This window comes from Athene noctua, chromosome 12, assembly GCF_965140245.1.
Source record: "Athene noctua chromosome 12, bAthNoc1.hap1.1, whole genome shotgun sequence".
Classification (NCBI taxonomy): domain Eukaryota; kingdom Metazoa; phylum Chordata; class Aves; order Strigiformes; family Strigidae; genus Athene; species Athene noctua.
This window is the reverse complement of record NC_134048.1, coordinates 36-138988: the sequence shown is the minus strand read 5'-3', so window position 1 is coordinate 138988 and position 138953 is coordinate 36. Positions and strand designations below refer to the sequence as shown.

The following is a 138953-nucleotide window of genomic DNA, read 5'->3' as shown; positions in this document are numbered from 1 at the left end:
TTTAATTATTGCTTAATAGTTCCCCCAAGTCTACTAATAAGTCTCCTGTTTTAAGCAGTTAGGGAAGGTTATCAAGCAAACCAAGAAAAAATAATACCAAAGCAAAAGGGACAAGCCTACGGGAGATTTCTTCCTAGGTCCTTCCATTACGGCGCTTCTCGGTCAATGGCACAAATATCTGAAGAAGTTACTGAAGGGTACCAAGAGATCACATAACCATTTATGCACTGCACATTTTACTTACGGAATTGTCTTGCATTTTTCACAGCAGAGAAGTTTACAAGGTCCCCTATTAATTGCAGACCAAATGATTTTTGTCCCTGAACGTTTTTGATTCCCTCATCCACATCTTGATATACCACAGAATTTTTGGTTTTTTGTTTGTCCAGGCCCTGGGGTTATGTTCATCATGGATACTTACTTTCCTAACTACAGAAGATCTCCTCATCCATACAGGTACATAACCACTGTGGTGTACTGTAGCAATGAGTTCTCTACCATAGCTATTCACAATGGCAAAATAAACTTTTCACAACAGTCAGGTAGGTTACAATACATTAGATTGCAAGAACATTGCACAGTGTTTAGTTACAGGTCACTCGGAGAGGATTTGGTCTGTAAAGTCCACGGCAGGAGTCTACTTCTTCCAAAACCCCAAGCTCCGTAGCACCGTAAAGCATAAAGCAACAACTGGGAATCTAAAACTCCGGCACGTACATACATGCACACTGCTCTGGTGGGTATGTTAACCTCTGAAAATGCTGGCAGCCTTCTGACGAGACATCACCAGGACATTCTCTGAAGAGTATTTCCAGTCATTATTGATTCTCTTTTAACATTGAACTGTAGTGTTTATGATCCCATTGACTTTAGCAGGTTTAGGGACAATGTTCAACATCCCACAAATGCTACCAGTTTGCACTGCATGTGGTATGACAGGACGCTGTCAGTCTGGATAAGAAAGAGGTGTACCAGGATCACTCATCTCTAAGCTTCCGCTTCATCATCCTGCCTTGCAGGCTGCCAGCTCATCATGAGCCTCCCACTGTCTCAGGGAAAGTACCCACCTGTGCCCTGCTTCCCCCCCTGCTTCCTCCAAGGGGAATACGGATGCTCCTTTCCTCTCCCCCACCACCCCCCCCACACACAGACTTTTAATCCAAGGATGTCACAACAGTGTCCCATTTCAGTATCAGATCTGCTGTCAACCAAGCGTGGCCCCAGCCACTCTAAATTAAAGTCAATTACACTTTTCCTCATTTGACTGCTCAAGACAATTTTCAGGTTTCCACAAATACGGTTCTTGAACACACTCAGCACTTTCTGCTACATAACTGCTTGCATCAATTCTTCTATAAACAATTCCATATTGCAGAGAGGAGATTTCATTCAAAATTACTATCTAGTATAATTTTTTAAATCTTCTCAAAGAATAAACAACTATTTATCTATGTGGGTTTTGTGCTGAAGATTTAAAGATCATCCTCTTCTATGGGAGACAAACACCGAGCTTTTTGCTGTTATGAAGATGAGTGCGAGCCACTGGATATTTGACAGACAGTAAAATTTGTTATTTCCAAAAAAATCATGTCTCCAGATATGGACCAATTTCCCTGTATGCATATGGAACCAAGACCACACATAAGGAAACAAATAGAAACTCTCCCAGCTCCTATGCTGCTCTGCAGTAACCCAGCCCACTGAGCCATGCAGGGAAGGATCCAAAAAAATCCAGCTACCTGTACTGGTTTGGGGAACCACAAAGGCAGAGGTTTCAGTAAGTAGAGAGCATTCTGAAGTTATCTGCCTGATGGTGCCAAGAAATGACATTTTGTAGGTTATATACACATCAGCAGTTTCTTGTTAAATAATCCAAGGGAAAGTATGCATGCATTTTCTGCCCAATGAAGTTGGTTTGAAAAACACCTAAGGACTGAAATACCCGGGGTATACAATTAGTGCAATGAAGGATAAAGCTACGGGGTACCTGAAGTTAAGAAAAATACACCTCTGTGATCCTGTTACCCTGACAGAAGGAAGAGCGGCAGCGCAGCTGTGGTGACACGGCTCCAGCGCAGGTTGGTGCCATTTAGCAGGGAGCCCAGAGAGCTGCCCCATGGACAAGAGCACCTGCTCAGAGCTCCCTTCTCACACAGTGATGGATACACAGCCACCATTAACAACAGCATGAAGACACCCTGTTTGGTGAGGCCACACCTGGAGTATTGTGTCCAGTTTTGGGCACCTCAATATGAGAGAAATCTTGAGGGGCTGGAACGAGCGCAGAGGAGGGCAACGAAGCTGGTGAAGGGCCTGGAGAATAAATCCTGCGAGGAGCGACTGAAGGAGCTGGGACTGTTTACTTTGAGGAGGAGAAGGCTGAGGGCAGACCTCAGCACTCTCTGCAACTCCCTGAAAGGACACTGTACAGAGGCTGGTGCTGGTCCCTTCTCACAGGTCATGAGCCATAGAACAAGAGGGAATGGCTTTCAACTGCAACAGGGAGGTTTACACTGGACATTCGGAGAAAAAGTTTCCCAAATAGAGTGCTCGGACAGTGGAAGAGGCTGCCCAGGGCAGGGCTGGAGTCACCATCCCTGGAGGGGTTGAAGGGTCGTTCCGATGAGACGCTGGGGGCTGTGGTGCAGGGGAGAACTTTGCACCATAGTGGGGCTGAGGGTTGGACTCGATGACCCCAAGGGGTTTTTTCAACCTGAATGATTCTGGGATCCTGTGAAGACAGAGTTTCTCCCAAAAAGCCACGTCCTTAGATCTGGGAGCATCAGTGCCAAGGACTGCAGGGCCCTTCTGGTCCCCTCTGCAGCTGCGCTCAAGTATCTGGATCCTCAATGGTTCTGAGGTCTCAGAACAGGCCGAGACCAAAACTCGCTGCCGTGGGGGCGGCTGTGTCCAGAGCCCCTGAACACACCGCAGTGGGGGCACCGCTGCTGGGCCTGTCCGAGCTGTGCGGGGGACAGGCGGCTGTTTCCAAAGAGACAGGTTGCTCCGTTTGACATTTCTGACGTGCTCAGCGAGGTGAAGGGAGACTTGTATCACGTCTCACATAGAATGTTCTGTCTGAGTCAAAGAATGACCCCAGCAACTCAGTTCACCAGAGGATGCTCATGGTTGAAAATGAATCCTTCGCTCTCACAATTGTCATCTCCTGGAATAACAGATAATGATAGCAAGTATATTGAAAATGCAAGAGTCTCCAGCTGGTAGCTCAGGATGGGTGATCTTTGCAGGCTGAGCTGTTGCCATGGAAGTAAAACAGCAGCAGAGAATGTTTTATTAGAGAGTTTGTTCTGCTACACCTGGAGTTATTGGGCTGATAAGTAACACAGCAACAATAGCAACATTTTTAAGTGTTGCATACATTGAGTGTATATATAAAGCTGCATATTTACAGAGCTGCATGGGGTTTTACTGCAGTATTCTATGAAATATAGTAAATATTTCTGTGTAGACTTTTCTGAAATAAAAATACACAAAGAAATCATTGCAGAGTGATGCCACAGAAACAGGTAAGCCACTGAGAAGATGTGCTGCAGGATCTGACAGAGAAGAGGAAAAATATCACCAAAAAAAAAAAATAATCAAATGTCACAAAGTTTCATTAGAATGGAACACAATGCACAATTTCAGTCTAAATTTCCGTTATATTTGTTTCCTAAGGAGTGTTTGTACACAACAATTCTGCAACAGGGTGCCATTCTCTGGCCCACCTGCAATTAAGCCAGTTGTTTCCACATGGAGCAACTCTCTTGGAAATGAAAACATTCCAGAAAAGCAGAGGGTCTAACAAGCAACTAGGAACTTGCTTTAATAAACACTGAATCTAAGCATTAACTCCTTTAACAACAGAGCAAAGGAATACCCCGCTATTATTCATTACTAGACTGGAGTGATATGGTACTTTTCCCATTTTGATTTTTTGTTAAAGTCTTACTGAGAACTTGTTTACTCCAGGAAATAACAGATATAATTATACTCCTAAAATTATGTAAAACATTTCTCAGTAATGGGTAAGCATACTCAAGAAGGGTAAGCTTTATCCATGCTTGCTTATTTTGCTTCTAAGACAATTCACTGCAGAAAACTCAGCCACTGCTTTATAATTATTAATCCTTCCAAAGGTAAAGACTCTTCTGTTTGCTTTTATAACACACGATTATTTTTACAAATTAACCTACTATGTTAACAATTCTGAATGACTGTCCCCTGCTGATGCAGGACACACATGCAGTACAGCATGCACAGTTGCCTACATCTGCTAGACAAATTCAGGTATCCCTGCTCAGATCCACGTGTGCCTGCTGGGCCAGCTAAATCTTGAATTCAGGACTGGAGCCAAATCAAATGGTTTGACCCCATTTACAACGTTGCCTAATCCAGTTTTCTACCAACAGGCATCTTGCATGCATGCAGTCAAGAAAAAAGGAAAGAGGAAAAGCAGCCTGAGTTTACAAACGCATAGCTACCGATATTCCAAAGCTACAAGGGCCCCGCATGGGCCGGGTCACTCCTCTCTGCGGACGTCCATTTCTTACGCTCTTCTCTTTGCACCGGCCGGCGCTGGGGAAAGGCCACAGAGCACCGTGGGCCATCTCCTGCCCGACGGCCATGGCTCCCACATCCCCGAAATGCCGTGAGGGTGCGCAGCCACCCTAGAGAGCGGGGGCATGGATCTGGGATGGGGCCTCGGCGGGAGACAAGACAACAACGGCCCGAGGTCGGTTCCACCAACACCTCGGCGGGTTTCCCCGCAGGCAGGAGGCACAGACCCCTTCCTAGCACGGGAGGGGATGTCTGCGCCCAGTCGTTTCATCTGGGGGAGAGGAAAGCTGGCTCGTGTGCATCTGCAGAACTAGCTCTGTCAGTGCTAATGGAAAAATATATAATGAATATGTTGTTAATCAAACCTTTCTGATCTTTAGAAGTATGTAATGGGAAACGCACTACCACGGAACAGCCAGGGGTCTCAATCAGCTATAGAAGGCCCAAAAAAACCTACACGTGCTGCTGGTAGAGTTGCTTTTATCTTTTGCATCTTCTTTTATTTTTTTCTTTCCTCTCACATTTGAAGCAACAGAAGCTCACACCTGCACTGGGTAGCACAGACCGGCCAAGAGCAGAGACACAGCAAACCAGTGACACCAACCTGCCTGTGCAGCACCCTCCACCATAAGCCACAAACAGGAATAGGGAGCAACAACAGTAGTGCCACTGCAGTAGTGCAGAAATATGAATTCTAATGCAATTATTTTCAGGAAGAGAATAAATATCCCTAAACACTTGCTACAAATTTTTAATGGAAGAAAGTACATGCTGCTAAGCACAGCGCCATCACTAAGTGGTCTAGTTAAGAAAAAAGCCTCACATCTGTACAATTGCTCGATAACTGTCCTCAGAGGGGTTTTGTCCCCTTCTCAGAAACACAAGCTTCCAGTTACTCACAAATACGAAGTACTGATCCGAGTGAACCACAGTAATTCCCAAATAATTTCCCCAGGGAAAATGATACCGAGTAAGGAAGCTGCAGGTAATTTCCACAAATTACCAAGAAAGTTCCATCCTCCCTTTTGCTCATCACACCCAGCCACCTCATAAGGGAGGAGTGGCTTACCTGGGGCAGAGTAGCAAGGCTGTGCTTTTATTTTCTGACATGAACAAAACCGTCTTAGAGATGTAAACCCCTCCAATATCACCAACACAAGAACACCCCATCCTTCTCTTTCTCACACACTCTTGAGAAGCCTGTTGCAGAGACAAACCACTGCAGATTAGTGATGCCTCAGCTTCTCAAGGAGGAAGACGAGTTGCAGCAGTCTTGCCAACCACACCACTCGGCACATGCCTCCTAACAGCTCTTCAGACACCCCAGCAGAATTCCTACTTCTCATTTCTGACACAGCCATCCACAAAAGTCACCTCTGACTCCACTCATACATACACCATAACTTCTCTCACACGACTTGGGTCCAAAGAAGTGACTGCAGAAGCCGGGACCTTAAGCACCGTGAGAAGAGGCTGAGTAGGGCATAAGTACACACCACCATTTCCATGTTCCATTTCAAATTTACAACAAATCCACAAGCAGAGATCTCTATTGTATTCAGTCCTTCCTTCCCCCTCCATCCAAGTTACAACAGCCGTCTGCTCTGATGTTCAGATGCTGGAAGTCTTCACTCCTGTGTTCCTAGAATAAAGGTCCAACTCATCTTAGGAAAATCGATTCTTCACTTCAAATAAATGCAACTGTAAAGACTCATAGCGGCTTAGAATCTCCCCGAGTCAAACACACACTTGTGAGAGAAAATGGGAACATGCACCGAAGAGCCATTTTAAAGAAATTTATAGGTAATTATTTGATAGAGAATGAACAGAACTTTGTTTCCAAGATTACAACACGGCTGTATATAGAGTCTGACAGCAGTGGATACTGTAAATTAGATGTGTTACACACCACCTTACAGTAGTTAAATGAAGTCCATCAAGAGTGCCAGCTTTCCCATCAGCAGAAATACATGGTATGACCCTTGCAGTGGACGTGGTCAGGTCAGTAAGAGTTTTGTATGCTTAGAGCTTGTGCTCGCTTCTTCCTAGATTAGGGTGGCTTTATATCAACAGCACTACTAGAGAACGAGAACATGACTTCAGGATAAAAACGCCTATTAATGAAAGTGCCACAATATCTGTATCACCTGCAGCTGTGATGCTTCCTTGTGGCTAACTCCACACCAGGTGTAACAGGCTTCAGTGAAGTCTTCCAGCCCCAAACTGGAACAGAAGAGACACACCAGCCTGCAGCTGTAGGGAAACACAGATATACATGACAAGAGACAGCTATCTGTCAAGCCGGCACCTGCCTGACCTAGGAACCTGCATGCAAAAACTCCTTTCACTTGGGTTTCTTGGCTGCCCTTGTGTGGTCTGTAACTGGCCGCTGTGTCCTGAGCAGCCTCTGCCCCAGACAACACTGTGGCTTGGAGCAGGCCATTTCACAGATCAGATGAGGCTTGCTGTGAGGCCAGTGACAGGCGCAGTTTATCTGGGTATGAGAAAAACCCCACAGCCAGGCAACAGACCCCTGAAGGGGAATTACTTAAAACAGAGGCAGTGGCACGAACTCAGCCTCCTGCAAATGTACGAGATGGAATCCACAGAGATATCTGGGCTGTGGTTATGAGCATCAGTAGAATCCTCAGAAAGATCCTGGTTCATCTGGTTTTGTATCTTCATGACTTCAATACACTTCATAGTCAAATATTTTGAGCCACGATCAATCACTACTTCAGAAAGACACACAAATGACTTTCAAAAGGATTCATTTCCCCTGTATCCTCCTAGGAGTATCAGGATAGTACCAAGTTGTTGAGTTAGAGGCTCCTGATGTAGATTGGTCTGTAGTAAACACACAGACATTGTTTCTTGATGACAGCGGCAATGGCAGGGAAGACTCTCTGAGCCTGAGAGGCGAATTCAGTATGACGTTAGCTGAAGGACAATTGCACCCACCACCCTACCCCGAAAAGCCACCCCAACAAGCCAAAGCCCAAAGGAAATCATTTTCCAGCATCTTTACGTGCCGACATGCCCAGCACAGGATCGGGCTGCGCGAGAGGCCCAGCTCAAGGGAAAGACACCCGCCCTGGTGTCTGCAGAGCTGTTTCTCTCGCAGATTCTCGCTCCTCTCTCCGGCTGCTGCTGCCCAGCAGTTTTCCCCCCTTCTCAAATATGTCATCCCAGAGGCGCTCCCACCGGCGCTGATGGGCTCAGCCCTGGCCGGCAGCAGGTCCATCCTGGAGCTGCCTGACATTGCCTCTGCCGGACACCGGGGAAGCTTCTGGCCCCTTCTCACAGAAGCCGCCCCTGTAGCCCCTCCGCTACCAAAACCGTGTCACGCAAACACCATACGCAGTTAATTCTTCCTGACCGTACCTTCTTCTGTGCCTCCTTCAGGCACAGCTGTCCAGCTACAAAGAGCCCCTGTGTGGAAAGCTCTCGGCAGGGTTAACACATCCTGCCCGTGCCTGCTGCTGCTGCCCACTGACAGTTCATCGTTCATGCCCATCACCTGCTTTCCCAAATTTTGCTTCGATGTTATGAACCACTAGTCTCTGGCTTGAATTCTCCCGTTTATCTCCCTCCCTTCTCTTGGGCTCCATCTCTATCCTATTACTCTTTAACCTCTCTTTGGAGGTTGTGGAGCCTTTCCCTTTCTGCCCTTGCTTTGACTTCTTACTCCTAAGTTACCAGGTTTCGCCCTAACAGTGCTCTCAAGTGTTCATCTCCCAGTCACGGATGGCAGTCAGTGGGGTAAACGGGACCCCACAGCCTGAGGAGAACAGGATGCCTCACCCTGTTCCCACGCTAAAACTCCATTTCCCCCCCCTCGCTACTTTTTGTGCAGGGGCAGCCTAGGACCTGAACGGGACCACGGGTGTTCGTTAGGGACACAGGTGTACGCTCTTCTTTCTGCTTTAGCCCTGCCAGTGGACATCGCGGAAGCAAAAGAAGCAGCTCTGCACCCCAACAGTGGAAGCAGCTAACAGCTAACCCTGTACTAACAGGGAACAGCAACATTCTCAATACAAAGAGAGAGGGAGGGAGAGTAAGAGAAACACTGGGTGCAAGGATTTGGGTTAAAAAAAGAGACAAATAATACATATAATAATACTTTGTGGTATCAAAGATTTGTTTCCAAGACACTGTGAGTTCCTACAGCAAGAAGTTGGACACTATTTAAGCCCCGCCAAATGGGTTTGTTCCCTTTGACGTTAAAGAAACACCAGAACGGGAGACTCTCTGAAATGCTCCGATTTTCCAACTTTACTGGGGAGCAAGGGAGAAAAAGGAAGGGATTCAAGCTGGACAGGTTACAGAGGGCCATGGTGCTAATGGCACGCGCTGGAGGTGCCCTTGGCAACCGCTGGAGGGTAACATTCTAAAGCCCCTAGCAACTGCCTTCGCTGGTTCCACAAGCCTGCAGAGGGTACCACCTCCTCCCTTCAAGCCTCTTTCACTGCTGGCTGGAGTTTCTGTTTCAAGAAAGAAGCAGAGACCAGCTTCCAAAGGTCCAGTTTTTGAGAGGAACTACTGATTTCAGGATAAGATTGCCTGCCGTTAGCAGCACAGAGGAGAAGCAGCCTAAGAGGTGAAAATGGGAGCACTTGGGAATGACCCCTACTTCCGTTTTCATCCCCCCTACGCACAGGTAAATGCTGGAGATTTTACAGGGCTTTGTAACCTTGATTCTCTTGATAGACCGTGCTGAAAGGGAGCCTTACTATCTCAAGTCTGAAGTTGGTATGTCCCTCTCTCTGGGTCATGGCAGCACCTGTAGATCAAACTGCTGATTTTTGCAAGTGCTAAGAGCTAAGATAACCTAAACTACAGACAATTCCTCCTGTGAGCTGGGTTCAGATACTCAAGGAAGATGTAAAAGTTAAAAATCGTGCATAAAGATCACCCAGCGCTTTCTTAACAAAGTGACAAGACACTGATTCTGAAAAAAAACTGGCATGGTTATACCTTCTGCTCACAGCAACTGCCTGGATCCCCGTAAAGTCACTTCCTTAAAAGAAAGACCTTCAAAATGGGTCCATCCTCCAAAGACATACTGTTCTATTCCACCGAATAAAAACCCAAGGGTGGGTGTAGGGCTCTTGGTTATTGCATCCGCTTCAGCATCAGGGATTGGGGCGTTCACGCCTGGGAGATGGGCTTTGGCCCCAGACCCCAGCCTGTCTCAGGGCATGGCCCGCTTGTGCTGGCTACAGGCCAAAAGTGGCCGGATTTGGAGATGCTGCTCCTAGACCCAGTGTTAATGCCTGCACCCGAGTGAAACTTACCTTCAAATACACAAGGATCTTCAAGGGGGACTTTGCTTTCCTTCAAAAAACGACACAGAAACGCATTCAGAATTAACCCTCAACCTGGCATTTTCAGCTCTCAGCTGGGATGAAGCTCAGTACACCACGTACTAAACCATTTAGGCCATTTTTATTGTTCCATTTACAACACCTGAAAACTCTTTTTCTCCTGCAGCAAAAGTACCACAACATCTCCTGTTTCTGGGAAAAACAACCCCGAGGCTGCCTGAGGATCAGCTGTGCTTTCCATCACAGCAAACCTCGATGTATCAACGGACTTTTTTTGCCACCCACTAACAGTGAGTAAAAATATCTTACCAACCATTTGTTCACTCGACTAAGGAAATACGCAAAAATGTCCTTCCAGTGCTTCCATAACCTAGAGTAAGGTCAAGAAATGCACCCTGGCAAATCAGTCAGGTAAGATCTGCTATCGCAGCAAGGCCAAGGCAAGGCAGGGAATTGCCCTGGCGTTTGAATGGGGTCGCCACATTGGGTTTTTTAGCTGCCACGTTACGAATCTTCGTAGCTGCCAGTTACGTGAAAGGTGAAGGGGCACTTTAGGTTGCTGAGATCCACGCAGTAAAAACGTTGCTTTACTGGGGCATTGGCTAGATGAAATCTCGCCAGCAGTGAAAATGGCCAGCAGGCAGGTAATCGTCTGAGAGAAATGAAAAGTAGCGTGTGTGGCAGGGGGGGGAGGTTGGCAGGGCCACCAGTAGCAATAGCTGTGGATGGAGCACAACACGTCACACGGATGAGACACCCCTTGTATAAATAACGTCAGATGACAGTCCTCTGTGTGCAGACGGATGTCCAGTTCAGCGCTCTGAAAGCGTTTTTCAGGCTTGAACACTGGACGCGCGCTACTGAAATACAGTCACAGTTTGCAAGGCAGTACCAATGTCATCAGAGTAGTGATGGAAAAGAACACCCTCACAAGTTTCCCTCAGTCTCTTCTAAGAGGAGCTCTTACCTACTGGCAGTCCTGGTAGGCAGCTGGAACCTGGAACAGGGGAAGAGTCCAGGGCGGGGAACCAAGACAGATGTCAGAAACTGGGCGGGAGCAGGCCTGAAGGCAAGTCAGCATGATTTGCCACAGAAGCACAAACAAGCAGACTAAAAGAGAGTTGTTCTGGGACCTCCTCTCCAGAGCTGGAGACAGGTGTCGGAAGAGAAGCCCAGAAAGACCTCCAGTCAGAGGCAGGCGCCTTGTGCTCCTGTAATCTCCTTCAACTCAGTCAAGGTGGATTTGCCTTACAGTCCCCGGAGCTAATGATACCCTAGCCTGGACACCCACAAAGGCTCTATCAAGTCAAAGTGCTCTATCTTACTTTCTCTTGCATGAGATACTCCTGCAGATCAGATTGGTTGTGTTCGGAAAATGGGTTGCATGTCACCCACACGCTGCTGCCAACATCACGGGTAGACAGACATTTCTAAGGAAAAGAGCATCTTTGATGAGTTTCCTCTGATTCAGTGTAAATTACCTTCAGGAACTTCATGGTCTTTCTCAAAATCAACACGTTGTACTCAGGAAAGAGAGGTGTGATTCAGAAAATGCTGATAGAAAGGAAAGGTCTCCAAGCTACAAATGGGTAAACCTGTGCTTAGCGCTGCTAAATGCTTCAGAACTGATGCCACGGGCAGGGAGACAGGCCTGCCTGTTCTTCAGCCTGTTTCAAATATTCTCACAGGTGGGGTCCTAAACTCACGGACTCCCTGCAGCCCGGGTACCACTAATCACAGGGTTCCCTGGTTGTCAATAACTGCAAAGGCACTGGAAGAAGGAAGGTTACTGACAGAAATTCATCCCTCCCCCAGCTGGAAGAGATACCCAGCCTTTCTCAGAGACTGCAGAATGATCCAAACGTTCCTCTTCTCAAAAGCCTTCGTTCAGCAGGGTCTCATCCCTCCGTTCGCAGGAGCCGGCACCTGTGTTTTTCCCTGCTTCCTGCAGCTGGAAGATGCTCTTTTGCCAACCTCCGCAGAAGGCTTTTCCCTAGAAGGCACAACCTCTCTGTGTAATGAGGCCTTCAGTGTCAGAAGGGTTTCAGAACTGTACCTGCTGCTCTCAACCCTCATTTGATATTCTAGTTCCCTCCTAACAAAAGAAACACCGTGTTCTTTTCTGCAGATGCCCCACTGCAACAGGCTGCCCACCAAGGGATTCTGCATCCAGGCCCTCATCAGCAACCCCACAGAAATCAACACAACACTCGACTGCCAATTCACCCACCGCTCATCATAAACCTCCAGGATGACGAAGACGACGAGGAAGAGGAGGAGAACTGTAAACAAGTTTTTTCTTTCTTTTACAAGGAAGTAGAATGGGGGGGGGGGGGTGTGTGTGTGTGTGTGTGTGACACCTCCCAGCTCATTTACTCGAATAACCGTTACAGTTGTAGAAAAGAGTTGTTGACAGGTTTTTGAAATAGTTTCCAGTTAATCCCCAAGTTATTGGAACCGGTAGTCACCAGGTGGGAGCGAGGCAACATTCCCTAACTCCCAGGTAATGCCTGGCTGTACAGTTCAACAGCAGGATAATTCCTCTTTTTCCCATTAAATAGAGCTGAAGTCACAGGTTTGTTCACAAGAGACAGTGCTCTGACTTCCACTTAAATAATTCCTTCAACTGCTTTCCTCAACTCTGTAGGCAGCCTCATGTTATTGCAGAAAGTTATCCTTAAATCCAGCAAAGAGAATCCATACAACACTCTCCACAGAAACTGAATGTCTGTGTCTATGTTTCTATACATACAGAGAGAGATTTAGTTTTTCGGTTTTTAAAATGTAGTTAAACTGTTGGATGTATCTCACTCAGAGATGCCAGATTCACAGGGAAGGGACGAAATGCACGTTCCCAGAGAGCAGGAGCATGACCTACTCTCACGTGCGCACTCCGCAAACCGCTGTGCTCCTTCTCAGGCAGCCCCAAGCTGCTCTTCACTTTCCCCTGCCCTGCAGGCTGCCTGGCAGGGCTGCCTGCTCATGCTTCCTAACTCGCGTTCAGTCCCAGGAAGCCACAGGAACCTCAACAATACAAGACACGGAGCTTTGCGCATCTTAGCAGCCTTACCTGAGACAGCCAAGGAGCACGCCCTTCGCCAGCTCCGCTGGCAGACACTGCAGGAGAGGAACTCTGCGCAGAGGGTTTCTGACAAGCACTCCCCGCTGACATGTTTCATCACAACATTTCCTTTGGGGGGGGGAAAAGAAGGATCATGAGTACTGAAGATGGCTTTGAATCAGTTTACATCAACAAACGCTTCTTAATAGGTGTCGTGACTGCAAGTCCACTGTGCTTGCAAATACCTCATAGCAAGGAATCCATTTTCTGGCCAGAAGCAGAGCCTGCAGTCAGGAAGAAAGAAGGGCTCTGACCAAAGTGAAATTCCTTATGGTGGCTGGTTATTACCAATTGCCAAAGGTCTTTGTAGAGCTGTCTAGTAACCCTTGGAAAATATTTCCTACAGATGTTCCTGACTGGGTGCCCAAGACTGCTGAAGAGATCGAAGAGGAAAGGGCAATAAAGGAAATATGCTATAAATCTGGTAAATACAAACTTAGTCACTCTTGCCTAAACAGCACTTCTGACAAGAGAGTGAACTTTGTTGGGGTTTTTTTTTCCCTCCTGGGCTGTGTTTAGGAGAGTATTACAGGATTCAGCCCCCTCACGAACACCCCTCAACAACAACCGTGTCTTCGCCTCAGGAAAAAGAGCTGTCCCCCGTGGAAGCCACCCACCCAGACTTGCAGAAAGGCAAGTACTTTTCAACTTCTTGCACAATAGTTACCACTTTTTAAATTACTGTTACAGGGAGAAGCTATCACAGAGTTTGCCCCTCCTCCCCACTTTTTAGATTTAGTGTCGATAAAAGACAGGAATTTCCCCCCCCATCTCTCTCTCTCCTGTCACTGTATGGAGTGTAGGTGGAAAAGGTAGAAATGGGCTATTAACCCTATGTGTACTTTCCGGAGATACACTACTTAGGTCTTGCATCGAGTTTTTCTTCAGGATCAAGATTTGTGTAGCCTAGTTTTAGCTGCGCTAAGGTAGGAAGGCCGTTTCCATTCCCCATCAGGCCGTGCAGGCACTCTTACGGGGCTCTTTATTGCATCGTCAGACAGTGCCAAAGAAAGGGCAGACGAGTCCCTTTCCCAGAGGTGCTCTGTGCTCTCTGCTGCCTGTCTTGGGTCTCTAGATGCTGAAACGCAGTCACACATCAAGCTTTTCTCCAACTAAACTCAGATTAAATAAATCCCCCCTTCAAGTGCATTCTAAAAGATAGTAAGAAACGAGTTCCATTTTGGTTGGAAGGCTAGGCTTTATCCAACAGAACGCAGGACAAAGAAATACCAATTCAGAAATATTTACCTCCTGTATTTTGTTTCTCCTTCATTCCTGAGCAAGTGGCATGACTGGAAAAAAAAAATAAAAAATCTGTATTAGATCTTTTACTGGATAAGCAAGAGTATAATTCCATTTGAGGAGGGAGCATTATGCTCTGACTTTTAAAACACACCGGACTCACCAGTAGATCAGTCATCAGAAATTGCTGCACAGAAATATCACCTGCTACTTTCAATTGGGGGGGCGGCGAAAATCACATTAGTGTCAGGGACAAAATCTTCTTTTTTTGTATTTCTAATGAGATGCAGTCAGAGAAAAGGAGAGAGGTGCTTCCCCAGAGCATTTCAAGTGAGTTCTCTTGAGGTTGTAGGTACAAGGATGACACACGCACCTTTCAATACGCCACATATTCCATCGGGTAGGATGCATAAATACCATTCCTGAAAAGCGAGAAGCCAAAGAACCAACAGGTGGCTGAGGCTGGTCTTCTTTAACCTGGGCATGATGGTGTTTCATCAGAGAGCACGGCAGTCACGCGCCAGGTGCGCGAGTTACACTCGGCGGGATCCAAAGAACTAACCAAAGAGAAAGAAGCAGACAACATGAGAGGTTAACGGCAATTGCACTAAACTAATCACGAGCTCCCAGAGCTGGGAGCCAGTGCCAAAGGAGATTCCCTCCATTTTCAAAGGCTCTGCCGTCTGTGCTGCCAATATTCTCAATCGCTACTGTGTTTCCTGAAGGCCCTCCTTCTCTTTTTCCGTTATTCAGTGTGGTGGGAATTGTATTGCCATCACCTGGAAAGGCAAGAGAAAGAAGGGTTTACCTGCTTGTGGGTAAGCACAGGGAACGGCACTGCCATTCTCATTGCTGAGCATCATGGGGTAAATAACATAACAATGCTTTTGGACTGGGCTACCCACAAAGAACAATTTTTTCATCTTGTTTTCCAGCCAGGATGTCAGTTCTTGAAGAACAGTGCAACAGTTTTGTTTGCTTTTTCACTTTGAGGAATTCATGCTTCAAACCCCAGAGTAAAACCAAGTTACCAGCAAAGAGGTTAAAGGGAGGGCAGTCAAACTCATTCTTCTCATCTTTATGTCTGTACAGAAACGAGAAGAAAGTCTTCTTTCGACTCTGCAGGACCACCACTATCTGCGTACATCGTCTCCCCTGCCTTCGCTGCCAAGCCAGCGCCAAAGTTCAGTGAAGCTACAGGTGGGCTCCTGCTTACACTGATCTCTTAAAATGCCTCAAATGTGCCTGTCTGGATTGTGCTGCTTTCCATCGGTCCCTGCAGGTGAAAACTCACTTATTTATGCCTGAATATGGGCAGGAGTAAATTTGATCCGGCATCACGTTCACCAACAGATTGCCGCAGGATCCACAGACAGAAAGGTGAAGCTTTAGAAAGCTTTACAATTTGTCAGACACAATAGGCACGAACACTAATTTAGCACCTTCTGAGCAGAAAGCAGTCCTCTGCCCCACAAACAGCGTCAGATGCAAGGATGGGCCACGGGGCACAAATATACTGATCCCCACTTTTTACTGCCTCTTTTATCTCGTCAGCAAACTCCTGCTATCAATTTAAGGGTAGCATACATTTTTGCGATTCATGTTCACTTTGTTCATATGATTTATGCTGGACAGAGGACTGAATTCGTTCTTCCTGCCATTCATTCAGGGTGATCTTTCCCTTCACCTCTTTTCCATCTGTGAAACACTCAACTGTCCTCTTGATAGCACCTGCTAGGTCATAAACTTGACAAGAAGCCTACAGGGGGGATTCCCGGTCTTGTATCTTTCTGGCAATCTCTTTTGGATGGAACCCTGAATGTACGTCTTTTGCTTTCTCGATCAGCATTTTTGTCCTAAGAGCAACCATCAGCATTTTTGTTACCTTTCTCTTCAGCAGGACCCGAGTCACACGGTCTAAAAGGCCCCGAGCAAAAGAATCAGCTCCACACAAAGACAAGACCTGGGAGCCAAGTGCAAAACTACAGTAATACTTATATGTAGCATACACCCTGACAACTTTAGGATTACTGTGGAATCAACAGTTTGAATTAATGGAATTAAGATGGAATTAACACAACACCGGAATATTAATAATATTCATTTTTAAGCCCCTTTTACAGAACAGGGTTAGTCCTTAGGCAGCGTACTCGGATGCAAAACCAACTGCCCGGCACAAAAACACAAAGCTGCCTTGCGCCCGGTGCTTCCGTCACAAGCAGGGATAAAACAGGAGATTGGCTTAGGCACTCCTTTCATCTAAAAGCAATTGATGCCTCGGGGCAGATTTTCAACACAGGAACATTCCCTTTGTTCGGGTCAAGGATGTCCACGGCGGGATCGCCCCACTGGGGAGGTCCCGTGAGCCCCCTGGGAACGCCACGAGGTTACAGATGATCTTTAAACGACCACAGAGGGAGTCTGCATTGAATACTAGCTGCTATTTCAGAGGTGGTGTGGGATTCACCCCATGCACTCCTTGGGCCGTCAGCTCACCCCCTACTGAATTCACCTCAGGCTCAGAGAGTGTTTCCTGCCATTGCAGCTGTCATTAAGAAACAATGTCTGTGTGTTTTCTACAGACAAATCTGCATCAGGAGCCTCTAACTCAACAGCTGGGAGGAAAAGAAATCCCGATGGAAAAACGAGCTCTCCCTTGAAAACCACCCTTCAGGTAACTGCTTGATACAATTCCCTCCTTCCAGTAAAAGCACCAGGTCCCTGCCCACCTCTGTTTCAGACCCCCCCGGACGGCCCCGCTGTCAGCGCTGCCCCGAGCTGACCCAGGGCACTTCCACACGCAGCATTAGGCCATTCTGACTCCGGTCGGAGATGCAGATCCTGCTGAGGCACCACAGGGATGCAAAGCACCTCAACCCACCTTCGGGAATCCCTCGCCAGCCTTGCCACCATTTCTGCTTGCTTTGTGCAACCACCACATCCTTCTCAAGCATCTGCTTGGGAAGGTTTTAGAGGAAAAAGAACGGAACCTTTGGAAACGAGGGTCAATTAGATTAGGATGAAATTATTTCCTTTCCTCTTGCTTCTACAAGTGTTGAAAGTGTCCTTCTGAAAAGGTTTCTGAGAGAGCATGTTGTTTTATTCTAGGAAATTATGCACATAATGTTCTGTCTCTCTCTTTTGACCGCAGAGCCAAGACGATGTGCAAGTCCATAGAAAAGGAGACCACCAGCCTCCACGCAGGAAAAAGAAGCAGCGAGGACTTCAATTTACAAGAACAAGGGAATTAGCAAGTGGAAAATCCGAAGATGATTATCTTACAAAGTCTGAAAAATCATGTGTACACAGGAACATTCCCAACAGCCTTCAATAGATGGACTACGTTTAAATTTGTTAGGAAAATCTGACAGATGACATTATTTTTACAGACTATGATAAGTAATAATAATGCATAATTCCTAAAATGAATAAATAAGTTGGCTTCACTTAGCAGTTTCAGAGAACTTTTCATGTAAACAACAAGAGCGATACATTCTACAAAGTAGCTGGTTTGGTGCCAAAGCCAGATTTCTAGACCCTTTAGCTCTCTGCCAGACGTTTGGGGGCTCAGTCTGAGTTTCCTCTTGAGATTCTGACATCTGAGCAGGGCAGCAGAACTGTGTTATGAACCAAACGAGCTTCACAACAAAACTCCCCGAATGAACTGAAAGAGGCTTTACACACATCTTGAACTAAAGGAGCAAAGATGGGGGAAAGACCAAGATCAAAGTGAGAGGAAGGCTGAGAAGGAGGATACTTTAATTTTGCCTTCTGAAGAAACCAACCTCACGCCCAGCTGTTACCTAGATGTGACGTCTAGCTTTGTCGCAGGCGTTTTCCCTTTTCGCGTTTACCGGACCTTTGGTCATTCTTAGAACATCATCAGTTTGGGGGGAGAGCCCTTCAGACTCCTTTCTGTAGCACTGGGATCCAGCACTTATCCGGGTGGCACTTGTAACTGGGAATGTCCAAGTGTTTTTCCTCCTTGGAGCTTCTTCTTCATTGTGACTGTTTAGAACATGGGCATTCCAGGGTGCCTTTGAGCTGAAATAATTCTATCCTTCTCCCAGAAATACAGCTCTCATACAGCTCTCTACCCTACTTTACAGAGAATATCTTGCAGAAACCTCAGGGGGTCATGATGTCCTTTTTTTTCTATTTAGTAATTTAATGGGGACTGTTTACTTTGAGGAGGAGAAGGCTGAGGGCAGACCTCAGCACTCTCTGCAACTCCCTGAAAGGACACTGTACAGAGGCTGGTGCTGGTCCCTTCTCACTGGTCATGAGCCATAGAACAAGAGGGAATGGCTTTCAACTGCAACAGGGAGGTTTACACTGGACGTTTGGAGAACAGGTTTCCCAGAAAGAGTGCTCAGACAGTGGAAGAGGCTGCCCAGGGCAGGGCTGGAGTCACCATCCCTGGAGGGGTTGAAGGGTCGTTCCGATGAGACGCTGGGGGCTGTGGTGCAGGGGAGAACTTTGCACCATAGTGGGGCTGAGGGTTGGACTCGATGACCCCAAGGGGTTTTTTCAACCTGAATGATTCTGGGATCCTGTGAAATTTATAGAGGCTATAGTGATTGTAAACATGCATGCAGTTAGGTCTCGCTTTCCTTATCTGAGAGAAGAATAGAAAAATCTAGAGCATCTGGGTTAGCTGAGAGTTAGAACATGTCAAAAAACAGACAAGAAACACTTTTTGGAAATCAAGGACTAAGCATCTTGAAAATGTTTCCTCCCCTCTAATTAGACATCGCCGTTTCCAACTGCAGGACCCGACGCCTCACGGCAACACCTTCTACGCTGTCTGCCTGAGGCAATTTAAAATCTCACGCAGAGGGATACTGTGCCCAGTTAGACAAGGCCTGGCCTAGCCCTTATCTATGAGAGCAGCAACAAGTTCTCAGGTGAACATCCCTTTTGTCTGACAGTGGAAATGAGGAAATCGAGCTGGCTTCTTTGGGAAAATCCTCTAAGAGCTCAAAGGACCAAAATGGGGTGACTTTTCCACCGACGGGAGGTGCAGGGGCTGCTGGGCCAGAGTCGCAGGCCCATTCGCTGCCACACAACTTGGGGCTCCCAGCGTCTGAATGGCTGTAGCATGAGCTACACTGTCCTCCTTTCCTTTTAAATGGCATCTCAGAAAACCAGCATCTGAAAAGACGCTTTATACAAGCCCAGTGCCTTTCCAAACCAAGATCATGAAGAACTAGCGCCTCCTGATGCAATTGCACCCACCACCCTACCCCGAAAAGCCACCCCAACAAGCCAAAGCCCAAAGGAAATAACTTTCCAGCATCTTTACGTGCCGACAGGATCGGGCTGCGCGAGAGGCCCAGCTAAGAGAGAGAAAAGCAGCAGGAGAAGGACATGGCCATGGGGCACGATACTTGGCTCGTCCTGGGTTGTGGAATCACAACCTCAGTACATTATCTCCTGCCTCTGCACTAGAGCTTCCTGGAGAGAAATTACAAATCCTGTTCTCTTGAGTCATCAATTGCTCAGTCCAGGAAGTCATAGGTACTAACCAATACCTCACCACTGGACAATCAATACATTGGTCAATGAGATATTAGCAGTTCCTGTGAGGTGTTAACTACTCTTGACTGAAATCAGAGGAACAGACATGGATCGTTGTGTCATCAAATCCTTATCTAAGATTTCGTTTTGTCAGCCTCAACAGCACTAAGATCCACAAAAATATTCAAGACACGTGCATGGTTTCCAGATCATGGGTGCATCCCCTATTATATTTCTTAATGCTCTTCTGTCTGATTGTCTCTGTCATTAGAGCCCCAAAGAGGAGTCAAAGAAAATTTAAGATATCGTACATTTCATGCAGTGGGGCCCTAACGATTGTGTATCTGTTTTTTCACATACTCACTGCATGACAAATCCCTCACACTCGTTGAAACTCACACTACTTGAAAATGAGTCCTGAGATAACAATCCAAACATCAGAGGCAGAGGGCTACTGAAGAAGAGCTGAACTTGCCTTGGCATTACATATGCATGTACATCGTCGGCTGCTGAGCTGAAAGGCCCAAGGGAAAGAAATGATTTCTTGTTCTCCCCTTACACCTGTTAAAATATACTAATGTTTTCCAGATGGTCATCAGACATCTGCTGTAGGTGCATCATATCAAATCGCAAACAAATTAACAGTGGTATCACCTGTACTGTACTACACGTTTGCAAAGCTTCCAGCCTGAGATCCAGCATTCCTGAACAAACTTACACGGCTAAATTTAAACCATTAACCCCCAGCATCTTAGCAGCACTGATATTTTAATGAAGCTATTTATTAAGGTAGCACAACCCATCTCAAGTCAACACCCAAATGAGAAAAAAATTGGTTGTTGTAAAATAAAAACTGGATAAAACTTCCCTGAGAATTTAGAGATTGCTTAAATAGAAAGATTTTGACAATTTCCTCCTAATGAAGACATTTGCTGATAAAAGCTCCCTTGTAAAGCAAGACGTTCTGTAAAGATATATATTTATTTTTTAAAACAACTGAATCTCTAAATTATTTGACTGTCTCTGCAGTCTCTAGGGGTCAGTGCGGTCACAGGAACGGGCTCGAACAAGGCCTCAGAGCAAACCTTCAGTAGCCAGCGCTTTATTCCAGCTCTCCAGGGCCAAAGCCTCGCTGCAGGGTTCTGCAATGCCTTTAAATTAAGAGAAAAGGCTGCAGGAGGCTTGTTATGCTTCTTCATGTCCAACTCGGGGGAGAAGAACAACTTCTATTCAAAAATCGCTAAATAGTTATTTTTTGTCTCTTGAAATACAGTGATGATATCACCCTACTTCTCCCCTCATCCTACACCGTTTCCAAAAGGCATTTCTGTTCCCTCCTGCACCTTCTCCTCAAGGAAACAGTCTTTGAAAAGAGGTGTTCCCATGCTGGGAGTCTCCTTTCATCTTTCCAGTCTGGAAAGAGTTTAGATCATTTAAACTTCCTTTGCTTTTCCCAGTCTGTTTTTCTTACAGGTGAAAATAACGATAGAAACATGCTACTGTTGTATGTGGTATTTGAGGCACCTGAGAGTACAACTATTATGCTGCAGAGTAACAGTTCCAGATCCGTGCCTACGTTATCACTTTAGACCCAGCCTTTCAGAGGGACCTTCGCTCAGAAGCAGCATTCTACCTCGGACTATTACATGACAACAAGATTTGCACAGCACAGTTAGGAACCAAGTATTTGGCCAGTAGGTTCTTCCTGCAGGCACCACTAACTAGGGGTGCAGATCACACATCTCAAACATCTAAACGCCTAATCACATTATGTTTCAAAAAATTAATGTTACTTCCTGGGTTTTTTTCCTCAAGAAATTATGAGCATTGAAAAAACCCTAAAGCCAAAGCAGACAATTCATAGATACTGCTGCACACGTGGATGCCGCATCGAGAACAATTCTCACAGCAGCAAGATCACTGCAGTTTTGCTGCTACAAGATCACAGCCCTGAGCTTCAGAGCTGAGCTCTTCTCTTACTGTGCTCCTCAGGCAGCTGACCTCAAAATACATGGCATAGCCAGGAGGACCACATGCAAAAGAAAGGTGAGAGAATGTAGAATGACACAGCAGAGTCCACTTCATACAGGGTGGCACATGTAGAAAGATCTCGTGCCCACTAGAAAGCCCTGCATAAGCCTCAAGTTTATACAAGAGCCTGCATTTCAGCAGCACCCCGCTGAAGCGACACAGACACAGTATACCTGTCACCAAAACCTAACTCAACGTGATGATGATGATTCACAAAATTTCTGCTCAACTGCACCCCCTGCTTTCTACGATCGTTGCAACAAATTGTGTTTCTCCAGACTGCAGAGCACATTCAGTGTCATTACCCGTATACATTATGCAACAGTTCCCAGAAACATTAAGAACCTGCTGGTCATCCACCAAGGGAAGGAACCAGGAGTTTAAAAAAAAGCATACTTGCAGTTATGGGGACTGCCTGGCAAATTCACAGGCACACACAGACCACCATTCCCTCCACTTCCCCCCAACAGTTGTAACTGGACGTGGGGTTTTTTTTCCTCAGCCGGTTTTCTGTTCTCTCAGTTATCTTAAGATGGCACACTATTTTCATGGCCATGTTGAAATGACCAGAATTCTTTTATTTCCCAAGATGTGTATGATTTTAGCTGTGTAACTATTTCACCTCTTTAAGTGCTGGTCATTTGCTCAGGTGATACAGCAAATCATGTAATACTGAGCCTTAAAGAAGGACTTTTTGAGCTCATGCTTGTCCCTGGTTTCACACTAGGATAAAATATTCCTGAAGTTTGGCAGATGAGAGCATAATTAAAAGCAACCTTGAAGAAAGTAGTATTATTTCCTAAATATCTGAAATAATTAAATATTCCCATACAAAATAGCTAAGAACACTGCCTAGAAACTTCTCTTCAAAGAGTGGACGGAGCCATCCCAGAAAGGGATTACCGTATCTAGTTATCATCGATTAAACAAGAGCTTCACAGATGGAAAACTTGTCTGGCAATAAATTCCTACTGCATCAATTTTCAATCATCTCAGAAGACAGTATCACAGTACATCTGAAATCTTCACAGCAGTCTTCCCTCTGAACACCTCCTTTTCATTACATTGCTGCAGACAGCAAGCAAAAGAAGATCTTTCAGACTAAAATGAAATTTATTAATAGAAAAAGACCAAATATACATTATTTAAGACAAACCAGGTGGGTGAAAGTACAATAAAGTCATAAATGTGACTGCTAGATATACAGTAAGAACTGTGATCTCCCACAGACTGTTGCTTATTTGCACTATTGACATTTTCTTCTTTTCTCACAGCATAAAGAAAACTTTAAAAAGGAGTAAATTACATTTATACCACCTGGAAGCCCTTTGTGTTTTAGTAGACTTGATGTACCTGAGAATAGACCCTGTATTCAGCCACTCAAAACCTGTCCGTGTTTCCCCACACCCTGGAACACCCACCCCAGGCAGTACATTCCCGAAGGCAGCCCCTCAACTGCCTGACTTACAAGCAGTTGCATGAACACCACGCTCGTCTTCTCCACTGTTCATTTTTGTTGCTCTCACTCTTGCTTTCTATTCTCTCACTCAAGTTTTACCTGTAGCTGACAGAATACATCACAGATGCGTTAGAACAATTTTAACATCATTGGAAGCACTTTCGTATGGGATATTGATTCTGTCCCATACGTTTGTCTGCCAGTCGTCAAGGCAAAAATGGCTATGCATTACCACATGGACAAACACTGATAGGCGAGAAGGCCGAAAGGATACTCACATAAGCTACATAATTGTTCTGTAATGCTCATCTTTTCCAAAGTTTTCAGCCCATTACTTGTCATTCTCCTATGCTTCATCTTCTCTTTTAGTTAGGTGGGTTTTTTTAAGAAAGAAAAACAACAAAAACACAAAACCAAACGACTTGTTTATGAGAAAGTCAGCACTATTCCTTGCTTACCTTGCACATGCCAATTCCCTGACTGGGCAACTGTTCAAACAGAAAAGAACAATTATTTATGGCTTACTTTATCAACTACAACAAAGAAGCCCCATGAACAACACACCAGGCTGGGTACAGGTGTCAAAAATCACAAAGCTCTCTAAAAGAAGATGAGATCAGGCAATGACTGTACTCTTCTTTTACAGCTCCTTTCCAACTACTCTAAATTACATTTTTGCTTCAGAATATGGGGGTAGGCTTTAGTTAATTTTAAGCATTTTTTCCTCTAAATTTGAAGATATAGATACAGTGGAAAAGCCAAAACAGTCTTTATGTCACACTGTATCATATTTCAAAGCTCTCATCCCCTTTGTCATTCTGTAATAGAGCTCATGTATCCCCTGCGAGTTGCCCCTTCATAGTTACCCAGGAAGAACAGCACAAATATAGAAATATCAGATGGGAAGACCAGAATGGAAGCAAGCATACAGAGAACATCAGGAGAGTGTCTTTACCTTTCGATTTCTCCCTCCCCTTTTCAGTGTAAGGACTATGGGAACACACAGACTATGGGAAAATAGTGACTGTGAACAAACAGACAGCAGGTCTCCACAAGAGCTCCACCCAGACAATGCTTATCCATGTTGGGATGCACTGCCTAGCCACACGGCCATCAAAGGAACAATTATTAAAAGGATCAGGATCTTTCACTTGTGTTTTATGTTAGAGCAGAATTATTTGTTTTATTTTGTTTCCCTTCAAACAATGGGCACTATCAAGAACAGGTTAAAAACAAGCACACCTACACAACCTCCCTAGCGCCTTGCCAGCTGAAGGGGTGAGCCTCTGCCTCCTCAAGCACAGGAGACCAGCTACATAAAGCTGGCCAGCTGAGAGCTCCCTGCCCTGGGCCCAAGTTGACAATTCAAACTGACTGTTTTTTGACAGATGCTAAGTTTCTGCATGAAGCTGAGCATCGTGCTGTCGTGTAAAAAGGCGAGCAAAAACTCCAGCAAGGTCTTACTACAAAGTCAATGGATAGGAACACTTCTCCCAGCTCTCACACAGCATTGAGGTGTTCCAGCAATTATCAGTATCCATTCCTCTCTTTAGAGTTTCCCTGCAAGCAATAGAACTAGACGCAGTCTCTGCACAAAATCAATTAATTAATGGCAAAGACTCCTCAGCATGAGAAGAGAGAGCGCATCGGGGGTATTAGGATCAGGCTTTAATGCCCACAAGCAGTCTTACAGCCACTTTCAAACCAGAACAAATACCAGTGCTACACAACAGCAGCTGTCCAAGGAGTTGGGTCCACACCCAAAATAAAACTAAACAGGTTAATTCTCTTCCTCTATCAAGAAAAAAGTAATCGTTTCTGCTCTCTGTTTAAAGCTATTCATAAAAAAAGATACAACACATTCATCTGTAGAAACTACCATTCAGGTCAGAGAAAACCCCTTTTTAAACATTAACAAGTTCCCCCTCTTCAACACTTCCTATAAAACAAATATTACCTATAAAATGAAGGCAGTATTAAAAAAAAAAAAAAAAAACCTACTACAGGAGGCATATCCCATTAAAATTGGGCATTACCTTCCCAGCAACTATTTCTGACCCAAGAGACTTCTAAACCAACACCTACCACAAAAGGTTTTTTCCTTCTTCAGGTGTTAGCTAGCAGAGATCACTGTTCTTTTAATTGAACACTGTTTCTCTAGAACAAGTGCACTTTCCACTCAACCTTCTTCCCCCAAAGGAAACACCTTAATGGTAAACTGCAGTGGCAAAGAATTTTCTGTGTGTAAAACCTGTGGAGGAACCAGAGTTCAAATCAAACCTTTACAGAACCAAAATATCTAGGCTGTCTACAGGAGAGGAACACTTCAGAGAGACACTCAAACTTACCACCTTAGCTTTCCCCTTCGAGTGAAACCCCAAGAAACTGAAGAAACCTGTGATCCATATGGCAGCTGCTTATCCAAACGCCAGCACACACAGACCTTCCCAAGCAGAGCCTTTGCTTGTGGTTTGCTATCAAGCATCTAAGGTGCTGTCTGCACTTCCACATCAGTGAATATCTCCGACATACTGTCACTGTGTCTGATGGCTGCTGGTGGAATCAAGGGAGGCTCCTCTTCTGAGCTCAGGGAAGACTGTGATATGGGCAAAAACAAGACAAGGGGAAAGGCCACTGGCAGATTTGGACATGGTTCCAACAAATACACAGTAATAGTACTTACACAGTTGGAAAAGCAAAAAAGGCTTCAACACCCTCTGCTATCATCTCACTAGTTCCTAGACGCTGAAGGCTGCACCCCACTCCCCCAGGGCAGAAGAGCAGAGTCCTTCAGCTGATGGGCTCAGGGGAGCCAAGGAGAGAACAGCTAGAAATTACACTGCTAAGTGATGAGAACTGGTTGTAAACTCAGACACCATTTTGATTCATTAATCTCCAACAGCTAAAGACAAAACTAAAGCAAAATCAACGGGATTGTAGACTAAGCACTCATACTGGGGCTATTTTTCAGCCTGCCGAGAGAAAATGATCAGAGACAGACACTTCATTGCGAGCAGCCAGATTAGCGCTGCTCCAGCAAACCTGCAGCTAGTTCCCATTAACTAACCTGCTTTAGAAGCTGGTAACACCATCATTAACCTTAGCTTCAGTTTGAAGTGAAACCTGTCCGCCTCCTGATGATACTGTACCTGCCCTACAAGCCCGTGCAAGTTTCTCTCGAGTCTTTTGGTGGCGTTGCCCCGGTGATGAGCTGTGACTGATTTTCCACTAAGGGAGGGGCACAAACATTCAAGACCTCCCGGGGAAAGCAGCAGAGCAGAGGTACTGTTTTGCTGGCTCAGCATGCAGTGGCCACTTGAAATCCTACCAGGTGACTGCAGGGAAGCCAGGAGCCCCCTGCAAGTGGCCGCAGGAGCTAAGAGCCATCAGCAGCCAGCCAGAGACAGACAGAGCACCACAGTGCCAGTCATGCCCCCCGAGGCAAGCTTAGTGTTCCAGCAGCGACAGTCTGGACCAACTTAAAATATGAATGGCTTATGCATTCGCTTTTCTGAGCAGCTTGTTAGGTTACCAATACCAACATTCTATAGAATTATGTCCCTTAAGTAAACTGATGAGATTCAAAGATAAAAGGAAGAAAACAAAACCACAAGCAACCAACTAAAAAACCCTCCAACCACTATTTGTTTAAATCCACCCACCTGAAACCTGTCTACAGCAACCCCACCTTCTGCTGTTCACTGTTATCTCCTACCATATACCTGCCCACACAATGCGATGTATCGGTAAATCCTGAGAACACTGACTACAAAAGGCAGCTTTCCAGTACGGAATTTCAGGTTATTGTTAGCTGATATTCTTCAGGGCCTACATGCATATATACAAATTATTGCTGACAAAAATCTCTCCAGTGAAATAGGGTACCTTACACAGATAAGATCCTCCACATCTGTAAGAAAAATCCGAAATCTGATGAAAATAATTTTGACAAGTTTTTCTCTGTTCTGGGGATAATATTTGAATATCACACCAATATTTGCTCTGCAGCAGTTTCACCTTTCAGTAGATTTTGTATATTGATGCAGAAAGGTTCAGGTACAATAGCTGGTACATGACTTCTCATGCATATACAAAAAGTTCCTCAAAACTGCCTTCAAAAATCTGTTTAAAGTTTCACTCTCCTTTAATCATTACATTTTAATATTCTAACATTCTAACAAGAGTCATGAAGCACCTTGCCAAATACAGTACGATAAAAATCCTTCCGGATGAAGTTTTTCTTTTTAAAAGCTTGCAACACAATTCATCTGAGAAAAAGCTACACGGTAAGAAAACGACAGACTAAAATATCACCCTTTTTCCATTCACAGCAGCACATTGCTTACTGTTAGCGTTGTTGTATGACTCCAGCAACACACTCCCTCATAAATATCAGCCCCTCGGAGACACCCCACTTAGTAAAGGAACTATCTCAAACAAACACAACCAACAGTGCCAGAAGGTCAGCTGATAGATGGGACGGGTGTTAAAGCCCAGATCTGAGCATATAATCTTCCCCATACCCCTAAAATACAGAGTTCAGCCTGTGACACAGGCATCATCAAAATATTTACCTGCGGTAATATTAATGTGCATCCCTCTATGGGTAAGAGCTGATCCTACAGCGCTAATAGTCGTATTGGCCCCATCAGAAAACCTTCAAGCTATCTCGCCAATATAGCAGCTCCAAGTACTTCACCAGGATTTGCATTCACCGACGCGGTTACAGGGGCCTGCGTACAGCTGGGACAGGCAGACACGCACACCCAGCTGTACACATTTCACAACTGCAGGAGGAGAATAACAGCGGAGAAACTGTAGACAGAGATTAGAAGCTTTCTTAAACTAATTGATATACTGGAAAAGGATGCAAGTGTCTGGGTGCACTGTAAACCAATGTAAATCCAGACTGCTGTCTCTCATCCCACCTCTCCCCTCCACAGCTGTGTCTGTGGCTCTGCTTCTCCCTGCATCTCCAGCAGCGTTAGGAGCCTGCACATACTCCAACAGTCAGGAAACCCATCTAGCTCAGCACCAAGTCAGCACAGACGCTCAGCCAAAGGAGAAAAATCCCCTCGGCCTGGGTTAGACCAATTTAATTGCCACAGAACTACTCTGTGGAGATACACTTTAAGTAAGAGAGAAGGATCTGGTCTGTACAAGGTACAGGATTTACCTTGGGGATATTGAAAGAAATCATCTCCTCCTCCTCTCTCCTCACAATTCTTCCCTTGGGTCAGTATTTCTGACCTCACAGCTACATGATCAGACACTTCTAGTGACTTATCGAGCCAAAAATTGACACAGCAAAGACTTACATTTAGAAGATTAGCCTAAACAACTTACAGGAATTGTGCACTGAGCAGAAAGCTCCTTAGCCCACTCTGAATAGACAGGAAGAGTTTGTAAGAGAGGAAAAATAGGACAAGATTGCCATCTTCTACTGAAAAGGGACAGGCATTTACAAGCAAGTATCCCCTGTGGCATACAGGGGCAGCACCTGAAAAAGGTAAGAAACAGCGACAGCAAAGTCCACAGCGAGTACATAAACAATTACTTTTAGCCAAGAATAAACATTTAGACTGTTGAATTTTACAAGTTTATCAAACACACGCTCTAAGTGTTTTCTAAAACATATCACCCTACCATTAACTCTACAGACAAGCTTAAAATACAAGATGCACGGAACATAACATATGAGAACACAGAGCTGATGTATATATATTTATAAAGCACATCTCCATAAAATCAGTGATACCCTCTAACAGACTAGAAATACTCAGGTATCACCTCATTTATATTAGAAATATTCCTTTAGAACATACCGGCAGTTTACAACACTAAGCAAACAAACCCAAAACACTCCCCCACCCTATATGATTCTAAGAACACAGATTTCACTTTTTCAATATGCTATCTGGATAGCACATATGCACACCAAAAAAGAGAGGCCCAACTAACAGTATTTAATTGGTTATTGGGCTTTTCTATAAGCCAGACACTACACAGAACTGTTTTAAAGTTAATACACACAGCAGAGGAAAGCATTACCTTGAAAAAATCCTCCCAAATCTTACACATTCTGAAACATAATAGGTTTTAACCACTGCTACACATAATATTGTGGAAACAATGGAGGTGGAACACAGCAGTGACATCTTAGACAGAATTTTACGTAAATAGCTGGCGAAAAAAAACAAAAGAACCTTGTTTTCTATGCAAACATATTACTCACAGAGTAGCCAGCACAATCTGTCCTCTCAGTTCTGTCCTTCAAGAAACACTCTCAAATAAAGAAAGATAATACCAGAAACTAGAATTCAAACTCGAGAAAAAGTTCAACAGTGTTTCTGCTGAACTACTGCTCTCATGGCACTTCAGAACTGTCCCTTCTCCAGAAAAAAAAAAAAAAAAATCCTCTCTATTTGAGCTCTAGTCAGGAGTATAAACTCACCACCTGACCATCTCACTTCAACCATCGCTAACAGCCCTTGTATCTCAGGCACCCCCTGCCTTTTCTCCTCCATAGTTTACGTGATTGAAGCATAAGATTCAAGATAAGCTTGACTGGTCTTCATTTCCACTTAACATTAGAATTGCACCTGAGGAAAATCTTCTGTGCTTGGAGAGCTGTTAATTTCCTCCTAAAAGTTGTAGATGATTTAAAGAAAGGCATCACCTCCCCGTGAAAAACCTTCCATCCCATCTGTAGGCAAACACAGCCAGCCTTGCAACACCAAAGCACGCAGCAGAAACAGATTTTTTTTTTTTTTTTAAATGGGATAATTAGCCATCTAGAATGGAAAAAATAAAGGCCGGTGTTTTCCTCACACCAAATAGATGGTATCAACTTGAGAGAAAAGCACAGGAAGCAACATACAAACAACAGCTCTTCCCGATTCTAGGATCACAGTAGTGCTGTGAGTGAGGATCATAAAGTGTTAAAAGCCATAATGAACTCCTGCAAATATAAAAAGCATGACCAGAGGTTTAAAAAAAAATCTCTCAAGAAATCTGCTTGAAAACTTTTTTCTTTTTCGGCTTTACCACCACAACTTCTTACAGAAGCATCTGATTTTCAAAGACTTTGAAATGTTAGCACAAGTACTGTCACGCAAATATTCAACAAATAAATAGTAATTTTTATATTTCCACACTATGACGGTGTTTTATTCGGTTAGGTAAGTCTGTCCTGCTGAAAGTACCTTTGTGTCTGAACAGCAAATGTTGGTTTTGTTAGCTTGTTGAAACTTCAGAACAAAAGTTCAGTTTGTGTTTCTTCAAAGTATCTTGCAAGAGAAAAACATTTTTTTTTTCAACAAAAGCACTACAGACCCAGAAAAGTACAGAAGCGATGTACGTGCCAATCTCAGAGAAAGGCTCTGGTATGACAAGACATCAAGGCAGTCGGGAAGCAAGCTTTTTTCCAAAGACACCTTCAACTTTACAGAAGCATTATGGTTTTACCTTAAACCTTCTGCAGGCTGGGATGTCAGCAGGGCACTGTCATCTAAACGCCACGGTGCGGAGAAGCCCAGGGTCTTTCGGTAGCGTTAGAGCCCGGCTTGTGACGGACTCTGTCGGCCCACGATCCCCACGGCAGTGAGCTGCGGCGAGTGCTCAAACCCCGCCGCCATTAACGGCCTGTGCGAAGGGCTCCCGGTACCCGCCGGAGTCACAGAATCACCCAGGCTGGAAGGGACCTTGAAGATCTCCCAGTCCCACCGTTAGTCCGGCGACGCCTGTCCGGCTCCTCGGGACCACCCCGGTGAGGAGGAGCTGACCGGAGGGTGACGGCTCTCTCCTCTCGCCCCGCTCGGAGCGGAGGGCGGCCCGGGCCCGGGAGCGTCCCCCGGCGGGAGCCAGGACAGGGCTGCTGGCGGGGCCCTTCGGCGGGCTCGGCCCGGCCCCGCTGCAAAGGCTCCCCCAGCGCCGGGCTCCCCGCGCCGAGGGCCCGGCGGGGCAGCGGCCGCCCAGGAGAGTTTCCCGCGGCTCCTGCTCCGGCGAGCGCCGCCTGCCAGTGCCGCTGGCGGGGAGCGGGGTCGGACGATCCCGCCGCCGGCAGCCGCGGGTCCGCGCCCCGGAGGAGAGGCGCGGGCGGCGGCGCGTCCGCCCGAGGGGCTTTTCCCGCGCAGCCCCGGCGGGGCCGGGCGGGGCCCCGGGCGGACCCTGCCCCCGCCGCGGAAAGCTCCTCTCCAGAGGTGCCCGGCCCCGGCCAGGGGCAGGCGGGGCGCGGCTGGGGGCTCTGGGCTCGGCCCCGGGTGTGCGGCCCGGGGCCCGGAGCGGTTCTGGGTGCGGGCTCCGCGCGGTGGGGACCCGGCCCCCTCCCGGCGGCGGGGCTGGCTGCGGGCTGCCCCGGCGGGGCTCTGCGCTGGGGTCGGGGTACGTGTCCGGCCCGAACGGGGGAATGCGGCGCGCCCTGAGTGTTCTGATCGGGTTACTGTGCCAGGGAGAATTCTGTCATTCCTCTCAAAACCCCCGCTTTTTTCCCTGAGGAGGTTGACAGTTGGATGCTGAAAAGGCTTCTACAAGTACCTGACCTGCGGGGCCGGTTTTGCGGGGCTGCCTGAGCAAAGGGAAGTGCGTGCCCTTCCCCTTTCCCCTTCCAGCCGGTGTATCCTGAACCTGCGGCAGTGAACCGAGGGGCGGACACGCAAATGTCCTTCCCAAGCGCCCGGAGCGGTGACACCGAGGAGCAGTCTGTGGTCGGTAGGGGTAGGTCAGGCTGCGTTTGATTCCGTGTGCTTGTTTCTCACTGCCCTGGAGTCGCTCAGGGAAGAGCTGGTGACTGTGTGTGCAGTGCTACTCGTTGTGGACCTTGACGCTTGGGCTAGTGCATATTTTGTCTTGAATAACGTTTTTTCAGCGGCAGTGTAGTTGCCGTCTCGCAGTTCCTGTCTCCTCGGTGAATTCAGCTCCAGGCTCCTTGTTTTCACAGTGCCTGAGTCAATCCCGGTGTTTCTCTATCCTGCTGCATTAATTTCCATAGTCACTCTCTTTGGGTGGAAGAGTCAGGACGGTTCCACTGTAAAAATGTGCAGATGGGGTCAGAGTTGGGCTTTGCTGAGGTTTGCACAGAAAAGGGGTTGTATTGCACTTCCTCTTAGCTCATTTGTGTGGTTGAAGCATAATTCTTCATCGCAGCTGAAGCAGGAAATTGCTTTGAATGTTTCTGATGCCAGCAGATCTTTGATCAACAAACCAAGAATCAGCAGCTTGTATCGATGTTAAAACCCGTCACAGGTGTGTTGGGTCTGGGGTGGGGGGGTCGGTAGCAGGGAAGGGGTTCCTGTGAGTGACTCTCTATCAGGGAGTGTAGTGATAGGATGAGGGTGAGAGTTTTAACCCGAAAGAGAGCAGGTTTAGGTTAAATTTAAGAAAGAAATTCTTCCCTGTGAGGGCGGTGAGGCCCTGGCACAGGTTGCCCAGAGCAGCTGTGGCTGCCCCCTCCCTGGCAGGGTTCAAGGCCAGGTTGGACGGGGCTTTGGGCAGCCTGGGCTAGTGGAAGGTGTCTCTGCCCGGGGCAGGGGGCTGGGACTAGATGGGCTTTAAGGTCCATTCCAGGTCGAACCATTCTATGATTCTGTGACTGACCCATCTAATATTTGAGGCTCGTTGGCTGTGAAGTAGAAAAAGAGCCAGTTGAATAAAGGCATCATTAATCCCTTTAGCCTTAGGGTCTGGATGTAGAATCTGACAACTGTGATGAGTTGTACAGACCTTTTAGTGCGTCTTCCCCCTTTGGCTACTGGTGTTTCTGTAGAGAGCCTTGATCCGTTCAGTACAGTGCTTCCCTCCTGACCCGCTCCTTTCTCTCTCCTGGTTTCAGCTGGTGATGCAAAGCAGGGTTTTCTTCTCCGTTTTTCCCTTTCTAAAGCAAGGGTTCTGTGGTGTAAAAAAACCGGGAATGCTGCCTTTAATTTAATGTTGTTCTGTCATGTCAGTCCTGTGCTGCTTCTGACTGCAAAGAAGTCTAAACACGCAGGGCAAGCAGAGGGTTGGAGGCACAAATTATGCCTTGCTGTAACTGGAGTTCCAGGGGCTCCAAACCCAGGTGCCTGGTGTCCTGCTCAGCCTAAGTGGGCAGTGAGCTAGCTAAGCCAGGTTAGAGCACCCTCTGCATACGGGGCTTAATTCATGCTGCTTCGTATGCTGACGTACCTCTCCTGGGTTTAGATCAAACAGGTGTATGTACAGCTAAGCCTCTGAATGATAAAAGTTGAACACTGTGTTAAATGCATGAGGCTCTCCTAGCAAAATTAGGTGGAGACTGGTTGATATTTTCACTCATACTCTTCCATAAACAAAAACAAGGCAATGCTGAACTTACTGCATGAGCTCTTTAACAGACCACTTGGTTCTATGTCCTTCCTCTACAGTTAACTGCAATGCCCTTCCAGAATCAGAAGCGCAGCAAATACATTTAACTAAAAGAAGCCAGTGTTAAATGGTCTTATTTAATGTTAGCAGGCAGCTGATGGGAATATCCTTAAATCAAATCTGATACAAAACTGAAATGTGTCCAAAACTTCTGCTGTGTGTAGTGTCACCCTTAGTGGATTTCAAACCTCTTCATTTCCTGGTGATCAGTTCTAACTGTCTAGAGCAATGCAAATAAGTTGGTAGCAACTTAGATCTTTTCTTACATCCACAGATATTTTTGAAAAAGTAGTTGTGACTTCTAAGTTAGGTCAAGTGATCCGCAGAAAAAAGACTCTACAACTCGAACAGAGTTATACAGCAGGGATGTTTACTCCGGCACCGGGGTGCAAGGGGATCTCTCCACAGAGCTTGCACACCCACGGCACATTTTACCAAAAACTGATAGAGTGTGGATATCCATATTCATTGGATTACATAACACATGCATCCATATGCATGAGTAAGGCTGGGTTAGTTAGAAAGGCCGATGTCAACAGTTCATGTCATCTTTGCACCTGCGCATTGCCTCCTGGTGGGCGTCTTTGGGTGGAAGGCTCATAGTCTTTCTCACTTTGTTTTTTCCCTGGTGCATGCGCAGATTCCCTTGGCCAATTTCTGTTTTTCAGAAGGTTTATTCCTTCTATCTTATCCAAGAGAACCAATAGAACTTCTACCATCCGTATATGGCTGTCTTTACTCCTTACTAAGATTCCAACTAGTTAGAGCCACCTGTTCCTCAAGGCCAAAAGTATAATATTTTGCTGGACATTGTAGCCCTTGGTAGATTTTCACAGTGAACTGCTTTGTTTTGATGAACACAGTAGTCCTTGGTAAAATTCCACAGAACAGTCTGGGCAAGCAGGATTCTTAGCAATATTTTAAAAATACTAAAAGTAATGCTACAGCTTGCTATAAGTAAGTAAATAAGTTGCTAAGCGGTTTTCTAGAAGTAAATACATCTCAAAACAAGTAATCTTTTCTCTGTATCACAAGTTGTCTAAAGATCATAAACAGGACAATTTTTTTCTCATTTATATTAATGCTGGAACAGATGTTGATTTGGAAACCTGTAAACTGAAGGATGTTTTCCACTAAGATTGGGTTGTTTGGTTTTTTTTTCTTCTGTGAAGTCTTCAGTATTTTATTTTTTTCCCACAGTAATTCTAAGGTGCAGAAGCAGCCTCAGAGGCACTATGGAATTACTTCTCCGATTAGCTTGGCTCCTCCTAAGGAGAGAAACTGCATCCACATTCAGAAGCTAGTTGAAGCAATGAAGCCATCTGGTGTATTGAAAGGTGGAGAAGAACTGAATCACAGGTTACACAGGTGTAACCTCTTGGGGTTTTAGGGCAAGCTTAACATGAGTTTTCTTTACAAGCTGGTGGTTCTTGGTAAAGTGAATAATTTAATCAATGAATGGATTTCAGAAACTTGGTGAGAGCAAGGTAAGGGTTTCTTTTTATATGTTCTTATCAAACAGCTGAAGCCTTTTTATTTCTTTCAAATGCAATACTACTAGGATTGATATTGAAGTCCAACTTTTAACTTCTTAAGTATTGAGTGGGGCTGTAGTAACTGCCATTGAAATAGGGTATAAAAGATACTTCAAGATGTTGAAATCTTCGGGGCACTGGATAGATGTGTGAAGTGGCTCTATCCGCTGACTTGTAGCAATTAACAAAGCTGAAAGAGCGTATTGTGGGGTGAGACAGATGGTCAGTGGCACTAATCTTGCCCCAAACAGCCTGCAGCACCCAGTCTAGTTTGAAGTGATTACCCTAGATTTGCCCTTTGTATAGCTCTTTGATTGTGTTAATTTATGTGTGTCTGCTGTGGGGAAGACTAATAATGGGTCTTAATTTCTGTGAATTAATGAAAGGACTGCTACATTACTCTTTTTTTTTTTAAGTCGCAAGCACTCATTTCAGAAACAGTAGCAGTCTATTAGACTAACAGTTCAGCAGGGAGTGAGAATACATTGTTTATGGAGGCGGTTGTAGTCTTTTAAATAACTTGTATGCTGCCTGAACTTGCACATAGATCAATGTGTATCTTACCTTCGAAAGTAAACTCTTTCTCTTCTACCCACAGAGTCTCCCCCATTCAGCAGTAGCAAAAGTTGGTGGCAAAATATTTACATTTGGATCTTACTGGCTTGGAGTACACACTGAAGGTGGAACTTTCGTTGTCTGGTGATAGTTCTAATGTTTGAAAGTGACCTCCAGCAATAACAGAAGAAATGGAATCTCTTTGCAGGTGCTGACAAAGATGCTGTTTCTGTTGCTCCTAGGCATGTAGAAAGATCAGATTCTTTTCAGTCATTCTTTGAAAAACTAAAACATCAGGAGGAAATAAAAAAATCTTAAGAGCGACTGAGCTCTCTCATTGACAATTGTGCAACTTCTACAAAAAGAATATTCATGTTAAAGCCTCATATTGGTAGTGGATGTCTTACAAGCCAAAATTTAGAAGCCGTTGTTTCTGAGCACCTTCTAAAATAGTGTTTCCTGCAGCTTGAGAAGTCAAGCTTTTGGTTCCTTTCCCCAGTGACTGTACGTCACATAAGGATCTTTGTGGTACACTTCTTCCCTGCCCATGGTTTGAGAATGAGTCAACTGTATCAGAAAGCAAGGTTGTCCCTAGGAGCCTTGCTTTAATCTTAGGTCTAGTAAGGGGCAGGAAGAGGAAGGGGCAGCCTGAAAACTAAGGAAGCTGAAGGTGATGTGGAAAGGCTTCTGTCAGCGCCTTTGCCATGGTGTCCCCATTTAGAACCTCTAATTCCTTCTCCCCTGGTCACGTTCCTCTGGCCGCTCAGCCCAAGACGTTGCGGAAGGGCCGCACGCTGTCAGCTTGACATCGAGTGAGTAGGGGCTGCGCTGTGAACGTACAAACTGCTTTGTAAAATCACCCTCAGGTGCATCTGTTGCACACCTTGTGTGTGAAACTGAACTCCTGAGAAGTGTTTCTCTTAGCCTGGTCTTCCTCGTGCTGGCACTTTGAAAGACTTCATGTGCACAGCAAATGAGCCTTTGCTGAAATGACTTGTCACCTGAGAACAGGCTCTCAGCGGGCTGCGGCACAGTTCTGACAAGGGTCTGCAGCACTGAAAACTGTCCCATAAGGTAGCTGACAGCACCTCAGGCACAGTAGAAAATCAAAATAAGGAAGGCTAGGGCATGCTGTCAAATGTGGACAGAACTTTTTAGATTTCTCTGGATGTTAACCAGCAGTAAGATAGCTACAGCAATCTCTTTTCTCCCTCACTGCCAAGGGAAGTACCTTACCAGCACTGGCACTGGTGGCTCGTTGTGCACTGCTGGTTCATTACAGCACAGGATCAGCCTCTGAATCTCTTGGCTAAGTCACTTTTTAAAGCCAGTATTAGACTGGCCATACTGTTTGCAGCTTACTAACATTTTTTTTGGTTCAGAAGCAGCTCAGTGTTGATACTGAGTAGTTTAGCAGTGTAAATTCTGTAGTTTATCACAGTTTAGGAAGAACATGAAAGTAGCAAAAAATGTTTTCTTACACAGTTATTTGTTCCTTTACAGCCAGTTGAAGATGCATATGTACCAGTTGTCAAGTTTGATGGTGTTGAGGTAAGTGTTTTGCTTTTTTTCTTTAAGTGCGAAGTATTTCTTTTCTTCCTTTGGAATAGGGTAACTTCTCCAGGGAGCTGTGACCATGCTATTTCACGAGGTTATTTGTACCTTAGAGTGTATTTAGGAAACCGTGATTGAACGGCCTGACCACAGCCTGTCCCAGGAGAAGACGCTGCAGTAAAATGGGAGCTTATAGGAAAATAAGCCCCCAGGAAGCCTGGCAGGCGTGGGACCATCCGGGACACCCCTTTCTAAACCTGCGATGTAGAGCAGGGTAGCTTGCTTGGACAGCACCTACCTCACAAGGACTGTGCAGAGTGGGAGCAAAGGCAGTGTCCTTGCTAACTCCTCCCAGCTCTGACAAGCTGGATTTCTACAGAGGGATGAGTGTGGTGTAGTTCACTGCGTGAATCATGTCAGCAGACTAAATGCTTTGCTGCAGATCAAAAATGAAGTGGCCGTGAGACGAGCAATCTGGAAAATAAAAAGTAAAATACTCTTTTGACTCCTGCCTGGGTTTGTCAGCTGCAGGAATCCTTGTTTCTTGAACACATCTTGTACAGTGAATGGAGACCTGCGTGTTGTAGTACCTAAGCAAGTTACTGCTTGGTATCACTCTCATGAAGACGCTTATTCTGCGACCTTCTTCTGGCCTTTGTCTGGTGCAGACATTCACAGAATAACTTTCTTACCTCAAGAAGCAGATGCTTCAGGATCAAAAGGGCTTGCTGCATAGAGAAAATGCTCTCTCCTTTGCTGAAGTACAGCTGAGGTGATTGAACTTACGTCTTTATTCTGTGATTAATTTTAAGTTCCCTTTTAATGGAAATTCTAAGTTTAGAGTAGTCTTCAATTTAAAAAACCCCTTCTTTTACCTAGCTTAAAAAGAAAGGGGGGATACAATGAAGGTTTTGCAAATAAAATATGGGACTTCTAGCAATTTTCTTGAGGTTTTTTGGCAAATAAATCTCTTGGGAGATGTATCTATAGTCGTATAGTTCTAAATAGAAATATTAACCACTCTTTTTTAGACTTGACTAACTGTTCCCCACTAGCGTGCTGTTCACAAAGAGAGCAGCATTCTAACTCACGGTTGACACTTTTTTTCCTCTTAAGATTGATCTGGTGCTTGCAAGACCGTCTGTGCAAACTGTTTCTGATTAATCTTGATCTCGGAGATGACTGGCATCTGAGAAGCCTGGATATGAGATGTGTACGGACCTTAAATGGTGAACGTATTTACACATCTTTAAAAAGAAAGTGTTACTGAAATTGGTCTAGAATGCACATTCCACATCTCAAGTTTCTGTACAAGGTGCATAAACTGATCTCCTGTGTACTTGAGATCTAAGGAGGTGGTGAGTGGTCTTACATTTAGATGTTTCAAGGAGTTGTCTGTTGAGATAGACCTGTATTTCATGTTTCCTTGATCAGCATTGTTCCAGCTTGCCACAGAAACTGCTTCAGATGAATAGGTAGAGCACTTGATAGAGAAGAATGTGTGATACTTCATAAAAAAACCCCAAAAGATATTTAAACTACCTGAAGCCTAACTTGTTCACTATTTAACAGTGACTGGTTTAATTGTTCCTGGCTGTTGAAAGAAACCTGGCTTTCAGAATCCTCTAGAAAGGCCTTATTAAAAATGGTTGGTGAGAGTCTATAAATAATGACAAAGCGGTGGAGGGCACCAGTTACCTGAAGGGATACTGAATGAGAGGTGTAATCTGTAATTTTTAACATAGTACAAAGTGAGTGATCCAAACTTGATTTCATAGATTTGAATGATAAATTGTAAGCTACTGATCCAGCATAGCATCAGACGGATCTGTACCTGTTACTAGGAACTTCTGTACTTAACTTTTTTCTTAGAGTTGCCAATGAAATGCTACATCTAGTGCCAAGTGAAGAGAACTTCTGGCTCATGCTCCGTGCAATTAAACGGTGGGCAAAAGGTGAGTAAGGTGATTGTTCATAATCTTTAAGCTTCTCAGAGGCACCTCACACTGAAAAAATACGACCGTTTGAAGTACTTCAGCTTTGGATAGCCATTTCAGTGACAGTTTTCAAACAAAAACCTGGGTTTTAGTTTAGATTCAGAGTCTGTCCACGGAGTAGAGTGGGTGTGGTTTTTAATGGGGGTAGAATGGGGAGAAGAGGGGAGTGCCTACAACACAAGGTGCTTTATTGCTTATCAGGAACCTGACGTCAGGTGATACAAAAGCCAAGTTAAGTATAAAAGCTTGATCCATAAGGAATAAGAAAGTACTGTTTGTGCATGTGGCTAGAGCAAGTGCTAGAAGCATGGTGGAATTTTTTTTCTTAAGGGAAGTTGGAGTGAAGCCGTAGCTGTAGCAGTGTAGGCAAATTTCAGAGTAGCAGTGTTTTGGGACGTGGTGTGGTAAGGATTCTTTTTCTCATCACTATTAAGGACCAACAGTTTTGGCTTCGTTGCACTGCAGTAACAACTGACTTTGAGGCTGAAGTATACTGAGTATTCTCTAGATTGTGAAGTTGGTGCTGCAGATTTGAAGGAATATCCTTGGGTATGGAAAGACTGCAGGCTAACGGCAGTGTATCCGCTCTAGGACATGGCATTTACTCCAACCTGCTGGGATTTCTTGGTGGGGTTTCCTGGACCATGCTGGTAGCAAGAATATGTCTGCTCTATCCAAATGCTTTGGCTTCTGCTCTTGTGAACAAGTTCTTGGTGTTTTTTGGGGGTTTCTTTTGGTTTTTTTTTTTTCAAAATCATAAGAGCTATTGTTTATTTTAATTTTCAGAAAGAAGTAACAGTTCTAGAGGTAGTTCTTCATATAAGATTTGCGTTGACAACATTCAGTCCTACCCTGAATTACATGGCAGAGTTTTAGATGGACAGTTGCTGGCTTTTCTAACATGGGGAATGGCCAAATCCTGTATTGCTGAAACAACCAAAAGACAGCAATCTTAGTTTACCACTATAGGACTCTAGGGCTTGTAAACATTGAATTCAGAAGCCTTAAACTTTTTTCCAACCTAAGTTGATGCTAAGCACCGTTGTTTTAACATCCCAGGTGAACCCCTCAGACTGATCCCGTGTAATGTGGATCCTCGCCCCAGGCTCTCCACAGCAGAACTCTACACACAAGGGATCTGCATCTACACGAGCGGTAATGGTAGAAGAGTTCAAACATGGTAAAGTCCTTCCCATACTTGTTAACTGTTTACAAAGTATAATTCTTGCTATATGAAACCACATTACCTGAACTGGTACCTAAGCGCCATTCACAAGTGAAACAATCCTGTCAGCATATCACCTTTTCCCACCAAAACACTTGATCAGCAATGGTTCGGTGTTTCAAAAAACAAAAAAGTGAAGAGGGAACACGTATCTTGAAAGGCAGTGCCTGCAGATTGGAAGAGATCTCCAGGCCCATCAAAAGATTACTGAGCTCCATAGTAAGCCATAAGGGGTTGGCTGGTTGCTTCCCCCTTTCTTTATTTCCCTTGGAAGGCTGTTGCAGAACCCAAATCTTCTAAGCATTAAAGAGTTTTCTTCCAGTTTGCAGCTTAAAGTTACTCAGGGCTAGGCAGTACACATTTTTTCTGGTGCTCACACCCTTCTAGCGTAGTAACTCTTCTCCCTCAGTGTTATTTCCCTCTTCCGCATTTACAGGAGTCACCCCACTCTTCTCCCACTTGCTTTCCTGGCCCGAGCCAATCCCGCACTCCTGACGTCATCACGCATGACCACCTCCCACGTCCCAGCGATCCCCGCAGCTCTCCTCGCCAGTTCTCCCAGGGACAGTTCATCTTTCTGGGACGTGAAGGACCCGCAGGGCCACCACGTCAGACAAGCTGCACTCTTGTCAGGGGCGTTCTCTCCTCTACAGTTCTTGAAAACGCTGTGCCTGACACACGGCAGTGCAGCTGCCTTATGCCCCCGTCACACAGTTGGCTCCCAGATGCTCTCTTGTGCTTCCCTTGAGCTCCCTGTAGGTCTTCTTCCCCCTCCTCAGTTTTGACCAGCCAAAGAACATCCAACTTATGACTCTCAAATTCTTCCCACTCTTCTAAATATCTTCTTGGGGGGTCTCAGCCTCTTGCCCTTCACATCAGTAGCTTATTGTAACAGGGGAAGGAGAGCACTGTTTTTCCCCAAGTAAGCAAATACTTCAGCTGTTTGTTTAAATATAAAAATTAAGAGGAAGGGAAAAAAATAACAGCTAATTGGAAAGTGAAAACAGCTTGACTGCTTCTGCAGCTGTAGCAGGGGGCTGGCACTTAAACGTCTGATCAGGATAAAAGCAAAAATCTTTCCACTAAGGTTTCAAATTACAAAATAACCTCATCTAAGGGAAGGCAAAATATATATATGTAAACATTGCTGTATGTTTCTGGTGCCTTCTCAGTACAATATTTCTCTTATGGCACCAAGAACTTACTGGTATAAAAAGTTAAGAATTATAAGTGTTATTTTGAAGCAATTTACAGTTAAATCAGCAGCAGTGAGAAAATAGTCAAGAATTTGACTTGCAGAATGGGAGATGGTTTGTGACTTTCTCCACAGCTTTTAGTGTGAGTGAAGTTTACAGCTATCTCCCTATTTGGGGCTGCCCTACTTTGTTAGGATTGGTCTGGTTAGGAACTCAGCAGGCTGCCTTGTTCATCATTGCCATTTTTCAATCGGAGGAACGACAGACAGAAGGCCAGCAGGTACCAGTTTCAGCTGACTTTTGCCTGGGTGCAGAATGAAACTTCTTTCTGAAAACAAAAGTTGTGTCTCTATCAGGATATCGGCTATTATAAGAAGTGTCTTTTTTCCACCCTTTGCTTCAGCAAAAAGCTTTTTGGCCCAGAAGGTTTTCTCCTGATGCGGAAATGTGCAAGTACTGTGAATCTTGCACACTTGTAGAGGAAAGCTGTTGCCCACTGAGCTCTGTAGCCGTGAGGGTACATGCTGCGCTGGTCACGTTCCCCCGCAAAGGGTGGTTGTCTTTGCCTTGTGCGCTCACGTATCACGGGTGAGCCGTGTCATGAGACAAACAGGCTCAATAGCAGCGTCCCGGCTGGGTGAGCAGGGACACCGGCAGCGGGTCTGCTGGCCAGAAGCTGTCAGACCCCGGTGGTGACACCCGACTGGCCTCCGCCAGTGGTGACGCCTGGGGCAGGTGTCCCCACCCAGTGAAAACAGGGCTTCTTGGCTGCTCAGGGACAGCAGCTGCTGATTGCCTTTATTGTGGGGACTTCGCGGTAGTTGGGTGCTGGGGTTGTACAGTGCCGGCGTAACGGTTTTCCAGGGTTATCGCACACCAGTTTTAGGGAGAGCTAGTGTTACTGGGTGCTAGGGTGTCCTGGTTCAGGTGGGGTAGGGTTAAGTTTCCCCAGCAGAGAGGGGGAAGGGATCTCCAGCCGGGTTATTCATACCATGCTGACCTCAGGTCCACGGCAGCTCGGGAACTTTTTCCTTTGTGGCTTTGGTCGCAGAAAAGCTATATCCTTGCGGTATTTCTCTGTATATCTTTTGTTTTCTGTTATTACTGTTTATTGTTGTTATCATTGCTACTGTTGTTGTTCAGATTGCTTATTACACCGTTGTATTAAATTTCTTCTTCTTTTAACCTGGGGTTTGTGCCCTACTTGTGTCCAAGGGTGGGGGAGGGACAACAGCCACGTGGCCTCCGGTCCCAGCAGGGCCTAAACCAACACAGAGGGTTATGGGGTTGTAGGCTTATAGAGAGCTAGGGTTATGGGGTATTAGCGTTATGGGATGCCAGAGTGTAGGTGGGATAGCATTAAACTGTGTTATTTTTAGGGACAAAATCTAGGCTTTTTGGTCCTGGATTCCTCAGTTGTTTGGGGGTCTCTTGCCTTAGCTTACCACCCTAGTTCTGGGTGGTTTTTGGAGAGTCCTATTGTAGATTATTTTCTTTTTAGGGTTTGGATAGGGGCCTCTGGTTTGTGCATGGTGTGTCTTCTAGTTGTTTTTTGGGTTTTTTGTTCTCTTCTGGTGGTTTATTTTGCATTTTTTGTCTTGTAACCACCATTTCTGGTCTAATACACCTGTCCAGGTTGGTGGCCAGTGTCACTTCTGCTGTGGTCCAACTCCTTTCTGGTGAGCATTGGACTGTTTTAGATAGGTTCATGCAGAATGACTGCCAGATGATGAATGGTCGCTTCTGGGCTGCGGGAGGACTTCTGGCCCACAGGTATGACTGTCGGAGAGCTGAGTGTACTTCTGAATTTGTGCAGACTTCCAAATAGATCGTCATTTCTCCTGCCTTGGGGAAGAGCCATGGGAAGACACCAGCCACACAGGAGGACAAGGGTCCTGTGTTGAGTGTTGTGGGACTTGAGACATGGCTGAAAAAATGGTAGAGGTTTGTTTGTGTTTTCTGTATGCTTTGGTTTTGAATGTCTGCTTGTGGCAGTGACTTCAGACTGTCCTTAACTCCTGTGTCAAAGCACAACCGTGTGCTTAGGGCGAGGTTCATCACCCATGACAGTGGATGTGAATCCATATTTCAAATAGACTTCTTGATCGTTTTGAATTGGGGGACAAACTTCTGCCCAGATCTGTTCAGTCATCCTTGGTTTTGCCGCTTCATGTAACCGGTGAGGAGCTCATAGGAAGAGCAGGAGAAGGGTCGGAGCTGCCGTTTCCACGTTGGTCACTTGTGCTGCAGTTATCAGGGTTATCTTCCATCCGCGGTTTCTTCGCAAGAATCTCTTTTGTCTGTTTTGTGAAGGGTAGTGGACTTAATGGGAGACTTTTTGTTCCTCACTAGTGTCTCAGGGATTTACCTGTTGTTTTTTGTTTGATTTTTTTATTTGTTCTACTTCATTTAAAAAGCTTTTTGTAGCTCTTTAAGGATGGAAGCCCAAAGAAAGTCTTTAGGATTTTTACCCAGGAGCATCCAGAAAGGTCTGTCCGGGTACACTGCTGTCAGCCTTCAGTCTAGTGAAATGTCTGGTGGTGGTGAATGTTTAACAGTGCTGTAAGTCAAACACATTGTAAATAGACAAGCTTTGCCCTTGTTCCTGCTATGCCTGGGGGATGATTCTCAGCAGGTTGTAAATAGTGTGTTCTGCTGTGCTTTACCCGTTTAAAACAGTGTATCACCGAAAATAGTGCCTACACAGAGCAAGAACCACCAGCCGACCCTTGGGGAGCTTCAAAGCGATGGGTAAATGTAAATGGGCTAAAAAAATAGTCCCGTGGTAGCAGGTGTCACCTGCCACCTGGCTGAGGGCGCACTCGACGCCACTATCCATTCCATCGATATGAAACTGCATCAGTCCCAGTGTGGACCCTGGAGAGACACCACTCCTTGCTGGTTTCCACTTGGGCATTGTTCTGCTGATTAAGGATACCAATTCAACCCAGACACCAGGGTGAAAAGAGCAGGCGTATTTTACTGGCGATAACCAATGTAACAGTGTAATACAGAAAACATGCAGTAAGAAAAAGCAGAATAGTGCACTTAAAGCAGCAAACAGGAAAAAACAGGGTAATGCATTAAATCATTACTACACGAGAGAGAGAATGGAGATTAAGAAAAACACATCACCCCTCGCACACGTTCCCATCCCCCAGCCCCGCAGTGGCTGGGCAGCCCCGGTCACAGCGAGGGTTGGCAGAGCCTGTCCCGGCAAGGGGGAAATCCTACGCGGTGCCTCCACCCGTAGCTGAGGCTGCCAGAGTCGCTGCAAACGGGCCCGGCCTTAGATACCAGAGATCGACAGGCCAGAACAGCTGGCACCTCTGTTCTGAGCGGGAAATTTCTGGTTTCATCCTCCTGTTGGATTCCACCCAAAGCCTGGCCAGGGCTCAGGGGGGGAAACCAAGGGAGTTTTTACAAGGCCAGATACCTGGGTTCTCAGCCTTGCAGAAGGCTGAGAAAGGAAAATGGGAAACATTCTCCCCTCACTGCTGACTACATTTTGTCTAAGCCGCGTCTCTCACTAGCGAGTTTAGATACTGTGTTCATGACTACACACTAAGTTAGCAGCTTCGGCTTGGGGCCTGTTGTTCAGGCTTCAGTACTTCCATGCTTTATCACTTTTTACATCAGCATAAGTGCGTTGTTATAACTGAGTTCAACACCTACTAGCGCAATGGTTTCAGTTGTAAAATGTACAGGATTCATCTATAGGTCAGCTCTGGTTTGGGCTGGTAGTCCAAACCTTAGCACTTCACACTGAGACATTTGGGGTGGCACTGTGACATGGGGTGACACAGTGACATGGGGATGGCACTGTGACATTGACATGGCACGGTGACGTGGCTGCCATTGTGGCACAGGGAAGGTACATTGAAATGGGGGTGGCATTGTGACGTAGGGCGGCTCTGTGACACGGGAGCGGCACTGTGACATGGGGGTGACTCTGTGACATGGGGGCGGCACGGTGACATAGGGGTGGCACGGTGACATGGTGACATTGTGATATGGGGTGGCACTGTGACATGGGGATGTCAGTGTGACATGGCGGTGACATTGTGACATAAGGACGGCACTGTGACGTGGGTGCCACTGTGACATGGGGGCGGCACTATGGCATGGGGGTGGCATTTTGACATGGGGTCGGCACAATGACATGGAGTGACGCTCTTACGTGGGGACGGCACTGTGACATTGTGGTGGCACTGTGACATGGGGACGGTACTGTTACATGTGGACAGCACTGTGACACTGGGGCGGCACTGTGACACTGGGGCGGCACTGTGACATGGGAAGGCAGTGTGCCATGGGGACGCCACATTGACATTGGGATGGCACTGTGACATTGGGATGGCACTGTGACATTGTGGTTGCACTGTGACATGATGGTGGCATTCTGACATGGGGATTCCATTGTGACATGGGGAAGGCATTGTGTCTTGGGAGTGGCACTGTGACATGGGGGCGGCACTGTGACATGATGGCGGCACTGTGACATGGGGTGACATGTGGGTGCCACTTTGACATTGGTACAGCACTGTGACATGTGGGCAACATTGTGACATGGAGGTGTCACTATGAAATGGGGGTAGCAGTGTGAAATAGGAGTGGCACTGTGACATGAGGGCAGCACTGTGACATGGTGGTGGCACTGTGACATGGGGATGGCTCTGTGACGTGGTAGTGGCACTGTGACATGGTGACGGAACTGTGTCATGTGGATGGCACTATGACATTGGGACGGCACTGTTACATGGAGAAGGCACTGTGACATGTGGGTGTCACTGTGACATTGGGACGGCACTGTGACATGGTTGTGGCAGTGACATGGGGACTATACTGTGACATGGGTGTGGCACTGTGACATGGGGATGGCACAGTGATATGTGGATGTCACCCTGACAGTGGGTTGGCACTGTGACATGGGTGCGGCACTGTGACATGGGTGCAGCACTGTGACATGGGGACTGTACTATTAGGTGGGGACAGCACTGTGACATGGGGATGGCACCAGGTCATTAGAATTCCACTGTGACATGGGGAAAGCAGTGTGACACGCTGGTGGACTGTGACATGGAGGCAGCACTGCTACATGGGGATATCACTGTGACATGTTCGTGGCACTGTGACATGTGGGTGTCACTGTGACATGGGGACGGCACTGGGACATGGCGGTGGCAGAATGACACAGGGGTCATGCACTGTGACATGGGGACGGCAGTGTGACTTGGGGGTGGCACTGTGACAAGGCGGTGGCATTGAGACATGGCGATGGCTTTGTGACATTGGGTCGGCACTGTGACATGGGGACGGCACTGTGACATGGAGGCGTCACTGTGAATTGGGGGCAGCACTGTGACACGGGGGCGTCACTGTGACATGGGGAAGGCACAGTGACATGTCGGTGTCATTGTGACATTTGGTCGGCACTGTTTCATGGGGGCGGCACTGTCGCATGGGGGCGTCACTATGATACGGTGGTGGCACTGTGACATGGGTAGGGCACTGTGCCATGGGGGTGGCACTGTGACACAGGGGTGGCACTGTGACATGACCGTGGCATTGTGACATCGGGTCGGCACTGTGACACAGGGGTGGCACTGTGAAATGGGGATGGCCCTATGACATGGGGACGGCACTGTGACATGGTGCTGGCATTGTGACATGTGGGTGGCACTGTGAAATTGGGATGGCACTTTGGCGTGGGGGTGGCACTGTGACATGGGGAGGGCAGTGTGACATGGGGGTGGCTGTGACATGGGGAGGGCAGTGTGACATGGGTGTGGTGCTGTGACATGGGGACTGCCCTGTCCCCATGACACAGTGCCATCCCCATGACACAGTACAGACCCCATGTCACAGTGCCACCGCAATGTCACAGTTCAGTACCCATGTCACAGTGCCGTCCCCATTACACAGTGCCGTTCCTATGAAACAGCGCCACCCCATGTCACTGTGCCATCCACATGTCACTGTGCCACCCACATGTCACAGTGCAGTCCTAATGTCACACTGACCTCCCCATGTCACACTGACCTCCCCATGTCACAGTGCCATCCCCATGTCACAGTGCCACGCCCATATCATAAGGCCACCACCATGTCACAGTGCCACCCCTCTGTCACAGTGTCATCCCCATGTCACAGTGAAACCACAATGTCCCAGTGCCGTCCCCATGGCACAGTGCAACCACAATGTCACATTGCCACTGCCATGTCACAGTGCCATCCCCATGTCACAGTGCTGTCCCCACCTAATAGTGCAGTCCCCATGTCACAGTGCCGCACCCATGTCACAGTGCCACACCCATGTCACAGTGCCAACCCACTGTCAGGGTGACATCCACATATCACTGTGCCATCCCCATGTCACAGTGCCACACCCATGTCACAGTGCCACCACAATGACACAGTACAGTCCCCATGTCACTGCCACAACCATGTCACAGTGCCGTCCCAATGTCATAGTGCCATCCACATGACACAGTTCCGTCACCATGTCACAGTGCCACTACCACATCACAGAGCCATCCCCATGTCACAGTGCCACCACCATGTCACAATGCAGCCCTAATGTCACAGTGCCGTCACATGTCACAGTGCCACATCCAGGTCCCAGTGCCGTCCCCATGTCACAGTGCCGTCCCCATGTCACAATGCTGTCCCCATGTTACAGTGCCACGCCATGTCACAGTGCCATCCCATGTCATCGTGCAACACCACGTCACAGTGCCACCCCAATGTCACTGTGCCACCACCATGTCACAATGCAGCCCTCATGTCACAGTTCTGTCCTCATGTCACAGTGCCATCCCCATGTCATTGTATCGCCCCCATGTCACAGTGCAACCCCACTGTCACAATGTCACCCCCATGTCACCCCCATGTAACTGTGCCACCACAATGTCACAGTGCCACGCCCATGTGACAGTGCCACGCCCATGTCACAGTGCTGCCCCATTGCCACAGTGCAGGCCCCTTGTCAATATGCCACTCCCATGTCACACTGCCATCCCCATGTCACACTGCTGTCCCTATGTTACAGTGCCACCCCATCTCACAGTGCCACCAGAATGTCACAGTGTCACTGCCATGTCACAGTGCCACATCCAGGTCACAGTAACGCCCCCATGTAACTGTGTCATCCCCATGTCACAGTGCCACTGCTTGTCACTGTTCTATTTTCCTGTCACAATGCCACCTCAATGTCACAGAGCCATCCCCATTTCACAGTGCCACACTAAACTCATGGTGCCGTCTCCATCTCACCGTGCCGCCCCATGTCACAGTGCCGTCCCCATGTCACAACGCAGTCCTCATGGCATAGTGCCACCGCCATGACACAGTGCCATCCCATGTCACAGTGCCACCACAATGTCACAGTGCCACTGCCATGTCACAGTACCGTCCCCATGGCACAGTGCCTTCCCGTGACACAGTGCCATCCCCTTGTCACAATGCCACTTCCATGTCACGGTGGCACCCTCATGTTACAGTGGCGTCTCCATGTCACAGTGCCACCGCCGTATCATAGTGACGCTGCCATGTGATAGTACCGTCCACATGTCACAGTGACGGCCCCGTGACACACTGCCGTCCCCATGTCAGAGTGCCACCCCCATGACAAGGTGCCGGCCCCATCCACGTGTCACAGTGCCACCTCAATTTCTAAGTGCCACCCCAATGTCACAATGCAGCCCCCATGTCACAGTGCCACCCCCATGTCACAGAGCCATCCACATGTCACAGAGCCACCCCAATGTCACAATGCATCCCCCATGTCACTGTGCCACCCCCATGTCACAGAGCCATCCACATGTCCCAGAGCCACCCCCATGTCACAATGCCGCGCCCATGTCACAGTGATATCCCCATGTAACAGTGCTGCCTCCATGTCACAGTACACCAGCGTGTCACACTGCTTTCCCCATGTCACAGTGGAATTCTAATGACCTGGTGCCGTCCCCATGTCACAGTGCCATCCCCATGTCACAGTGCTGTCCCCACCTAATACTGCAGTCCCCATGTCACATGTTCGTGGCACTGTGACATGGTGGCATCACTTTGCCATGGGGACGGCACTGTGACATGGGTGCGGCAATGTGACATGTGGGTGGCACTGTGACATGGAGGCTGCACCGTGACTTTAGTGTGACACTGTGAAATGGGGATGGCTCTGTGACATGGGGATGGCAGTGTGACATGGTGGTGGCTCTGTAACATGAGGGTGGCATTGTGACATGGGGCTTCAGGGTAACATGGGGACGGCACTGTGACATGGGGGTGACACTTTGACATGGGGGCTTCACTGTGACATGGGGGCTGCATTGTGACATTGGTTTGGCATTGTAACGTGTTGGTGGCACTGTGACATGGGGGTGGCACGGTGACATGTGAGCGGCACTATGACATAGGGGTGGCACTGTGACATGGGAGCGACACTGGGACATGGGGGTGTCACTATGACATGGGGACTGCACTGTGACATGGGGAGACCACTGTGACATGGGTGTGGCACTCACTGTGACATGGGGACGGCGCTGTGACATAGGAGGGACAGCAGTGTGACATTGGGGTGGCTGGCAGTTTGGCATGGGGGTGGCAGTGTGACATGGGGATGCAATATTGACAAGGGGCCTGCACTGTGACAATGGTGTGGCACTTTCAGATGGAGGTGACTCTGTGACATGTGTGTGGCACTGTGACCTGGCGGTGGCATTGTCACATTGGTTTGGTAGTGTGACATGGGAATGGCACAGTGACATGGGTGTGGCACTGTGACATGGGTGTGGCACTGGGATATGGGGACGGTACACTGACCTGGTGTTGGCACTGTGACATGGTGGTGCCACTGTGACATTCTGGTGGCACTGTGACATGGGGACAGCCCTATGACATGGGGACGGCACTGTGACATGGTGCTGGCATTGTGACATGTGGGTGGCACTGTGAAATTGGGATGGCACTTTGGCGTGGGGGTGGCACTGTGACATGGGGAGGGCAGTGTGACATGGGGGTGGTGCTGTGACATGGGGATGGCACAGTTACATGGGGGCGTTACTGTGACCTGGATGTGGCACTGTGACATGGGTGTGGCACTGTGACATGTGGATGTCACCCTGACAGTGGGTTGGCACTGTGACATGGGTGTGGCACTGTTACATGGGTGCATGTCACAGTGCTAGTACCATGTCATAATGCCACCGCCATGTCACAGTGCCAACCCCATGTCACAGTGCCATCGCCGTATCATAGTGGCGCCCCCATGTGACAGTACCGTCCCCATGTCACGGTGCAACTCTAATGACCCAGTGCCGTCCCACTCTCACAATGCCACGCCCATGTCACAGTGCCGCCCCCGTGTCACAGTGCTACTCCAGTGTCACAGCACCGTACCCATGTCACAGTGCCACCAGAAAGTCACGGTGCCACCGACATGTTACAGTGACACCCCCACGTCACAGTACCACTCCCATGTCCCAGTGTCGTCCCCATGTCCCAGTGCCGTCCCCTTGTCACAGTGCCGCCCCCATGTCACAGTGCTGACCCCATATCTCAGTGTCACCCCCATGTCACATTTCTGCTCCCATTTCACAGTGCCACTTCCATGTCACAGTGTCGCCCCCATGTCACAATGCCGCCCGCATGTCACAGCGCCATTCCTTGTCACTGAGCTATTTTCATGTCACAGTGCCACCCCAACGTCACAGAGCCATCCCCATTTCACAGTGTCACACTAAAGTCGCCGTGCCACTCCCATGTCTCAGTGCCACTCCCATGTCACCGTGCCACCCACATGTCACCATGATGCCCCCATGGCACAGTGCCTAGTCCATGGCACAGTGCCACACTCATGTCACAGTGCCGTCCCCATGTAAGAGTGCTACTCCATGTCATTGTGCCGTCCCCATGTCACTGTGCCACATCACAATGCCGCCCACATGTCACAGTGCCACTCGCTGTCACTGTTCTATTTTCATGTCACAGTGCCACCCCAATGTCACAGCGCCAAACCAACGTCACAATGCTACTGCCATGTCTCAGTGCTAAAACCATGTCACAGTGCCACCCACATGTCACAGTGCCATCTCTATGTCACAGTACCTTCTCCATGTCACAGTGACGCCCCCGTGTCACAGTGCTGCCCCCAATTCACAGTGCCACCCCATGTCACAATGCCATCGCCATGTACCAGTACCGTCTCCATGTCACAGTGCCACCCCACAGTCACAGTAATGTCCACATGTCACAGTGCCACCCACATGTCACAATGCCACCCCATGTTACAATGCTGCCCCCGTGTCACAGTGCTACACCCGTTACACTGCTGTCCCCATGTCACAGTGCCGCCCCAATGTCACAGTGCCACCGCCATGTCACAATGCAGCCCCCATGTCACAGTACCAGACCCATGTCACATTTCGACCAGATGTCACAGTGCCACTGCCAAGTTACCGTGCCACCCCCTGGTCACAGTACCGCCCGCATGTCACATGCCACCCCCAGGTCACAGTGCCACCGCCGTATCAAAGTGACCATGACCTGTGGGTCATGAATGCCTCCCCCATTTCACAGCGCTGCCACCATGTCCCAGTGCCACCCCAATGTCACAGCGCCAAACCAACGTCACAATGCTACTGCCATGTCTCAGTGCTAAAACCATGTCACAGTACCACCTACATGTCACAGTGCCACCCACATGTCACAATGCCACCCCATGTTACAATGCTGCCCACGTGTCACAGTGCTACACCCGTTACAACCAGGTCACGGTTTCATGATGGCACTGTGACATGGGTGCGGCAATGTGACATGTGGGTGGCACTGTGACATGGAGGCTGCACCGTGACTTTAGTGTGACACTGTGAAATGGGGATGGCTCTGTGACATGGGGATGGCAGTGTGACATGGTGGTGGCTCTGTAACATGAGGGTGGCATTGTGACATGGGGCTTCAGGGTAACATGGGGACGGCACTGTGACATGGGGGTGACACTTTGACATGGGGGCTTCACTGTGACATGGGGGCTGCATTGTGACATTGGTTTGGCATTGTAACGTGTTGGTGGCACTGTGACATGGGGGTGGCACGGTGACATGTGAGCGGCACTATGACATAGGTGTGGCACTGTGACATGGGAGCGACACTGGGACATGGGGGTGTCACTATGACATGGGGACACATGGGGGCTTCACTGTGACATGGGGGCTGCATTGTGACATTGGTTTGGCATTGTAATGTGTTGGTGGCACTGTGACATGGGGGTGGCACGGTGACATGTGAGCGGCACTATGACATAGGTGTGGCACTGTGACATGGGGACGGCAGTATAATGGGTGTGGCACTGTGACACGAGCACAGCATTGTAACATGGGGGTGGCATTGTGACATGGTGGCACTGTGACATGTGGGTGGCACTGTGACATGTGGCTGGCACTGTGACATGGTTTTAGCACTGAGACATGGCAGTAGCATTGTGACGTTGGTTCGGCACTGTGACATTGGGGTGGCACTGTCACATGAAAATAGAACAGTGACAGCGAGTGGCACTGTGACATGTGGGCGGCATTGTGACGTGGCACAGTGACATGGGGACGGCACAATGACATGGAGTAGCACTCTTACATGGGGACGGCACTGTGACATGAGTGTGGCACTGTGACATGGACTAGGCACTGTGCCATGGGTGCATCATGGTGACATGTGGGTGGCACGGTGACATGGGAGTGGCACTGAGACATGGGAGTGGCACGGTGACTTTAGTGTGACACTGTGAAATGGGGATGGCTCTGTGACGTTGGGGTGGCACTGTAACATGAAAATAGCTCAGTGACAAGGAGTGGCGCTGTGACATGCGGGCGGCATTGTGACATGGGGGCAACATTGTGACATGGAAGTGGCACTGTGAAATGGGAGCAGAAATGTGACATGGGGGTGACACTGAGATATGGGGTCAGCACTGTGACATGGGGGCGGCACCGTGACAAGGGGACGGCACTGGGACATGGGGACGACACTGGGACATGGGAGTGGTACTGTGACATGGGGGTGTCACTTTAACATGTCGGTGGCACAGTGACTTTCTGGTGGCACTGTGACATGGGTACGGTGCTGTGACACTGGAGTAGCACTGTGACACGGGGGCGGCACAGTGACATGGGCGTGGCATTGTGAGAGTGGGACGGCACTGGGTCATTAGAGTTGCACCGTGACATGGGGACGGTACTGTCACATGGGGGCGCCACTATGATAAGGCGATGGCACTATGACATGGGGTTGGCACTGTGACATGGCGGTGGCATTATGACATGGGAGCAGCACTGTGACATGTAGGTGGCACTGTGACATGTGGGTGTCACTGTGACATGGGGACGGCACTGTGGCATGGTGGTGGCAGCGTGACATGGGCAGTGCACTGTAACATGGGGCGACACTGTAACAGTGGGGTGGCACTGTGACATGGTGGTGGCATTATGACACAGGGGTCGCACTGTGACATGGGGACGGCAGTGTGACTTGGGGGTGGCACTGTGACAAGGCGGTGGCATTGAGACATGGCGATGGCTTTGTGACATTGGGTCGGCACTGTGACATGGGGACGGCACTGTGACATGGAGGCGTCACTGTGAATTGGGGGCAGCACTGTGACACGGGGGCGTCACTGTGACATGGGGATGGCACTGTGACATGGCGGTGGCACAGTGACATGTCGGTGTCATTGTGACATTTGGTCGGCACTGTTTCATGGGGGCGGCACTGTCGCATGGGGGCGTCACTATGATACGGCGGTGGCACTGTGACATGGGTACGGCACTGTGCCATGGGGGTGGCACTGTGACACAGGGGTGGCACTGTGACATGACCGTGGCATTGTGACATCGGGTCGGCACTGTGACACAGGGGTGGCACTGTGAAATGGGGACGGCCCTATGACATGGGGACGGCACTGTGACATGGTGCTGGCATTGTGACATGTGGGTGGCACTGTGAAATTGGGATGGCACTTTGGCGTGGGGGTGGCACTGTGACATGGGGAGGGCAGTGTGACATGGGGGTGGCTGTGACATGGGGAGGGCAGTGTGACATGGGTGTGGTGCTGTGACATGGGTATGGCACTGTGACTTGGGTACGGCACTGTGACATGGGTGTTGCACCGTGAAAGGCGGTGGCATTGTGACATTGGGTTGGCACTGTGACATGGGTCTGCACTGTGACATGGGCATGGCACTGTGACCTGGGGGTGGCATGTGACATGCGGGCGGTACTGTGACCAGGGGGTGGCACGGTAACTTGGCAGTGGCACTGTGACATCTGGTCGAAATGGCGACGTGCCGGACCCGGCTGGTGAGATGGTCCGGTCCGCTGGCCGTGCCGTGGCGACGTGCCGGCTCCGGGTGGTGACATGGTCCGGTCCGCTGGCCGTGCCGTGGCGACGTGCTGGTCCCGGGTGGTGGTGAGATGTTCCGGTCCGCTGTCCGTGCCGTGGCGACATGCCGGCCCCGGGTGCTGAGATGTTCCAGTCCGCTGGCTGTGCCGTGGCGACGTGCCGGCCCCGGGTGGTGAGATGTTCCGGTCCGCTGGCCGTGCCGTGGCGACGTGCCGGCCCCGGCTCGTGAGATGTTCCGGTCCGCTGGCCGTGCCGTGGCGACGTGCCGGCCTAGGGCGGTGAGATGCTCCGGTCCGCTGGCCGTGCCGTGGCGATGTGCCGGTCCCAAGTGCTGAGATGTTCCGGTCCGCTGGCCGTGCCGTGGCGACGTGCCGGTCCTGGGTGGTGGTGAGATGTTCCGGTCCGCTGGCCGTGCCGTGGCGACGTGCCGGCCCCGGGTGGCGAGATGTTGCGGGCCGCTGGCCGTGCCGTGGCGACGTGCCGGCCCCGGGTGGTGAGAAGTTCCGGGCCGCTGGCCGTGCCGTGGCGACGTGCCGGCCCAGGTTGGTGAGATGTTCCGGTCTGGTGGCCGTGCCGTGGCGACGTACCGGCCCCGGGTGGTGAGATGGTCCGGGCCGCTGGCCGTGCCACGGCGACGTGCTGGCCCAGAGTAGTGAGATGTTCCGGTCCGCTGCCCGTGCCGTGGCGACGTGGTGGCCCCGGGGTGTGAGATGTTCCGATCCGCTGGCCGTACCGTGGGGACACAATGACCTGTGGCAATGGGGTGGCCTGGGGCTGTGGTCCCATCACTCGAGGACACTGTGACCAGCGCCGAGGATGTCCCCTCACCCTCCCTGTGACACGAGTGCCCTGATGCAACCGGGGCGTGTCTGTGTCCCCCCTGTGTCCTGCCACAGCCACCCCGTCCCCACGCAGAGCCCCTTGCCCACCCCGGGCACCGCAGCGCAGCGCTGGCGGGTGACTCACGCAGCCCGTGACCTCGGCGTGGCGTATTTTTAGGCTCTCGTTAAAAAAGAAAGATAACGAGGAGTCGGGGGGGGACACGCACACGATGGAGAGAAGAACCAGGAAGGAGCCAATGACATGACAGGACAGCTTGGGGGGGGTCACGGGGCTGACAGCACTCCCACCCCAAAATACTCTCCCCCCCCCCAAGCCTCGTTAAGGCCCGGGAATAATTGCCTCCTTAAAGCTGGCTAATTGATTTTTGCACACTGATTAAATTAAAGGCTCTGCGGAAGCTGGGGTGGGATGCAGGGGTGATCGATGGGCTGCCAAGTGTCCCCTTGGTCCCCCCCCTTTTGGGTTGGCGGGCTGGGGTCTGTCCCCCGCTTGTCCCCTGGAGTCTGGAGACACCGCGCGGGTGTGACACAGGAAGGGGACGTGCCCCCAGGGTGGGATTGGGGGGTTGGGCGATGACCTCATGGACCCCATAAGTGCCACCAGGGTTGACACCACCTTGGTGTTGTCACCTGGGGCCACCAAAGCCCCGGCTGCGTGTGTGTGTGTGTGTGTGTGTGTGTGTGTGTGTGTGTCCCACCCTGTCCCCCCACGTGTCCCCCTCCCGTCCCTGTGTCCTTCGCTCACCCCCGGCGCTGGCGGCGGCTGTCACTTGCCATCGCGTCCTGCTGTCCCCGCCGAGGCTGATGGAGATGGCAGGCGGCGGAGCGGGCGCAGCCGTGTGTCCCCGTGTCACGAGCCCGCCGGTGCTCAGCCCCCCGGGGACGGCTCTTTTGTGTGGCTGTCACCCCTTAGCGTGGCCCGGCCGTCCCCGCGGTGGCACCCGTGGGTGCCCCATTGTCACCATGGCCTTTGCCACCGGTGGTGACATCCTGTCCTGCAACCCCGCGGTTGACCCCGATGGGTGCTCCTGGGGGGTGGGTGCTTGGCCACGCGAGTGTCACCCGGGCTGTCCCGAGGCGTGGGCGCCCGCAGAGCCCGACCCTCCGGGCGGGGAAACTGAGGCGGGTGGGAGGGAAGGGCCCTGGGTGTGCTCTGGGGACTGTCCCCCGTGGGGACACAGGTGACGGGTCCCAAGGGTGTCCCCAGCCGCCGGCTGCCGGGCTCGGAGGTGACGGAGCTCCGGCCCCCGTGGGTGCGGGGCCGGCGGCTGCTCGGGGCCGGGGGTGGCACCGCTTGGGCCCGTGGGGACAGGGCGTGGCTCGGGGTGACCGCGCGGGGACGGCCCACGCGGGTCGGGGGGGGGGACGGGACGGGGCCACGGAGGGGTCCCCAGCGGTGGGGGGGTTCAGGGGGGCAGCCGGGGGCGGGGGGACCGGGGCCCCACGGAGACCCCGGGTCACGGGCGGGTGCGGGCGCGAGTGGCTGCGGGGGGGCGGGGGGCGCGGCAGAGGGGGCGTGTCCCCGCGCGGGGCGTGGGCGTGTCCGGGGCGGGACGGGGCGTGTCGGAGGGCGCGGTCGGGGCGGGAGGGGGCGTGGCCCGGTGACAGTGGGCGTGGCCTGGGCGGGCGCGGGGCGCACCGGAGCCAGCGGAGCGCAGCGGAGCGGCCACCGCCGCCGCCACCCCCGAGCCCCCCCGCGCCGCCGCCGCCCTGCTCCCCCCCACCGCCACCATTCCCGCCCCCGGCCGACAACGCGCCCCGGCCGAGCGGCGGCTCAGCCTGGGCCGCAAAACTTTACTGGCGGCCGCGGCGGGGGTGGTGATGGTGCTGGTGCTGGTGGTGCTCATCCCGGTGCTGGTGAGCTCCGCCGGTACCGACGGACGCTACGAGATGCTGGGGACATGCCGGATGGTCTGCGAGCCCTACGGCCCCGCCGCCGCACCCGCTCCGCAACCGGCCGAACGCGGACCCCTCCCGCCGCCTTCCACCCTGGTGCAGGGTCCCCAGGGCAAGCCGGGGCGACCGGGGAAACCGGGGCCGCCGGGACCACCGGGAGAACCGGGACCACCGGGACCGGTGGGGGCACGGGGTGAAGTGGGACGACCAGGACCACCGGGATTACCGGGACCAGGGGCTACGGGTGCCGTGAGTGCGGCAACCTACAGCACGGTGCCGCGCGTCGCATTCTACGCCGGCCTCAAGAACCCCCACGAGGGCTACGAGGTCCTCAAGTTCGACGACGTGGTCACCAACCTGGGCAACAGCTACGACGCTGCCTCCGGCAAGTTCACCTGCGCCATCCCCGGCACCTGCTTCTTCACCTAGCACGTCCTCATGCGCGGCGGCGACGGCACCAGCATGTGGGCCGACCTCTGCAAGAACGGCCAGGTAAGGGCTGGCCATCCCAGCTACCAGCCCCCCCGCGGGGACGGGAGATGTCACTGCCCCCCCAGCACCGGAGAAGGGCGCTGGGTGCTTCCTCAGGGTGCCCCGTCCTTTTCCCAGCCCCAGGGATGCACCCCCTGGGTGCTCCATCCTTCTCCTGGCCCCAGAGGTGAACCCTCAGTATGCCACATCCTTCTCCCAGTGCTGATGATGAGCTCTGGGTGCTTCCCCCGGGGAGCCCTGTCCTTTTCCCAGCCCCAGGGATGCACCCCAGGGTGCCACATCCTTCTCCAGTGGCAGTGATGGGCTCCGGGTGCATCTCTGGGGTGCCACGTCCTTCTCCCAGCTGCAGAGATGCACCTGCGGCGTGCCCTGTCCTTCTCCTGGCCCCATAGATGCATCCCTGGGGTGCTCCATCCTTCTCTCAGTGACAAGGATGGGCTCTGGGAGCTTCCACTGGTGTGCCCCATCCTTTTCCCGGCCCCAGAGATGTACCCCAGGATGCTCTGTCCCTCTCCCAGTGGCAATGATGAGCTCTGGGTGCATCCCCAGGGCGCCATATCCTTCTCCTGGCCATGGAGATGCACCCCAAGGTGCCACATCCTTCTCCAGTGGCAGTGATGGGCGCTGGGTGCATCCCCAGGGTGCCCTGTCCTGCTCCCAGCTCCAGAGATGCATCCACGGCATGGCCCATCCTTCTGCCAGCCCTGGAGATTTGCCCCCAAGAGGCTCTGTGTTTTTCCCAGTAGCGATGATGGGCCCTGAGTGTGTTCCTGGGGTGCCCCATCCAACTCCCAGCCCCAAAGATGCACCCCAGGGGTGCCCCATCCTTTCTCCAGTAGCAGTTTTGGGCTCCGGGTGCACCCCCGGGGTGCCCCATCCTGCTCCCATGCCCAGAGATGCTCCCCCGGGTACCCCGTCCCTCTCCCAGCACTGGGGGCACACGCTGCCACCACAGCCAGGCTGCCCTGCCATGTCCCCAAGGGTCCCCTTGGTCCTTTCCTTGGCCCCACAGACGTGCCCTGTCATGCCTCTGGGGTGCCTTGGGGTGTCCCCACAGTGTCCCCAGGGTGTCCTGCCCTCCCCGGCGGGGACAAGGCTCCTCCACAGGGGACAGTCCCTGGAGGGGGCAGCTTCTGCCCCAATTGTGGGGTGCAGCCCCCCCGGCCCAGAGCCAGTCCTGCTGCCGCTGGGTGAGGAGACATGTCCTCATCCCGTCCGGGCTGCGAGGGGACACCATGGGGGGACACCCCGAGGCTGGCTCCGTCCCTGTCCCCCGCCCCACTCCGGCATCCCCCCCAGACCCCGTCCATCTGAAAATCCTCCCAATCCCGAGACCCTCCATCCCCGCTGTTTTCGGGTGATGTCCATAGCGCTGCCCCTTTCTCACACTGTGTCCCCCCCAGCCATGACCTGAGGCCCAAGACGTGGTCGTGACCCCCAAAACGTCACCTGAGCTCAGTTCCCTTGGGTGTCACCACAACCGGCATCCTCACCGGGATTCATCCCACCCCGCTCCCACTTCCCGTCTTCTCCCGGCATCCAGCCCTGTGGTGCATCCTTATCCTGAGGATGTACGACACCAAATGAACCCAAACTTGCGTTATCAACCCCCAAAAACAGCTGGGGGGGGCGGGAATTGGGAGTCCTGTCACGGCCACAGCACTTCACCCCTCGGCTCTTAAAACCCCTGAGCCGGGAGGGCAGCAGAGGCAGAAGCCGCTCAGCTTTTTTTCTCCATCCAAACAGTTTAATTTTTTTTTTTTTTTTGTGTGTCCCCCACTCCAGTCCCAAATTTTGGAGGGTCCTGGCGACGCTTGGCACCCCTGGCTCTTTCTCCCAAGCAGCATCTGTGTAACTCCAGACTGAGCATCCCCAAAAAAACACTTCAACCCCTTATTCCTCCACAAAAGTATTTTTGGGGACACCCCCAAACCTTCCTGCCTTCTCCTGCCCTCCACTGAGCTCTGACCCCCCCAGCCTGGTGGGGGATTGATGCACCCGGACGCTCCTGGATGAATTTCCAGAAGCTACGGAGCCCCTCGACAAGAGGAACTGCACTTGGTCGGGCGCGCGATGCAGCTTAATTAACTGGTTGTTAATTACTAACGAGGTATCGCCGCTCCAATATTTATAAAGAAGCAGCTCGGGAGGCAGGGGAGCGTTTCAGCGGGCTGGCTCCAGCGGGAGAGTTTCAAAAAGGTACCCCAAAAATACCCCCAAAAATGAGAAAATTGGGTTAATTAGGGATTTGTTACCAAAAATGCTCCATCCCTGGCAAAGCTGGGGGGTCGGGGGTTGCCGGGGTGTTTCCTGGTAGACAGGGGTCGATGCCAGCCTCCTCCTAGGGAATTATAACTCGGGGGTGTCCGTCTGACCCCCCCACTTTCCTCTGGGCGCTGCTGGTTCTGGGCACAGCCCCTCACCCTGCATCGGGGCTGGAGTTAATGAGAGCCAGGGGAGCCCCGGCGCTGGGAGGGAGCTGCTCCTGGTGGTTAATTAGCATTAATTATTCTTATTTGTATTAGCCCATAGACAGGCGAGTGGGGCAGCGGGGTGGGGGCGGGTGCTGGACGGTTGGACGGACGGACGGACGGGGTCGGAACGGGGCGGTTCTGGGGTCCCCGTGGTGGGGGTGACTGGCCCTGGCTGCCTCGTGTAGCCAAAGGCCTGGGGAGGGGCACAGCCCCGGGGGGGTCCCTGTGGTTGGGGGCCTGGGGACAGTCCCCAGGGGGGACCCCCTTGCTTTGGGGGGATTCTGGGGGCACCCAGTGTTGTGCCTGGGGGCCCAGGGGGCCACCTGCTACTGCCCCCAAGGGTGCTGGGGGGCACCCACCGCCATGCCCAGAGGGGTCCGAAGGGGGGCACCCACTGCTGCGCCTGGGGGTGCTGGGAGGGCACCCGGCATATGTCTGGGGGTGCTGGGGGGCGCCCGCCACTACACTTGGGGGTGCTGGGGAGCGCCCACAGCCACACATTGGGGTCCTGGGCCACGGTGGCCGTGGCACGTGGGGCACATGGTGTCCCCGAGGCACCGAGCGTCACCGCGAGCAGCTCAGCCCCGCTGCCCCCCGTCCCCCTGCCAGCCCAGGGCCCTGGGGCGCAGCCGGCCACGTCGGGGACCATCCCAGTGACCCCAGGGCTGGTGACACCCCCCAGCAGTGTCACCGGGGTCAGTGACAGCGGCTGCAGCAGAGCCAGCTGCGGGGGCTGGGGGCCATGTCCCCCCCATGGTTCCCACCCCCCGGGGCTGCGCCGGGCTGTGGCACGGAGAAACTGAGGCACAGAGCAGCACGAGGGGGATGAGACCATCCGAGGGGGGGACTTGGTGGCAGCCCCCACTTCCTCTGCCACCGTGGTGCCGGGAGCGGCTCAGGCCAGCCTGGCGCTGCCATTTGTCTTCCCTGGTTAGCGCGAAGGGCTGGCGGGCACGTGGTGACGAGGCAGCTCCTTAACGAGGGAAGATGGATGGCACTGGGCGGCTCTGGCTGCAGGGGGAGGGACACGATGGCAGCAGAGCCCGGCACCAAAAAGCTTCCCCTCGTTCTCCCTCCCCCCTGCTTCTTCCTCCCTCCTCTTCCTCAGCATGACCCTCTGTGAGGCAACACCCCCTGGAGACTGGGACACTGTGACCCCCTGAGATTCACCGGGTGTCCTCCCCCAGGGATGGGGACCCTCGTGGTGGCGGGTTATACACAGGGTGAATATTAACAGGGTGATAGTGTTGGTGATGGCACGAGGGATACGGCTGCGTGGGTGAGAGCACGGGACCACCTGCTGGGACATCGGTAGGTTCCAGAGTTAACAGTGTCTGAGCACGCCATCGCAGGCTGCCTGTCGGCTCGGGGAGATGAGGAGAGGACCCTCCCCACCCAGCGTGAGCCAATTAAGAGCCCATTGTTGTCGGTTGTAATTAGGAGCATCTTCTCCCCAGCGAGTCGCTTTTGCATTTATTTCATTTGGGATTTTACCTGCCGGCTTGTCGCTGTCACCCAGCGCTGCGCGATCTCCCGGCAAGGCGCCGGCGGAGATTTGATTACCCAAATAATTCTGCAGTGGCAGCAGGCTCCAGCCACGGAGCTTCTTTGCCAGGCAGTTACGGCACCTCCGGCTCTGCCGGCACCTCCCGGCCTTGTCCTCTGGCACGGAGGAAATATTTCTCGGGGGGAGCATCCCGCCCCCCAGCAGGCTGGGATCAGGGTGAAGAGCGAGGCTTGTTTTGGGGGGATTTGAGCTCAGCCTCGCTACACGCTCATGGCCCACAGGGAGCTCATGGGAAGATGTGCAGGAGAATCAGGTTGGTTGGGGCCGGGCTGGGCTTGGAGACGCAGTCCTGTGTCCGAGCCGGGGTCCCACATCTGAGCCACGGTCCTGTGTCCGAGTCCAGAGTCGGGGTCCCAGCTCTGAGCCACGGTCCCGCAGCTGCACTAGGTCAGGGTCCCGTGTCCGAGCCGGGGTCCCACATCCAAACCCGAGACGGGGTCCCGTGTCTGAGCTGTGGGCCCGTGGCTGAATCTGAAACCGCGGCTCCATGTCTGAGCTGGGTCCCACATCCCCATCGGGAGACGGGATCCCGTGCCTGAGCTGTGGTGCTGCACCCCAGTCCGGAGCCGTGGTTCCGTGTCCGTGCCGGGGTCCCCCCCGTGCAGACCCAGAGCTGGGGCCTCGCCTCCGCGTCGTGGTGCCACACCCGAGCCTGGGCCTGTGGCCCCAAACCCAGCGCCAGGGCCCCAGCTCGGAGCCTGCCCGGTCAGGGAGAGGCTCCGGGCGGTGCTGGGGGCAGCCCCCTCCATCCGTGGTGCGTCACCCGTGGGGGGGGTCAGGGCACCCCACGCTGCCCCGGAGCTGGCGGGCGCTCTCCCTGGCTGCGGCTGAGCCGGGACCCCGGGTGTCCCGTGGGACCCGGGGCAGAGCCGTGCCCTGAGCCGGGTAACGCGGGTGTCCCCTGCGCAGGTGCGGGCCAGCGCCATCGCGCAGGACGCCGACCAGAACTACGACTACGCCAGCAACAGCGTCATCCTGCACCTGGACGCGGGGGACGAGGTCTTCATCAAGCTGGACGGGGGCAAAGCCCACGGCGGCAACAACAACAAGTACAGCACCTTCTCCGGCTTCATCATCTACTCGGACTGAACCCGCACCCACAGCGTCGCCCCACGGCCCCCCGGCCCCACGGCATCGCCCCATAGACCTCCAGCCCCACGGTATCCCCCAAAGACCGCCCAGCCCCACAGCGTCCCCCCACTGCCGCCCAGCCCTAGAGCCTCCCCTTTGCTACTGTCCAGCCCCACGGCATCCCCCCACAGCGATCCAGGCCATGTGCGGTGCCCCAAACCCCCCCTTTCCCATTAGCTCACCCCACAGCTGCTAATTCAAGGCTGGGGGCCCGCAGGGGGCTGGGGACCAGCAAGAGGCTGGGGGACCCCCCTGCGCTGCCCCACTGCGCCCCCATCCCCTGGCTGTGCTCCCCGCTTGGCCCCGTGGTGCCCCACTCCTCGCTGCCTCCCCACGCTCGGGGCAGTGCCGGGGCCGGGGGTCCCTGCTGGCGTGTATATATGTACAGGACGCGCAGATGTCTATACGGGTGCCCCCCCTGTCCAGCCCCGTGCTGGGGGGCTGCGCTGGGGCAGGGGGGCGATGCCTTGCTGCCTGACCCCAGGGCTACCCCATGGTAAAGCAGAGCTGTGACCTCTCCCCGTCTGCTGTCTGTGTCCCCGCGTGGGGCAGAGCCAACATCCCCCAGCCCAGGGACAGGGTCCACCTGCCACCCCCCCAGTCGACCCCGCTTGACTTCCTGAACTGGCCCGGCCGGGGGTGCCGGGAGAGGCTCCCCTGTCCCCAAGCGCTGGCGTCTTCTCTGCCACCTCCAGTGCAGACAGTGGGGGTGCCACCGCCACCATGTCCCTGACCCAGAGCCCAGGTGGCCCCATGAGGGGTGTCCCCTCAGGTACATGCGTCCTCACTGCAGGGGGGAGGACGTGGTCCAGCCCTGCAGAGCCATGAGGACCCTCTGACACGGTCACCTGTCACCGCTGCTTCGGTGCAGGCAGCGATTCACAGAAACAGACTCTACAACTGGAGTAGAGTTACACAGCAGGTATGTTTGTATGTTTACTCCGGCCGGGGTGCAAGGGGATTTCTCTGCAAAGCTTGCACCCCCACAGCACATTTTACCAAAAACTTACCAAGTGTGGATATCCATATTCATTGGATTACACAATACAAATATCCATGTGCATGAGTGAGGCTGGGTTGGCTCTAGATGCTGGTGTCAGCAGTTGATGTTCTCTGCCCATTGCCTCCTGGTGGGTGTCTCTGGGGTCTGTTGGAGGAAGGCTCACAGTCCTCCTCACCTTGTACTTTTCCTTGGAGCATATGCAGATTCTCTCAGGCAATATCTTGAACAACAAGAGTGGTTTTCAGCTGGTTTACCAACTCTATCTTACCTAAAAGCACCAGTAGATCAGTTTCTACTGCCGATACGTGGCTGTCTACCCACTACAAAGACTCAACTTGTCAGAACCCATCTGCTTTCCAAGGACATGGCTCCTATTTTTGCCAAACATAGTAGTTCTTGGTAAGTTTCCACAGAAAATGCTTTGTTTAGATGCACACAGTAGCCCTTGGTAAGCTTCAACAGAACAGTCAGGGCAAGCAGGATTCTTAAGCAATATTCAGAAATTATTTTAAGTTGCTCTAAGCTGTTATAAGTAAATCAGTTTCAAAGCACGGGATCATTTCCTTGTATCAGCAGGACGCCGCCCAATTCGATGAGCCCCTGCGGTGGGGTCAGAGGACAGGAGCCGCTGGGGCCCCCTGGGTGGCCCTGGGGACAGGGTGCACGGGTGGGTGGGTGTCCCCCGGCGGTACCGGGGCTCGTTTCTCAGCACCAATTCCCCGGGAGCAGCAGCGGCCGGGCAGCGGGAGCTGCTCAGGGCCGGGGCTGTCAGCTCGGAGCTGGGAGGAGAAGGCTGCCGCTGCGGCTCGCTGTGGCAGGCAGCAGGCGGCGACCCCGCGCCCCTCAGCCCTGCCGGGCCCTTGGCTGGGCTCTCTCCGCTGGACAGCGCTCGGGCCGCCGGTTCTCCCGGCCGCAGGGGGCCGCCACGGCCGGGACGGCGACGGGGAAGGGGGAAAGATGGCGGCCAGGTCGGGGCCGCGGGACTACCGCTCCCATGGTGCAGCGCGCCGGGCGGACAGCCAATGGGAGGGCGAGGCGGGAAGAGCGGCCAATGAGGAGCGAGGGTGGGAAGATCGGCCAATGAGGAGCGAGGGCGTGAAGAGCGGCCAATGAGGAGCGAGGGCGGGGCCTGCGCGGCCGTTGGCAGCGGAGCGGCGGGAGGGTCCGTTGAGGCGTTGGGTGCGCGGGGGGGAGGAGCGGGAGCGCGGGGGGCAGGTCTGGGGCCCTGGGGGCGGGTCTGGGGCCCTGGGGTGGGCGGGCCGGGGCTCGGAGGGGTGGGGAGGGCTGGGAGTGCCTGCGGGGCCGGGGGAGGCGGTGTGGGGGGCCGGGGGCCTTAGGAAGGGCCTTGGGTGGGCAGAACGAGGGGCCCGAGGGAGGCTGGGGGGGCTCGAAGGTGGCAGCGTGGAGGGGGGGGCGGGCTACAGAGGCCCGAAGGGGAGGGGGTGGGACGGCGTCCCTGGAGGGGGCGGGCAGGGCTGTGGGAGGGGGTTGTGGGGGCCTGAAGGGGGTGTGGGGCCGTGAGAGGGGCTGCAGGGACCAGAGGGGGGTGTAGGCCGGGGGGGACGGGGCTGAAGGGGTCGGGCCGTGGGCGGGTGTTAACGGCAGCTCTGGGGGCACCAGCGGGGGTCAGGACAGGGAGGGGGTGCGAGGCCTTGCCCAGCTGTGGGCTCCCCTCCACCCCCTCAGCCTCAGCTGACCCATTCCCCCCCACCCCCCCCCACAGTGAGTGAGGCCCTTGGGACGTTGGAGCCCGGTGCCGTTGTTCTCCAGGCAGTGCCGCGCCCCCATCGCAGCACCCCCCTGTCACCATGATGCTGGGGCCCCCGCCCCAGGAGGGCTCTGTGGCTGTTGTGGTGCGTGTGCGGCCCCGCGCTTCCTGTGAGCGAGAGCGGGCCGCACGCCCCGTCCTGCATGTCGTTGACCAGCACATCCTCGTCTTCAACCCTGAAGAGCACAGTGGCCCCCCCAGCAGTGTGCTGCCCACTCACGGGCCCAAGCACCACAGCAAGGACCTGAAGTTTGTCTTTGACCGAGTTTTTGGGGAGGGGGCCACGCAGGAGGAGGTGTTCCAGCACACCACCCACGCGTTGTTGGACAGCGTCCTCAATGGCTACAACTGCTCCGGTAAGACCCGGAGGGTCCTCCTTTGATCAGAAACCCAGAATAATCCAGGATAATAAAGATCTTGAAGCTCCTCCTGTCCAACCACAAACTTCACACTGACCGTTCCCGACTCCACCAGATCCCTCAGTGCTGGCTCAGCCCGACTCTTCAACCCCTCTAGGGATAGGGACTCCCCCCCTGCCCTGGGCAGCCCATTCCAACGCCCAACAGCCCCTTCTGCAAATAAAAACTTCTAAAATCCTTGCAGGAGCTCCTGTCCCATCTGCTCCCAGGCAGGGTGGACTCAGTGGAGCTGTTCATTTATTGTGGAAGCCCTAAGCAGCTGGGGATATGAGGGTACACAACAGCAACACGCAAACATGCAGCCTGAAACTTGGTGCTGGCACCAAGCTGGTGTGACTGTGAGTGTGATCGGGACAGGGACGATCCTGACATGGAAATGTCGAATCTCCCCCTGGGGAGCAATGAGGAGAAGCAAAACCTGAATAAGAGCAACTTCCGGAGTCACAGGATGGTTTGGGTTGGAAGGAACCTTGAAAGATAATCCAGTCCAACCCTCCTGCGATGGGCAGGGACATGTGTCACTAAATCTGGTTGCCCAAAGCCCCGTCCAACCTGGCCTTGAACCCTGCCGGGGGGGGCAGCCACAGCTTCTCTGGGCAACCTGTGCCAGGGCCTCACCCCCCTCACAGGGAAGAATTCCTGCCTTACGTCCAGTCTAAACCTGCCCTCTGTCAGTTAAAAGCCGTTGCCCCTTGTCCTGTCACTGCAGGCCCTGGTAAAAAGTCTTTCTCCGACTTTCCTAGAAGCCTCTTTCTATACATTGAGAGGCCTCAGTAAGGTCTCCCCGAGCCTCCTCCTCTCCAGGCTGAGCACCCCCAGCTCTCAGCCTCTCCCCGCAGCAGCGCTGTCCCAGCCCTCAGACCGTTCCCGTGGCCTCTGGCCCCGCTCCCACAGGTCCATGTCTGTCCTGTGCTGGGGACCCCAGAGCTGGACGCAGGGCTCCAGGGGGAAAAGGATTTGTGGGGAGGAAATGGTGAGGAGGGACCTGGCTGGGCTGGAAAAGCAGGAACAGTGGGAGGATGAAGACAGAGGAGTGCAAAGTCTCCCAAGTTGGGTCTGGGGCTGCATCTGCAGGGACATTTCTAGCTCGGACAGAGATGTAGGTAGACTGGATGCAGGTAGAGTTGAGGATTTCCAAAGGAGGGCCCCAGAGATGAGCCAAGGGCTGGACAGAGAGGGGAGACTGAAGGAGATGGGTCTCTTCTCCCTGGAGAGGAGAAGAGTCCGGGGCGAACCTCATCCGTTTTTGAGGACTTAAAGGGCAGCTTTGGAGAGGATGGGGGCTCTCTGGTCACAAGTTGAAGACAAGGGGCAGCAGGGACATGTTGAACCAGGAGAGGTTTCATCTCAGTAGAAGACATTTTTTACAGTGAGGACATTCACTGGCACAGCCTCCCCAGGGGCATAGTGGAGTCCCAAGGGCTGGGGGTGTTCAAGATGCCATTGGACAGGGTGCACGATGATCTCATCTGGGCTCCCCTTCCCACAAAAGCTCAGACCAGACGATCCCTCCAGGTTCCTCACAGCCTGAGTGTGCTGTGGTTCTGTGATGCTGGGGGCCACAGCGGTGCTGGAGGGGATGGAGGTGGGCGTTGGGGCAGAAATGAGGCTGGGCAGGTGCTTTCCAGGCATTCTGAGGGACAAGGATGACATGCTCTCCGCTCTGCTAGGGTGGGAAGGATGGCGAGAAATCAGGTGGATCTGTGGCGCAAAGAGCCCCTTGCTTTTGCCATCCCTTCGCAGCCTGAATCGCGGTGAGGGGCAGAGCTTTGGGAGGATGCTGGGTTTGGGAGCGGGATCTGGGGTGAAGCAGACACATCTTGGGGTGCTTTGGGGTTTGCCGTGCCCCTTGTGAGCATGCCGCAGGCTGGCAGCTCTGTAAAGCCAGGTCTGAAAGCTCCTTGCTGGGTCTGAAAGCTCCTCGCCTGCCGCCGCAGCCCCCCGTGCTGTTGGCAGGCTGTCAGCAGACGAGCGGCTTAACGAGCACATCACTTGTGTGAGGCAGCACCGTGCGGGAGAGGCTGCTCTCCTGTCTAATCATGTGCCGGGCCGGGCACTGGGACCGGAGGATGCTATTCCTGGCTCTCCGGCATGCTCTGCGAGCTGCTGAAGGCTGCCTCTGTCACTGTGCCCACCTGGCAGGCACGTCTCGTGTCTCTATCTGCATAAAATAACTCCAGGATCCTCAAACGAGAGTTGCCAAGCCCCGAGTGCTGCTATTGGGGGGACGGACTGAGGCTCTCTGGGTTAGTGTGTCCTGCTCTGATGGTGACGCTTCAAAGAGTGTTGAAAGGGGGGGTGGGGGGGTGAGATGAATTACCAGGTCTGGAAGAAGAAACGCCTTCTGGGGAGAGGTGGGGGAATGGGGCTGCTCGGCTTGTTAAAAAGAAGGTTCAGGGGTGACTGGAGCATCCAAGCACGTGATGGTTTGGGGACTCGTTCTGTCTCTGCTAAATGAGAGAGGCTGCAGTGAGAAAAAAAACTGCACTGAGGGGTCGAGTGGCAAACGTGGAGGGGAATTGGCTTTGGCTTCTCTCTGCAAAGGCTGTGAGCAGCCCCCGCCGCAGGGGTTGCTGCGGGAAGCTCTCCTCTCCGGCAAGGAGTGCACTTTCCGCCGCTCCTGTTAATTAACGATCGTTGCAACCCTCCACCCTTTCTCTTCCCAGTGTTTGCCTACGGTGCGACAGGAGCAGGGAAAACCTACACCATGCTGGGCTCGGAGGAAAGCCCTGGCATCATGTACCTCACCATGGTGGAGCTGTACAAGAGGATCGAGGCCAGGCAAGAGGAGAAGAGCTGTGAGGTGCTCGTCTCCTACCAGGAGGTACGCCGCGTCCGAGCCGGGTCCCCTCCTGCCTCCGGGTCACCGTGACTGGGACCTGGGGTTGATCCAGACCCTGCAGTGCCACACTCAGGGTACCCGCTGCACTGACAGCTGTGCCCGGTGTCCCCAGGGCAGCCTTAGAGCCTGGCTGGAAGCAGGCTCACCCACCCAGTTTGGAGAACTGGTGCTGCTGGTTTCTCCCACCTGGACCCTGGGGCATTTTCTGCTCCTTGCCGTGGTCCCCGAGCGACGAGGGCTTCCTGGCTTTGGAGGAGTGGTGGCGCGGTGACTTGCCAGTGAAGCCCTCCCAAGCTCTCCTCTGCATTGAGAGCCCCCTCAGCTGCTCTTGGTGTAACGAGGCCCCAGAGGTGGCATCGGGGGGACACCAGGTTGTGCGTGACACTGGGGCACAAAGTTCCTCTCCCTGCTCCCCGTTGGGTAACCAAACCTCAGCCTTCCGTGGCGTTCCCTGCTCCAGGTGTACAACGAACAGATTCATGACCTGCTGGAGCCCAAGGGCCCTCTGGCCATCCGGGAGGATCCTGAGAAAGGAGTCGTGGTTCAGGGTCTCTCCTTCCACCAGGTGGGTAGAGAAATGGGCACAAGGTCTGGGCACCGCTGCGCCTGCACCAGTTCTGACAGCGGATGCGTGTCCCGGGGCCGTGGGGGGTGTGAGGGCGCGGGGGTGCCATCTGCGCGGCTCCTGGCGGACAGCAAACGCCACCCTGAGCTGAGAGGAGCCCCGCGGAGCTGCAGGATGCCTCAGCCTACGCCGCCGTGGCTGCTGGGTGCTGGGTTGTCTCGGTGCTTGCGTACGGGCTGCGCTGACGCCCGCCCTCTGCCCGTTCTCTCCCAGCCCGCGTCGGCAGAGCAGCTGCTGGAGATGTTGGCCAACGGCAACAGGAACCGGACGCACCATCCCACCGACGCCAACAGCACCTCCTCCCGCTCGCACGCCATCTTCCAGGTGAGGGCTGGGGGTTGCAGTGTCGCTCGGGATTTGTGCTGAGAAGGGGGCGAGGGAGCCAGCCTGTGCCAGGACCCGGGGTTCCTGCCCCTGCTCCTGCTGTGCCACAGGAAAAATCGGTGGGTCCTGGCCCTGAGAAGAGAGGTGTGGGTCTGGGCAGGCCAGTAGCCAGCGCTGCAGCAGGACAGCACACACTGGTCACGCTGGTGGCCACGTCTCCCAGACAGCCCCAGACTCCCAGCTTGGTGTTAGGGGTCCCAAGGGCTGAAATTTCCCTTTGTGCTTTTGTCTCTTGTCAACTCAGCGTGTGGGAGCTGCACCTAAAACCTTCCTCAGAGCAAAGGGGCTGCGTATCGCTGGCTCCTGCTTGTGCCTCCCCCCAGGTGCCGCAGGCAGGCAGTCTGCTCCGTCGTGTCTCCCCCGGCTCTGAGCCGGGAATTCCACTCCCCCGGGGCTCTGTGAATTTGCTCCCCGGTTTCTCGGTGCTCTCCTACACAAACCTGCCAGTTGATTTCAATTCCAGCCAGGCCCTTCCCCGAATTAGCAGGGCCGTCACGGCTGCGTGGGGAGACAGAGGGCTCTGACTGCAATTTCATTCTGAACCTGGTGCCTTGCCCGTTGCTGCTTGCAGGGGGAAGTCCAGGTGTCTGGATGCTTTCCCAGCCGGGCTTGTCACTGGGTGCTGGATTCCCGCCTGCCGTGAATCCATGAGCTGTGCTGGAACTCTGCCCTGCCCGGCAGGCAAACCACAGTCTGGTGAGGATGCAGGATCGGTTACCAGCCTCCAGCATCTATCTCTGTGGCACCTCCAGGCCATGCAGGAGCCGCTCCTGGGGGGCTGAGGGGGTTCCAGGGCGGTGGGGGAAGTGTTTGCTCCTCCTGGGAGATCTTGAGAGATGCTGAAGGGGAAGTTACGGAGCAGTGCTGTGGGTGACTCTCAGTGGCTGTGTCCCTCCTCGCCTGCACCAGCTGGGAACTGGGCTGGGCACCGCCAGCCCTGCTTGGATGCCTCCCTGGGGCACTGCGAGGCTGTGTCTGGGGGCTTGCAGCCCCCACTGGCATATGAGATTTCTGGAAAAACCCACAGTCGGAGTCAGGGCTGGGGCTGCCACCGTGCATGAGCACATCCTGGATGATGCCAGGGCTTTGGGTTGGGGTGTTGCCCTTTGGGGACGCGACCAGCTGTACCCCACTCGCTCACCAAGTGCAGGAGACGCTGATTATTTTCCGCAGCTCTGTCCCGTCTTGCGAGATCCCTTCCGTGGCTTTGCTGCTCAAGTCATCGCCGAGTTTTTGCTTGTCTTCTCAGCATGCCGGGCCCCTCCTTTCCTGCCGCTCGATCTCACGCCTGCGTGATCCGCTCCGCCATCGTTTCACAAACATTGAAACCGGTGATGCTGGCTCCAACCAGCAGCCCCACGAGCCTGGTGGAGCTGCAGCCTCACCCACCTCTGTCCTCGCAGATCTACGTGAAGCAGCAGGACTGCACTGGCGGCCTCGCTGGCGACCTGCGAGTGGCCAAGATGAGCCTGATCGACCTGGCAGGCTCGGAGCGAGCTTCGGTCGCCAACACCAAGGGAGAGCGGCTCCGGGAGGGCGCCAACATCAACCGCTCGCTGCTGGCCCTCATCAACGTCATCAACGCCTTGGCTGAGGCAAAGGTAACGCTGCTCCTCGCGTGGCCCCGCCGGGGTGGGCGGGTGAGCGCGGTGTCCTCCGGGGATGGTTCTGCCCGCGCGGTGAGGGTGGCAGCCTGGGCTGGGCTCCGAGAGGTGCCGTGGGATGAGGGTGGCCGCGCCCTTGCGGCACAGATTTGGAGCTGAGCAGAGCCTTGATCTCTCGGTACAGAGCAGGAAAAGCCACATCCCGTACCGGGACAGCAAGCTCACACGCCTGCTGAAGGACTCCATCGGCGGCCACTGCCGCACCATCATGATCGCCGCCGTGAGTCCCTCCGTCCTGGCCTACGAGGACACCTACAACACCCTCAAGTACGCCGGCCGGGCCAAGGAGATCAAGGTGTCGGTGAGGATCTGGCGTTGCGGCGGTGATCTGCTCTGTGTTTGGGAGCGGCTGGGGATGGCTGGGAAGGAGCCTGGTTTGTGGGGCGGAGGTTAGTGGGTGCCTCCCTTATCCAGCTTGAGTTTTCCAGCCCTGGGGGTGCCGCTCTGGGCAGACAGCAGCGGATGAAGCTGCAGACAGTGTGTGCCCTGTCTTCGTGTAAAGCTCCTCAGCCCAGCACCCAGAAAGGCTTGTGACTGCGGCAGCAGGTCCCTGAGCGCAGCTCCTGTCCACTGCAGCCACCCTGGGGCTCCCTGGGGAGCCTGGAGGAGGCTGAGCAGCTCCAGCAGTGGGAGAGAGGTACGTGCAGCCCCAGTGCTGCTTTAACCTCTGCCTTGGCCCTGTCTCTGCAGCTGAAGAGCAACGTGACCAGCTCTGACGGCCACGTTAGTAAATACGCCGTCACCTGCGAGCGGCTGAGAGCGGAGGTGAGATGCTGGCGGGGAGGGGAGGGCTCTCGCTTTAGCTGTGGTTTGCTGGGGACGTGGAGCTCTGAGCTCCTGGGCTCGTGAAACCATCTGAGCAAGAGCTGATCCTTCCTCGCAGGTGGCAGATCTGCGGGCGAAGCTCCGGGTCTATGAGGACGCTGCCCGGGAGTCACAGAACCAGGCTCTGGCGCCGCTGGCTCCCTCCGGCTTCCCAGAGGGGCTGCCCAGGTGAGGCTGGTGGGGAGCAGGGACAGAGCTTGGTGGGACCTCCTGGTGTGCCCCGAGCCTGTGGGGTTTTAGTGCTGGTCAGAGCCCAGGTGTCCATTAGAAAGCAGAGGAGCTTCTTTACTGGTGTGCACGTCACCTCGACTGGGCTCGGGGGCAGTTATGAGCGTGGCAGAGCACAGTGCACAAAGCTGGGCTGCAAAGGCCTAATCCTCTTCTCCTTGATCCATCCCAAAACTTCTTGGGCAAAGTGACAGCTTCCCCAGAGGATCTTCTCTGGCTCAGTGGCTGCTTCTCTGCCTTCTGCAGGTTGGAGGAAGCTGTCCCACAGACCAGCGTGGCTCAGAGGAGTGATGGAGAGCAGCAGGAGCTGGGAGCTGGACAGTCTGTTGGGATGCCAATGGAGCTGGAGGAGGAGGTGAGAGAAGGGGTGCTGTGATGAGTGGGGCCTGGTGGGGGGCTCACATACCCTCGTGGGGTACCCTGGGCACGCTGGGAGAGGGCAGGAACTCACCCGGTCCACGGGCTCCTGGCTCAGCGTGTGGGGGGCTGTGGACTGCTGGCAAAACCCCTTAACTTCCCAGCTAACGGGGAATTTGGGGAACAAACTCAGCTCGGAGATGGGCTAATGCTGCGCTTTTGGGTGATTGCTCCAGGCTCCAGAGGAAAGGCCTCCCAGCAGCCCCAGAGCAGCCCACCAGGCAGACGTCCAGCTGGAAGGGAAGACACCAAGGTGCCTTCTGCAGGGGTTGTCTGGCAGCCGGGCAGAGACGTGAGTGTCCTCGTGTCATTCCCACATGTTGCTTCCTCATGTTTGCCTGCGGAGGACGGGCTGCCCACCCTCCTGTTGCATCCTGTAGCCATCCTAAGGGCTGTCCAGAAGGACGTGGGACCAGGTCTTTGTCTGCAGATGACAGCCGGCCCTGTAAAATAAGGGATTTGGCTCCTGGAGATCTAATCCCATGGGATAGTCTCTCCTGGAAATGCAGCAGTGAAGGTTTCCAGGCACAGCCACCGTGTGAGCCTTAAGTGCGCATTGTTAGTCCTGAAATTACCTCTGCGAAGTCTTTCCTCTTGCCGCTGCTCCCCCGGGCCCTGCCCTGGCAGGGCTCCCGTGGCACCATCTGCTGATGTCTCTGCCCCAAGCATCTTGGCAGAATGAACCTCTTTGGAAAGGCCTCTTGAGGGAGGCTGGCCTTGACGTGTGCCTGGATCTGTCTGCCTCTGCCGGAGCTGACAAGTGTCTGAAGCCCGGCAGAGCCTGCAGGTGCCGTTTTGTCCCTGTAACTAACAGGTAAACACACAACTCACAGCTCGGGTTGTCCAGGAAGAGATTTACAACTTGGGTATCTCTCGACTTCAGTTTGCCTCTCTTGCCCCAAAACTCTGCTAACAGGCTCTGCCCCGCCCAAGGAGGTGTCTCAGAGGTGACGCTGGTGCTGCTGGGCCTCCGTTACTGGTGACGCTGGCTCACGCTCGCCTGCTAACTGGTTCTTGGGTCTGTCTCTCTCTGTCCCAGGCTCCTGGCTGCCGTCCTGAACGTTGCCCGAAAGCAATACGCCCTCCTGAAGGCTGCCGCCCTCCTCACTCCTGCCATGGTCTCCGAATTTGAGGACCTGGAGCGCCTGGTCAGTCAGGAGGCTGGTGTAAGCGGGGAGCAAGCCACGTCTGCAAAGGGAGCCGCAGAGATCGGCGGGGCCAGCCCTGCCCAGAGGATGCAGCAGGGCTGTGAGGGTGAGAAGCTGGGGCCGTCGGTGCTGCCCCCTCTCTTTTGTCTCGGTGTGCGCTGGAGGAGCCGGTGGCGGGGGGGCAGCTCCCAGCTGTGGGCACAGGGCAGGGAGATGAGTTTCTCCTGACTCCTCCTGACGTGGCACCCAGCGGGTTCTGCCCAGAGCGGCTGCAGCCTCGCTTTGTAGAGCGACTGGGGCTGGCCAGCACCGCCGGGAGCCCGGGGCACGGCCGGAGCCAGGAGCAGCCCTTGTCTCCGGGGAGCTCAGCATGTGTGTGCGAGTCAGCATAAACGTGAGGGATATTTCTGCTCCTGGAGACCAAAACAGCAGTTCTGATCCTCATTTGTCCTCCTCTTGTTTACTCCTCCATGGAACATTTGTCCCAGCCAGCCTGGCTGTAGCCTCCCAGCCGGCAGCCTGCATCTGACCAGGGCTGAGCTCTCCCTCCTCATCCTCAGGGCCGATGCACGATGCCCATAGCGAAGCCGTGGGCGCTGCAGACCCTGTGTTCCGGGCACAGACCGGGCGTTGCCGCAGGGCACTTGCTTTGGGCCCAGCCTGATGCCTTTAGGATTAGTTGTGCTGGCTCTTTTCCTCTCGGTTTAAGGTGGTTGGATGGAAACACCCGCTGGCAAACGGCTGCTGTAGGGCTCGCTGGGCTGACCTCCGCCGAGCTGTGACGGGGGGCTGTGAGGGGGATGCCCCGGGCTTTGCGGGTGCCTGGGAACTGCAGACAAGGAGGTGACTCTGTTTCTTCTCTGCTCCTTCAGCCCAGGTGTCTGTCGCCGTGCCCAGCACCCCCGGGATGAGTGGCACCGTGCAGCGCTTGCAGGACCTCGCTGCCCCCTGCAGCCCCACGTCGGTGGCTCCTGGCCCGATTAAGAGGAGGGGGACTACAACAAGTCACATGTCCCCGGTGTCATCGGCTGCCCAAAACCGCCGCACGCTGCCTGCTGTGCCCGTTCACAACCTGAACGAGACTTTTGAGGTCTCCAACAGCAGTGGTTCACCCAGCGTGGCCGAGGCAGCTGCCTCCAGCCTGCCAGAATTCTCCATCTGGGAGAGCGTCCAGAGCCACCTAAACAAGCAGGACGGCCCCGTCGTGCCCCAGTAAGTGCTGGCCTGGGGGGGTTAACTGTGGTTTTGGGGCTCCCCCCTCCACGATCTTGCTGTCTGGGTGAATCCTCCGTGGATCGCTGCAGCTCTGCTAAGGGGGGAGACTGGGCAGAAAACACTCAGCCTGCAGACAGGCAGCCAGCGGTCCGAGCTCGTGTGTGAATCGCTGTCAAAGATATAAAAAACATTCCAAGGAAATCTATTTCTCCCTTTGGGGCCCTTCTGGAGCCCCGCGTGCTGGCTGGGAAGCAGGTGGGGCCTCACCTCTGCTCCCAGAGAGGTTGGAGCGAGGGTTGGGACTGCACACTCTGGGGTTTTGCGTTTTATTGTTTAGTTGGTAGTTTGGGTTTTTTATTGCCGGTGCTTCAAAGGGGCTCTGGATTTTCCAAAGCTCTGTGAATCTGTGAGAGCATCCAAAGGCAGAGATGGGCATGGCCTTGGTAACGCAGGACACCCCGAGGTCTCCCCGTCTCCTCCTGCAGCTCTAGGAAATGGTTCCTACCGAGGGAACTGGGGACACTGAGGTCCAGGGGAACAGCCCGAGCACCTCAGGGAGCAGCAGTAGCCAGGCGGCTGACGCCTCCTGTGCCGCTCTCCTGAGGATTTACCCCTCTTGGAACGGTTTTCCCCTACAAAACCGGGCAGGTTTCCTGTGACTCCTGTTCCCTGCGGGCGGATGGTGTTGGCCTGGCTGCCTCGCAGCCTCACGAGAGCGGGCACTAACTCCCTTCTCCTTGGCCGCAGAGCCTGTGCCCCGGTGTCTGCCGTGAAGGGTTCCTCCATCCCCAGGCCCTCCGTGGTCTCCAAAGCCCCTGCGCAGAAGCGGAGGCGAGTGGAGAGGTGAGGCAGCCGCCGGCCCCCCGTGCCCCAGAGCGCCCCGCGCAGGCAGCAAGGGCTGGCAGCTGCCTGGGGCTCGAGCCCCCGTCCCTGCCTGCGTCGGCCCCACCTCACCTGTGACACGTGGGGACGCGGGGGGGCTCCGCCCTGAGCCTCGCGGGTTTAAAACGGCCCCTTTCTCTCCACAGCGCTGCTCCCCCCACCCTGGGTGGGCTCCAGAGCTGCAGCACCCCGAGATCTGCGCAGCCCTCCCGCGCCCCTCCGCTCCCGGGCAGGCGCCTGGGGAAACCCTCTGCCCGCAGCACCACGGGCTGCAAGAGCGTTCCCTGCGGCAGGGCAGGCACCAAGCGGGCGCTGGACCAGCCCCCTTCCGGGTCAGGTGAGGAAAATACCTCGAACTGGGAGGTTTGCTGCTGGTGGAAGATGCTCTTTGGGGTTTGCTGCTTCCTGGCTGTAGCCAGAGCCTCGGGGAAGGCTGGTGGGTGCTTGGGGAGGGGCAGAAAGGAGGAGGGGGCTGGCAGCACCTGGATCTCTGTCGGGGCGGGGGGGGACGGGACCTGGGTTTGCTGCTTTTACCCAGCAGCTGCCTAATGCACTTCCCTCCTCTTTCCATCCTCAGAGCATCCTGCGGGCCCTCTCTCCTGGAAGGGCAGCAGAAGGACCACCAAAGAGCTCGTGGCCCTGGGCAGTGCCCCCCCTGCTCCCACCCCCCAGCCAATGAAGCTCTTATGCTGATGGCTCCTGCACCCAGGATCCCCGGCAGTGTCCCCACCCAGGTGCCAAACTTCTTCCTTTCTCTCGTAGCCCTGTCCCACCCTTCCTGCAGCCACACAACAATTCCTGCAGCCCTTCTTGTACCCCTGCAGTCACCCCCAGCCCCCTCCTGTTCACCGTCCCAGTTACGTCCCCTGTCGTATCATACTAAGAAATAACATGTATTTTTAATAAACCTTTTTCGTTTCCAACCAGAGGGGAGAGGGGAGACGTGCGGCTGTTTCTTCTCGCCTCCCCCTCGCCCAGGGAGCTGGGATGGGGAAGCAGCTCCCGTCTGAGCGGGCCTGGAAAAGGCCCTTGCTCGTGGGGGTGGGCTCTGTCGGGGCTTCCCCCATCTCCCATCATCCCCGGGACCCCGTGGGTGCCTTCTGCCCCCTCTGCTGTGCCCGGGGGGCTCTGGGGCGCTCGCTCCGTGTCCCAGAGTGCCGGCAAGCACCGGCTGCTGCTGCTTTGCGGGGCGAAAAGTGTTTCTGCTACAACCCCATGGCCACCATCCCTGTCTCCGTGTGACGCTGGGGGCTCCTGGCTCCAGCCGCCTGCACAGCAGAGAGCTCCCCGCATCCCTACCTGGGGACCACACCTGTCCCCCGACACCCCTGCGACCCCCTTTCCTGCCGTGCCAGGGCACGTCTGGCCACGGGCACATCTGCTTGCCTGCCCCAGCTCCTCGTAGCCACCCCCAGAGGTGACCAAGCGTGGTGGGAGCAGGACGGGGAGGGAGGACCCAGCTGCGGGTGTGCTGCTGTCCCACAGGGACCGGGGTCACCGGCTCCTTCTGCACTACTTCCCTGCCTGGCAGCGGCTGATCTCGCCTTTGTCTTCTCAGAGCGTGGAAGCTTCTAATTAACACTTGCAGCCCGCTCCCAGTTCGTTTGTCTCATTAAGGGGGGCCGGGGAGGAGGAGGGGGAGAGCCCAGCTCTGCCTGCCGGCAGGGACAGCTTTCTGTGCTTTGATCCCGGCCGGCAGGAGCTGGGAGAAAATCAACCTCTGGGGAGCGGCGCGGGGGCTGGCGAGGACCCCGCCGCGCCCCCAGCCCCGTCCTGCCCCGCCAGGACTGTGCACGCCAGGGGACTTCAGAGAGTCCCGGGGGACGGAGGAGCCCTGTCACCAGGGGCTGTCACCCAGCACACGTTCCCAGGGCTGCCACTCTTCCGGGAGGCCAAGTGTCACTTGCGAGGTACATCGGGGCCCCAAGCCGGGCGTTTCTGTGGGCAAACCCCTGCCCGCCGCTGGTGACAGCGGCCCAGGACAGCTGGGGGACACGGGCCTGCCTGGGGGCGAGGAGCTTCTGGGGATTCGAGGGGGATGTGGCAGCAAGCGGTTGTCTCGGAGCGCCGCCCGAGTGCCCCCAGTCGCACCAGTATGAGCCCACCCTGGCCCTGGGTGCCCACAGGTCACACCCGTGGGGCCACGGCTGTTGCCACGACACTTTCCAAGTGGCCGCGGTCGGTGGCCCGGCGACGGTGGCCGCGGTCCAGCGGGGCCTGGCGGCGTGTCCCCGTCCCCGAGCGGGCGGGGAGCCTTTCCCGGCCATCGGCTGCCATCTAGCTGCCAGCCGGCGGGAGCTGTCCCCCGCCCTGGCCCAGCTCCAGCCCCTCCTGGGACCCCCCCGGCTTCATCCAGCCGCCTCTTGGGGCCCCCACCCCGATGCCCCCACGAGTCCCTCGCGGTCCCCAAGCCCCCCGGCCCCCGCCGGCGCTGTCCCCGAGGCCTGGCCATGTCCCGCTGTGTGGCTCAGGGCTGGCGGTGGCCCCGTGCCCCTGGCTCTGTCCCCCCGCGTTTCCCGGCAGCGCCGGGCCCCGGCACAGAGAGACCCCGCGGGGGGGCCGGGCCCGCCGGCTCCGGCCCCGCACGAAGCCCCTTTCAGCCGCCCGGGGAGGGGTCCCGGCCCTCCCTCCTCCCCCCGCCGCCCCCGGCGGGCAAAAGCCCCCCCAAACTCAGCGCACAGGTGACGGGGACGCGGCCGCGCACCCACAGCAGCGGCTGGGGCAGGATCCGGCCCCCCCGAGCTGGGAAGGGGGGACCCGGCGCCCTGAGCCCCGGCCGGGCTCCGGCAGGACCAGGCGGCGCTTGACAGAGCCAGCGGGGGGGAAGGACTTGGGAGGCGTCAGGCTCTAATTAGCAGCCGGCCTTAATGAGCCGCCTGCCCGCGCTGCCAGACGGCCCGCACAGAGCCTCCGCCCAGGGGAGCCGGGGCCGGGCGGCGGGTGCGGAGCCGCTTGTGCCGGGGCTGGGCCCGGGGGGGCGACACGGGGAGCGGGCGGGGTGTGAGTCGTGAGAGAGACAGAGAGTGTGTGTGTGTGTGTGTGTGTCTGTCTGTGTGTGTGCGTGTGTGTGCGTGTGTCTGTCTGTCTGTCCGTGTGTGCGCACATGGGCATGGGGGGATGGAGACGTGTGTGCGTGTGGACGTGTGTGTGCACCCAGCACCCACAGCGCCCTGGGCCCCCGCACCCAGCACCCCTGGGCCCCCACGGCCGTGCCCCCAGCACCCACGCCGCCCCAGGGGAATGTATCCCGCGCCCACGGAGCCCTGCAGCGCTGCCCCCAGCTCCCGCGGTGCCCACGGCCTCGCACCCCGCCTCGCACCCAGCACCCACCCGCCGGCTGCCCCACGGGTGCACCACTGGGCTCTGCAGGCACCAGAACTAACCCAGGCACCGCGTCCTCGGCGGGGACAGCAGGAGCCCGCGCACGGGGCCAGCAGTGCCAGCGCCGGGCAGGGACAACGCACACCCCAGCTCGCTCACCAAAAATGAGGTTTGCTGCGGCGGGCGGAGGAAGCAAGCAGCCGATTCAATGTGAATGATAGAGCAAGCTTCAACTTTATTGAAAGAAATCACCCCTTATATAAGCACTCTACAATAATCGTGCATACTACTCACAAATCTATTGGATACATGTAAAAGGCTACATTATAATGTCCCAGCCCCCTGTGGCGTCTCAGACATGTCACAACATCTTCCCTCTTCTGGCCTGCCTCCTTTCCCAAGGTTGTTTTTACCGTCAAGGCCATTGTGTACCTCAGTTTCTCTCTTTGTTAACATAACAGTCTGTTGTTTGGCATAACTGTACCCTGGGTTTTTTCCTTTGTTTACCTCAGATGGCTGCAATCAGCTTCTGCAGAGACCCATGGCCTTGCTCTCTGCAAGCCGTTCTCCAGCAGTTTGGGACACGGCCGGGGAAGGGGCAGGGGCAGGACGAAGCCCCCGCTCTGCCATCACCTGCTCTCCTCGCCCTCCAGCAGTTTGCGGTACGTGGCGATCTCGATGTCGAGGGCCAGCTTGACGCTGAGCAGCTCCTGGTAGTCCTGCAGGTGCCGGGCCATCTCCTCCTTGAGGCTGCGGGTGTCCTCCTCCAGCCGTGCCACCGTGTCCTGGTAGCCGGCCGTCTCCAGGGCGTAGCGCTCCTCCAGCTCCCGCAGCTGCCTCTCCAGGGACTCGTTCTGGGGGACCCCGAGGGGACAGGACACCCTCCACCGCCGCCTTCTCCCGGGAGCTGGTGGCTCTCTGCGGTGCCCATCCACCTCCCACCCCTGGGGACCAGCCGTTCCCCCAGCAGCGGGTGGGGGTCCCCAGCGCCGTGCCAGGGAGCCCGGTGGCGGTGGCAGCCCCCCGATGCCGTGTCCCCCGCCCGCTCCCCGCAGCTGTCACCTACCGCACCCCGCAGAGCCTCCAGGTCGCAGGTGAGGGCTTGGAGCTGGCGCCGGTACTCGTTGGCCTCCTGCTTGGCGGCGCGCAGGGCCTCTGCGTGCCGGGCGGCCGCGGCCGTCAGGTCTGTGAACTGGGGGGGGACACGTGCTGTGGGATGTGTCCCGGTGGCACATGGCGTGGGGACGCAGCCCTGCTCTGCTCCACTGCAGGGACGTGGCCCCACCAGCACGTGGCACACAGACACATCCCCGACCTGGCAGGGTGGTGGGACGGTGCTCACGGGATGTGTCCCCAGAGCCCCGTGTCACTGGGGACGTGTCCCTGCTGCTGGGGCAGGAGGAGACAGTGCACACGGGACACGCCCTTGGTGTGGGCCTGGGGACATGTCCCTGTTCTGCAGCCGTTGGGGACAGGCGGGACATCCCCAAAGGCGCGTGTCCCAGGGACATCCCAGCTCCCGGGAGGCCGTGGCCCCAGCAGCGCCTGTGGTGGGGACACATCCCTGCTGCCATGGGAGGAAGGGACAGCTCACACGGGACGTGCCCCCGGTGGCACGCGGTGTTGGGTGGAAGGGACGGCGCACGTGGGGCACGTGGCTGATGGCACGTGTCGTGGAGACGTGTCCCTGCTCCCTTGAGGCGACGGGACAGCGGACATGGGACACGTCCCTGACGGCAGGTGCTGCTGGGGACACGTCCCCGCCGTGCAGGTGGGAGGGATGGTGCCTTTGGAAGCCACCGGGAACGTGTCCCTGCTCCTGCGGGACAGTGCCTGTGGGCCCCGTCACTGGGAACACGCCTCAGGGACCGTGCCCGTGTCACTCCGCAGGGGGACACGTCCCCGCTCCCCGCGGGGACCAGGCCCGGACACGGGACACGGGCGGGGGCAGCGGGGATCCCAAACCCCACGCGCCACCCCCAGGCGGCGCCGCCCAGCCCCGAGGAGGTGACGCTCGGGAGGGGACAGCCAGGCCCCCCCGCCGGGCGACCGGCTCCGCCGCACCTTGGACTTGTACCACTCCTCGGCCTCCCGGACGTTGCTGGCGGCCGCGGCCTCGTAGCGGCTGCGGATGTCGCGCAGGGCGGCCGTCAGGTCCGGCTTGCTCGCGTCCACCTCGACGTGCACCCGCTGCCGGGCCAGCTGCTCCTGCAGCTCCCGCAGCTCCTGGGGGGACAGCGGGGCTCAGCCCGGCCCCGGCGAGCCCCGGGACTCCCCCCCAGCCCCCCGCGCGGGGTTACCTCCTCGTGGGCCTTGCGGAGGAAGGCGATCTCGTCCTGCAGCGTCCCCACCCGCCGCTCCAGGGCCAGGCGAGCCAAGGCAGCGGCGTCCACGTCCTGCCGCCGCGGGGGGAGAGGAGGGACCGTCCCCAGGGCCTGCTCCCTCCCGAGCTGCCCGGCCCTGCCCCGTGCTGCCCCGTTCTGCCCACCCCAAGGCACCCCAGCCCCCCACTGCCCGCTCCTGCCCACCCCTGCCCGTCCCCGCGGGAGGCTGAGCTGGGGGCTGAGCCCCTGGGCTGCAGGACGGGGGACGCAGGGTCCAGCCCCTGCCCTCACCTGCCTGTAGGCAGCCAGGTCGCTCTCGGCCTCCAGCCGCAGGGTCGCCTCGTCCTGCAGCCTGCGCCGGAGCAGAGGCACCGTTACTCACTCAGCACCGTTCCCCTCAGCATCGCTCCTCGTTAGGCGCAGTACTCGTTGGGCGCTGCTACTCGGTATTGCTGCTACTCATTAGGCGCTGCTCCTCGTCACCCTGAGCCCCAGGGATGGACCCCCCGGGCTGACACGGCCCTGCGCTCCCAGCACCCACACCCTGTGTCGGAGCACGTGCCCATCCCACACCCCCCGCCACCGTCCTGCGCTGTTCCCAAGGTCACCCTGGTCCCTGTTGCCACCCGCGGCCCCGTCACCACCCTGGCGCCCACCACTGCCCGGTCCCCAGGGCTACCCTGGTCCTGGTGGCCACCCTGGTCTCTGTCTCAGTGGCCAACCTGGGGATACCTGCTGTCACCCTGGTCCTTGCCACCGCCCTGGTCCCCAGATGACTGTGATCACCATCCTGGGGGCCACCTTGGTCCCTGAGGCCATCGTGCTGCTGGTGGCCCCCTTGCTCCCCATCCCCACCCCGCTCCCCATCCCCACCCTGGTCGCCACCTTGGGCCCCAGGGCTACCCCAAGCGGGGCAGAGCCTTACTTCTGCTGGAGGCTGCCGAGGTCCTCGGCGAGGTTCTCCTTCTCGATCTCCAGACGGGCCTTGGCGGTGGCCAACTGCTCCACGTGGCGCCGCAGGTCACGCAGCTCCTCCTGGTAGACGTCGGGCAGACGCGAGGGCTCCTGCTCCCGCGCCTGGTGCAGCTCCACCACCAGCACCTTGTTCTGCTGCTCCAGCAGCCGGAACTTCTCGATGTAGCTGGCAAAGCGGTCGTTGAGCTCCATCATCTCCACCTTCTCGTTGGTGCGCGTCTCCCTGAACTCCGAGTTGAGCGCTGCGGCCAGCGAGAAGTCCATCCTGCCCAGCCCCAGGCGGGCACCCGTGCGGGGACCAGGCTGGGCGCTGCGGGGAGCCCGGAGCCGGGCGGGGGGGCTGGCGGGAAGCCCCCGGTAGCCCGGGGCGGCGGGGCCGATGCGGCGGCCGTAGGAGGAGAGCCGCTGGCTCTCCATGCCGAAGGGGGGGGCGTGATGGGCCCGGCCCGGGGGTTTTGTGCAGCCCGGGGGCCCCCCCGTCACTGGCCACCGGGCAGGGAGCCCAAGTCCCGGCACAGCAGCAGGGGGGGGCTGTGCCCTGGCAGCCAGCCCGGGCACCGCAGCACGGCCCCCTGCCCCCGCGGCGGGCACTGGGGGGGCTGGGGCACACGCCAGGCTGGGAGGCAGAGCCGTGGCCGTGGGCACCCGTGGGGCAGCCGGCGGGTGGGTGCTGGGTGCGAGGCGGGATGCGAGGCCGTGGGCACCGCGGGAGCTGGGGGCAGCGCTGCAGGGCTCCGTGGGCGCGGGATACATTCCCCTGGGGCGGCGTGGGTGCTGGGGGCACGGCCGTGGGGGCCCAGGGGTGCTGGGTGCGGGGGCCCAGGGCGCTGTGGGTGCTGGGTGCACACACATGTCCACACGCACACACGTCTCCATCCCCCCATGCCCATGTGCGCACACACACACACACAGACACACACACGCACACACACACACTCTCTGTCTCTCTCACGACTCACACCCCGCCCGCTCCCCGTGTCGCCCCCCCGGGCCCAGCCCCGGCACAAGCGGCTCCGCACCCGCCGCCCGGCCCCGGCTCCCCTGGGCGGAGGCTCTGTGCGGGCCGTCTGGCAGCGCGGGCAGGCGGCTCATTAAGGCCGGCTGCTCATTAAGGCCGGCTGCTAATTAGAGCCTGACGCCTCCCAAGTCCTTCCCCCCCGCTGGCTCTGTCAAGCGCCGCCTGGTCCTGCCGGAGCCCGGCCGGGGCTCAGGGCGCCGGGTCCCCCCTTCCCAGCTCGGGGGGGCCGGATCCTGCCCCAGCCGCTGCTGTGGGTGCGCGGCCGCGTCCCCGTCACCTGTGCGCTGAGTTTGGGGGGGCTTTTGCCCGCCGGGGGCGGCGGGGGGAGGAGGGAGGGCCGGGACCCCTCCCCGGGCGGCTGAAAGGGGCTTCGTGCGGGGCCGGAGCCGGCGGGCCCGGCCCCCCCGCGGGGTCTCTCTGTGCCGGGGCCCGGCGCTGCCGGGAAACGCGGGGGGACAGAGCCAGGGGCACGGGGCCACCGCCAGCCCTGAGCCACACAGCGGGACATGGCCAGGCCTCGGGGACAGCGCCGGCGGGGGCCGGGGGGCTTGGGGACCGCGAGGGACTCGTGGGGGCATCGGGGTGGGGGCCCCAAGAGGCGGCTGGATGAAGCCGGGGGGGTCCCAGGAGGGGCTGGAGCTGGGCCAGGGCGGGGGACAGCTCCCGCCGGCTGGCAGCTAGATGGCAGCCGATGGCCGGGAAAGGCTCCCCGCCCGCTCGGGGACGGGGACACGCCGCCAGGCCCCGCTGGACCGCGGCCACCGTCGCCGGGCCACCGACCGCGGCCACTTGGAAAGTGTCGTGGCAACAGCCGTGGCCCCACGGGTGTGACCTGTGGGCACCCAGGGCCAGGGCGGGCTCATACTGGTGCGACTGGGGGCACTCGGGCGGCGCTCCGAGACAACCGCTTGCTGCCACATCCCCCTCGAATCCCCAGAAGCTCCTCGCCCCCAGGCAGGCCCGTGTCCCCCAGCTGTCCTGGGCCGCTGTCACCAGCGGCGGGCAGGGGTTTGCCCACAGAAACGCCCGGCTTGGGGCCCCGATGTACCCCGCAAGTGACACTTGGCCTCCCGGAAGAGTGGCAGCCCTGGGAACGTGTGCTGGGTGACAGCCCCTGGTGACAGGGCTCCTCCGTCCCCCGGGACTCTCTGAAGTCCCCTGGCGTGCACAGTCCTGGCGGGGCAGGACGGGGCTGGGGGCGCGGCGGGGTCCTCGCCAGCCCCCGCGCCGCTCCCCAGAGGTTGATTTTCTCCCAGCTCCTGCCGGCCGGGATCAAAGCACAGAAAGCTGTCCCTGCCGGCAGGCAGAGCTGGGCTCTCCCCCTCCTCCTCCCCGGCCCCCCTTAATGAGACAAACGAACTGGGAGCGGGCTGCAAGTGTTAATTAGAAGCTTCCACGCTCTGAGAAGACAAAGGCGAGATCAGCCGCTGCCAGGCAGGGAAGTAGTGCAGAAGGAGCCGGTGACCCCGGTCCCTGTGGGACAGCAGCACACCCGCAGCTGGGTCCTCCCTCCCCGTCCTGCTCCCACCACGCTTGGTCACCTCTGGGGGTGGCTACGAGGAGCTGGGGCAGGCAAGCAGATGTGCCCGTGGCCAGACGTGCCCTGGCACGGCAGGAAAGGGGGTCGCAGGGGTGTCGGGGGACAGGTGTGGTCCCCAGGTAGGGATGCGGGGAGCTCTCTGCTGTGCAGGCGGCTGGAGCCAGGAGCCCCCAGCGTCACACGGAGACAGGGATGGTGGCCATGGGGTTGTAGCAGAAACACTTTTCGCCCCGCAAAGCAGCAGCAGCCGGTGCTTGCCGGCACTCTGGGACACGGAGCGAGCGCCCCAGAGCCCCCCTGGCACAGCAGAGGGGGCAGAAGGCACCCACGGGGTCCCGGGGATGATGGGAGATGGGGGAAGCCCCGACAGAGCCCACCCCCACGAGCAAGGGCCTTTTCCAGGCCCGCTCAGACGGGAGCTGCTTCCCCATCCCAGCTCCCTGGGCGAGGGGGAGGCGAGAAGAAACAGCCGCACGTCTCCCCTCTCCCCTCTGGTTGGAAACGAAAAAGGTTTATTAAAAATACATGTTATTTCTTAGTATGATACGACAGGGGACGTAACTGGGACGGTGAACAGGAGGGGGCTGGGGGTGACTGCAGGGGTACAAGAAGGGCTGCAGGAATTGTTGTGTGGCTGCAGGAAGGGTGGGACAGGGCTACGAGAGAAAGGAAGAAGTTTGGCACCTGGGTGGGGACACTGCCGGGGATCCTGGGTGCAGGAGCCATCAGCATAAGAGCTTCATTGGCTGGGGGGTGGGAGCAGGGGGGGCACTGCCCAGGGCCACGAGCTCTTTGGTGGTCCTTCTGCTGCCCTTCCAGGAGAGAGGGCCCGCAGGATGCTCTGAGGATGGAAAGAGGAGGGAAGTGCATTAGGCAGCTGCTGGGTAAAAGCAGCAAACCCAGGTCCCGTCCCCCCCCGCCCCGACAGAGATCCAGGTGCTGCCAGCCCCCTCCTCCTTTCTGCCCCTCCCCAAGCACCCACCAGCCTTCCCCGAGGCTCTGGCTACAGCCAGGAAGCAGCAAACCCCAAAGAGCATCTTCCACCAGCAGCAAACCTCCCAGTTCGAGGTATTTTCCTCACCTGACCCGGAAGGGGGCTGGTCCAGCGCCCGCTTGGTGCCTGCCCTGCCGCAGGGAACGCTCTTGCAGCCCGTGGTGCTGCGGGCAGAGGGTTTCCCCAGGCGCCTGCCCGGGAGCGGAGGGGCGCGGGAGGGCTGCGCAGATCTCGGGGTGCTGCAGCTCTGGAGCCCACCCAGGGTGGGGGGAGCAGCGCTGTGGAGAGAAAGGGGCCGTTTTAAACCCGCGAGGCTCAGGGCGGAGCCCCCCCGCGTCCCCACGTGTCACAGGTGAGGTGGGGCCGACGCAGGCAGGGACGGGGGCTCGAGCCCCAGGCAGCTGCCAGCCCTTGCTGCCTGCGCGGGGCGCTCTGGGGCACGGGGGGCCGGCGGCTGCCTCACCTCTCCACTCGCCTCCGCTTCTGCGCAGGGGCTTTGGAGACCACGGAGGGCCTGGGGATGGAGGAACCCTTCACGGCAGACACCGGGGCACAGGCTCTGCGGCCAAGGAGAAGGGAGTTAGTGCCCGCTCTCGTGAGGCTGCGAGGCAGCCAGGCCAACACCATCCGCCCGCAGGGAACAGGAGTCACAGGAAACCTGCCCGGTTTTGTAGGGGAAAACCGTTCCAAGAGGGGTAAATCCTCAGGAGAGCGGCACAGGAGGCGTCAGCCGCCTGGCTACTGCTGCTCCCTGAGGTGCTCGGGCTGTTCCCCTGGACCTCAGTGTCCCCAGTTCCCTCGGTAGGAACCATTTCCTAGAGCTGCAGGAGGAGACGGGGAGACCTCGGGGTGTCCTGCGTTACCAAGGCCATGCCCATCTCTGCCTTTGGATGCTCTCACAGATTCACAGAGCTTTGGAAAATCCAGAGCCCCTTTGAAGCACCGGCAATAAAAAACCCAAACTACCAACTAAACAATAAAACGCAAAACCCCAGAGTGTGCAGTCCCAACCCTCGCTCCAACCTCTCTGGGAGCAGAGGTGAGGCCCCACCTGCTTCCCAGCCAGCACGCGGGGCTCCAGAAGGGCCCCAAAGGGAGAAATAGATTTCCTTGGAATGTTTTTTATATCTTTGACAGCGATTCACACACGAGCTCGGACCGCTGGCTGCCTGTCTGCAGGCTGAGTGTTTTCTGCCCAGTCTCCCCCCTTAGCAGAGCTGCAGCGATCCACGGAGGATTCACCCAGACAGCAAGATCGTGGAGGGGGGAGCCCCAAAACCACAGTTAACCCCCCCAGGCCAGCACTTACTGGGGCACGACGGGGCCGTCCTGCTTGTTTAGGTGGCTCTGGACGCTCTCCCAGATGGAGAATTCTGGCAGGCTGGAGGCAGCTGCCTCGGCCACGCTGGGTGAACCACTGCTGTTGGAGACCTCAAAAGTCTCGTTCAGGTTGTGAACGGGCACAGCAGGCAGCGTGCGGCGGTTTTGGGCAGCCGATGACACCGGGGACATGTGACTTGTTGTAGTCCCCCTCCTCTTAATCGGGCCAGGAGCCACCGACGTGGGGCTGCAGGGGGCAGCGAGGTCCTGCAAGCGCTGCACGGTGCCACTCATCCCGGGGGTGCTGGGCACGGCGACAGACACCTGGGCTGAAGGAGCAGAGAAGAAACAGAGTCACCTCCTTGTCTGCAGTTCCCAGGCACCCGCAAAGCCCGGGGCATCCCCCTCACAGCCCCCCGTCACAGCTCGGCGGAGGTCAGCCCAGCGAGCCCTACAGCAGCCGTTTGCCAGCGGGTGTTTCCATCCAACCACCTTAAACCGAGAGGAAAAGAGCCAGCACAACTAATCCTAAAGGCATCAGGCTGGGCCCAAAGCAAGTGCCCTGCGGCAACGCCCGGTCTGTGCCCGGAACACAGGGTCTGCAGCGCCCACGGCTTCGCTATGGGCATCGTGCATCGGCCCTGAGGATGAGGAGGGAGAGCTCAGCCCTGGTCAGATGCAGGCTGCCGGCTGGGAGGCTACAGCCAGGCTGGCTGGGACAAATGTTCCATGGAGGAGTAAACAAGAGGAGGACAAATGAGGATCAGAACTGCTGTTTTGGTCTCCAGGAGCAGAAATATCCCTCACGTTTATGCTGACTCGCACACACATGCTGAGCTCCCCGGAGACAAGGGCTGCTCCTGGCTCCGGCCGTGCCCCGGGCTCCCGGCGGTGCTGGCCAGCCCCAGTCGCTCTACAAAGCGAGGCTGCAGCCGCTCTGGGCAGAACCCGCTGGGTGCCACGTCAGGAGGAGTCAGGAGAAACTCATCTCCCTGCCCTGTGCCCACAGCTGGGAGCTGCCCCCCCGCCACCGGCTCCTCCAGCGCACACCGAGACAAAAGAGAGGGGGCAGCACCGACGGCCCCAGCTTCTCACCCTCACAGCCCTGCTGCATCCTCTGGGCAGGGCTGGCCCCGCCGATCTCTGCGGCTCCCTTTGCAGACGTGGCTTGCTCCCCGCTTACACCAGCCTCCTGACTGACCAGGCGCTCCAGGTCCTCAAATTCGGAGACCATGGCAGGAGTGAGGAGGGCGGCAGCCTTCAGGAGGGCGTATTGCTTTCGGGCAACGTTCAGGACGGCAGCCAGGAGCCTGGGACAGAGAGAGACAGACCCAAGAACCAGTTAGCAGGTGAGCGTGAGCCAGCGTCACCAGTAACGGAGGCCCAGCAGCACCAGCGTCACCTCTGAGACACCTCCTTGGGCGGGGCAGAGCCTGTTAGCAGAGTTTTGGGGCAAGAGAGGCAAACTGAAGTCGAGAGATACCCAAGTTGTAAATCTCTTCCTGGACAACCCGAGCTGTGAGTTGTGTGTTTACCTGTTAGTTACAGGGACAAAACGGCACCTGCAGGCTCTGCCGGGCTTCAGACACTTGTCAGCTCCGGCAGAGGCAGACAGATCCAGGCACACGTCAAGGCCAGCCTCCCTCAAGAGGCCTTTCCAAAGAGGTTCATTCTGCCAAGATGCTTGGGGCAGAGACATCAGCAGATGGTGCCACGGGAGCCCTGCCAGGGCAGGGCCCGGGGGAGCAGCGGCAAGAGGAAAGACTTCGCAGAGGTAATTTCAGGACTAACAATGCGCACTGACGGCTCACACGGTGGCTGTGCCTGGAAACCTTCACTGCTGCATTTCCAGGAGAGACTATCCCATGGGATTAGATCTCCAGGAGCCAAATCCCTTATTTTACAGGGCCGGCTGTCATCTGCAGACAAAGACCTGGTCCCACGTCCTTCTGGACAGCCCTTAGGATGGCTACAGGATGCAACAGGAGGGTGGGCAGCCCGTCCTCCGCAGGCAAACATGAGGAAGCAACATGTGGGAACGACACGAGGACACTCACGTCTCTGCCCGGCTGCCAGACAACCCCTGCAGAAGGCACCTTGGTGTCTTCCCTTCCAGCTGGACGTCTGCCTGGTGGGCTGCTCTGGGGCTGCTGGGAGGCCTTTCCTCTGGAGCCTGGAGCAATCACCCAAAAGCGCAGCATTAGCCCATCTCTGAGATGAGTTTGTTCCCCAAATTCCCCGTTAGCTGGGAAGTTAAGGGGTTTTGCCAGCAGTCCACAGCCCCCCACACGCTGAGCCAGGAGCCCGTGGACCGGGTGAGTTCCTGCCCTCTCCCAGCGTGCCCAGGGTACCCCACGAGGGTATGTGAGCCCCCCACCAGGCCCCACTCATCACAGCACCCCTTCTCTCACCTCCTCCTCCAGCTCCATTGGCATCCCAACAGACTGTCCAGCTCCCAGCTCCTGCTGCTCTCCATCACTCCTCTGAGCCACGCTGGTCTGTGGGACAGCTTCCTCCAACCTGCAGAAGGCAGAGAAGCAGCCACTGAGCCAGAGAAGATCCTCTGGGGAAGCTGTCACTTTGCCCAAGAAGTTTTGGGATGGATCAAGGAGAAGAGGATTAGGCCTTTGCAGCCCAGCTTTGTGCACTGTGCTCTGCCACGCTCATAACTGCCCCCGAGCCCAGTCGAGGTGACGTGCACACCAGTAAAGAAGCTCCTCTGCTTTCTAATGGACACCTGGGCTCTGACCAGCACTAAAACCCCACAGGCTCGGGGCACACCAGGAGGTCCCACCAAGCTCTGTCCCTGCTCCCCACCAGCCTCACCTGGGCAGCCCCTCTGGGAAGCCGGAGGGAGCCAGCGGCGCCAGAGCCTGGTTCTGTGACTCCCGGGCAGCGTCCTCATAGACCCGGAGCTTCGCCCGCAGATCTGCCACCTGCGAGGAAGGATCAGCTCTTGCTCAGATGGTTTCACGAGCCCAGGAGCTCAGAGCTCCACGTCCCCAGCAAACCACAGCTAAAGCGAGAGCCCTCCCCTCCCCGCCAGCATCTCACCTCCGCTCTCAGCCGCTCGCAGGTGACGGCGTATTTACTAACGTGGCCGTCAGAGCTGGTCACGTTGCTCTTCAGCTGCAGAGACAGGGCCAAGGCAGAGGTTAAAGCAGCACTGGGGCTGCACGTACCTCTCTCCCAGTGCTGGAGCTGCTCAGCCTCCTCCAGGCTCCCCAGGGAGCCCCAGGGTGGCTGCAGTGGACAGGAGCTGCGCTCAGGGACCTGCTGCCGCAGTCACAAGCCTTTCTGGGTGCTGGGCTGAGGAGCTTTACACGAAGACAGGGCACACACTGTCTGCAGCTTCATCCGCTGCTGTCTGCCCAGAGCGGCACCCCCAGGGCTGGAAAACTCAAGCTGGATAAGGGAGGCACCCACTAACCTCCGCCCCACAAACCAGGCTCCTTCCCAGCCATCCCCAGCCGCTCCCAAACACAGAGCAGATCACCGCCGCAACGCCAGATCCTCACCGACACCTTGATCTCCTTGGCCCGGCCGGCGTACTTGAGGGTGTTGTAGGTGTCCTCATAGGCCAGGACGGAGGGACTCACGGCGGCGATCATGATGGTGCGGCAGTGGCCGCCGATGGAGTCCTTCAGCAGGCGTGTGAGCTTGCTGTCCCGGTACGGGATGTGGCTTTTCCTGCTCTGTACCGAGAGATCAAGGCTCTGCTCAGCTCCAAATCTGTGCCGCAAGGGCGCGGCCACCCTCATCCCACGGCACCTCTCGGAGCCCAGCCCAGGCTGCCACCCTCACCGCGCGGGCAGAACCATCCCCGGAGGACACCGCGCTCACCCGCCCACCCCGGCGGGGCCACGCGAGGAGCAGCGTTACCTTTGCCTCAGCCAAGGCGTTGATGACGTTGATGAGGGCCAGCAGCGAGCGGTTGATGTTGGCGCCCTCCCGGAGCCGCTCTCCCTTGGTGTTGGCGACCGAAGCTCGCTCCGAGCCTGCCAGGTCGATCAGGCTCATCTTGGCCACTCGCAGGTCGCCAGCGAGGCCGCCAGTGCAGTCCTGCTGCTTCACGTAGATCTGCGAGGACAGAGGTGGGTGAGGCTGCAGCTCCACCAGGCTCGTGGGGCTGCTGGTTGGAGCCAGCATCACCGGTTTCAATGTTTGTGAAACGATGGCGGAGCGGATCACGCAGGCGTGAGATCGAGCGGCAGGAAAGGAGGGGCCCGGCATGCTGAGAAGACAAGCAAAAACTCGGCGATGACTTGAGCAGCAAAGCCACAGAAGGGATCTCGCAAGACGGGACAGAGCTGCGGAAAATAATCAGCGTCTCCTGCACTTGGTGAGCGAGTGGGGTACAGCTGGTCGCGTCCCCGAAGGGCAACACCCCAACCCAAAGCCCTGGCATCATCCAGGATGTGCTCATGCACGGTGGCAGCCCCAGCCCTGACTCCGACTGTGGGTTTTTCCAGAAATCTCATATGCCAGTGGGGGCTGCAAGCCCCCAGACACAGCCTCGCAGTGCCCCAGGGAGGCATCCAAGCAGGGCTGGCGGTGCCCAGCCCAGTTCCCAGCTGGTGCAGGCGAGGAGGGACACAGCCACTGAGAGTCACCCACAGCACTGCTCCGTAACTTCCCCTTCAGCATCTCTCAAGATCTCCCAGGAGGAGCAAACACTTCCCCCACCGCCCTGGAACCCCCTCAGCCCCCCAGGAGCGGCTCCTGCATGGCCTGGAGGTGCCACAGAGATAGATGCTGGAGGCTGGTAACCGATCCTGCATCCTCACCAGACTGTGGTTTGCCTGCCGGGCAGGGCAGAGTTCCAGCACAGCTCATGGATTCACGGCAGGCGGGAATCCAGCACCCAGTGACAAGCCCGGCTGGGAAAGCATCCAGACACCTGGACTTCCCCCTGCAAGCAGCAACGGGCAAGGCACCAGGTTCAGAATGAAATTGCAGTCAGAGCCCTCTGTCTCCCCATGCAGCCGTGACGGCCCTGCTAATTCGGGGAAGGGCCTGGCTGGAATTGAAATCAACTGGCAGGTTTGTGTAGGAGAGCACCGAGAAACCGGGGAGCAAATTCACAGAGCCCCGGGGGAGCGGAATTCCCGGCTCAGAGCCGGGGGAGACACGACGGAGCACACTGCCTGCCTGCGGCACCTGGGGGGAGGCACAAGCAGGAGCCAGCGATACGCGGCCCCTTTGCTCTGAGGAAGGTTTTAGGTGCAGCTCCCACACGCTGAGTTGACAAGAGACAAAAGCACAAAGGGAAATTTCAGCCCTTGGGACCCCTAACACCAAGCTGGGAGTCTGGGGCTGTCTGGGAGACGTGGCCACCAGCGTGACCAGTGTGTGCTGTCCTGCTGCAGCGCTGGCTACTGGCCTGCCCAGACCCACACCTCTCTTCTCAGGGCCAGGACCCACCGATTTTTCCTGTGGCACAGCAGGAGCAGGGGCAGGAACCCCGGGTCCTGGCACAGGCTGGCTCCCTCGCCCCCTTCTCAGCACAAATCCCAAGCGACACTGCAACCCGCAGCCCTCACCTGGAAGATGGCGTGCGAGCGGGAGGAGGTGCTGTTGGCGTCGGTGGGATGGTGCGTCCGGTTCCTGTTGCCGTTGGCCAACATCTCCAGCAGCTGCTCTGCCGACGCGGGCTGGGAGAGAACGGGCAGAGGGCGGGCGTCAGCGCAGCCCGTACGCAAGCACCGAGACAACCCAGCACCCAGCAGCCACGGCGGCGTAGGCTGAGGCATCCTGCAGCTCCGCGGGGCTCGTCTCAGCTCAGGGTGGCGTTTGCTGTCCGCCAGGAGCCGCGCAGATGGCACCCCCGCGCCCTCACACCCCCCACGGCCCCGGGACACGCATCCGCTGTCAGAACTGGTGCAGGCGCAGCGGTGCCCAGACCTTGTGCCCATTTCTCTACCCACCTGGTGGAAGGAGAGACCCTGAACCACGACTCCTTTCTCAGGATCCTCCCGGATGGCCAGAGGGCCCTTGGGCTCCAGCAGGTCATGAATCTGTTCGTTGTACACCTGGAGCAGGGAACGCCACGGAAGGCTGAGGTTTGGTTACCCAACGGGGAGCAGGGAGAGGAACTTTGTGCCCCAGTGTCACGCACAACCTGGTGTCCCCCCGATACCACCTCTGGGGCCTCGTTACACCAAGAGCAGCTGAGGGGGCTCTCAATGCAGAGGAGAGCTTGGGAGGGCTTCACTGGCAAGTCACCGCGCCACCACTCCTCCAAAGCCAGGAAGCCCTCGTCGCTCGGGGACCACGGCAAGGAGCAGAAAATGCCCCAGGGTCCAGGTGGGAGAAACCAGCAGCACCAGTTCTCCAAACTGGGTGGGTGAGCCTGCTTCCAGCCAGGCTCTAAGGCTGCCCTGGGGACACCGGGCACAGCTGTCAGTGCAGCGGGTACCCTGAGTGTGGCACTGCAGGGTCTGGATCAACCCCAGGTCCCAGTGACGGTGACCCGGAGGCAGGAGGGGACCCGGCTCGGACGCGGCGTACCTCCTGGTAGGAGACGAGCACCTCACAGCTCTTCTCCTCTTGCCTGGCCTCGATCCTCTTGTACAGCTCCACCATGGTGAGGTACATGATGCCAGGGCTTTCCTCCGAGCCCAGCATGGTGTAGGTTTTCCCTGCTCCTGTCGCACCGTAGGCAAACACTGGGAAGAGAAAGGGTGGAGGGTTGCAACGATCGTTAATTAACAGGAGCTGCGGTAAGTGCATTCCTTGCCGGAGAGGAGAGCTTCCCGCAGCAACCCCTGCGGCGGGGGCTGCTCACAGCCTTTGCAGAGAGAAGCCAAAGCCAATTCCCCTCCACGTTTGCCACTCGACCCCTCAGTGCAGTTTTTTTTCTCACTGCAGCCTCTCTCATTTAGCAGAGACAGAACGAGTCCCCAAACCATCACGTGCTTGGATGCTCCAGTCACCCCTGAACCTTCTTTTTAACAAGCCGAGCAGCCCCATTCCCCCACCTCTCCCCAGAAGGCGTTTCTTCTTCCAGACCTGGTAATTCATCTCACCCCCCCACCCCCCCTTTCAACACTCTTTGAAGCGTCACCATCAGAGCAGGACACACTAACCCAGAGAGCCTCAGCCCGTCCCCCCAATAGCAGCACTCGGGGCTTGGCAACTCTCGTTTGAGGATCCTGGAGTTATTTTATGCAGATAGAGACACGAGACGTGCCTGCCAGGTGGGCACAGTGACAGAGGCAGCCTTCAGCAGCTCGCAGAGCATGCCGGAGAGCCAGGAATAGCATCCTCCGGTCCCAGTGCCCGGCCCGGCACATGATTAGACAGGAGAGCAGCCTCTCCCGCACGGTGCTGCCTCACACAAGTGATGTGCTCGTTAAGCCGCTCGTCTGCTGACAGCCTGCCAACAGCACGGGGGGCTGCGGCGGCAGGCGAGGAGCTTTCAGACCCAGCAAGGAGCTTTCAGACCTGGCTTTACAGAGCTGCCAGCCTGCGGCATGCTCACAAGGGGCACGGCAAACCCCAAAGCACCCCAAGATGTGTCTGCTTCACCCCAGATCCCGCTCCCAAACCCAGCATCCTCCCAAAGCTCTGCCCCTCACCGCGATTCAGGCTGCGAAGGGATGGCAAAAGCAAGGGGCTCTTTGCGCCACAGATCCACCTGATTTCTCGCCATCCTTCCCACCCTAGCAGAGCGGAGAGCATGTCATCCTTGTCCCTCAGAATGCCTGGAAAGCACCTGCCCAGCCTCATTTCTGCCCCAACGCCCACCTCCATCCCCTCCAGCACCGCTGTGGCCCCCAGCATCACAGAACCACAGCACACTCAGGCTGTGAGGAACCTGGAGGGATCGTCTGGTCTGAGCTTTTGTGGGAAGGGGAGCCCAGATGAGATCATCGTGCACCCTGTCCAATGGCATCTTGAACACCCCCAGCCCTTGGGACTCCACTATGCCCCTGGGGAGGCTGTGCCAGTGAATGTCCTCACTGTAAAAAATGTCTTCTACTGAGATGAAACCTCTCCTGGTTCAACATGTCCCTGCTGCCCCTTGTCTTCAACTTGTGACCAGAGAGCCCCCATCCTCTCCAAAGCTGCCCTTTAAGTCCTCAAAAACGGATGAGGTTCGCCCCGGACTCTTCTCCTCTCCAGGGAGAAGAGACCCATCTCCTTCAGTCTCCCCTCTCTGTCCAGCCCTTGGCTCATCTCTGGGGCCCTCCTTTGGAAATCCTCAACTCTACCTGCATCCAGTCTACCTACATCTCTGTCCGAGCTAGAAATGTCCCTGCAGATGCAGCCCCAGACCCAACTTGGGAGACTTTGCACTCCTCTGTCTTCATCCTCCCACTGTTCCTGCTTTTCCAGCCCAGCCAGGTCCCTCCTCACCATTTCCTCCCCACAAATCCTTTTCCCCCTGGAGCCCTGCGTCCAGCTCTGGGGTCCCCAGCACAGGACAGACATGGACCTGTGGGAGCGGGGCCAGAGGCCACGGGAACGGTCTGAGGGCTGGGACAGCGCTGCTGCGGGGAGAGGCTGAGAGCTGGGGGTGCTCAGCCTGGAGAGGAGGAGGCTCGGGGAGACCTTACTGAGGCCTCTCAATGTATAGAAAGAGGCTTCTAGGAAAGTCGGAGAAAGACTTTTTACCAGGGCCTGCAGTGACAGGACAAGGGGCAACGGCTTTTAACTGACAGAGGGCAGGTTTAGACTGGACGTAAGGCAGGAATTCTTCCCTGTGAGGGGGGTGAGGCCCTGGCACAGGTTGCCCAGAGAAGCTGTGGCTGCCCCCCCCGGCAGGGTTCAAGGCCAGGTTGGACGGGGCTTTGGGCAACCAGATTTAGTGACACATGTCCCTGCCCATCGCAGGAGGGTTGGACTGGATTATCTTTCAAGGTTCCTTCCAACCCAAACCATCCTGTGACTCCGGAAGTTGCTCTTATTCAGGTTTTGCTTCTCCTCATTGCTCCCCAGGGGGAGATTCGACATTTCCATGTCAGGATCGTCCCTGTCCCGATCACACTCACAGTCACACCAGCTTGGTGCCAGCACCAAGTTTCAGGCTGCATGTTTGCGTGTTGCTGTTGTGTACCCTCATATCCCCAGCTGCTTAGGGCTTCCACAATAAATGAACAGCTCCACTGAGTCCACCCTGCCTGGGAGCAGATGGGACAGGAGCTCCTGCAAGGATTTTAGAAGTTTTTATTTGCAGAAGGGGCTGTTGGGCGTTGGAATGGGCTGCCCAGGGCAGGGGGGGAGTCCCTATCCCTAGAGGGGTTGAAGAGTCGGGCTGAGCCAGCACTGAGGGATCTGGTGGAGTCGGGAACGGTCAGTGTGAAGTTTGTGGTTGGACAGGAGGAGCTTCAAGATCTTTATTATCCTGGATTATTTGGGTTTCTGATCAAAGGAGGACCCTCCGGGTCTTACCGGAGCAGTTGTAGCCATTGAGGACGCTGTCCAACAACGCGTGGGTGGTGTGCTGGAACACCTCCTCCTGCGTGGCCCCCTCCCCAAAAACTCGGTCAAAGACAAACTTCAGGTCCTTGCTGTGGTGCTTGGGCCCGTGAGTGGGCAGCACACTGCTGGGGGGGCCACTGTGCTCTTCAGGGTTGAAGACGAGGATGTGCTGGTCAACGACATGCAGGACGGGGCGTGCGGCCCGCTCTCGCTCACAGGAAGCGCGGGGCCGCACACGCACCACAACAGCCACAGAGCCCTCCTGGGGCGGGGGCCCCAGCATCATGGTGACAGGGGGGTGCTGCGATGGGGGCGCGGCACTGCCTGGAGAACAACGGCACCGGGCTCCAACGTCCCAAGGGCCTCACGCACTGTGGGGGGTGGGGGGGAATGGGTCAGCTGAGGCTGAGGGGGTGGAGGGGAGCCCACAGCTGGGCAAGGCCTCGCACCCCCTCCCTGTCCTGACCCCCGCTGGTGCCCCCAGAGCTGCCGTTAACACCCGCCCACGGCCCGACCCCTTCAGCCCCGTCCCCCCCGGCCTACACCCCCCTCTGGTCCCTGCAGCCCCTCTCACGGCCCCACACCCCCTTCAGGCCCCCACAACCCCCTCCCACAGCCCTGCCCGCCCCCTCCAGGGACGCCGTCCCACCCCCTCCCCTTCGGGCCTCTGTAGCCCGCCCCCCCCTCCACGCTGCCACCTTCGAGCCCCCCCAGCCTCCCTCGGGCCCCTCGTTCTGCCCACCCAAGGCCCTTCCTAAGGCCCCCGGCCCCCCACACCGCCTCCCCCGGCCCCGCAGGCACTCCCAGCCCTCCCCACCCCTCCGAGCCCCGGCCCGCCCACCCCAGGGCCCCAGACCCGCCCCCAGGGCCCCAGACCTGCCCCCAGGGCCCCAGACCCGCCCCCAGGGCCCCAGACCTGCCCCCCGCGCTCCCGCTCCTCCCCCCCGCGCACCCAACGCCTCAACGGACCCTCCCGCCGCTCCGCTGCCAACGGCAGCGCAGGCCCCGCCCTCGCTACTCATTGGCCGCTCTTCACGCCCTCGCTCCTCATTGGCCGATCTTCCCACCCTCGCTCCTCATTGGCCGCTCTTCCCGCCCTCGCTCCTCATTGGCCGCTCTTCCCGCCTCGCCCTCCCATTGGCTGTCCGCCCGGCGCGCTGCACCATGGGAGCGGTAGTCCCGCGGCCCCGACCTGGCCGCCATCTTTCCCCCTTCCCCGTCGCCGTCCCGGCCGTGGCGGCCCCCTGCGGCCGGGAGAACCGGCGGCCCGAGCGCTGTCCAGCGGAGAGAGCCCAGCCAAGGGCCCGGCAGGGCTGAGGGGCGCGGGGTCGCCGCCTGCTGCCTGCCACAGCGAGCCGCAGCGGCAGCCTTCTCCTCCCAGCTCCGAGCTGACAGCCCCGGCCCTGAGCAGCTCCCGCTGCCCGGCCGCTGCTGCTCCCGGGGAATTGGTGCTGAGAAACGAGCCCCGGTACCGCCGGGGGACACCCACCCACCCGTGCACCCTGTCCCCAGGGCCACCCAGGGGGCCCCAGCGGCTCCTGTCCTCTGACCCCACCGCAGGGGCTCATCGAATTGGGCGGCGTCCTGCTGATACAAGGAAATGATCCCGTGCTTTGAAACTGATTTACTTATAACAGCTTAGAGCAACTTAAAATAATTTCTGAATATTGCTTAAGAATCCTGCTTGCCCTGACTGTTCTGTTGAAGCTTACCAAGGGCTACTGTGTGCATCTAAACAAAGCATTTTCTGTGGAAACTTACCAAGAACTACTATGTTTGGCAAAAATAGGAGCCATGTCCTTGGAAAGCAGATGGGTTCTGACAAGTTGAGTCTTTGTAGTGGGTAGACAGCCACGTATCGGCAGTAGAAACTGATCTACTGGTGCTTTTAGGTAAGATAGAGTTGGTAAACCAGCTGAAAACCACTCTTGTTGTTCAAGATATTGTCTGAGAGAATCTGCATATGCTCCAAGGAAAAGTACAAGGTGAGGAGGACTGTGAGCCTTCCTCCAACAGACCCCAGAGACACCCACCAGGAGGCAATGGGCAGAGAACATCAACTGCTGACACCAGCATCTAGAGCCAACCCAGCCTCACTCATGCACATGGATATTTGTATTGTGTAATCCAATGAATATGGATATCCACACTTCGTAAGTTTTTGGTAAAATGTGCTGTTGGGGTGCAAGCTTTGCAGAGAAATCCCCTTGCACCCCGGCCGGAGTAAACATACAAACATACCTGCTGTGTAACTCTACTCCAGTTGTAGAGTCTGTTTCTATGAATCGCTGCCTGCACCGAAGCAGCGTTGACAGGTGACCGTGTCAGAGGGTCCTCATGGCTCTGCAGGGCTGGACCACGTCCCCCCCCCCTGCAGTCTGGACGCATGTACCTGAGGGGACACCCCTCATGGGGCCACCTGGGCTCTGGGTCAGGGACATGGTGGCGGTGGCACCCCCACTGTCTGCACTGGAGGTGGCAGAGAAGACGCCAGCGCTTGGGGACAGGGGAGCCTCTCCCGGCACCCCCGGCCGGGCCAGTTCAGGAAGTCAAGCGGGGTCGACTGGGGGGGTGGCAGGTGGACCCTGTCCCTGGGCTGGGGGATGTTGGCTCTGCCCCACGCGGGGACACAGACAGCAGACGGGGAGAGGTCACAGCTCTGCTTTACCATGGGGTAGCCCTGGGGTCAGGCAGCAAGGCATCTCCCCCCTGCCCCAGCGCAGCCCCCCAGCACGGGGCTGGACAGGGGGGCACCCGTATAGACATCTGCGCGTCCTGTACATATATACACGCCAGCAGGGACCCCCGGCCCCGGCACTGCCCCGAGCGTGGGGAGGCAGCGAGGAGTGGGGCACCACGGGGCCAAGCGGGGAGCACAGCCAGGGGATGGGGGCGCAGTGGGGCAGCGCAGGGGGGTCCCCCAGCCTCTTGCTGGTCCCCAGCCCCCTGCGGGCCCCCAGCCTTGAATTAGCAGCTGTGGGGTGAGCTAATGGGAAAGGGGGGGTTTGGGGCACCGCACATGGCCTGGATCGCTGTGGGGGGATGCCGTGGGGCTGGACAGTAGCAAAGGGGAGGCTCTAGGGCTGGGCGGCAGTGGGGGGACGCTGTGGGGCTGGGCGGTCTTTGGGGGATACCGTGGGGCTGGAGGTCTATGGGGCGATGCCGTGGGGCCGGGGGGCCGTGGGGCGACGCAGAAGGTGCTGTACTTGTTGTTGTTGCCGCCGTGGGCTTTGCCCCCGTCCAGCTTGATGAAGACCTCGTCCCCCGCGTCCAGGTGCAGGATGACGCTGTTGCTGGCGTAGTCGTAGTTCTGGTCGGCGTCCTGCGCGATGGCGCTGGCCCGCACCTGCGCAGGGGACACCCGCGTTACCCGGCTCAGGGCACGGCTCTGCCCCGGGTCCCACGGGACACCCGGGGTCCCGGCTCAGCCGCAGCCAGGGAGAGCGCCCGCCAGCTCCGGGGCAGCGTGGGGTGCCCTGACCCCCCCCACGGGTGACGCACCACGGATGGAGGGGGCTGCCCCCAGCACCGCCCGGAGCCTCTCCCTGACCGGGCAGGCTCCGAGCTGGGGCCCTGGCGCTGGGTTTGGGGCCACAGGCCCAGGCTCGGGTGTGGCACCACGACTCGGAGGCGGGGCCCCAGCTCTGGGTCTGCACGGGGGGGACCCCGGCACGGACACGGAACCACGGCTCCGGACTGGGGTGCAGCACCACAGCTCAGGCACGGGATCCCGTCTCCCGATGGGGATGTGGGACCCAGCTCAGACATGGAGCCGCGGTTTCAGATTCAGCCACGGGCCCACAGCTCAGACACGGGACCCCGTCTCAAGTTTGGATGTGAGACCACAGCTCTGACACGGGACCCCGACCCTGGGTTCGGATGCAGCACCACGGCTGAGACACGGGACCCCATCTCCGGGTTTGGATGTGGGACCCCGGCTCGGACACGGGACCCTGACCTAGTGCAGCTGCGGGACCGTGGCTCTGAGCTGGGACCCCGACTCTGGATTCGGACACAGGACCGTGGCTCAGATGTGGGACCCCGGCTCGGACACAGGACTGCGTCTCCAAGCCCAGCCCAGCCCCAACCAACCTGATTCTCCTGCACATCTTCCCATGAGCTCCCTGTGGGCCATGAGCGTGTAGCGAGGCTGAGCTCAAATCCCCCCAAAACAAGCCTCGCTCTTCACCCTGATCCCAGCCTGCTGGGGGGCGGGATGCTCCCCCCGAGAAATGTTTCCTCCGTGCCAGAGGACAAGGCCGGGAGGTGCCGGCAGAGCCGGAGGTGCCGTAACTGCCTGGCAAAGAAGCTCCGTGGCTGGAGCCTGCTGCCACTGCAGAATTATTTGGGTAATCAAATCTCCGCCGGCGCCTTGCCGGGAGATCGCGCAGCGCTGGGTGACAGCGACAAGCCGGCAGGTAAAATCCCAAATGAAATAAATGCAAAAGCGACTCGCTGGGGAGAAGATGCTCCTAATTACAACCGACAACAATGGGCTCTTAATTGGCTCACGCTGGGTGGGGAGGGTCCTCTCCTCATCTCCCCGAGCCGACAGGCAGCCTGCGATGGCGTGCTCAGACACTGTTAACTCTGGAACCTACCGATGTCCCAGCAGGTGGTCCCGTGCTCTCACCCACGCAGCCGTATCCCTCGTGCCATCACCAACACTATCACCCTGTTAATATTCACCCTGTGTATAACCCGCCACCACGAGGGTCCCCATCCCTGGGGGAGGACACCCGGTGAATCTCAGGGGGTCACAGTGTCCCAGTCTCCAGGGGGTGTTGCCTCACAGAGGGTCATGCTGAGGAAGAGGAGGGAGGAAGAAGCAGGGGGGAGGGAGAACGAGGGGAAGCTTTTTGGTGCCGGGCTCTGCTGCCATCGTGTCCCTCCCCCTGCAGCCAGAGCCGCCCAGTGCCATCCATCTTCCCTCGTTAAGGAGCTGCCTCGTCACCACGTGCCCGCCAGCCCTTCGCGCTAACCAGGGAAGACAAATGGCAGCGCCAGGCTGGCCTGAGCCGCTCCCGGCACCACGGTGGCAGAGGAAGTGGGGGCTGCCACCAAGTCCCCCCCTCGGATGGTCTCATCCCCCTCGTGCTGCTCTGTGCCTCAGTTTCTCCGTGCCACAGCCCGGCGCAGCCCCGGGGGGTGGGAACCATGGGGGGGACATGGCCCCCAGCCCCCGCAGCTGGCTCTGCTGCAGCCGCTGTCACTGACCCCGGTGACACTGCTGGGGGGTGTCACCAGCCCTGGGGTCACTGGGATGGTCCCCGACGTGGCCGGCTGCGCCCCAGGGCCCTGGGCTGGCAGGGGGACGGGGGGCAGCGGGGCTGAGCTGCTCGCGGTGACGCTCGGTGCCTCGGGGACACCATGTGCCCCACGTGCCACGGCCACCGTGGCCCAGGACCCCAATGTGTGGCTGTGGGCGCTCCCCAGCACCCCCAAGTGTAGTGGCGGGCGCCCCCCAGCACCCCCAGACATATGCCGGGCGCCCTCCCAGCACCCCCAGGCGCAGCAGTGGGTGCCCCCCTTCGGACCCCTCTGGGCATGGCGGTGGGTGCCCCCCAGCACCCTTGGGGGCAGTAGCAGGTGGCCCCCTGGGCCCCCAGGCACAACACTGGGTGCCCCCAGAATCCCCCCAAAGCAAGGGGGTCCCCCCTGGGGACTGTCCCCAGGCCCCCAACCACAGGGACCCCCCCGGGGCTGTGCCCCTCCCCAGGCCTTTGGCTACACGAGGCAGCCGGGGCCACAGTCACCCCCACCACGGGGACCCCAGAACCGCCCCGTTCCGACCCCGTCCGTCCGTCCGTCCAACCGTCCAGCACCCGCCCCCACCCCGCTGCCCCACTCGCCTGTCTATGGGCTAATACAAATAAGAATAATTAATGCTAATTAACCACCAGGAGCAGCTCCCTCCCAGCGCCGGGGCTCCCCTGGCTCTCATTAACTCCAGCCCCGATGCAGGGTGAGGGGCTGTGCCCAGAACCAACAGCGCCCAGAGGAAAGTGGGGGGGTCAGACGGACACCCCCGAGTTATAATTCCCTAGGAGGAGGCTGGCATCGACCCCTGTCTACCAGGAAACACCCCGGCAACCCCCGACCCCCCAGCTTTGCCAGGGATGGAGCATTTTTGGTAACAAATCCCTAATTAACCCAATTTTCTCATTTTTGGGGGTATTTTTGGGGTACCTTTTTGAAACTCTCCCGCTGGAGCCAGCCCGCTGAAACGCTCCCCTGCCTCCCGAGCCGCTTCTTTATAAATATTGGAGCGGCGATACCTCGTTAGTAATTAACAACCAGTTAATTAAGCTGCATCGCGCGCCCGACCAAGTGCAGTTCCTCTTGTCGAGGGGCTCCGTAGCTTCTGGAAATTCATCCAGGAGCGTCCGGGTGCATCAATCCCCCACCAGGCTGGGGGGGTCAGAGCTCAGTGGAGGGCAGGAGAAGGCAGGAAGGTTTGGGGGGGGTCCCCAAAAATACTTTTGTGGAGGAATAAGGGGTTGAGGTGTTTTTTTGGGGATGCTCAGTCTGGAGTTACACAGATGCTGCTTGGGAGAAAGAGCCAGGGGTGCCAAGCGTCGCCAGGACCCTCCAAAATTTGGGACTGGAGTGGGGGACACACGAAAAAAAAAAAAAAAAATTAAACTGTTTGGATGGAGAAAAAAAGCTGAGCGGCTTCTGCCTCTGCTGCCCTCCCGGCTCAGGGGTTTTAAGAGCCGAGGGGTGAAGTGCTGTGGCCGTGACAGGACTCCCAATTCCCGCCCCCCCCAGCTGTTTTTGGGGGTTGATAACGCAAGTTTGGGTTCATTTGGTGTCGTACATCCTCAGGATAAGGATGCACCACAGGGCTGGATGCCGGGAGAAGACGGGAAGTGGGAGCGGGGTGGGATGAATCCCGGTGAGGATGCCGGTTGTGGTGACACCCAAGGGAACTGAGCTCAGGTGACGTTTTGGGGGTCACGACCACGTCTTGGGCCTCAGGTCATGGCTGGGGGGGACACAGTGTGAGAAAGGGGCAGCGCTATGGACATCACCCAAAAACAGCGGGGATGGAGGGTCTCGGGATTGGGAGGATTTTCAGATGGACGGGGTCTGGGGGGGATGCCGGAGTGGGGCGGGGGACAGGGACGGAGCCAGCCTCGGGGTGTCCCCCCATGGTGTCCCCTCGCAGCCCGGACGGGATGAGGACATGTCTCCTCACCCAGCGGCAGCAGGACTGGCTCTGGGCCGGGGGGGCTGCACCCCACAATTGGGGCAGAAGCTGCCCCCTCCAGGGACTGTCCCCTGTGGAGGAGCCTTGTCCCCGCCGGGGAGGGCAGGACACCCTGGGGACACTGTGGGGACACCCCAAGGCACCCCAGAGGCATGACAGGGCACGTCTGTGGGGCCAAGGAAAGGACCAAGGGGACCCTTGGGGACATGGCAGGGCAGCCTGGCTGTGGTGGCAGCGTGTGCCCCCAGTGCTGGGAGAGGGACGGGGTACCCGGGGGAGCATCTCTGGGCATGGGAGCAGGATGGGGCACCCCGGGGGTGCACCCAGAGCCCAAAACTGCTAGTGGAGAAAGGATGGGGCACCCCTGGGGTGCATCTTTGGGGCTGGGAGTTGGATGGGGCACCCCAGGAACACACTCAGGGCCCATCATCGCTACTGGGAAAAACACAGAGCCTCTTGGGGGCAAATCTCCAGGGCTGGCAGAAGGATGGGCCATGCCGTGGATGCATCTCTGGAGCTGGGAGCAGGACAGGGCACCCTGGGGATGCACCCAGCGCCCATCACTGCCACTGGAGAAGGATGTGGCATCCTGGGGTGCATCCCTGGGGCTGGGAAAAGGACAGGGCTCCCCGGGGGAAGCACCCAGAGCTCATCATCAGCACTGGGAGAAGGATGTGGCATACTGAGGGTTCACCTCTGGGGCCAGGAGAAGGATGGAGCACCCAGGGGGTGCATCCCTGGGGCTGGGAAAAGGACGGGGCACCCTGAGGAAGCACCCAGCGCCCTTCTCCGGTGCTGGGGGGGCAGTGACATCTCCCGTCCCCGCGGGGGGGCTGGTAGCTGGGATGGCCAGCCCTTACCTGGCCGTTCTTGCAGAGGTCGGCCCACATGCCTGTGCCGTCGCCGCCGCGCATGAGGACGTGCTAGGTGAAGAAGTAGGTGGCAGGTGGCAAAAGATCAAGGCTAAAAGACCGAAATCCCAGCTAGCAGAGTCGATGCGACCCATGAAGCTGCAAGGGCTGAAGCCGGTTTCACCCCACAGGAAGGGTTAACCGCCAGGCCAGCTCCTGCCCGACAGCCCGCAGCCTTCCCAGCTAAATGCTTTATGCATTTTTCCTCCCCTATCTCCTTTCCAGCCCGAGCTGCTTTGAGAGATAAAGAGGGTGGAAGAGGGCGCGTTGGCTGTGCTATTCGAAACATCTTCCAATTACCCTCAGGATCACAATGGTCCGTTTTCTGACGAAGGAAAATGCTTTTCTCTTCTCCCGGGAAAGGCATCGTTGTCCGTCGCGGCCATTACCTATTGCTGCAATCCCCCTGCCCCGCTACCGGACAGCTCCTCGAGTGCGATGGAAAGGAACCAACACTAGAAATACCCATAACCTGAGCAATCTCAAAAACAGACTTTTGGAAGTACCTAAATAAACCAGATGGGCTTGTTCAAGGTGAGGCCCGCTCAGACTGACTGTCCTCCACCAGCTCAGCCCCCCTGGAGGCTGGGAAACACCAGATGTATCTCTGCAAACCCTGGCCGCTCAAAGCACTTCCCCTGCCTAATTTTGGGGGACAGTTCTGCTGGGGTAACCAGAAACACTCCCACATCCCAGTGTAAGGTGACGGTACAAAATCAAGGGAACCGATGCGCATCAGGAAAAAAAACCACCACTTTTCCTACTGCTGGGTCTTTTCTCTCCTAGTTTGATCCCCCACTAGGTTTGCGGGGGGTGGTGCAGGAGGTTTGCCAGAGAGCCCCAAACCCTCCCTGGTTTGTGCTCATTATCGCTGTGCCCATCTTCCACACTTTTAATGTTATTTCCCAAGTGATCTGAACTCTCTAAGTATATTTGTTCCTGGTCATTTCCCAGGTTGCCTGGTTATCCTGTTGCACTTCAACGCTCGCCCTAGTCAGGGCAGGTGACTTTTAGCTCCTCAGGGTTGCAGGAGATGCAATGCCCGCACTAGGATCTGAAGAGGCCTCAAGGACACACCTTTTCCTGGCAAAGGGCAGGCTGAACCCATGGACTGGGAAATAACGGTGATTAAGCACCACATCTCCCGTCTGCTTTGCTCTGCTTTCCACAAACCTAATCATGTCAGAGGGAAAGAAAAGAAAAATCTCCCCAAGCACGGCTAAACCTATTAAAGTGAGACACGGTGCCACACCCAGGAGGCAAATAAAATATAAACAGGCATCTGTGCTGTCATAAAAAAACCCTCTGTGATATTTCTTGCATGACCTTTTATTCACTTCAATTACTGGACAGGCGGGATTGCCTACAGAGAGCTGCCGACGGACGGAGAAAAGCTCTTCAAGCCAACAGCCTTGCAGGGCTGGGAATGCAGGGTGAGGGGGAAGAGGAGCCCAGCGAGGCTCCGGTGTGTGAAGCACAAGGTGCAAAACCGCTGGAAACCTCTGGAAAGACACGACGTGGCACGAGCCACACGCTGACGTGCCCTACTGCATGCAAAGCCAGCGGGAACGAGGACAAAGCCTCTCCTGCAACCCACAGGCATGGCGAGGCAGCTCTGCGCCTTATTAATTAAGGCCGTGAGTAACGCGGGTACTACGTTAGGGACTTCAGAGCTTCCCCACCTAGACAGGGACCTGCCTCCCCGCGTGCGCTCGCTCCCAGCCCAACTGTGGCCATTTCAGCATCTCACACCTCTGGACGCCACTCTCCTCAAACCACAAGGCAGCGCCAGCTGAGCTTCCCCAAACCCGGGGCCGTGTTTAGGGAAACAACGGGACGGGTGTGAGGAACCCCGGGCTTCTCCCAGGGCGCAGGGACGGCCACCGGAGGCCACAGGCTCTGGGGAGCAGGGTAAGGCGCCCAACCGAGCCACCGCCCCGGACGCCACCGCGGTGCCGGAGATGGCACAAGGACGGGGCTGGCGCTGGAGCACGGGGGGAACGCGGGGAGACACAGCGTAACACAGGGACAATAAAAGCTGCGGATCGGGCTCATTTCGGGGGGGGGGGAAAGGCCCTGGCGGCCCCTTTCTGGCGGCCCCGCACACACCGCGGAGGCCGCTCCCCATCCGCGCCACGGACGGGCCCGACCCCGCTCCGCTCCAGGACACGCTCCCACAACTGCCGAGAAAGGCAGCCAGCGGACCGCCCCCCGGCAGACTGACGGCCGGCTCGACCAATCGTCGCGCGGGGCGCCGCCTGCCGGCCAATCAGCGCGCACGCGGGGCGGGGCACCGCTCACTTCCCGGCCGCTGCCCTCCTCAATGGGCCCGGCCGCCGCCGCGACGGGCCGCCCCGGCCGCCGCTCACCCCCGGCTGGAGCCGCGCTCCGCCTCGTTCTCGCAGTCGCTGCAGTGCTCGTGGTCGTTCTCCTCCGCCGGCGGCCGCGGAGGCCTCGCCGGTGGCCGCCTCACCGCTGTCTCACTGTCGTCCGCCATCTTGAAACGGGGCCTCGGCGCCTGCCGCGCCCCCGCACCAAAGCGCGCCGCGATTGGGCGGCGGGCCGCGGGGCATGCCGGGACTGGTAGTCTGCGCGGGCAGGCGGGGGCCGGGCCGCGCCGCGGCCGGGACTACAGTTCCCGTCGGGCTCTGGGGGCGCCCCGGGGCGGGGCTCCGGGGGCCGGAGGGCTCGGCCGCACCGCGGCAGCCGCGCGGGGCCACCCGCCGCGCCGGAGAGCCGCGGCCCGTCTGCCCCGTCGCCCGTTCCCCTGCAGGACCGCGGTGTCGGCGCCGCCACCCGCTTCCTGCCCGAGGGGGCGGGGCGAGCCCAAGGAGGGCGGCGCCGGTTGGCTGGGAGAGGGACCCGTCTTCCCACCAGCCAATAGGCGCGCGGGACCCTGCGCCGCGCTGAAGCCGGTCGGCGGGTGAGTGGGTGAGGGCCCCGTGAGGGGACCCGCTCCGGCCCTCGCACCCCGCGGGCGGCGGCCAGGCCCGGCCCGGCCCGGTGCGGGGGGTCCCTCCGGGGCCTGCCCGGCCCTGGTCCGCCGCCCGGCGTGGCCCGGCCTGACCCGCCCGGCCTGACCGTGTCCCAGGCCCTGGGCAGGAGCTACGGGGACCCGCCGGGTTTGGGGAGGCCGCGGGGTGGCCACGGCCGGGCCTGGGCTCGGGACCGCCAGGAAAGCGCCGTTACTCAGCCAGGGCCCAGCCCGGCAGGGACTGTCAGCACAGCTGGTACCAGCCAAAGGGCCCGGGGGCTGGGGCATGGTGGCAGTTGTGCTCGTGGGTTTTTCCCCACCAGGCTAGCAATGTATTTTATGATTATTTTTTTTTCTCATTGCAGCCCCCTCAAGCCAAACACCAGTCTGTCAGTGTGCCAGGCCCCGTCAGAGTCAAGGATGGGAGCAAGGAGCAGGACTGGGTGTGTAGCATGGCGCTGGAGGATGCCTTTTGGCCCGTGGCACGCTGGGTGGGTGGCTTGAGGCGACTGACTTGTGCTGTGCCCAGAAACCGAAGGAGTCAAGATACAGGGAAAATTTGGGCACCTCAGTCTTTAAAAGCCACTTCCTCATGGCTCTGGGTTACATCTCCCAGGGCACCGTTCCTCACAGCAGGAATAACTGGAGTTTTCCAGCCTGACTAGCCTCTGTGGCTCATGTTTCAGCTTTCCCCCCTGCTTGATTTAGTTGGCACAGACCAAATACACCAACAAATGGTGTATTTGGGGAAAAACTGGTTCTGGCTCCTGCCTGTAACATCTGCAGGAACAGGCTGGACTCTCTACACTTGTGTACAGTTCAAACCCAAGCTTGTTAAATATTTATACCTTGAACTGTGGATCTTATATCTGTACAGGCCCTGTGACAGCACAAGTGTTTTCAAACCCCTTTTGGATGTGGTTTCTAGAGTAACTCTTCCAAGTGCACTTTTACCCCTGCCGTAATTCTCCCAGCAAGCTGCCTGCCTGCAGAGGTATGTACCAGAGGGACAGAAATAGCAGGTTTTTTGGGACCGAGTCCCAGCTGAGGCTGGAGGCCAGAGTGTCGGCCCTCTGTCGGTTCCCTCCCCTGCTTTTTAATGCTCCCTTAATTGCGGTGGTGGTGCCGGGAGCCCCTCGCAGCCAGCCATAAATCAGGGCTGGAGCAGGACAGCCTCAGCCCGAGATAAGCGCTGATTGCCTTCCTCCCTCCTGGCTCGCCACCGCGATAAATGGGGCTGCGATGAGGCCGGGGGGGGGAAGGAGAAAGTGAGACGGGCGCTGTAATCACGTTTGGCGCTTTGCTCCTGCCCTGCTGACGTTTGCCGGCCACTAACGAGTTTAGCAGGGCCCGGGGGGTGAGTGATTTCAGGGGGGTGGCGAGGCGCAGGGCTCCCCACAGCTCTGGCCGTGGGGCCGGTGTGGCCTTGGGGTGCCTGGTTTGGGGGTGCCCAGTGTCCTGGGCTGAGCTGGGGGTGAGCCCATGGGTGGGCTGCGTGCCTGGGTGTTGGCACCCACCCGGGAAAGGCTCCTCAGCCTGGTGCTTGGCCACCAAGTGCCTCCCGTGGGTGCCCCCTGGTACCTGGCCATGGCACCTGCAGACCTGCCTGGGTCCCGCTCCCGGGCAGTCCCCAGCCAACCCCCCTTGGGGACCCGCTGGCAGGACCCGCTGTGTCCATGCCGGTGGCCACCTGGCTCAGCCCGCAGCTGTACCCGGCCGGTGCCTGATGGCTCTGCTCCGCAGGCTGCTGGGTGGCCTCGATAGCTCAATCGATGGCCGTGGAGGGGGCCTGAAGGGCAGCGCCTGTCCGGCCCCAGCAGGGACCCCCTGGCTGAGACCCCTGCACTTGTGACACGGATGCTGCCGCCACATGGGCTCCAAGTGGCCCGCGGGTGCCAGCGGAGGCCCGAGGGCTCTGTGCCGCATCCCCTATCGCCGCTGCATCCCCCCAGCCCCATGTGCTGAGGTCGCCCCTTCTCGCTGCGCCTCCCGCCATCGATCGGGCCGTGTCTGGAGCAGCGGCTCGCCGTGGCCCATCCGTCTCCTCTCACCGAGGGCTGTTTGAGCAGGAGCCGGCCCGGCCGCGCGCAACCCAAATATTTAACTGCTGCAAATTGGCGGCCGGATCAATTCCGCTGCGGCTGCTGGGGGCTCGTGACAGACGGCTGCTCCTCTCCTGTGCATCCCCTCCCCAGCGCACCCTTTCTCCTGCGCACCCCGTTCCTGGAGCACCCCTTCCCTAGGGCATCCCTTCCCCAGTGAAGCCCCTCCCTGGAACACCCCTTCCATGGAGCACCCCACTCCTGGAGCACCCTGTCCTGCTGCACCCCGACCCTGCAGCACCCCCTTCCCAGAGCACCTCCTTCCTTGAAGCACACCCTTCCTCAGAGCCCCCCTTTCCTGGTGCCCCCCCTCCCCAGAATAACCCCTTCACCGGTGCACCCCCTTCCTGGAGCCCCCCTTCCACAGAGCACTCCCTCCTGGTGCACCCTCTCCCCAGTGCACCCCCTCCCTGGAGCACCCCTTTTCTGGTGCACCCCCTTCCCGGAGCACCCCCCCACCCCAGAGCACCCTCTTCTCCAGTGCACCCCTTTTCCTGTGCACCCCTTCCCTGGAGCACCCCCTCCTCAGTGTACACCTTCTCCTGGGCACCCCCTCCCCAGAGCACCCCTTTCCTGGTGCACCCCCTCCCCAGCACCCATCACGGGGCACCCACCGGGCAGGTGGGGGGGTGCAGGTGTCCTGGACCTGGCAGGTCCTCCCTCCGCAGGCACAGGGTGACATCCGCAGTGGGGACTGTCCCCAGGTATGGGCTGGGTGGGGGCCCCAATACCCACGAGGGAGGGACCCCCAGCAGGGACCTGCATGGCCCCTGGTGTCACAGGTGTTCCTGTCCCTGCACGGTCCCTGGGGTGTGGCACGGTGTCACTGTCACTGCACGGCCCCTGGGGTGTCACACCGTGTCATCATGGCTGCACAGTCCCATTCGTGTCACCTGGTGCTGCTGCGCAGCCCTGCGGTATCACACAGTGTCACTGTTGCTCCCTGGGGTGTCACACGGTGTCACTGTCACCGCGCAGTGCACAGGGTGTCATTGTCACCGCGGGGCCGCTGGGTGCCACACAGTGTCACTGCAGCTCCCGTGGGTTGTCACACAGAGTCACCATCAGTGCCTGGTGCACGGGATGTCACACAGCGCTGTGTCACTGCATGGCCCACGGGGTGTCGCTGTCGCCGCGTGGCCCACGGGGTGTCACCGGGTGTTATTGTCACGGCATGGCCTGGGGTGTCACACACTGTCACTGCACAGGGTACACCCCAGTGCCACCCCCTGCACATCCCGTGGGTTGTCACCCAGTGTCACTGCGCATCCCCCAGCTGTGTCACACGCCATCCCTGCCAGCCGTGGGGCGCCCTGGGGACAGCCCCGCAGGTCCCAGCAGCCCAAGTGCCCGCTAATCCCCACCCCACGTCCCCGAGCCTGTCCCCTCTGTCCAGTGGCCCCATGGCTGGACCCGGCTGCCAGGCGAGCAGCCACTTCCCATCACTCACCAGCCCACCCCATCAGCCCAGCTCTAATTAAGTAGCCGTGTTGGCAGCCCTTAATTGCTGCACGGCAGGAGGGTGGCGGCCCTGCCGTGTCCGTAATGAGAGGCAGCGTGATGGGGACAGGGACGGGGGGGATGTGCCGCCCCCACCTTGTCCCCCTGTCTGCAGCTGGGCTCCCCTCACTGGGCAAGCCTGCCGTTGGGCTGGGGGTGCTGGCATGTCCCTGTCCCCGAGGCCAGGTCTAACCCAGCTGGCCAGCTAGCCAATCAGCCTGCTGCTGGCCAGCAGCAAACCCCCTGGGTCAACTGGCCCTCCACCAGCCAACTGGTCAACTGGCCAGCCAATCAACCAGCTAGCCAAACAGCCTGTTGGTCAACTGGCCAGCCAGCCAGCCATCTAGCTAACAAGCCAGCCAGGCAATCAACCAGACAGCTGGCCAGCTAGCCAACCAACCAGCCAGCCAGTCAGTCAACCCACCACCTAGCCTTCTACCAACCAGCCAGCCAGCTGGTTGGCCAGCCAGTCAGCCAAGCAGCTGACCAGTCATCTACCTGCCAGCCAGCCAACCAGCCATCTAGCTGTGCAGCTAGCCAGGCAGGCAACTGGCCGAGGAGCTGCCCAAGCATCCAACTAGCCATCTAGCTATGTGGCTAGCCAGGCAGGCAACTGGCCGACTGGCCAATGAGCTATCCATGCGTCCAACCAGCCAGCTAGCCATCTGGCCACCAGCCAGCTACCCAAAGAGCCAGCCAGCCCACCAGCCAGTGGGCAGGCAGCCAAACAGGAGCACCATCTGCCCCTGTCGTGGCGGGTGCTGGGACCCGCCTCGCCCTTGCCTCTGTCCTGCAGCCCTGTCCCCAGGTGTCCCTCATCTCCTGGGCTGGGTGTTGAGTGGCACGTCCCTGCCACCCCGCTGAGCCCTGACACACTCATCACAGCAAGCGGGGCACCGGACACCTCCCAGCCCAGCCAGAGGCACCTCCAGCCCTCCAGCCCTGGAGGGTTTGACCCCTTTTCTCCCCAGCCTGGCACCAAGAGGCAGGTGTTGGCTCCTGCCGGGACCATCTCCACCTCAGGATGGGTCCATGGGGCCGCGCTGACCTGTGCTGGCGCCACCTCTCCCCGGGCACAAACAGCCTGGAAAACTCCTTGGGAATGCCTCCTTTTAATGATCTGCCTCCTGGCGAGGCGGCCGTGGTGCCCTGTCTCAGGGATGGAGGGGACGCGGGGCTGGAGGCTGTGTGGCTGGAGGGGCTGGTGTCCTCCCTTGAGAGCGGGGCACAGCCTGCACAGGAGGGGCCACCGGGTCCTGCCGGGGGGGGCTACTGGATGCAGGAATGGATGGATGGATGGATGGATGGATGGATGGAAGGATGGATGGATGGATGGATGGATGGAAGGATGGATGGAAGGATGGATGGATGGATGGATGGATGGATGGATGGATGGATGGATGGATGGAAGGATGGAAGGATGGATGGAAGGATGGATGGATGGATGGATGGATGGATGGATGGATGGAAGGATGGATGGAAGGATGGATGGATGGAAGGATGGATGGATGGATGGATGGAAGGATGGAAGGATGGATGGAAGGATGGATGGATGGATGGATGGATGGATGGATGGAAGGATGGATGGAAGGATGGATGGATGGAAGGATGGATGGATGGATGGAAGGATGGAAGGATGGATGGAAGGATGGATGGATGGAAGGATGGATGGAAGGATGGATGGATGGAAGGATGGATGGATGGATGGAAGGATGGATGGATGGATGGAAGGATGGAAGGATGGATGGATGGATGGATGGATGGATGGATGGATGGATGGATGGAAGGATGGATGGATGGATGGAAGGATGGATGGAAGGATGGATGGATGGAAGGATGGATGGATGGATGGAAGGATGGATGGATGGAAGGATGGATGGATGGATGGATGGATGGATGGATGGATGGAAGGATGGATGGAATGATGGGTGGATGCCATCAAGGCAGTGGGAACCAGCAGGGGAAGCCCCAGGTGGGAGCTCAGCGGACCTGGCCGCCTTCCCAGCAATGCCCCAGCCTGTGCAGCCCAGGCTCCCATTGCCCTGGGGGGTCCTGCCCACCCCGGCCAGGGGCTGAGGGCCCAGCCCTGCCCTCACTGCCCACAGCTGGGTGTCTCCCTCCCACAGCCCCTCCTGGGCCCCACCCTGAGGACACGGCATGATTTTGCAGGACAGCACCCAAAATCATCAGGGACAGCTTGCCAACACCAGCTCCCTCCCTAAGCTCGTCCGTGTGGGCCAACGTCGGGTTCGTTAGTTATTTCAGGCTCTGAGTCCTAATTACTGTTGCTCAGCAGGGGCTGGGCAGCAGGTGCCAGGGTGCCACCCGGGCACAGTGTCCCCAAGACACCATGTCCCCCCCAGCGATGTGTGGTCCTACGGGCAGCATCTGTGGCGCAGCTGCAGAGCAGGTCCCGCCCTGCCACAGTGTTGGGATGGGAAACTGAGGCACGGAGCAGCGCTGAGCCCTACGAAAGCCCCTGGCCTGGCCTGGCTGCCCTCACCCTTTCCCAAATCCCCTTAATGAGCTCCCCAGTGAGCAGCAGGCAGGGAGGGGGGGAACATCCACCCCCCAGGCTGAACCTGTGCCCCGCAGCATCGATCAGGGCCCCCCGGCATCGCCCACTCACCTCCCCGCGTCACACTGCCAGAGCAAACAGCCGGGGGCTCGGCTGCGCATCGATTCTGTGAGAGCTGCTGTTTGCTCAACATTTGCAGAGGAACAACAGCGGCTGGCGTCGAGCAGAGCCGCCGCCGCAGCCGCAGCCACTGCAGCCCCCGCTGCCACTGCAGCCACTGCTGTCACCTCCAAGCTGTGTCCCTTGTCCCCCTCCTGCTATCACAAATGTGGCCCTTTGCAGATTTGCCATCAGTTGTCTGTCCCCAGGTGGACAGAGCTGGCTCAGAGCCGGTTTGGGGGGCTGCGCTGCACCCCCTCCCTCTACTGGGGTTGGGGACAGGGACAGGGACCGCCTTGGGGCCTCCAGCCAGGGTCACCTGGGGGTGTTGTCCCCATCCATAGGGTGCTGCTGCCCCAGGGTGGTGGTGAAGCCGTCACGGCTCTGTAGCCAGGCTGTAGGGACATGGCCGGGGACGTGGTAGCCTGGGGTGGTGGACCTGTCATTGGTACACAGTGGACTGTGGCAGTAAGGTGGCCTGGGACTGGGACATGATGGCTTGGGGGGGGGGGGGAAGGAGACCTGGGATGGCGGCCGTGCCATGGGGATGTGTCGGCCCCTGGTGTTGAGATGTTACGGTCCGCTGGCCATGCCGTGGCGACGTTCCGGCCCCGGGTGGTAAAAAGTTCCGGGCCACAGGCCGTGCCGTGGCGACGTGCTGGCCCCGGGAGGTGGGATGTTCCGGTCCGCTGGCCGTGCCGTGGCGACGTGTCGCCCCAGGGGGCTGAGATGTTCCGGTCTGCTGGCCGTGCCGTCGCGACGTGCCGTTCCTGGGTGGTGGTGAGATGTTCCGGTCCGCTGGCCGTGCCGTGGCGACGTTCCGGTACCGGGTGGTGAGATGTTCCGGGCCACTGGCCATGCCGTGGCGACGTGCCGACCCAGGGGGGTGAGATGTTCCTGTCCGCTGGCTGTGCCGTGGCGACGTGTCAGTCCCGGCTGGTGAGATGTTCCGGTCCGCTGGCTGTGCCATGGCGACGTGCCGGCCCCGGGTGGTGAGATGTTCCGGTGGGCTGGCCGTGCCGTGGCGACGTGCTGGTCCCGGGTGGTGAGATGTTCCGGGCCGCTGGCCGTGCCGTGGCGACGTTCCGGTACCGGGTGGTGAGATGTTCCGGGCCACTGGCCATGCCGTGGCGACGTGCCGACCCAGGGGGGTGAGATGTTCCTGTCCGCTGGCCGTGCTGTGGCGACGTGCCGGCCCGGGGTGGTGAGATACTCCAGGCCGCTGGCCGTGCCGTGGCGACGTTCCGGCCATGGGTGGTAAGAAGTTCCGGGCCGCTGGCCGTGCCGTGGCGACGTACTGGCCCCGGGTGGTGAGATATTCCGGTCTGCTGGCCGTGCCGTGGCGACGTGCCAGTCCCGGGTGGTGAGATGTTCCGGTCCGCTGGCCGTGCCGTGGCGACGTGCCGGTCCCGGGTGGTGAGATGTTCCGGGCCGCTGGCCGTGCCGTGGCGACGTGCCGGTCCCGGGTGGTGAGATGTTCCGGGCCGCTGGCCGTGCCGTAGCGACGTGCCGGCCCCGGGTGGTGAGATGTTCCGGTCTGCTGGACGTGCCGTGGCGACGTGCCGGTCCCGGCTGCTGAGATATTCCGGTCCGCTGGACGTGCCGTAGCGACGTGCCGGCCCCGGGTGGTGAGATGTTCCGGTCCGCTGGCCGTGCCGTTGCGACGTGCCGGTCCCAGGTGGTGAGATATTCCGGGCCGCTGGCCGTGCCGTGGCGACGTTCCCGCCCCTGGTGGTAAGTTCCGTGCCGCTAGCCATGCCGTGGCGACGTGCTGGCCCCGGGAGGTGGGATGTTCCGGTCCGCTGGCCGTGCCGTGGCGACGTGCCAGTCCCGGGTGGTGAGATGTTCCGGGCCGCTGGCCGTGCCGTGGCGGCGTGCCGGCCCCGGGTGGTGAGATGTTCCGGGCCGCTGGCCGTACCGTGGCGACGTGCCGGTCCCGGCTGGTGAGATGTTCCGGTCTGCTGGACGTGCCGTGGCAACGTGCCAGCCCCGGTTGGTGAGATGTTCCGGGCCGCTGGCCATACCGTGGCGACATGCCAGTCCCGGGTGGTGAGATGTTCCGGACCGCTGGCCGTGCCGTGGCGACGTGCCGGTCCCGGGTGGTGAGATGTTCCGGTCCGCTGGCCGTGCGGTGGCGACGTGCCTACCCTGGGTGGTAAGATGTTCCGGTCCGCTGGCCGTGCCGTTGCGACGTTCCGGACCCCGGGGGGTGATATATTCCGGTCTGCTGGCCGTGCCGTGGCGACGTGCCGGCCCCGGGTGGTGAGATGTTCCGGGCCGCTGGCCGTGCCGTGGCGAAGTGCTGGCCCCGGGAAGTGGGATGTTCCGGTCCGCTGGCCGTGCTGTGGCGACGTGCCGGTCCCGGGTGGTGAGATGTTCCGGGCCGCTGGCCGTGCCGTGGCGACGTGCCGGCCCCGGGTGGTGAGATGTTCCGGTCCGCTGGCCGTGCCGTGGCGACGTTCCGGCCCCGGGTGGTAAGTTCCGGGCCGCTGTCCGTGCCGTGGCGACGTGCTGGTCCCGGGAGGTGGGATGTTCCGTTCCGCTGGCCGTGCCGTGGCGACGTGGTTGCCCATGGTGGTGAGATGTTTCGGTCCGCTGGCCGTGCCGTGGCGACGTGTCGCCCCAGGGGGCTGAGATGTTCCTGTCCGCTGGCTGTGCCGTGGCGACGTGCCGGCCCCGGGTGCTGAGATGTTCCGGGCCGCTGGCCGTGCCGTGGCGACGTGCCGGTCCCGGGTGGTGAGATCTTCCGGGCCGCTGGCCGTGCCGTGGCAACGTGCCGGCCCCGGGGGGTGAGATATTCCGGGCCGCTGGCCGTGCCGTGGCGACGTGCCGGCCCGGGGTGGTGAGATGTTCCGGTCCGCTGGCCGTGCCGTGGCGACGTTCCGGCCCCGGGTGGTAAGTTCCGGGCCGCTGGCCGTGCCGTGGCGACGTGCCGGTCCCAGGTGGTGAGATGTTCCGGTCCGCTGGCCGTGCGGTGGCGACGTGCCGACCCCGGGTGGTGAGATGTTTCGGGCCGCTGGCCGTACCGTGGCGACGTGCCTGTCCCGGCTGGTGAGATATTCCGGTCCGCTGGACGTGCCGTAGCGACATGCCGGCCCCGGGTGGTGAGATGTTCCGGTCCGCTGGCCGTGGCGTGGCGACGAGCCGGTCCCAGGTAGTGAGATGTTCCGGGCCGCTGGCCGTGCCGTGGCGACGTGCCAGTCCCGGGTGGTGAGATGTTCCGGGCCGCTGGCCGTGCCTTGGCGACGTGCCAGTCCCGGGTGGTGCGATGTTCCGGGCCGCTGGCCGTGCCGTGGCGACGTGCCGACCCCGGGTGGTGAGATGTTCCGGGCCGCTGGACGTGCCGGGGCGACGTGCCTGCCCCGGGGGGTGAGATATTCCGGTCCGCTGGCTGTGCCGTGGCGACGTACCGGCCCCGGGGGGTGAGATGTTCCGGGCCGCTGGACGTGCCGTGGAGACGTGCCGGCCCCGGGTGGTGAGGTGTTATAGGCCGCTGGCCGTGCCGTGGCGACGTGCCGGCCCCGGGTGGTGAGATGTTCCGGGCCGCTGGCCGAGCCGTGGCGACGTGCCGGTCCCGGCTGGTGAGATATTCCGGTCCGCTGGACGTACCGTAGCGACGTGCCGGCCCAGGGTGGTGAGATGTTCCGGTCCGCTGGCCGTGCCGTGGCGGCGTGCCGGCCCCGGGTGGTGAGATGTTCCGGGCCGCTGGCCGTGCCGTGGCGACGTTCCGGCCCCGGGTGGTAAGTTCCGGGCCGCTGGCCGTGCCGTGGCGACGTGCTGGCTCCGGGAGGTGGGATGTTCCGGTCCGCTGGCCGTACCGTGGCGACATGCCGGTCCCGGCTGCTGAGATATTCCGGTCCGCTGGCCGTGCCGTAGCGACGTGCCGGCCCCGGGTGGTGAGATGTTCTGGTCCGCTGGCCGTGCGGTGGCAACGTGCCGACCCCGGGTGGTGAGATGTTCCGGGCCGCTGGCCGTGCCGTGGCGACGTGCCGGTCCCGGCTGCTGAGATATTCCGGTCCGATGGACGTGCCGTAGCGACGTGCCGGCCCCGGGTGGTGAGATGTTCCGGTCCGCTGGCCGTGCCGTGGCGACGTTCCGGCCCCGGGTGGTAAGTTCCGGGCCGCTGTCCGTGCCGTGGCGACGTGCTGGTCCCGGGAGGTGGGATGTTCCGGGCCGCTGGCCGTGCCGTGGCGACGTGCCGGCCCCGGGGGGTGAGATATTCCGGGCCGCTGGCTGTGCCGTGGCGACGTACCGGCCCCGGAGGGTGAGATGTTCCGGGCCGCTGGCTGTGCCGTGGAGACGTGCCGGCCCCGGGTGGTGAGTTGTTACAGGCCGCTGGCCGTGCCGTGGCGACGTGCCGGCCCCGGTTAGTGAGATGTTCCGGTCCGCTGGCCGTGCCGTTGCGACGTTCCCGCCCCGGGGGGTGATATGTTCCGGTCCGCTGGCCGTGCCGTGGCAACGTGCTGGCCCTGGGAGGTGGGAAGTTCCGGTCAGCTGGCCGTGCCGTGGCGACGTGCCGGTCCCGGGTGGTGAGATGTTCCGGGCCGCTGGCCGTGCCGTGGCGACGTGCCGGTCCCGGGTGGTGAGATGTTCCGGGCCGCTGGCCGTACCGTGGCGACGTGCCGGTCTTGGCTGGTGAGATGTTCCGGTCCGCTGGACGTGCCGTGGCAACGTGCCAGTCCCGGGTGGTGAGATGTTCCGGGCCGCTGGCCGTGCCGTGGCGACATGCCAGTCCCGGGTGGTGAGATGTTCCGGTCCGCTGGCCGTGCGGTGGCGACGTGCCGACCCCGGGAGGTGAGATGTTCCGGGCCGCTGGCCGTGCCGTGGCGACGTGCCTGTCCCGGCTGGTGAGATATTCCGGTCCGCTGGACGTGCCGTAGCGACGTGCCGGCCCCGGGTGGTGAGATGTTCCGGTCCGCTGGCCGTGCCGTGGCGACGTGCCGGCCCAGGGTGGTGAGATATTCCGGGCCTCTGGCCGTGCCTTGGCGAAGTGCTGGCCCCGGGAGGTGGGATGTTCCGGTCCGCTGGCCGTGCCGTGGCGACGTGCCGGCCCAGGGTGGTGAGATGTTCCTGTCTGCTGGCCGTGCCTTGGCGACGTGCCGTTCCCGGCTGGTGAGATGTTCCGGTCCGCTGGCCGTGCCGTGGCAACGTGCCGGTCCCGGATCGTGAGATATTCCGGGCCGCTGGCCGTACCGTGGCGACGTGCCGGCCCCGGGTGGTGAGATGTTCAATTCCGTTGGCCGTGCCGTGGCGACGTGCCGGCCCCGGGTGGTGAGATGTTCCGGGCCGCTGGCCGTGCCGTGGCGACGTGCCGGTCCCAGGTGGTGAGATATTCCGGGCCGCTGGCCGTGCCGTGGCGACGTGCTAGTCCCGGGTGGTGAGATATTCCGGGCCGCTAGCCGTGCCGTGGCGACGTTCCGGCCCCGGGTGGTGAGATGTTCAATTCCGGTGGCCGTGCCGTGGCGACGAGCCGGACCTGGGGTGTGAGATGTTCCGGGCCGCTGGCCGTGCCGTGGCGACTTGCCGGCCCCGGGTGGTGAGATGTTCCGGTCCGCTGGCCGTGCCGTGGCGACTTGCCAGTCCCTGGTGGTGAGATGTTCCGGGCCGCTGGCCGTGCCGTGGCGACGTGCCGGTCCCGGGTGGTGAGATGTTCCGGTCCGCTGGACGTGCCGTGGCGACGTACCGGCCCCGGGTGGTGAGATGTTCCGGTCCGCTGGCCGTGCAGTGGCAACGTGCCGGTCCCGGGTGGTGAGATGTTCCGGGCCGCTGGCCGTGCCGTGGCGACGTGCTGGTCCCGGGTGGTGAGATGTTCCGGGCCGCTGGCCGTACCGTGTCGACGTGCTGGCCCTGGGAGTTGAGATGTTCCGGTCCGGTGGCCGTGCCTTGGCGACGTGCCGGCCCCGGGGTGTGAGATATTCCAGGCCGCTGGCCGTGCCTTGGCGACGTGCCGGCCCCGGGGTGTGAGATGTTCCAGGCCGCTGGCCGTGCCGTGGCGACGTGCCGGCCCCGGCTGGTGAGATATTCCGGGCCACTGGCCGTGCCGTGGCGACGTGCCAGTCCCGGGTGGTGAGATGTTCCGGGCCGCTGGCCGTGCCGTGGCGACGTGCCGGTCCCGGCGCATGAGATATTCCGGGCCGCTGGCTGTGCCGTGGCGACGTGCCGGTCCCGGGTGGTGAGATGTTCCGGGCCGCTGGCCGTGCCGTGGCGACGTGCCGGTCACGGGTGGTGAGATGTTCCGTTCCTCTGGCCGTGCTGTGGCGACGTGCCGGTCCCGGGTGGTGAGATGTTCCGGGCCGCTGGCCGTGCCGTGGCGACGTGCCGGTCCCAGGTGGTGAGATATTCCGGGCCGCTGGCCGTGCCGTGGTGACATGCCAGTCCCGGGTGGTGAGATGTTCCGGGCCGCTGGCCGTGCCGTGGCGACGTGCCGGTCCCGGGTTGTGAGATGTTCCGGGCCGCTGGCCGTGCCGTGGCGACGTGCCGGCCCCGGATGGTGAGATGTTCCAGTCTGCTGGCCGTGCCGTGGCGACGTGCCGGCCCCGGCTGCTGAGATATTCCGGGCCGCTGGCCGTGCCGTGGCAACGTACTGGCCCCGGGAGGTGGGATGGTCCTGTCCGCTGGCCGTGCCGTGGCGACGTGGTTGCCCATGGTGGTGAGATGTTTCGGTCCGCTGGCCATGCCGTGGCGACGTGTCGCCCCAGGGGGCTGAGATGTTCCTGTCCGCTGGCCGTGCCGTGGCGACGTGCCGGCCCCGAGTGCTGAGATGTTCCGGTCTGCTGGCCGTGCGGTGGCGACTTGCCGGTCCTGGGTGCTGAGATGTTCCTGTCCGCTGGCCGTGCCGTGGCGACGTGCCGGTCCCGGGTGGTGGTGAGATGTTCCGGTCCGCTGGCCGTGCCGTGGCGACGTGCCGGTCCCGGGTGGTGAGATGTTCCGGGACGCTGGCCGTGCCGTGGCGACGTTTCGGCCCTGGGGGGTGAGATATTCCGGGCCGCTGGCCGTGCCGTGGCGACGTGCCGGTCCCGGGTGGTGAGATGTTCCGTGCCGCTGGCTGTGCCGTAGCGACGTGCCGGCCCAGGGGGGCGAGATGTTCCGGTCTGCTGGCCGTGCCGTGGCGACGTGCCGGCCCAGGGGGGCGAGATGTTCCCGTCCTCTGGCCATGCCATGGCAACGTGCCGGCCCAGGGTGGTGAGATGTTCCCGTCCACTGGCCTCTGTTCCTGGGGTGCCCCATCCAACTCCCAGCCCCAAAGTGCACCCCAGGGGTGCCCCATCCTTCCTCCAGTAGCAGTTTTGGGCTCCGGGTGCACCCCCGGGGTGCCCCATCTTGATCCCATGCCCAGAGATGCTCCCCCGGGTACCCCGTCCCTCTCCCAGCACTGGGGGCACACGCTGCCACCACAGCCAGGCTGCCCTGCCATGTCCCCAAGGGTCCCCTTGGTCCTTTCCTTGGCCCCACAGACGTGCCCTGTCATGCCTCTGGGGTGCCTTGGGGTGTCCCCACAGTGTCCCCAGGGTGTCCTGCCCTCCCCGGCGGGGACAAGGCTCCTCCACAGGGGACAGTCCCTGGAGGGGGCAGCTTCTGCCCCAATTGTGGGGTGCAGCCCCCCCGGCCCAGAGCCAGTCCTGCTGCCGCTGGGTGAGGAGACATGTCCTCATCCCGTCCGGGCTGCGAGGGGACACCATGGGGGGACACCCCGAGGCTGGCTCCGTCCCTGTCCCCCGCCCCACTCCGGCATCCCCCCCAGACCCCGTCCATCTGAAAATCCTCCCAATCCCGAGACCCTCCATCCCCGCTGTTTTCGGGTGATGTCCATAGCGCTGCCCCTTTCTCACACTGTGTCCCCCCCAGCCATGACCTGAGGCCCAAGACGTAGTCGTGACCCCCAAAACGTCACCTGAGCTCAGTTCCCTTGGGTGTCACCACAACCGGCATCCTCACCGGGATTCATCCCACCCCGCTCCCACTTCCCGTCTTCTCCCGGCATCCAGCCCTGTGGTGCATCCTTATCCTGAGGATGTACGACACCAAATGAACCCAAACTTCCGTTATCAACCCCCAAAAACAGCTGGGGGGGGCGGGAATTGGGAGTCCTGTCACGGCCACAGCACTTCACCCCTCGGCTCTTAAAACCCCTGAGCCGGGAGGGCAGCAGAGGCAGAAGCCGCTCAGCTTTTTTTCTCCATCCAAACAGTTTAATTTTTTTTTTTTTTTTTTTTTTTTGTGTGTCCCCCCCACTCCAGTCCCAAATTTTGGAGGGTCCTGGCGACGCTTGGCACCCCTGGCTCTTTCTCCCAAGCAGCATCTGTGTAACTCTGGACTGAGCATCCCCAAAAAAACACCTCAACCCCTTATTCCTCCACAAAAGTATTTTTGGGGACCCCCCCAAACCTTCCTGCCTTCTCCTGCCCTCCACTGAGCTCTGACCCCCCCAGCCTGGTGGGGGATTGATGCACCCGGACGCTCCTGGATGAATTTCCAGAAGCTACGGAGCCCCTCGACAAGAGGAACTGCACTTGGTCGGGCGCGCGATGCAGCTTAATTAACTGGTTGTTAATTACTAACGAGGTATCGCCGCTCCAATATTTATAAAGAAGCGGCTCGGGAGGCAGGGGAGCGTTTCAGCGGGCTGGCTCCAGCGGGAGAGTTTCAAAAAGGTACCCCAAAAATACCCCCAAAAATGAGAAAATTGGGTTAATTAGGGATTTGTTACCAAAAATGCTCCATCCCTGGCAAAGCTGGGGGGTCGGGGGTTGCCGGGGTGTTTCCTGGTAGACAGGGGTCGATGCCAGCCTCCTCCTAGGGAATTATAACTCGGGGGTGTCCGTCTGACCCCCCCACTTTCCTCTGGGCGCTGCTGGTTCTGGGCACAGCCCCTCACCCTGCATCGGGGCTGGAGTTAATGAGAGCCAGGGGAGCCCCGGCGCTGGGAGGTAGCTGCTCCTGGTGGTTAATTAGCATTAATTATTCTTATTTGTAGTAGCCCATAGACAGGCGAGTGGGGCAGCGGGGTGGGGGCGGGTGCTGGACGGTTGGACGGACGGACGGACGGGGTCGGAACGGGGCGGTTCTGGGGTCCCCGTGGTGGGGGTGACTGTGGCCCCGGCTGCCTCGTGTAGCCAAAGGCCTGGGGAGGGGCACAGCCCCGGGGGGGTCCCTGTGGTTGGGGGCCTGGGGACAGTCCCCAGGGGGGACCCCCTTGCTTTGGGGGGATTCTGGGGGCACCCAGTGTTGTGCCTGGGGGCCCAGGGGGCCACCTGCTACTGCCCCCAAGGGTGCTGGGGGGCACCCACCGCCATGCCCAGAGGGGTCCGAAGGGGGGCACCCACTGCTGCGCCTGGGGGTGCTGGGAGGGCACCCGGCATATGTCTGGGGGTGCTGGGGGGCGCCCGCCACTACACTTGGGGGTGCTGGGGAGCGCCCACAGCCACACATTGGGGTCCTGGGCCACGGTGGCCGTGGCACGTGGGGCACATGGTGTCCCCGAGGCACCGAGCGTCACCGCGAGCAGCTCAGCCCCGCTGCCCCCCGTCCCCCTGCCAGCCCAGGGCCCTGGGGCGCAGCCGGCCACGTCGGGGACCATCCCAGTGACCCCAGGGCTGGTGACACCCCCCAGCAGTGTCACCGGGGTCAGTGACAGCAGCTGCAGCAGAGCCAGCTGCGGGGGCTGGGGGCCATGTCCCCCCCATGGTTCCCACCCCCCGGGGCTGCGCCGGGCTGTGGCACGGAGAAACTGAGGCACAGAGCAGCATGAGGGGGATGAGACCATCCGAGGGGGGGACTTGGTGGCAGCCCCCACTTCCTCTGCCACCGTGGTGCCGGGAGCGGCTCAGGCCAGCCTGGCGCTGCCATTTGTCTTCCCTGGTTAGCGCGAAGGGCTGGCGGGCACGTGGTGACGAGGCAGCTCCTTAACGAGGGAAGATGGATGGCACTGGGCGGCTCTGGCTGCAGGGGGAGGGACACGATGGCAGCAGAGCCCGGCACCAAAAAGCTTCCCCTCGTTCTCCCTCCCCCCTGCTTCTTCCTCCCTCCTCTTCCTCAGCATGACCCTCTGTGAGGCAACACCCCCTGGAGACTGGGACACTGTGACCCCCTGAGATTCACCGGGTGTCCTCCCCCAGGGATGGGGACCCTCGTGGTGGCGGGTTATACACAGGGTGAATATTAACAGGGTGATAGTGTTGGTGATGGCACGAGGGATACGGCTGCGTGGGTGAGAGCACGGGACCACCTGCTGGGACATCGGTAGGTTCCAGAGTTAACAGTGTCTGAGCACGCCATCGCAGGCTGCCTGTCGGCTCGGGGAGATGAGGAGAGGACCCTCCCCACCCAGCGTGAGCCAATTAAGAGCCCATTGTTGTCGGTTGTAATTAGGAGCATCTTCTCCCCAGCGAGTCGCTTTTGCATTTATTTCATTTGGGATTTTACCTGCCGGCTTGTCGCTGTCACCCAGCGCTGCGCGATCTCCCGGCAAGGCGCCGGCGGAGATTTGATTACCCAAATAATTCTGCAGTGGCAGCAGGCTCCAGCCACGGAGCTTCTTTGCCAGGCAGTTACGGCACCTCCGGCTCTGCCGGCACCTCCCGGCCTTGTCCTCTGGCACGGAGGAAACATTTCTCGGGGGGAGCATCCCGCCCCCCAGCAGGCTGGGATCAGGGTGAAGAGCGAGGCTTGTTTTGGGGGGATTTGAGCTCAGCCTCGCTACACGCTCATGGCCCACAGGGAGCTCATGGGAAGATGTGCAGGAGAATCAGGTTGGTTGGGGCCGGGCTGGGCTTGGAGACGCAGTCCTGTGTCCGAGCCGGGGTCCCACATCTGAGCCACGGTCCTGTGTCCGAATCCAGAGTCGGGGTCCCAGCTCAGAGCCACGGTCCCGCAGCTGCACTAGGTCAGGGTCCCGTGTCCGAGCCGGGGTCCCACATCCAAACCCGGAGATGGGGTCCCGTGTCTCAGCCGTGGTGCTGCATCCGAACCCAGGGTCGGGGTCCCGTGTCAGAGCTGTGGACTCACATCCAAACCCGAGACGGGGTCCCGTGTCTGAGCTGTGGGCCCGTGGCTGAATCTGAAACCGCGGCTCCATGTCTGAGCTGGGTCCCACATCCCCATCGGGAGACGGGATCCCGTGCCTGAGCTGTGGTGCTGCACCCCAGTCCGGAGCCGTGGTTCCGTGTCCGTGCCGGGGTCCCCCCCGTGCAGACCCAGAGCTGGGGCCTCGCCTCCGAGTCGTGGTGCCACACCCGAGCCTGGGCCTGTGGCCCCAAACCCAGCGCCAGGGCCCCAGCTCGGAGCCTGCCCGGTCAGGGAGAGGCTCCGGGCGGTGCTGGGGGCAGCCCCCTCCATCCGTGGTGCGTCACCCGTGGGGGGGGTCAGGGCACCCCACGCTGCCCCGGAGCTGGCGGGCGCTCTCCCTGGCTGCGGCTGAGCCGGGACCCCGGGTGTCCCGTGGGACCCGGGGCAGAGCCGTGCCCTGAGCCGGGTAACGCGGGTGTCCCCTGCGCAGGTGCGGGCCAGCGCCATCGCGCAGGACGCCGACCAGAACTACGACTACGCCAGCAACAGCGTCATCCTGCACCTGGACGCGGGGGACGAGGTCTTCATCAAGCTGGACGGGGGCAAAGCCCACGGCGGCAACAACAACAAGTACAGCACCTTCTCCGGCTTCATCATCTACTCGGACTGAACCCGCACCCACAGCGTCGCCCCACGGCCCCCCGGCCCCACGGCATCGCCCCATAGACCTCCAGCCCCACGGTATCCCCCAAAGACCGCCCAGCCCCACAGCGTCCCCCCACTGCCGCCCAGCCCTAGAGCCTCCCCTTTGCTACTGTCCAGCCCCACGGCATCCCCCCACAGCGATCTAGGCCATGTGCGGTGCCCCAAACCCCCCCTTTCCCATTAGCTCACCCCACAGCTGCTAATTCAAGGCTGGGGGCCCGCAGGGGGCTGGGGACCAGCAAGAGGCTGGGGGACCCCCCTGCGCTGCCCCACTGCGCCCCCATCCCCTGGCTGTGCTCCCCGCTTGGCCCCGTGGTGCCCCACTCCTCGCTGCCTCCCCACGCTCGGGGCAGTGCCGGGGCCGGGGGTCCCTGCTGGCGTGTATATATGTACAGGACGCGCAGATGTCTATACGGGTGCCCCCCTGTCCAGCCCCGTGCTGGGGGGCTGCGCTGGGGCAGGGGGGAGATGCCTTGCTGCCTGACCCCAGGGCTACCCCATGGTAAAGCAGAGCTGTGACCTCTCCCCGTCTGCTGTCTGTGTCCCCGCGTGGGGCAGAGCCAACATCCCCCAGCCCAGGGACAGGGTCCACCTGCCACCCCCCCAGTCGACCCCGCTTGACTTCCTGAACTGGCCCGGCCGGGGGTGCCGGGAGAGGCTCCCCTGTCCCCAAGCGCTGGCGTCTTCTCTGCCACCTCCAGTGCAGACAGTGGGGGTGCCACCGCCACCATGTCCCTGACCCAGAGCCCAGGTGGCCCCATGAGGGGTGTCCCCTCAGGTACATGCGTCCAGACTGCAGGGGGGGGGGACGTGGTCCAGCCCTGCAGAGCCATGAGGACCCTCTGACACGGTCACCTGTCAACGCTGCTTCGGTGCAGGCAGCGATTCATAGAAACAGACTCTACAACTGGAGTAGAGTTACACAGCAGGTATGTTTGTATGTTTACTCCGGCCGGGGTGCAAGGGGATTTCTCTGCAAAGCTTTCACCCCCACAGCACATTTTACCAAAAACTTACCAAGTGTGGATATCCATATTCATTGGATTACACAATACAAATATCCATGTGCATGAGTGAGGCTGGGTTGGCTCTAGATGCTGGTGTCAGCAGTTGATGTTCTCTGCCCATTGCCTCCTGGTGGGTGTCTCTGGGGTCTGTTGGAGGAAGGCTCACAGTCCTCCTCACCTTGTACTTTTCCTTGGAGCATATGCAGATTCTCTCAGACAATATCTTGAACAACAAGAGTGGTTTTCAGCTGGTTTACCAACTCTATCTTACCTAAAAGCACCAGTAGATCAGTTTCTACTGCCGATACGTGGCTGTCTACCCACTACAAAGACTCAACTTGTCAGAACCCATCTGCTTTCCAAGGACATGGCTCCTATTTTTGCCAAACATAGTAGTTCTTGGTAAGTTTCCACAGAAAATGCTTTGTTTAGATGCACACAGTAGCCCTTGGTAAGCTTCAACAGAACAGTCAGGGCAAGCAGGATTCTTAAGCAATATTCAGAAATTATTTTAAGTTGCTCTAAGCTGTTATAAGTAAATCAGTTTCAAAGCACGGGATCATTTCCTTGTATCAGCAGGACGCCGCCCAATTCGATGAGCCCCTGCGGTGGGGTCAGAGGACAGGAGCCGCTGGGGCCCCCTGGGTGGCCCTGGGGACAGGGTGCACGGGTGGGTGGGTGTCCCCCGGCGGTACCGGGGCTCGTTTCTCAGCACCAATTCCCCGGGAGCAGCAGCGGCCGGGCAGCGGGAGCTGCTCAGGGCCGGGGCTGTCAGCTCGGAGCTGGGAGGAGAAGGCTGCCACTGCGGCTCGCTGTGGCTGGCAGCAGGCGGCGACTCCGCGCCCCTCAGCCCTGCCGGGCCCTTGGCTGGGCTCTCTCCGCTGGACAGCGCTCGGGCCGCCGGTTCTCCCGGCCGCAGGGGGCCGCCACGGCCGGGACGGCGACGGGGAGGGGGGAAAGATGGCGGCCAGGTCGGGGCCGCGGGACTACCGCTCCCATGGTGCAGCGCGCCGGGCGGACAGCCAATGGGAGGGCGAGGCGGGAAGAGCGGCCAATGAGGAGCGAGGGCGGGAAGAGCGGCCAATGAGGAGCGAGGGCGTGAAGAGCGGCCAATGAGGAGCGAGGGCGGGGCCTGCGCGGCCGTTGGCAGCGGAGCGGCGGGAGGGTCCGTTGAGGCGTTGGGTGCGCGGGGGGGAGGAGCGGGAGCGCGGGGGGCAGGTCTGGGGCCCTGGGGGCGGGTCTGGGGCCCTGGGGGCGGGTCTGGGGCCCTGGGGTGGGCGGGCCGGGGCTCGGAGGGGTGGGGAGGGCTGGGAGTGCCTGCGGGGCCGGGGGAGGCGGTGTGGGGGGCCGGGGGCCTTAGGAAGGGCCTTGGGTGGGCAGAACGAGGGGCCCGAGGGAGGCTGGGGGGGCTCGAAGGTGGCAGCGTGGAGGGGGGGGCGGGCTACAGAGGCCCGAAGGGGAGGGGGTGGGACGGCGTCCCTGGAGGGGGCGGGCAGGGCTGTGGGAGGGGGTTGTGGGGGCCTGAAGGGGGTGTGGGGCCGTGAGAGGGGCTGCAGGGACCAGAGGGGGGTGTAGGCCGGGGGGGACGGGGCTGAAGGGGTCGGGCCGTGGGCGGGTGTTAACGGCAGCTCTGGGGGCACCAGCGGGGGTCAGGACAGGGAGGGGGTGCGAGGCCTTGCCCAGCTGTGGGCTCCCCTCCACCCCCTCAGCCTCAGCTGACCCATTCCCCCCCACCCCCCCCCACAGTGCGTGAGGCCCTTGGGACGTTGGAGCCCGGTGCCGTTGTTCTCCAGGCAGTGCCGCGCCCCCATCGCAGCACCCCCCTGTCACCATGATGCTGGGGCCCCCGCCCCAGGAGGGCTCTGTGGCTGTTGTGGTGTGTGTGCGGCCCCGCGCTTCCTGTGAGCGAGAGCGGGCCGCACGCCCCGTCCTGCATGTCGTTGACCAGCACATCCTCGTCTTCAACCCTGAAGAGCACAGTGGCCCCCCCAGCAGTGTGCTGCCCACTCACGGGCCGAAGCACCACAGCAAGGACCTGAAGTTTGTCTTTGACCGAGTTTTTGGGGAGGGGGCCACGCAGGAGGAGGTGTTCCAGCACACCACCCACGCGTTGTTGGACAGCGTCCTCAATGGCTACAACTGCTCCGGTAAGACCCGGAGGGTCCTCCTTTGATCAGAAACCCGAATAATCCAGGATAATAAAGATCTTGAAGCTCCTCCTGTCCAACCACAAACTTCACACTGACCGTTCCCGACTCCACCAGATCCCTCAGTGCTGGCTCAGCCCGACTCTTCAACCCCTCTAGGGATGGGGACTCCCCCCCTGCCCTGGGCAGCCCATTCCAACGACCAACAGCCCCTTCTGCAAAGAAAAACTTCTAAAATCCTTGCAGGAGCTCCTGTCCCATCTGCTCCCAGGCAGGGTGGACTCAGTGGAGCTGTTCATTTATTGTGGAAGCCCTAAGCAGCTGGGGATATGAGGGTACACAACAGCAACACGCAAACATGCAGCCTGAAACTTGGTGCTGGCACCAAGCTGGTGTGACTGTGAGTGTGATCGGGACAGGGACGATCCTGACATGGAAATGTCGAATCTCCCCCTGGGGAGCAATGAGGAGAAGCAAAACCTGAATAAGAGCAACTTCCGGAGTCACAGGATGGTTTGGGTTGGAAGGAACCTTGAAAGATAATCCAGTCCAACCCTCCTGTGATGGGCAGGGACATGTGTCACTAAATCTGGTTGCCCAAAGCCCCGTCCAACCTGGCCTTGAACCCTGCCGGGGGGGGGCAGCCACAGCTGCTCTGTGCAGCCTGTGCCAGGGCCTCACCCCCCTCACAGGGAAGAATTTTTGCCTTACGTCCAGTCTAAACCTGCCCTCTGTCACTTAAAAGCCGTCGCCCCTTGTCCTGTCACTGCAGGCCCTGGTAAAAAGTCTTTCTCCGACTTTCCTACAAGCCTCTTTCTATACATTGAGAGGCCTCAGTAAGGTCTCCCCGAGCCTCCTCCTCTCCAGGCTGAGCACCCCCAGCTCTCAGCCTCTCCCCGCAGCAGCGCTGTCCCAGCCCTCAGACCGTTCCCGTGGCCTCTGGCCCCGCTCCCACAGGTCCATGTCTGTCCTGTGCTGGGGACCCCAGAACTGGACGCAGGGCTCCAGGGGGAAAAGGATTTGTGGGGAGGAAATGGTGAGGAGGGACCTGGCTGGGCTGGAAAAGCAGGAACAGTGGGAGGATGAAGACAGAGGAGTGCAAAGTCTCCCAAGTTGGGTCTGGGGCTGCATCTGCAGGGACATTTCTAGCTCGGACAGAGATGTAGGTAGACTGGATGCAGGTAGAGTTGAGGATTTCCAAAGGAGGGCCCCAGAGATGAGCCAAGGGCTGGACAGAGAGGGGAGACTGAAGGAGATGGGTCTCTTCTCCCTGGAGAGGAGAAGAGTCCGGGGCGAACCTCATCCGTTTTTGAGGACTTAAAGGGCAGCTTTGGAGAGGATGGGGGCTCTCTGGTCACAAGTTGAAGACAAGGGGCAGCAGGGACATGTTGAACCAGGAGAGGTTTCATCTCAGTAGAAGACATTTTTTACAGTGAGGACATTCACTGGCACAGCCTCCCCAGGGGCATAGTGGAGTCCCAAGGGCTGGGGGTGTTCAAGATGCCATTGGACAGGGTGCACGATGATCTCATCTGGGCTCCCCTTCCCACAAAAGCTCAGACCAGACGATCTCTCCAGGTTCCTCACAGCCTGGGTGTGCTGTGGTTCTGTGATGCTGGGGGCCACAGCGGTGCTGGAGGGGATGGAGGTGGGCGTTGGGGCAGAAATGAGGCTGGGCAGGTGCTTTCCAGGCATTCTGAGGGACAAGGATGACATGCTCTCCGCTCTGCTAGGGTGGGAAGGATGGCGAGAAATCAGGTGGATCTGTGGCGCAAAGAGCCCCTTGCTTTTGCCATCCCTTCGCAGCCCGAATCGCGGTGAGGGGCAGAGCTTTGGGAGGATGCTGGGTTTGGGAGCGGGATCTGGGGTGAAGCAGACACATCTTGGGGTGCTTTGGGGTTTGCCGTGCCCCTTGTGAGCATGCCGCAGGCTGGCAGCTCTGTAAAGCCAGGTCTGAAAGCTCCTTGCTGGGTCTGAAAGCTCCTCGCCTGCCGCCGCAGCCCCCCGTGCTGTTGGCAGGCTGTCAGCAGACGAGCGGCTTAACGAGCACATCACTTGTGTGAGGCAGCACCGTGCGGGAGAGGCTGCTCTCCTGTCTAATCATGTGCCGGGCCGGGCACTGGGACCGGAGGATGCTATTCCTGGCTCTCCGGCATGCTCTGCGAGCTGCTGAAGGCTGCCTCTGTCACTGTGCCCACCTGGCAGGCACGTCTCGTGTCTCTATCTGCATAAAATAACTCCAGGATCCTCAAACGAGAGTTGCCAAGCCCCGAGTGCTGCTATTGGGGGGACGGGCTGAGGCTCTCTGGGTTAGTGTGTCCTGCTCTGATGGTGACGCTTCAAAGAGTGTTGAAAGGGGGGGTGGGGGGGTGAGATGAATTACCAGGTCTGGAAGAAGAAACGCCTTCTGGGGAGAGGTGGGGGAATGGGGCTGCTCGGCTTGTTAAAAAGAAGGTTCAGGGGTGACTGGAGCATCCAAGCACGTGATGGTTTGGGGACTCGTTCTGTCTCTGCTAAATGAGAGAGGCTGCAGTGAGAAAAAAAACTGCACTGAGGGGTCGAGTGGCAAACGCGGAGGGGAATTGGCTTTGGCTTCTCTCTGCAAAGGCTGTGAGCAGCCCCCGCCGCAGGGGTTGCTGCGGGAAGCTCTCCTCTCCGGCAAGGAGTGCACTTACCGCAGCTCCTGTTAATTAACGATCGTTGCAACCCTCCACCCTTTCTCTTCCCAGTGTTTGCCTACGGTGCGACAGGAGCAGGGAAAACCTACACCATGCTGGGCTCGGAGGAAAGCCCTGGCATCATGTACCTCACCATGGTGGAGCTGTACAAGAGGATCGAGGCCAGGCAAGAGGAGAAGAGCTGTGAGGTGCTCGTCTCCTACCAGGAGGTACGCCGCGTCCGAGCCGGGTCCCCTCCTGCCTCCGGGTCACCGTGACTAGGACCTGGGGTTGATCCAGACCCTGCAGTGCCACACTCAGGGTACCCGCTGCACTGACAGCTGTGCCCGGTGTCCCCAGGGCAGCCTTAGAGCCTGGCTGGAAGCAGGCTCACCCACCCAGTTTGGAGAACTGGTGCTGCTGGTTTCTCCCACCTGGACCCTGGGGCATTTTCTGCTCCTTGCCGTGGTCCCCGAGCGACGAGGGCTTCCTGGCTTTGGAGGAGTGGTGGCGCGGTGACTTGCCAGTGAAGCCCTCCCAAGCTCTCCTCTGCATTGAGAGCCCCCTCAGCTGCTCTTGGTGTAACGAGGCCCCAGAGGTGGCATCAGGGGGACACCAGGTTGTGCGTGACACTGGGGCACAAAGTTCCTCTCCCTGCTCCCCGTTGGGTAACCAAACCTCAGCCTTCCGTGGCGTTCCCTGCTCCAGGTGTACAACGAACAGATTCATGACCTGCTGGAGCCCAAGGGCCCTCTGGCCATCCGGGAGGATCCTGAGAAAGGAGTCGTGGTTCAGGGTCTCTCCTTCCACCAGGTGGGTAGAGAAATGGGCACAAGGTCTGGGCACCGCTGCGCCTGCACCAGTTCTGACAGCGGATGCGTGTCCCGGGGCCGTGGGGGGTGTGAGGGCGCGGGGGTGCCATCTGCGCGGCTCCTGGCGGACAGCAAACGCCACCCTGAGCTGAGACGAGCCCCGCGGAGCTGCAGGATGCCTCAGCCTACGCCGCCGTGGCTGCTGGGTGCTGGGTTGTCTCGGTGCTTGCGTACGGGCTGCGCTGACGCCCGCCCTCTGCCCGTTCTCTCCCAGCCCGCGTCGGCAGAGCAGCTGCTGGAGATGTTGGCCAACGGCAACAGGAACCGGACGCAGCATCCCACCGACGCCAACAGCACCTCCTCCCGCTCGCACGCCATCTTCCAGGTGAGGGCTGCGGGTTGCAGTGTCGCTCGGGATTTGTGCTGAGAAGGGGGCGAGGGAGCCAGCCTGTGCCAGGACCCGGGGTTCCTGCCCCTGCTCCTGCTGTGCCACAGGAAAAATCGGTGGGTCCTGGCCCTGAGAAGAGAGGTGTGGGTCTGGGCAGGCCAGTAGCCAGCACTGCAGCAGGACAGCACACACTGGTCACGCTGGTGGCCACGTCTCCCAGACAGCCCCAGACTCCCAGCTTGGTGTTAGGGGTCCCAAGGGCTGAAATTTCCCTTTGTGCTTTTGTCTCTTGTCAACTCAGCGTGTGGGAGCTGCACCTAAAACCTTCCTCAGAGCAAAGGGGCCGCGTATCGCTGGCTCCTGCTTGTGCCTCCCCCCAGGTGCCGCAGGCAGGCAGTGTGCTCCGTCGTGTCTCCCCCGGCTCTGAGCCGGGAATTCCGCTCCCCCGGGGCTCTGTGAATTTGCTCCCCGGTTTCTCGGTGCTCTCCTACACAAACCTGCCAGTTGATTTCAATTCCAGCCAGGCCCTTCCCCGAATTAGCAGGGCCGTCACGGCTGCGTGGGGAGACAGAGGGCTCTGACTGCAATTTCATTCTGAACCTGGTGCCTTGCCCGTTGCTGCTTGCAGGGGGAAGTCCAGGTGTCTGGATGCTTTCCCAGCCGGGCTTGTCACTGGGTGCTGGATTCCCGCCTGCCGTGAATCCATGAGCTGTGCTGGAACTCTGCCCTGCCCGGCAGGCAAACCACAGTCTGGTGAGGATGCAGGATCGGTTACCAGCCTCCAGCATCTATCTCTGTGGCACCTCCAGGCCATGCAGGAGCCGCTCCTGGGGGGCTGAGGGGTTTCCAGGGCGGTGGGGGAAGTGTTTGCTCCTCCTGGGAGATCTTGAGAGATGCTGAAGGGGAAGTTACGGAGCAGTGCTGTGGGTGACTCTCAGTGGCTGTGTCCCTCCTCGCCTGCACCAGCTGGGAACTGGGCTGGGCACCGCCAGCCCTGCTTGGATGCCTCCCTGGGGCACTGCGAGGCTGTGTCTGGGGGCTTGCAGCCCCCACTGGCATATGAGATTTCTGGAAAAACCCACAGTCGGAGTCAGGGCTGGGGCTGCCACCGTGCATGAGCACATCCTGGATGATGCCAGGGCTTTGGGTTGGGGTGTTGCCCTTCAGGGACGCGACCAGCTGTACCCCACTCGCTCACCAAGTGCAGGAGACGCTGATTATTTTCCGCAGCTCTGTCCCGTCTTGCGAGATCCCTTCCGTGGCTTTGCTGCTCAAGTCATCGCCGAGTTTTTGCTTGTCTTCTCAGCATGCTGGGCCCCTCCTTTCCTGCCGCTCGATCTCACGCCTGCGTGATCCGCTCTGCCATCGTTTCACAAACATTGAAACCGGTGATGCTGGCTCCAACCAGCAGCCCCACGAGCCTGGTGGAGCTGCAGCCTCACCCACCTCTGTCCTCGCAGATCTACGTGAAGCAGCAGGACTGCACTGGCGGCCTCGCTGGCGACCTGCGAGTGGCCAAGATGAGCCTGATCGACCTGGCAGGCTCGGAGCGAGCTTCGGTCGCCAACACCAAGGGAGAGCGGCTCCGGGAGGGCGCCAACATCAACCGCTCGCTGCTGGCCCTCATCAACGTCATCAACGCCTTGGCTGAGGCAAAGGTAACGCTGCTCCTCGCGTGGCCCCGCCGGGGTGGGCGGGTGAGCGCGGTGTCCTCCGGGGATGGTTCTGCCCGCGCGGTGAGGGTGGCAGCCTGGGCTGGGCTCCGAGAGGTGCCGTGGGATGAGGGTGGCCGCGCCCTTGCGGCACAGATTTGGAGCTGAGCAGAGCCTTGATCTCTCGGTACAGAGCAGGAAAAGCCACATCCCGTACCGGGACAGCAAGCTCACACGCCTGCTGAAGGACTCCATCGGCGGCCACTGCCGCACCATCATGATCGCCGCCGTGAGTCCCTCCGTCCTGGCCTACGAGGACACCTACAACACCCTCAAGTACGCCGGCCGGGCCAAGGAGATCAAGGTGTCGGTGAGGATCTGGCGTTGCGGCGGTGATCTGCTCTGTGTTTGGGAGCGGCTGGGGATGGCTGGGAAGGAGCCTGGTTTGAGGGGCGGAGGTTAGTGGGTGCCTCCCTTATCCAGCTTGAGTTTTCCAGCCCTGGGGGTGCCGCTCTGGGCAGACAGCAGCGGATGAAGCTGCAGACAGTGTGTGCCCTGTCTTCGTGTAAAGCTCCTCAGCCCAGCACCCAGAAAGGCTTGTGACTGCGGCAGCAGGTCCCTGAGCGCAGCTCCTGTCCACTGCAGCCACCCTGGGGCTCCCTGGGGAGCCTGGAGGAGGCTGAGCAGCTCCAGCACTGGGAGAGAGGTACGTGCAGCCCCAGTGCTGCTTTAACCTCTGCCTTGGCCCTGTCTCTGCAGCTGAAGAGCAACGTGACCAGCTCTGACGGCCACGTTAGTAAATACGCCGTCACCTGCGAGCGGCTGAGAGCGGAGGTGAGATGCTGGCGGGGAGGGGAGGGCTCTCGCTTTAGCTGTGGTTTGCTGGGGACGTGGAGCTCTGAGCTCCTGGGCTCGTGAAACCATCTGAGCAAGAGCTGATCCTTCCTCGCAGGTGGCAGATCTGCGGGCGAAGCTCCGGGTCTATGAGGACGCTGCCCGGGAGTCACAGAACCAGGCTCTGGCGCCGCTGGCTCCCTCCGGCTTCCCAGAGGGGCTGCCCAGGTGAGGCTGGTGGGGAGCAGGGACAGAGCTTGGTGGGACCTCCTGGTGTGCCCCGAGCCTGTGGGGTTTTAGTGCTGGTCAGAGCCCAGGTGTCCATTAGAAAGCAGAGGAGCTTCTTTACTGGTGTGCACGTCACCTCGACTGGGCTCGGGGGCAGTTATGAGCGTGGCAGAGCACAGTGCACAAAGCTGGGCTGCAAAGGCCTAATCCTCTTCTCCTTGATCCATCCCAAAACTTCTTGGGCAAAGTGACAGCTTCCCCAGAGGATCTTCTCTGGCTCAGTGGCTGCTTCTCTGCCTTCTGCAGGTTGGAGGAAGCTGTCCCACAGACCAGCGTGGCTCAGAGGGGGAGTGATGGAGAGCAGCAGGAGCTGGGAGCTGGACAGTCTGTTGGGATGCCAATGGAGCTGGAGGAGGAGGTGAGAGAAGGGGTGCTGTGATGAGTGGGGCCTGGTGGGGGGCTCACATACCCTCGTGGGGTACCCTGGGCACGCTGGGAGAGGGCAGGAACTCACCCGGTCCACGGGCTCCTGGCTCAGCGTGTGGGGGGCTGTGGACTGCTGGCAAAACCCCTTAACTTCCCAGCTAACGGGGAATTTGGGGAACAAACTCATCTCAGAGATGGGCTAATGCTGCGCTTTTGGGTGATTGCTCCAGGCTCCAGAGGAAAGGCCTCCCAGCAGCCCCAGAGCAGCCCACCAGGCAGACGTCCAGCTGGAAGGGAAGACACCAAGGTGCCTTCTGCAGGGGTTGTCTGGCAGCCGGGCAGAGACGTGAGTGTCCTCGTGTCGTTCCCACATGTTGCTTCCTCATGTTTGCCTGCGGAGGACGGGCTGCCCACCCTCCTGTTGCATCCTGTAGCCATCCTAAGGGCTGTCCAGAAGGACGTGGGACCAGGTCTTTGTCTGCAGATGACAGCCGGCCCTGTAAAATAAGGGATTTGGCTCCTGGAGATCTAATCCCATGGGATAGTCTCTCCTGGAAATGCAGCAGTGAAGGTTTCCAGGCACAGCCACCGTGTGAGCCTTAAGTGCGCATTGTTAGTCCTGAAATTACCTCTGCGAAGTCTTTCCTCTTGCCGCTGCTCCCCCGGGCCCTGCCCTGGCAGGGCTCCCGTGGCACCATCTGCTGATGTCTCTGCCCCAAGCATCTTGGCAGAATGAACCTCTTTGGAAAGGCCTCTTGAGGGAGGCTGGCCTTGACGTGTGCCTGGATCTGTCTGCCTCTGCCGGAGCTGACAAGTGTCTGAAGCCCGGCAGAGCCTGCAGGTGCCGTTTTGTCCCTGTAACTAACAGGTAAACACACAACTCACAGCTCGGGTTGTCCAGGAAGAGATTTACAACTTGGGTATCTCTCGACTTCAGTTTGCCTCTCTTGCCCCAAAACTCTGCTAACAGGCTCTGCCCCGCCCAAGGAGGTGTCTCAGAGGTGACGCTGGTGCTGCTGGGCCTCCGTTACTGGTGACGCTGGCTCACGCTCGCCTGCTAACTGGTTCTTGGGTCTGTCTCTCTCTGTCCCAGGCTCCTGGCTGCCGTCCTGAACGTTGCCCGAAAGCAATACGCCCTCCTGAAGGCTGCCGCCCTCCTCACTCCTGCCATGGTCTCCGAATTTGAGGACCTGGAGCGCCTGGTCAGTCAGGAGGCTGGTGTAAGCGGGGAGCAAGCCACGTCTGCAAAGGGAGCCGCAGAGATCGGCGGGGCCAGCCCTGCCCAGAGGATGCAGCAGGGCTGTGAGGGTGAGAAGCTGGGGCCGTCGGTGCTGCCCCCTCTCTTTTGTCTCGGTGTGCGCTGGAGGAGCCGGTGGCGGGGGGGCAGCTCCCAGCTGTGGGCACAGGGCAGGGAGATGAGTTTCTCCTGACTCCTCCTGACGTGGCACCCAGCGGGTTCTGCCCAGAGCGGCTGCAGCCTCGCTTTGTAGAGCGACTGGGGCTGGCCAGCACCGCCGGGAGCCCGGGGCACGGCCGGAGCCAGGAGCAGCCCTTGTCTCCGGGGAGCTCAGCATGTGTGTGCGAGTCAGCATAAACGTGAGGGATATTTCTGCTCCTGGAGACCAAAACAGCAGTTCTGATCCTCATTTGTCCTCCTCTTGTTTACTCCTCCATGGAACATTTGTCCCAGCCAGCCTGGCTGTAGCCTCCCAGCCGGCAGCCTGCATCTGACCAGGGCTGAGCTCTCCCTCCTCATCCTCAGGGCCGATGCACGATGCCCATAGCGAAGCCGTGGGCGCTGCAGACCCTGTGTTCCGGGCACAGACCGGGCGTTGCCGCAGGGCACTTGCTTTGGGCCCAGCCTGATGCCTTTAGGATTAGT

At 57.9% G+C, this 138953-nt stretch overlaps 4 protein-coding genes, 1 long non-coding RNA gene and 2 pseudogenes across 5 annotated transcripts; 5 read left to right on the top strand and 2 right to left on the bottom strand.

Moving 5' to 3' along the window:
• Positions 1-34763: 34763 nt before the first annotated feature.
• On the top strand, positions 34764-38554 carry LOC141965211 (poly(A) polymerase gamma-like; annotated as a pseudogene).
• A 19161-nt stretch (positions 38555-57715) lies between these two features.
• On the top strand, positions 57716-63936 carry LOC141964946 (C1q-related factor-like; annotated as a pseudogene).
• A 2295-nt stretch (positions 63937-66231) lies between these two features.
• LOC141965162 (kinesin-like protein KIF18B) lies at positions 66232-77834 on the top strand. The gene is made up of 15 exons (XM_074916323.1): positions 66232-66623; positions 69353-69510; positions 69989-70093; positions 70367-70477; positions 71941-72138; positions 72326-72502; positions 72892-72966; positions 73085-73194; positions 73501-73609; positions 73848-73963; positions 74711-74925; positions 75692-76031; positions 76782-76877; positions 77063-77253; positions 77494-77834. The coding sequence occupies exons 1-15, from the start codon at positions 66308-66310 to the stop codon at positions 77607-77609; spliced, it is 2433 nt and encodes an 810-aa protein (XP_074772424.1). The 5' UTR covers positions 66232-66307; the 3' UTR covers positions 77610-77834.
• Positions 77835-80866: 3032 nt separating this feature from the next.
• LOC141965210 (glial fibrillary acidic protein-like) lies at positions 80867-83953 on the bottom strand. The gene is made up of 6 exons (XM_074916461.1): positions 83487-83953; positions 82853-82913; positions 82538-82633; positions 82302-82463; positions 81304-81429; positions 80867-81091 (listed from the first exon to the last, which is right to left on the bottom strand). Exons 1-6 carry the CDS (start codon positions 83951-83953, stop codon positions 80867-80869), a joined length of 1137 nt encoding a protein of 378 aa, XP_074772562.1.
• A 2641-nt stretch (positions 83954-86594) lies between these two features.
• On the bottom strand, positions 86595-98826 carry LOC141965172 (kinesin-like protein KIF18B). The gene is made up of 16 exons (XM_074916351.1): positions 98804-98826; positions 97805-98205; positions 94919-95076; positions 94336-94440; positions 93952-94062; positions 92291-92488; positions 91927-92103; positions 91463-91537; positions 91235-91344; positions 90820-90928; positions 90466-90581; positions 89504-89718; positions 88398-88737; positions 87552-87647; positions 87176-87366; positions 86595-86935 (listed from the first exon to the last, which is right to left on the bottom strand). Exons 2-16 carry the CDS (start codon positions 98118-98120, stop codon positions 86820-86822), a joined length of 2433 nt encoding a protein of 810 aa, XP_074772452.1. The 5' UTR covers positions 98121-98205; positions 98804-98826; the 3' UTR covers positions 86595-86819.
• A 9753-nt stretch (positions 98827-108579) lies between these two features.
• On the top strand, positions 108580-109841 carry LOC141965142 (uncharacterized). The gene is made up of 3 exons (XR_012634429.1): positions 108580-108881; positions 109298-109375; positions 109810-109841. It is a non-coding gene; the product is annotated as an uncharacterized LOC141965142 (long non-coding RNA).
• Positions 109842-128800: 18959 nt separating this feature from the next.
• LOC141965209 (kinesin-like protein KIF18B) lies at positions 128801-138501 on the top strand. Its single transcript, XM_074916459.1, has 12 exons — positions 128801-129092; positions 129674-130074; positions 132804-132961; positions 133440-133544; positions 133818-133928; positions 135392-135589; positions 135777-135953; positions 136343-136417; positions 136536-136645; positions 136952-137063; positions 137302-137417; positions 138165-138501. The coding sequence occupies exons 2-12, from the start codon at positions 129759-129761 to the stop codon at positions 138499-138501; spliced, it is 1815 nt and encodes a 604-aa protein (XP_074772560.1). The 5' UTR covers positions 128801-129092; positions 129674-129758.
• Positions 138502-138953: the final 452 nt, after the last annotated feature.

What these genes read in the sequence shown, in the direction of transcription:
- LOC141965210 (XM_074916461.1), bottom strand. Translation starts at nt 83,953, where the DNA reads ATGGAGAGCCAGCGGCTCTCCTCCTACGGCCGCCGCATCGGCCCCGCC. An exon ending in CTCGGCAGCCTCCAGCAGAA is followed by an intron (nt 82,914 to 83,486) that starts GTAAGGCTCTGC and finishes GCTCCGGCGCAG; the next exon opens with GCTGCAGGACGAGGCGACCC. An exon ending in AGGAGTGGTACAAGTCCAAG is followed by an intron (nt 81,430 to 82,301) that starts GTGCGGCGGAGC and finishes GTCCCCCCCCAG; the next exon opens with TTCACAGACCTGACGGCCGC.
- LOC141965172 (XM_074916351.1), bottom strand. Translation starts at nt 98,120, where the DNA reads ATGATGCTGGGGCCCCCGCCCCAGGAGGGCTCTGTGGCTGTTGTGGTG. An exon ending in TGCTCGTCTCCTACCAGGAG is followed by an intron (nt 94,441 to 94,918) that starts GTACGCCGCGTC and finishes TCCCTGCTCCAG; the next exon opens with GTGTACAACGAACAGATTCA. An exon ending in ACGCCTTGGCTGAGGCAAAG is followed by an intron (nt 92,104 to 92,290) that starts GTAACGCTGCTC and finishes CTCTCGGTACAG; the next exon opens with AGCAGGAAAAGCCACATCCC.
- LOC141965209 (XM_074916459.1), top strand. Translation starts at nt 129,759, where the DNA reads ATGATGCTGGGGCCCCCGCCCCAGGAGGGCTCTGTGGCTGTTGTGGTG. An exon ending in GCTCGCACGCCATCTTCCAG is followed by an intron (nt 133,929 to 135,391) that starts GTGAGGGCTGCG and finishes CTGTCCTCGCAG; the next exon opens with ATCTACGTGAAGCAGCAGGA. An exon ending in CAATGGAGCTGGAGGAGGAG is followed by an intron (nt 137,064 to 137,301) that starts GTGAGAGAAGGG and finishes TGATTGCTCCAG; the next exon opens with GCTCCAGAGGAAAGGCCTCC.
- LOC141965162 (XM_074916323.1), top strand. Translation starts at nt 66,308, where the DNA reads ATGATGCTGGGGCCCCCGCCCCAGGAGGGCTCTGTGGCTGTTGTGGTG. An exon ending in ACGCCTTGGCTGAGGCAAAG is followed by an intron (nt 72,139 to 72,325) that starts GTAACGCTGCTC and finishes CTCTCGGTACAG; the next exon opens with AGCAGGAAAAGCCACATCCC. An exon ending in GATGCAGCAGGGCTGTGAGG is followed by an intron (nt 74,926 to 75,691) that starts GTGAGAAGCTGG and finishes CTGCTCCTTCAG; the next exon opens with CCCAGGTGTCTGTCGCCGTG.